Source organism: Fistularia commersonii, chromosome 5, assembly GCF_037954325.1.
Source record: "Fistularia commersonii isolate RoL2024-O1a breed Wild chromosome 5, RoL_Fcom_v1.0, whole genome shotgun sequence".
Lineage (NCBI taxonomy): Eukaryota > Metazoa > Chordata > Actinopteri > Syngnathiformes > Fistulariidae > Fistularia > Fistularia commersonii.
The window spans coordinates 14,997,129-15,102,796 of NC_141288.1; the positions used below are offsets into that span (position 1 = coordinate 14,997,129).

Sequence of the window (105,668 nt, forward strand, 5' to 3'; positions counted from 1 at the left end):
GAAGTGAGATGAATTGAGTAGTGGAAGACGGACAGGAGGAGGGCAGAGAGCGGGGACGGAAAAACACAGTGAAGGAGAAAGAGGCAGAGTGACATCACATCTCCCGGCCCCTCTCTCTTTTTCCCTCTCTCTCTCTTTCCCTCTCTCTCTCTCTCTCCGCACCTTTGCTCCACTTCTCGCCGAAGAGGCTCCCATTCCATATCCTCGCTTCGCGTTCGCCGTCGCTCACATAGAAAGTGGGAGGGAAAGAGAGAGAGGGGGCTGGACCAGCGGTAGAGGACAAGACGAACGAAATATTTAGCTTTCTTTTTTGAAACAGGATGAACAATATTTTCTTAAGCATGGCGTCGATAGGCGACTTCGACCCGCTCAACGCGTCTATTCCTGCCACCAAAGTTGAAATCACAGTATCCTGCAGGTAGGGCCGCCTTGTCTGTCTGACCTGCTTTTACTCTCGCTGAAAGTCACCGGTACTTTAACTTTTAAGTTTTTGTCCCCTCTACTTTCCTTATGTTGTGAAAGAACTCTTTCACCTTTTGGGGGGAAATTAAATGTATCACTTACATCGTTAGCCGGCTGTGTTGGAGACGGACGTATTTTAGCTAAATCCCATCGCGACCGCGGTGGAGCCGTAGATACAAGTGTCATTTTTGGGTTGGATTAGCGACGTTTTGTAGCCGACAAAGTCAAAGCAAACTTTCGAGCCCTCTTGCTGGAAGAGTTGTCCGTGTTTCCTTGAGCGATGTAACTGTAGGCGAGAGCGCCAGGTAGAGGATATTGAGCTAATTGTCAAACATCATACTTGTAGAGGACTTCCGCCTTCATTAATCGATCGCAGGTGTGTTGTTTTCTGTGTACTGGCGACTCGTGACGTCGCTCCGCTGTGCTGGAATTCCACATCTCCCGTGTTTACTGTAAGCTGCTGCCCGGCCAGTTTACGTGAATTCACATGGGGACGACTGCCAGTTGTCCGTTTTGGGAGAACAAGGCGGGGTGTAGAGCTCAGCAGGTGTTTATTTAATGAATTGAAAAGAGCTCTTTATTGTTAAGGGAGGTATTTTCCCACCTCAGTTTAAGCTGGAGAAGTCTCGTATGAATGTGGGTTCTCTGCTGTGCCCGATACGCAAGAATGGATGTTTGAAGAAGCTCTCTATCAGGGCTATTAGAGATTTCATGAAATGAAACATCAATTTCTATACACTTACTTTTATACCGTTAAATGATCTCGAGTAACAGATCATATTCACATAAAAGATCCGCTGGAATTGGAATTACTGTAAATCACGTTCATGTTATAACCCCTCATACTGCCTCACGTGTAGTTTTGATTCCAAACAGATTGTCTGCGCAGTCATATCTTCCTTCTTTCCTTTCAGGGTTGGTCATTTTAAATGTGTATGTGACGCTTTTCCCTGAAATTTTCTTCAATAGACATGACCTGTTGACTAGTTTTATTCATTATGCCAGATTTCTCTCAAATTTAGACACCTAACAGTGGGATATTGAGACTGAGTGGTCGCACAATGCTGGTCAGCTCATGGATGCATATTAAATATTGTGACAATGAAATTGGGAAACTAATTTGACTAGAAAAAGAATGGCTCATTGTTGTGTTTATTACTTTGATTTATTTCCCAACTTTTTTTCCCCTCTTGGCTTTGCTGCATGTTTTTCAAAACCATGGTGTAAGAATAAATAAATGCAATCACAATGAAATTGTTTGGTGTAAATAAATCAACTTTAAATGTGCCATTTGTCCAAATGTTATCAAGAAATCACCCAAAAATCAGCAAGAAGATGCCAAAAAATCCAAACAAATGAACTCACAAATAATCAAGAAACTATTTAAAAACAAGTGAAAAACAAAAATTATGGTTTTAAATGAACATAAAGGAAGAACAAGAAATTTGAAAAATAGCTACAAAACTCGAACATTTTGGATTTTTTTTTTCTTCTCACACACTGTATGTAATCAGTATCTAAGATCAAGAAGTAATCCAGTGTTTGACCTTCTCAACACTGCATTCAGAGGTCTTCCAACATTTTACTTAACATTTTACTTTACTTACATTCACTCGACAGTACGTCCTATTTGATAGGGATTTTTTTCACCATAGCTGATATTACATCATAGATGTGAATCTCATGATGTTTTTTTATACGGTAATGAAAATAGACTAGTTGATGTAGTAGCCTGCTGCCATAGTTGCTCGGATACTCCTTATTCCCAGTTTTTTTCTTTGATCTCCTTAGTAACAAAAAGATCATGCCATCTTTTAGCAGAATATATGAACATGTTTAGCAGAGTTGAATAATGTCTGAGTCACCAGGCTCCTCAGTCCTCAGGGGGAAGTATGTTTTGATGGCCGTCCTCCCACCTTCAACCTGAGGGAGGGCTGGAATGCCATGGTTACAGCCAGGTGTATGTGTGTGTGTGTGTTTAATTGTGTTAGCATAAAGCATATACATTGTACCCATGCTTTTTTTTTTTTTTTTTTTTTTTGTAAGAACAAAAGACAAAATGTGGTAAATGTCCATGGTGACTATTTTTAAAAGTTGTGTGTGTGTTTATATGTGTGTGTATGTGTGTGCGTGTGCGTGTAGGTGGGGGGTGAGAAAAAACACTGGGAAGAAACTGACTGTGAAGAAAACAATATCAATGGCACCATTTTATTGTGGATGCTAATGTGTGTAATGTGGCTAGAATGATTGCCACTGTCATTCACAATTAATCTCAGGCGAGAGAAAAGGGGTCTGAAAATATGATCTTCATCTGAGTGAAGTACAATCAAATCAACGTCAGAGTGACGAATGAATGCATTTCATAGGGCTTGCTGCAAATATTTGTAGATTTTTAAAATGAATTTTGCTTGCTTCTAATGCAAGTCTATTTTTTTGAGACACATCACTTGTCACTCATCACTGGTAATATACCTAAATGAAATATCATCTGGGCAGATGAAAATATTAGGGATTTTATGAAAACTTTGTAATGCATAGGAAATACAAATTCATTAGAGTAGAAAGGAAAAAGGAAGACCTCCCAGCTTGAGGTTTTCCTGGTCACTTTTGGATTGTCTTTTCTATTCCCTGTCATATTCCAATTTATACTGTTTTTTTGTAAATTTTGTGCTGTTTTTAGTGTATTTCTGGAAGAAATCTAAAATAAATTTTTGTGCGTGTTCTTTAGAATCATCAGATTTGTTTCCTCATGATTATTATCTTAAATATTATAGGCGACTATTTCTGAATTTCTTAATTTTGTATCCATTTCATATCATTTACATCAACACTTGAATGTGGACATCAAAATGTATTACACCATTTTCAGTGTCAAAAATAATCCAAACTATATCAAAGTTTGATGATATTCTATACATTCAGATATACGACGCTGTCTTGTATTCAGAAGATAAATTAATTTGAATGACTTAAAGACAGAGTGTTGAAAGGGAGATAAAACAGAGGAAAAAGAGAACATACATGACAAGATCAGAACTCAACTGATGAATAGTTAATGATGCAACAATGAATGCAGTCACCCTTGATCCCCAGCTAATTCAGTTAATACTTTGCTCTAGAGGATAGGAACTATGAGCTTGATGTATACTCAGAAGTGAGCTGAAGACATTTTGCTGATCAATTGACAGGCTAAAGTTTCAGCTGAGATCAATACCCAAATAAACTCTAGCTATTGTGTCAAAGTATCTCCTGACACTGTGTACTGCATATGATATCTACAATCTTAGAGACCTCTTCTGAAGTCACCTTCCCACTTGTAATTATGCTTTTATCGGAATCACTAATACCCCAGACATAATTTCAGTGGATTTTAACTCAATTGAGTTGTTGCCAGAGAAAGGCAAGAGCTACATGCTCAAATTAAGAAAAATAATGTATCTCTTACGGTTACTAATGTATATTATAGCTTGTGAATTGGGGCATTTGAGATTAGTGTGATGGCATTGCTCTAGTTTTTGGGAATACGGAAATGAATGTTTATTCAAATGGAATTATTATGATTGAATCTTATCTGAGTCATTTTCTCATTATCCACATAAGCCAGCATTGATTCAGTTCATCATACCAAAAAATACATAAATAAATAGATGGCTAGACAAAAAGAAAGTTAAGTCTAGATATTTTTAGTATACTATTATGTCTTGTTTTGTGACACGACATCTTAATGTGTATTAACAGAAATGCAGATGTCATCTCACTGGGATTTCGGTAGAGATGTAATAAAAATCAAGTCACACATATTTTGCTTTAACTCAATTGAAACTATTCATCGCTCCTTAAACTTCAGTGCTTATTTTAAGAGATATTTGTAGATGTCATTTGTTTATATAAATATGGACATTGAAGCATGTACAATGCTTTGCTTCTGAAAAAAATGTTAGTTAGCCAGTGATTGAGCAGGATAGAGTGCAATTCAACAATTTGACATTGTTACGTAATACTATAATACAGTAATATAGAAACAATGAAACGATACTTCTTTCCTTCCTTTTCCTGTCGCCTGTGCCCTTCAGGGGTTGCCACAACAATTCATTTGCCTCCATCTAATCCTATCTTCAGCAACCTCTTCTCTCACACCATCGGAATTCATGTCGTCTTTCACTGCGTCCATGAATCTTTTCTTTTGTCTTCATGTAGGCCTCCTGCCTGGCAGTTCCTACCTTGACACCCTTAAACCTATATATTCTCAATCCCTCCTCTTTACATGTCATAGACCATCTCAGTCTGGCTTCTCTGACTATCTCCAAAACATCAACATCAAACAAGTGCTGTCACTCTGGAATCTTGAAGGCCAAAGAAGATGCTGTCCATCCTCCTCACTCCCAAAGAGAATCTCAGCATCTTCATCTCTGCTAACTCCTGCTCTTGATCCTTTAATCCTGTCTTTTCCCCACCGCCACCATCTCGTACGTCTCTCCAATTATGAAACAATACAATATTAAAAACATAGTTTTAATTCTGTTCCTATTTTTATATATTTGGAAGAACACATTCAAATATTTAGAGGTCAGATATTACTTTGTATTTACATATCATTATGATTCATGTGTAACTTAATGAGAAGCCGTAAAGAGAAAATAAACAACAATAACAGCCTTTGGCAAATTTTGTATAATTAGTTTCATAACTGGAGTTTGTAATTGTTTTAATATATAATGTAACCATGAGAGTAAGTGTTTTGCACAGGACCATTAAGAATGATTACTTTTATTCTTTTTAGCCGCAGGTTGCCCTCTCTGTCAGTGTCTCTGACATCTCCCTCTGTGGGTTTCGAGATGAATTACTCTGACATTAATGTGGGTTTCAGAAGGCTTTGTTTAAACATTTTGATATACTAACTACATTTCTTAGAAATGTTTAATTTTTATAAATCACACATATTATACACTGATACTTTTGAACATTTTATTGAAGCATTTAATTTTTTTAACATCTTCTGGAGAAATCTGGAGAGGACAGGAAAGAGTTGAGGAATGTGTATTTAATTTGGGAATCGTACTTTTTGTTTCATGATGTAAGCAGAAGGCACCCAAAATATTTGTATAAGGTCTTGATTTATCAAACAAGTCATACTGATTTATGATTGAAGAGGTTATTCCAAGTTTTCATAGATCTGCCAGGTAATGACATATGTCGGCATCATCGTGAAGTGTGCATAGAGGGGGATCCCATCAACCGCCTAAGCATATAATTAATTGCTCTATCTTTATACTACAACTAATAATTTCCTACAGCTTACTTTAACATGGCAATACAGCGTGGTGCCAATCTAGAAGATTGATTGAAGAGTGAATCATTGAATCTTTTGTGTTTATAGTATTTTTGTCCCTTATTTTCTCTATTACTATCCTTGATTGTGTGTGCGGTTGGTTAAGCGTGTGTGTGTTTCATGCCATGGTATGGTAACTGTAGCATTCATTTCAATTCTCTTTTTGTCATTGTAATAGCAATTAGCCAAATTCCATACAAAATTAAAGCTCACCGCTCTACAAGAATGAGCGTGAAACAGTTTTTTTTTTCCCTTTTGGGTTATTTTGACATTTTTCCATCTCCATTTATCTACCTATGGTCTCAGCACTGTCAGGAAATTGTGTTTGTTGACAACAATAGCAGTAAGATTTGCTCATCTCCTCTCCAAAGACATTGTGCTTTAATTTTTTAGGATTGGCTTCTCTAGCATGCATATTTTTTAACCAAAAGTTTAGTGTGAATATATGATAGCTACTGTATATTTATACACAGTAGACAAAAGGGCAGTTTAGAATTTAAAAATAGTTCTTGATAATCATCATACAACCCATGTTAAATGAACATCAGATGTAAACACAGCAAATGCTTGTTCTTCCTGGTCTGAAATATGAAGAAAGGCCAGATTTTAAAAAGGAGGTCACACTGTATATATTCTGGCCCAAAGGCTGGAACACACGATTGCTGTGATCCCTGTGATTTCACTCAAAATTGTGTCATATCAGCTTCCAGTCAGGACACATTTGAGTGAAAATACCTATTGCACAAGAGTCTCTATGGAAATCTTTATATTTTCATATACGGTTATACATAATGCTGGGAGTATCCTCCTGGATAACAAAAGGCTATAGGTATTTTTTCCTATAGGTATTTTTGGCTGATGTTAGGCGCCACCAAAACCACATGAGACCTCCTCATGTGGTGGTGGGGTGGGGGTGGTGGGGACTGGGCCTCACTGCTCTGGCTCTTCCTCCATAACCTGGATAAGTCGAGGAAGATGGATGGATGGATGGGTTGTTCAGTGTATCAGGTACTATCAAACATTTAATGTCCTTGATACCTCATTTCAGGAATTAAATTGGGTTTTGATTTTTTTCTTCCATTGCTTCATTTCAACAAACATATTAATATAAAAATGATTTTAGTGCTCTCTCTCTGACTCGCTTTATATACACACATATATATATGTATATATATATATATATATATATATATGTGTATACACACACAGTGGGGTAAAAAAGTTTTCAGTCTGCCACCCATTGTGCAAGTGCTCCCACTTAATTTTCATCATAGGTACACTTCAACAGAGACAGATTGCAAAAAAAAAAAAAAAAACAGAAAATCACATTGTCTGATTTCTAAAGAATTTATCTGCAAATTTTAAAGAATCTATTTGCAAATTATGGTGGAAAATAACTATTTGGTTAGAAGTTAAAGTTAATCAAAGAACAAAAGTTAATCTCAATACTTTGTTATAAACCCTTTGTTGGCATTGACAGAGGCCAAATGATTTCTGTAAGTCTTCACAAGGTCTTCACACACTGTTGCTGATATTTTGCCCCATTCCTCCATGCAGATCTCCTCTAGAGCAGTGATGTTATGGGGCTGTCACTGGGCAACACGGATTTTCAAATCCCTCCAAAGATTTTTTATGGGGTTGAGATCTGGAGACTAGCTAGGCCACTCCAGGACCTTGAAATGCTTCTCATGAAGCCACTCCTTGTAGCCCGGGTGGTGTGTTTGGGATCATTGTCATGCTGAAAGACCTAGCCACTATTCATCTTCAATGCCCTTGCTGATGGAAGGAGGGTTTTGTCTGAAAATCTCATGATACATGGCTCTGTTCATTCTTTTCCTTTACATGGATCAGTTGTCCCTTTGCAGAAAAACAGACCCAAAGCATGATGTTTCCACCGCCATGCGTCACAGTCGGTATGGTGTTATTCAGATGCAACTCAGCATTTCTTCCCCTCCAAACATGACAAGTTGAGCTTTTACCAAAAAGTTCTATTTTGGTTTCATCTGACCATAGGACGTTCTCCCAGTCCTCCTCTGGATTATCCAAATGCTCTCGCGCAAACTTCAGACGGGCCTGGACATATACTCGCTTAAGCAGGGGGACACGTCTGGCACTGCAGGATTTGAGTCCTTGGCAGTGTAGTGTGTTACTGATGGTAGCCTTTGTTACGTTAGTCCCAGCTATCTTGGTAGACTGATACTGGAATTGGAGCTGTCAGGCAGGAGGTCTTGAAGAAGACCAAAGAGAAGATTTATGGTCGTCGTGAGAGAGGATAGGAAGGTAGTTGGTGTGAGAGAGGAGGATACAGAGAATAGGGTTAGATGGTGAAGGGAAAAGCCGAAAGGAGAAGAAGATACATACATGTATGTACAGTTAGGGCCAGAAATAATTTGACAGTCACACAAGTTTTTTTATTTTAGCTGTTTATGCAAACATATTCAGGATACATTTATTTAATCAATATTGGCATAAAGTGCAGACTCTCAGCTGTAATTTGAGAGTATTCACATCCGAATTGGAGCAAGGGTTTAGGACTTTCAGCTCTTTAACATGTAGCTGCCTCTTTTTCAAGGGAACGAAAGTAATTGGACAATTGACTCTGAAGGCTGTAAAAAAAATAACAAGGCTGCATGGGCTCTTCCCTCGGTAACCTGTCATTAATTATGCAGTTAAAAAATCTGGAGTTGATTCCATGTGTGGCGTTTGAATTTGGAAGCTGCTGCTATGAACGCACAACATGCGGTCAAAGGAGCTCTCAACGCAGGTGAAGCAGACCATCCTGAGCTGAAAAAAATAAGGAATACATCAGAGAGATAGTAGAAATGTTAGGAGTGGCCAAATCAACAATTTGGTACAGTGTGAGAAAAAAAGAGCACACTGGCCTCAAAAAGGCCGGGGCGTCCTGGGAAGACAGCAGTGATGGATGATTGCAGAATCCTTTCCATTGTGAAGAAAAAACCCTTCACATCATCCACACATGTGAAGAACAGTCTCCAGGAAGTGGGTGTATCAGAATGTAAGTTTACCATAAAGAGAAGACTTCATGAGAGTTAATACAAAGGGTTCACCTCAAGGTGCAAACCATTAATCAGCCTCAAAAATAGAAAGGCCAGAATTGACAATGCAAAAGACACCTGAAGAAGCCATCCCAGTTCTGGAACAGCATTCTTTGGACAGATGAGACTAAGATCAACCTGTACTAGAATGATGGGAAGAAGAAAGTTTGGAGAAGAATTGGAATGGCTCATGATCCAAAGCACACCACATCTTCTGTAAAACATTGTGGAAGCAGTGTGATGACATGGGCATGCATGGCTTCCAATGGGAGTGGGTCACTTGTGATTAATGATGCTGTTACAAATGACAGAAGCAGCCAGATGAATTCTGAAGTGTATAGGGATATACTTTCTGCTTAGATTCAGCCAAATGCAGCAAAGTTGATTGAACGTCACTTCACAGTACAGATGGATAATGATCCAAAACATACTGCAAAAGCAACCCAGGAGTTTTTAATACAAAGATGTGGAATATTCTGCAATGGTTGAGTGAATAACCAGATCTCAACCCAATAGAGCATGCATTTCACTCTCTCAAGATAAAACTTAAGGCAGAAAGACACAGAAACAAGCAACAATTGAAGAAAGCTGCAGTAAAGGCCTGGCAAAGCATCACAAAGGAGGAAACCCAGCATTTGGTGACGTCCATGGGTTCCAGACATCAGGCCGTCATTGCCTGCAAAGGTTTCTCAACAAAATATTGAAAAGTAACATTTTCCTTAGGTTTATGTTTATTTGTCAAATTATTTTTGAGCTCCTGAAATAAGGAGCGTTTGTATAAAAATAGCCACAATTCCTACATGTTTAATCATGTATTTTTGTACAACCTCTTGAATTAAACCTTTAAGTCCGCACTTCATTGTTCATTGTTTCATCTCAAAATCCCGTGGCATGAAGAGACCAAATAATGTCCACCTATTTCTGGGCCAAACTGTAAATATATACGTGTGTGTGTGTGTGTGTGTGTGTGTGAGACCTCAGTATGCATGCAGCTAATGTATAGAAGAGTATTCTCCTGAAGGGACCATTGTGACGGGAAGAACCCGATGTCTGAAAGTCTTCTTGGGAAGATAACCCCTTCACAAGACAGGTGTGCTTTGTACACTCTGTGTCCAAATATTAAACTCCTTTTGAATGAGTGAGTCTAAGATAATAATATCCACATGTCTAGAAAGAACAACGCTCGGTTGTCAGGATAAAAAGCTCTGTATATCCCTGTTCAAAGAGCATTTTCCTTGTAATCCCTTTGGATTGTTGCCTGTGTATATGCTCGATTCTTATGATAATTAAAGATCTTAAATTAGACTCAACATGTTCAACAACCTAAAATATATATATGCTTATTTTTTTTTTAATGAGCATCCAAAGTGGACTTGCATCTTACTCAACAAAATAATGATCTTATTTATAAACAAAGATCCAACAGATAATTAGAGCTATTTTTTTTTCTTTAGATTATCCATCTGTGTATTCATCTCCACTTCATTTCCAAGCAACAGAAATGTCAGTATAATCGCACCACCAGACTGTAGACAGCCAGGACAGACAAATGATTCCTATTGTTTTTAAATACATCAACAGCTGAAAGATGTCTGGTTACTCTTGATAAGGATAACAAACTATATCCAGTTTGGACTGAAACCAACTGAATGGTTTGTCTGGGTCTATATGAAGGTAGCTATGAGAAATTGCCTGCTCTGCCAGACAAACTCCCCATAATGGCATGAGAGTGAATATAGATCAAGATGATTAAATGTCAAGTCAGTGTCTGATCCTCTTTGGCCTCCAGAGCAAATCTAAACCCACTTTAACTGTCTCTCATCAACAGAGAACCAAATTAGAGTTTAATGTTGCAATGCTATCTGTCTTTTGAACCCTAACATTCCTCTCATGTTCACCATCCAAGGATAATATTATTATTATTTCCTCAACCTCATCCCCTGTCCTTGGCATGTGTTGGAATGAGCCAGCATCCTTCTGGTCCCCAAATATTGTGTGGCTACTTTGATTTGTCTCAAAGTATTCGTTTTGCATTAAAGATTACTCATAAGAATGCATAGAATGACTTTTTCGTGTGACTGGGAGAGATGATGTGAGACTCTACGATGAACACCTGAAGGAAAAAAATGCATCAACAAAAGTGTTCATGTCTGTTTTTACTCTTCTCCTCTTTTCTATGTGCTCTTTCCTGTGCATTGCCCTTTTGTTATCTGGCTTGTTTTGCAAAATCAGTTTCCTCACAATCTCTGGTTTAGATAAGGTGAGAACTGCTTTTAAAGTTAGACGCTCACATCTCAGTGAATTTCAAAACCATTGACAGTATTGAGCTTCTGGACTAGAATCAATCTCTATTGTAAAACATTTACAGAAAATCCTTATCCACAAATGTTTTGCTCAAAGTGTGAGGGATGAACTACTTACCCAGAAACTGTGCTTTATATCATCACATGAGGACTACCTATTTTCAGTTTGCTCACTCCCACCATGGCAATGACCTGTTGGCTCCATAGAGGTCATATAATGATTCTCCTATTGAAAGCAACCATCACTTTGAAGTGAAGACAGGATCGCCTGCTGTGCACTGGTTCAGCACCAGCCAAAAGCACAAAAGGATGTGTTCAAGTGTGCATGACACGACGCTCGCAGACATTTCCTGTCTGTTTACACGCAGTTGCTAACAGCAGGGAGACCGCTTTATTTTGAATGAGAACACAGTGGTTCTAGCAATCAGGCAGACAAAGATATATTGAAGAAACCATTTCTGGACTACCATGAATTGATCCATATTCTTGTCAGTCTTACCTCTATCTCTGTTTCTGAGTGAAGCACAGTTGGTTTATGTGTGGAGTTTTTGTGTTACAGGTCACAGTCCTGTTTTGTAATCAGGTTTTGGCTTTTTCCTGGTCAGGCCAGTAAAGATTTATGCACTCTGAGGAAATTACAATCGACCTCTTCCCTTTTTCTCTTGTTCTCTACCTGCAGGTGGTTTTCTCCCCAAGTCACCAGGTGGTGTGTGTGTGTGTGTGTGTGTGTGTGTGTGTGTGTGTGTGTGTGTGTGTGTGTGTGTGTGTGTGTGTGTGTGTGTGTGTGTGTGTGTGTGTGTGTGTGTGTGTGTGTGTGTGTGTGTGTGTGTGTGTGTGTGTGGGAGGGGGGTGCACAAGCATGTGTCAACCCCCTACGAACACCCTACTTGTAGTGTCTGTCCTGTACAGCAAGGATTCAAGTTAGGAATGAGGAAAAGAAATGATAAAGATCTGACAGAGAGACTTTGTTGTTGCCAAAGGTCAAGGTTTTCACACACTAGTGCATTCAACCCTGGTACTATATGCAGGGATAATGGTTTAAAGGGTTCATAGGTGAAGACATTGGATTTGCTCTCAAGGCAAGAATGCTATAATGAAGGTGTTCTTTGATGAACAAGGTTACACACACACTACTCATCAAAAGCCAAAAAGCAACATTCTAAATACAGATTTATTTTACACCGTTACTCATTTTAATTTACCAGGATGGGGCAGGGGGTGTTCTGTGGCAGTAAGAGCAAGCTACACTTGATAACAAGATGCCAGGTGGCAAGGGAATACTCAAATCCTGATGTTACAATTTTTTGATAATACCCATCCCGACCAGATTCTGCTTGGTCACAACTGAAAGGCTTTACATATATTGTTGTCACTTTTCTTACTTTATCGACATTGAGCAACTACCTGCAAACCCTCAGAGTTTACAACTAATCAACACTTATTTAGTTGGATCAGAGGTTGCTAAGAAGCTACTTTTTATCTCTGAAATAAATTATCAAGGCCCTTTAGTCATGCTGTTAAGTTTTGTCAGTTTGTTTCATATTGTTGTTGGTATTGCTAGAAAATTATGTTTCCTAGTTTCTAGTGTTCATGAAAAGCCAAATCTATTGTTATCACCTGGTTAATAGCTTCTGATCATTTTTTTCATTTGAAGTGCCATATTTATCATTTTTACTTGATTAGAATTTTTTTGAATTTAGAATTTGCTGTGACGTTTTGGCCCCGTAGGTATGATAAGCTCTGGCAAATGAGCTATGAAAGAATGTTCTGAATTCCCAATATCAAATGCACTCATCAACCAGCTACCAGGAGACAAAAAAGAAAGAAGAAGAAAGTTCATGGCAGTTGTACCGCTTGGCAGTTTGTAGGTGCTAATTCTTACAGCTTCATGTTGATAACATGAGATCCCCAAAGATACATTCAAGCCCTCACACATGCCTGCAGAGTCATGCAGGTATTAATGCTCTTGCAGACACATGTTTTTCTCAATGTCATCTTATCAGATGGCAGATGACATTTTTAGTACACATGTAAAATTCAACCACATTTTGATGCACGGATACTTTGCTCCCACTCCAGTGTAGATATCTTCCCTTGGGATGTAGCTAAATTTTAAAAGATATCAAATATTTCCTAGCCTAATTTGACATTTTTTTCCTTTCACATTTCAAGGTTGACATCTGGATATTGGCGATGTGTGTTTAGGGTATGTTCATCTGTTGTTTCACAAAATAAATAATGTACCAGCGGCAAACATCCATGAACAATGTCATTGCCACCCATTTCAAATTGCTTGACATACAATAAATCACCCTCATCATAGCCGTGTTTCCAGCCAGCAACAGACAGAAAGAGAGGAGAGAAACTGGCCTGCTTAATGAAGTCATCTCCATCCAAGTCACATCGTACAGAGGCCGTTTGAATTCCTCCAGGGATGCTGCCTCCCTCTCTGTCTGTCTCCCTCTGTCTTATATAGAACCCTCTGGTATCAGGCCGCATGTCCAAGCATGTAGTCTCACTCTTACATGCAGAAATATACACTTGGCCTCTTTGGAAATTGCTAATTGGAAAAAGGCAAGATGGCTCCTTCAGATGATTATAGTAAGACAGAAGAAGAGGTCCTTTTTTTTTTCCCTACCCACTTGGTCTTCATGCATTGCAGTTGCTGCAAGAGTAACAGGCATGTCCAGTTTATGCACAATTATCTACACATAAAATTTTTTTACTAATTCTTATGGGCCTATATTCACAGTTTCGCATTCTTTGAAAAAAAAAATCGGAGCCTGTCATTGTACTGCTGAATTCCAACTGTATAGTTTTAGTGATATAATTAGTTGATTAAGAACACAAACAACACATAATATTACAAGTAAAATATTCCTTTTTTGCAGCATTTTTAATTTAAAACAGCTGAGATACTTGGCCTTTGCCATTATTGAGCAGTTACAGGCAGGCAGTGACGTGTTGATGGAGGAAGCAAGGCGAGTTGGACTAAACTACACTGAAAGCGGTGACAAAGGCAATTAAGGTGAAATGCCACAAGTACAGATGTGTGTTGTACATGACTGATGTGTATTTTGTTGCACATGTCTGCGTGTAAGGGGATAGTGGCGCGGCACATTTCAGTGTATGTGAGTGTGTGTTCTGAGATGTTCTCTTGGCTCTCCCAGCCCTTGTCAAGAAGAATTAGGGCAGCCCTCTTAGAGAAGCAGAGAGAGAGTACAAGCTGCTGATGCTCCCCTTCAGTGAGTATGTGTGTGCAAGTGTATGTCTGGGTGTATCTGTGTGAGAGAGATTTGGGGGAGATTGTGTAGGTATGTGCTTTTCCTCATGCTGGTTGGCAAATGAATTGATCATAGCTAGTAGATCGATCAGAGGAAAAGCTGGGAATAGAATGACAGAGGAAAATAGAGGAAAAATATGCTAGAGAAAAAAGTGGCACAGATACCTGTCACACTGTGCTCAGCGACCTGTTGAGAACATCTGAGCATGCCCAGTTGTTTCCTTTAGCACCAAATGTTTCTAAGAAAATTCCTCTTTGGTTTCTCTGCACTGGGAGGCTTGCGTGCATGCATGCGCATGTGCGCACGCACTCAGACACACGTACACACACATACACACAAAAAGTTTTCCACAAAATCTGAAATTCCGATGCTTGAATTTCTGTCAGACAATTTAAGGTGTGATAGTTTTATTTAAAAGAGTATTTTGTTCTTTTTGGGAGAGCAGCACTTCATGATATTGATGTTTTCACAACTATCAACTTAAAATGTATCTATCTTAACAAATTTGGGAGGAGAGGAACACACACTTTTAAGTGATTATCCCATTCACATAGTTATTTTTAAATTGGATGACTATCAAAATAGTTATGACAAAAAATGGCAAGAAAAACCCTTTTCTCGGCACTAGATACTTGGTTCTAGTGCTTTGGCCCCACAGCACGACCCTTGTTTGATTCCGACAAGGGGACCTTTCTGTGTGGAGTTTTCGTGTTCTTCAGTTTCTTCCGTTTCCTCCAAGAGTCCAAAAACATGCAGCAAGTTAATTGAAAAAACTGGGAAGGTGGGAAAAGTGAGCGAGTGTGTGAGCGAGTGTGTGAGCGAGTGTGTGAGCGAGTGTGTGAGCGAGTGTGTGAGCGAGTGTGTGAGCGAGTGTGTGAGCGAGTGAGTGAGTGAGCGAGTGAGTGAGTGTCTGTCTGTCTGTATATGTGGCCCCGCGATTGACTAGCAACTAGTTCAGGGTGCACCCTGCCTCTCACCTAATGACACCTGGGATACTTGAGTGCAGGATAAGCAACAGACAATGGACGGATGGATAGGAGAAGTGTTTTGCATGATGTACATTCTTGTCAGATGGAACTCGTGTCACTCAAAACTGGAAGATTTACACTAAAGGCAGGTTTATAATCTTATCAATTCCACAGCTACGAAGGTCTCTAGACACAGATGAAAGCAAACAGTAAGTCCTGACACAGTGAAAAGTAACTTAGCTCATCAGTATCATCTGATCTGAGGTCTGTTTACCACACCCTGTATGCAAGCCATGTAACTCTTTTGTATTCTATTTCACTCCGTTTTCTGCATAGTTAGAAATGTAAAATATGTAAAATATGTTTGTGTGTGAATGAGCCTCTGCATATCCAAAATCAATTTAGTTCAATTTTATTGTTAACATTTGAGGGTATACCTCTACCCTCCATAAAAACACAGAAGTCTAAACCAGTATTCAGTATTCCGGCCATGCAGCCTATTGTTCTTGTTCTTCTTGTGTAGTTCAACACTGATGCTCTAGGAGGGGTGAGGAACCACTGAAAAGCCTTCTCAAACTGGGATTTAGTATTGAATTGAAACAACCCCTGCAAAGTTTTTTTCACTTGTCACTCAACGTAGTCTTGACTGCATGGAATGTTGTACTACTCAAGTGAGTCTAAACCTTTTGTTCATTTATTTTATTTTTTACTGGGTCTTTTTTTCCTCATAAACTCCCACGATTTTCTAACCTAAGATATTAAAATATGAAGTAAGATACTGTACTGACTGTGAGATAATAGTCAGTTGTAGAGCCTTTTAAGGTTGCAGTCAAATTGAAACATCGAATTTGTGAGGTATGAGGAACAAGTAACACAGTATAAGAGTGAATGCTGTGGACTGAGACAACCCATGTCCAATTTGATAAGGAAAGAATTAGGAAAGAGGAGAAAGCAAAGATTTGGATTTATGTCTAATGTGGCACGAAGTGATGATGTGGAAAAGAAAGCAAGTGAAATGTACTGTTTAAGGAAGCTAAACATGTGATGTCAGGACACAGCTTGAAAGAAAATTCCAGGTGTGAAGGAGTTAAAGCAACTGAGTAACTGACCAGAATGCCTTCTCTAAAGTGATATCTATCTTTACCATAAGAAAAAAAATACAATAAAAACTGGATAAGAAACTGCTTTCAAAATGTCAGTTTATTGCACTGATAAACACAAACTTGAAACTCTGTTAACTCATGTGTGACTCAGGGATGGCTCAGCAGTATATTTTTCCACAACAACGATCAATATCAGACTGAAATTTAAAACGTTCAATGTGAGGCCAGCTGCCTTTGCCAGATGGATGGACAGTTTAGAGTTGAGTTATAAGCTTTAAAAGAATGAATCTCAAGTTATCTCACATTAGGGTTTACATGACATATGGACTGATAACAGTTCTGGTAAACATTTAACCCTTGAAACAAGCTTATAACCTACAGACAGATCATTTTAGAAAAGCACAGTGATAGGTTTTCACACAGACAAGAAACAAAACAGAAAAAAGCTTCAACGCACATGAAAGCAATTCTAATGTCAGAAAATTATACTGCAGAAACAGTAAAAAACTGTCACTGTAGTTCAACATCATCTTGCTTGACAGTGGTAATTTTATTGGCCAATAATCAGTTGAGTTAAATACATTTAGAATGGACTTAAAATGCAGCTTACTAAATTTGAATTAACCGTAGAGGGTGAAAATCAACACTTCACTTTGGAATTTACATTCTAACACTCAACTGGTACCATGAATTCGGTTTACCCAAAGAAGTGCATCTCAGAGGATTATTGAGTAATCCATTTTGGATAAGTGTTGTACATCAGGGGTCCCCAGCCCCTGGTCCCTGTATCAGTACTGGTCTGCGGATTATTTGGTATAGGTCCGCAAATCAAATCTTTTTTGGTACAAATTATATTTTTTTCTTCATTAGACCTTCTGGATCTCATTTTGAAAAACGACTGTTTCCGCATTCACTTTACTGCTGCACTTAACTCTTGATTTGTGCCATTTCACACATCAGCTACCACAAGCTAGCCCTTGAAAAAAAATTAGCCTGAAACAAAAGTCACGTAGGGCTTTTTCAGGAGGAAACAAGCAAACAATGCCCCAGATGGGACTGTTTCGTAGCGGGCAAATGAGCCCAGGGCTTACTCTACATTATGGGGTATTGGTATTATAGTGCAAAATTATTGTAATTGCATACCATAAAGTGTAATCGTGCAGATTAAATACTGTGAACTGACAAAAGTTTTTATTATTTGAACCCCCGCCCCTCTAGCTGGTCTGCTGAAAAATTTTCATGCATAAAACAGGACCCTGATACACAAAAGGTTGGGGGCCGCTGTTGTACATGATAAAAACATAGCTTCTTTGCACCAAGAGCCCTATTTCCTGGAGATGAATTAAGTTTTGTTAAGGGAATTAAAAATGAGCTATTTAAGAGTAAAAAAGTACAAGCTTTTCAAAAGTTAGTCAACAGTTAATCATTGTTAAAGGAAGTTGTTAGTGCATTCTTTTAATAGCAACAAAAAACATTTATAATCTAGAGCTGTTATCTACCTGAGGAGCAAAAGGGATTGAGTAGATCATATACACTCCTCTTCTCTCACACTCCCTCTTAATGTGTCTCTCTTTCTTCCGCCCACAGTGAATCTTGGGCCTCAAATTAATTCCATTAAACCAGAAATAGAGCAGCTTGAGTTGCAGTTCAAAAACAACTATTCATATCAGATTTGGGGTGGCTAATTGGAATGTATCTGTTTTCTTGGTGCACCACTCTGCCACTGTTTTCTGTTAATTTAAATTTTGCCAGGTGTAGCCCACATTTTCTCAACCTTTTCTTTTCCTTCATTTTTTTTTTCTCATGCTCTGCAAAAATCCTTTCCTTTCCTCTCCTGTCTTTTCCTCTCCTCTCCTCTTCTCTCCTCATCTTTTCTCATCCAGTGGGCAATTTATTTCTGTAGTGTAGAAGATGGTTATGATGGGGGGGGGAGGCGGCTGAGCGGGATTGAATATTGTGTTGTCAAGGGAACACTGTCAGGGACACGGCCTTTCAAGACTGTCCAAAAGCCAATCCGGATGTATTTATTAATTTTAAAAAGGAGCAACCTTTGGAATGAGAGAATTCAGAAGGGAGAAATGAGACAATGGTTAGGGAGGGCAGGAACATCAGTAAAGATTGAGAAATTGACTGAAAATGATGGGGAATAAAACGAAAAATTGCTGGTTATAAGTGAAAATGTAGGAAAGGAATGCCAAAGAAAGAGTTGGATATGCTGATGGCATATTTACTTGTCTAGTTTGATCACAAAAAACAAACAAACAAATGAAGACACAAGTACATCAAAACAGCCATTGAATTAAGTCAAGTATGACCCAACTGCCTGTCAGTAGTTGCTGTGGCAACTGCTATCATTTGGTGCTTTCCAATAAGCCGTTCCAAAGGGTGTGTTGTCAGTATTTGCATGGGAGTGGCTGAGACTCCTCACAAACTGTTTCACAAGCAAGTGAGAGAGTGGTATTTGAGCTGATCATGCTTCTACTATTTCTTCCTCCAAATAATTACCATATCACATGAATTCAGTATAATTTCATTATTGACACTCTAAGCACTGGAATTTCCATTTAAATATTACTTTACAACTGAAAAATGTAGTGATGCAAATCCCAATATAATCCTGGTGATTGACCTTTACTTATTGATTTGTCACTCTACAAAGCAACAGCATTTTATTTTTGGTTTAAAATTTAAAATTACTGTGTTTTCATGTAAATTATCTTTTCATTAAGTCTAGTGTACTAAAATAAATGTGGTTCCTTGTTGTGGAGTGCAAAGGATCTGTTTTTAGAGATTTGCTGGCTGATGACATTGTGATCTGTTGTGAGAGCAGGGAACAGGTTGAGCAAAATATTGAGAGATGGAGGTTTGCTCCACGAGAGGATTGAAGGTTAGTCACAGCAAGACAGAGTATATGTGTGTGAATGAGAGGAACCCAGGTGGAATGATGATCAAGAAGTTGGAGGACTTCAAGAACTTAGGATCAACAGTCCAGAGCAATGGAGAGTGTGTAAAAGAGGTAAAGAAACAGGTTCAGACTGGTTAGATTGGGTGGAGAAAAGTGTCAGGAGTACTATGCGATAGAAGACTATCAACCAGAATAAAAAGAAAGGTATACAAGACAGTGGTGAGACCAGCAATGCTGTATGGTCTAAAAACAGTGATAGTGACAAAAAGACAGGAGGCAGAGCTGGAGGTCACAGAGATGAAGATTTTGAGGTTGTTTTGGGAGTGACGAGGATGGATAGGATCAGGAATGAGTCCATCAACAGGACAACCCATGTTAGATGTTCTGGAGAGAAGGTAAGAGAAGCCAGACTGAGATGATTTTGGTAGACGGATGCTGGAATCGGCAAGACCTCAGGCAAAAGGTCTAGAGGAAGACCAAAGAGAAGATTTATGGATGTGGTTGGAGAAGGTAGTTGGTGTGAGAGAGGAGAATACAGAGAATAGGGTTAGATGGAGAAGGTTGATTCGTTGTGGCAAAACCCTTAAGGGAAAAGCCTAAAGGAAAAGAAGTTTATATACGGTTGCGGTTTCCTCAATACTTTAATTTATTTTCTCTAAACAATGTTTTCTGATTACATATTCCCTTCACAAATATTTGATGTGTATTCATGTTAAAAACTAATAAATTAGGAGGTTTTTTTTTGTTTGTTTTTTTAATTCCTTGTTCAGTTATTCTTTCATGCTAATTGTTTGAAAGCCCTGGCAGGTAAAAGCTTTAAAAGGTCACATCTGTCACATGTTCATGCAGAATATTTTACATTTGACATTTAAACGTTATCGTAATGGTCCATAGGAGTCAAGTGCATTTTTTCCGCTCAAAACCTTTAGTAGGTTGAATTGCTTTTGATTAGCGCATCACCATCTGATATGACGATGCATTCAACATATTGCTACATCACAGAATATTTTAACATGTTTTTTTCTTTTGCTTTGAAACCAAACCATCTGTTTAGGTTTTTATATTTTTCATAATTTGGATTGGATCTCTTACAGATGTGAAATCATACACTTTTTCCTTGAGGTGGTATATGGTATGTGGTATTGCTATATGGTAATCAGTATTACCTGATAATATCAAATGGTATTTTCATATTATCTCTCAATATATTTCTTCATTGTGTGGAGGTCTGTACAATATATATGTTACTTGTGTTGAATTTAGAGGAACTCGCACACTAAAAATATACAATTTTAGTCTGGTGCCTTTATTTCTGTAGATCTCTCAATTGGATAGCAGCTTTCAGCTGTCTGCTCCCTGCCTCTGGATAAAAAAAGAGGAAGCAGAAGAAAAAAAAAGAGAGCTATGAATCATTCACATTATCCTCTGAGGTGGAAATCCTGAAAACATGTCTTTCTGACACACTGTTAAAGGAAGGAGCACACACACACATGCACACAGGGGTAGCCTAAGCATCCATTAGGAGAACCACCTAGTGTGAGGTGCAGGAGGCAGGATGCAGTCAGACACAGTGGACCCTCTTAATTTAATCTCTAAGAGAGGAAATGTATTTTTACTTGTCAGTAACTGCATCACCAATCCAAGATGGAATCTTTTTCTCAGCCAACACCAAAGTGGCTTTGCAGTATTGTTCTCTTATCAACTGTCAAATCAGGTAAAGACTGGGCATTATATCCTAAAAATATCACAAAGAACTTTACTTCAAGTTTAACTACCCCTACTGCAACAGCAATGTGTATAGGTATTTGTCAATGTAAACACAGGGTATCAAAATGTAATTCAGTATTCATTGTTATATATAAAAAAAAACATAATGCTCTATCAAGGGATGTAGGCAGATTAGTTTTACGAGTGAAAAATAATAAAGAAACAAAGCATTGCTTAAGAAATAGTGAAAGGAACAGAAATACCGACACCACCAGCTTTAAATTGGGGGATGTTTCAGGGATTTGCCTGACAGCCATGTGATGTCACTTGCACGTCCTGGTGAATAAAAAGCTGAAGCTTTACTCACATCATGAAGCTTTTTTTTCTGCAATGGAGAACCATCAGGATGTGTTGAATGAATAACAGATGCAGGATCACAGTAAATTTCATCTGACTGTCAAGAGAAGAGAGCATCTTATTTGAGTTGTATCTTCTCTCTGGCTCAATAGGTGCTATCACCACCATTCATCTCATCAGAAAATCAGAATTAATGATGGCTTCATACCACTTTTCTATCAGGCCATTTACTTCCTGTTCACTTCTGTCCTCAAACTTGGAGCCTACATTCTGTACTGTTCAATTACTGTCTTTCTTGGCTATAACCCATTGCTTTCCAGAGCTTATATTAAAGAAGTTGCTGTGTCAACCTAACTTTGAAGCCAGTTGGTCATTATGGACGTTGTGTTTTTATTTTTTACCTGACCACTTTTACATTCATGCCTTAAACTGTTTCATAAAGTTGAGCTCTAAGACAGCAGTTGCTACCACCTTTCTTCTTTTTGTTGTTATGAAGCAGTGAAACTGGAGATGTCTTCCAAAAACGTTTTTCTTCTGGTAACTAAATTCAGAAAGCAAGTATCACATCAACTGTCAAAGTAGTGACTCAATTGTTTAAACAAAGCAATATGACCTACATCCATCCATCCATCTTCCCCCATTTATCCGGAGTTGGGTAGCTGCAGACGCTCCTATCCTCACTCGTGAACAAGACCCAGAGATACTTGAACTCCGCCACTTGAGGCAAGACCTCTTCCCCGATCTGGAGTGCGCATTCCACCCGTTTCCGGTTGAGCACCATGGTGTCGGATTTGGAGGTGCTGATCCTCATCCTGGCTGCTTCACACTTGGCCGTTCCAGTGAGAGCTGGAGATCATGACCCGATGAAGCCAACAGAACCACATCATCTGCGAAAAGCAGGGACTCAATCCTGCAGCCTCCAAACTGGATCCCCTCGACGCCCTGGGTGCGTCTAGAAATTCTGTCCATAAAAGTTATGAACAGAATCGGTGACAAAGGGCAGCCCAGTGGAGTCCAACGTTCAACGGAAATGTGTCTGACTTACAGCCAGCAATGCGGACCAAGCTCTGACACCGATCATACATGGACCGAATGCCCGTTTGACAGGGTTTGGTACCCCATACTCCCAGAGCACCCCCTACTGGGTTGCCTGTGGGACACAGTCAAATGCCTTCTTCACGTCCACAAAACACATGTAGTGGTAGGGAAAACTCCTATGCCCCCTTGGGGACCCTGCTGAGGATTATAGAGCTGGTCCACTATTCCACGACCAGTACAAAAACCACACTGCTCCTCCTGGATCCAAGGTTTTCGGATTTCTTTCATTTCATTGCTCTTTGGCACTGATATAGGAGAGGTTTCGCTGTGAATTAGCCTGGCTGGGTTGTTGTAGCCCACTACTATTTCCAGATTTTGAAGAAATGTATGTGGATTATACTTAATCAGTACTTAGGGATCGCTAATAGCCGCTTAAATAAAAAAATGAAAATTAATTAAGAATATCTCTGAAAATCAAGGTAGATATCAAGAAAAAAGATCCTTGTCTGGAACGCATGAATCTATATATTATGAACCCGCTGGGCCCTCAATAAGGTCTCACTAGTTTAGGGTTGCAAATACAAATACATTTCTGTTATTAGTAGTGACTAGCATAGACTACACCCTTTTTTGACCCACAGTTGGGAAATTCAAAAAAAATCTTAAAATACAATTTTTTCAAGGGGAGTATCCTCATTTCGGAAACTAATGTGCTTTTGATCCTATTACAGACGTTCATTGTGTACTGTATATGATAATGAAGGAACAAACAATTGTGATGTAGCCTGCTGTTTGTTTTTCACAAACATTTATTTGTTTATTTAATTTTACTTTGAGATATATATAGATTTATTTTTGCCCAAGCAATATAGTTCAAGCTCTATGAAACAGTCACATACTATAATGTCTTGTGGGATTTATTCTGTGACCAAAGTTCGAATAAATAAATGAAGAAAAAAGACAAAATCAAGCAAATAACGATGTCATGGAAACAAAAGGGGTTGTTTCCAGAGCAAATTTATTTTCTGGCTTCTACGCACTGTACTTTTCTTTATCTCCTATCGGAGTTTCACAGCAATACTGTAAAAATTAATGTTAACTCATGCCAACTCATGGCTAAAATGGTTGTCTATGTGTTAAATTGCACTCAGTGCTGCATTTGAAATGAAAATCTCTCTCTGCACCTCTCACTGTCTTTCTTTGTGTCTCCACAGAAATCTACTGGACAGAGACACCTTCTCTAAATCAGATCCAAGTAAGATTAATCACCTTTACTTTTGGTTAACACACGTACTTAGAACACAATATGCTAATTAAGTGAGATGAAATAGGAATAATAATATCTCCAGTTCTACTGATTGGTAGAACAGGGAGACAAACAATACCAAGAGCAAGAGAAGCAGTGAGGTAAAATTTACGTAGTTTTGAAATGTGCTGCAATGAAGATCAAAATGCAATTTTCCAAGAAACAAAATAGGTCAGAGTGAATAAATTGAAGGGGTCATAAAAATTTCACTGCTGAAATGAGAGACATATAGTATAGATTCAGGGAAGCGGTGGTGTATCTGTCTTCTCATACAATGAAAAACATCACGATAATCCTGCTTGCGTTTGCGTGCCATACCAAGATTAATCAAAAACAGCATTTCCAGTGGCAGTGAATCTATTTTGATCAGGACGGAGGAGGGGGTGTAGCCACCTACTGTGTGGTGATACAAATGTCAATAAAATTAGTTTGTGAAAATGCTGCCTCTGCTTAATGATGCTTGACAACAGCAGGCAAAAAGACAGTCTTTGGTTGGTGACAGATAACAAGCATGTTAAAAAGAGGTCCAACACTGTGAACCCACTGGTTTATTTTTCAGCCCGAACATTTACATTAGGCAATGTGTGTTTACTGGCATTTGCTGCCATGTAATGAGGGCAGCTTCACTTTTATATGGTATTTCACATTTAGCCTATTCAGACCAGATCTAAATTACAATCAAAAAGAACCTAAACCACATTTAAGACAGAATGAGATAGAATGGCATGAGTTATCATTTAAAAAAACTTTAATAATAAGTGCACAGATAGGAAGTGAAATATATTTTTAAAAAATACATCATAAAATTGATTTTGATTATCACTGTTTGGAAACTACTCTTTCATTCTTCTCAAAAATAAACTTTGGTCACATTGAATTGAAATGGTAGATAAACCACAATGCTTTGTTGTAATGCATTAATAGAGTATCAATGAGTCTAATTTAAATTTAAAACCTGTATATATGTGGACTTATCAGCGCTTGCCTAAACAGCTGTTGGGTTGCAGAGAAAGTATAAGTTCATGGAAAAAGTCAAAGCCTTTAAGATAATTTCATTGTAAACATATAAATTTGCCTGTAGAACATTTCACAATTCAGCATCATGAAGAAAGTGACTCAAGGTGATGAGTAACTGACATGAATGACAGTGATTAACATGATGGTGATGAAGGAGGAGGAAGCTTAGGATTTATTCCTTGCTCTTGTGCTGAGCAGCACTTGTGAATATGCTGAGCACAAGTCGTCAGTCTCCTGAGCTAAACCAACATGACGAGACATGAGAAAGGAGGAAAAGGACATAGAAAAAGGAGAATGTAGGGATGCTGAAAATACAGACGGTTTGGATCTGTCACTCAGTTTAAAAAAATATCTGGAATGGGCAGTGATCCAAAAGAAGTGGATAAAGATTATTGTACTTCAATACACAGACAACAAGCCCATGAAAATCCAGAAATTTCATCATACAATTGACTTGAATCCATTCACTCTTCCATGTATGAAAATGATTTTAGACATGTGTATTCTGCTTTTAACTTTTTTACTTTGAATCAAGGGAGACCAGAAATTAACTGTTTTCATTGAGCTATGTCTTTTTAATTATTGACATGTTGCAACAGATAATGGCTAGTAATGTTTTTGATTGTCCAAGAGGTGTGTGTGTGTGTGTGTGTGTGTGTATATATGTGTGTTTGTGTGTTTGTGTGTGTGTGTGTGTTTTCCCCACATACAGTAATATAGGCGCGTAATATATCAGTATATCATGCCTTGAATTTCCTTGCTATTTCATATTCATATTTAGCATACTTTGAAAGTGTTGTTTCAAAAAAGAAATGTCTTAATCCTTACCCCAATAAGCCACTGGCAGCCTACCTACAGTGATGGAATTGATGGTTAAGAGGATAAAAACAGTTTACATGTCTCAATTTGTTGTTATTTTTGCATATTAGTTTGAGTTAAAGTACTAATGATGTTTGATTTTTAACATTGGATTTGTTTATTTTAGTATGTGTCCTCTACACACAAGGCATGGGCAACAAGGAATGGAGGGAGGTGAGTGTTCATCACAGAAAATGATATGGCTACTTAATGTTACATCAGAGTTCAGGATCCTTGCTGTATTATATACAAATCAATACTTTTTCAGAACAAAATCTTCCTGTACAGTGTCATCCTGCCCTTTCACCATATATTCTCAGTGACTGATAGAAAATACAGATCTCGGTGAGAAAGCTGAAGCTAGAGCTGTCCATGCCTATCTATACCCAGTCTCTCGGCACTGTATACAATGCTAAGGCATGCATTGGACATACATCAGCTTACCATGACTTTAAATAAACAGCAAAGGACATTCAGCCAAGTTTATATATCAAATTGACATGAACCGTTACTATCAAAAGTGGTTTGGATGAAAGCTAACTATAAAGTGCTTCAAAACAGCCTCAACTTGTTACATGTTTGTACATTATTGTAAGAAGTCATCATTTTTAGTGGTATCTCTAATGCCTAATATAATTTAAATGTAAATCATTCTATGTGGAAAAAGACTTGAGTTTTTATGAACATTGTCAAACTAAACCCATGTTGTTATGTCTAGTGCTCTTCTTAAGACACATGTTGAAGGTTAGATTGGGAATTTTAAGTGCTGTTGACATTTAATGAATTCCTCATTACATGGCATTTCCAACATATGCATTCGATTACAGACTTCTTATCTTCGTTACCGTCAGTAGAAATGCCAAATAGGCAATTTCAGTGAACAGACAGTCCCCTAAATAACTGAAATGTGTTTGAGAACATGTGCTTATGTATGACTTCCCAACAGTTAGTACTTCTGATAATGATGAAAATTCATAAAGGTAAATGAGAGGGCAAATTTCGCAGCCTCTATCTTTTCCAGTTATTCATAGTAATGAGCGGCTCATCATCTACATGTTAAATGCCAAACCAGAACCTACCTGACCCTCATTGACTTGATGCCTCTGTTATTCAGCCTGATGCTAAAGCTTTGCATAATCTTCTGTAAGCTGTCTTTCCCTGATGTGCCTCTTGAGGGTGAATCTTCTTGTGATTAGTTATTCTCACAAGTTACCCCTCTCAAAGATACTTCATTTTTATGAGCTTCAAGATTTCATTATGTTTATGTTTAACATTACAATTAGGTGTACATGATTTATTGAGCCACAAACTTTTGAAAGGGACAAAGGGATTCTGATTGTTCTTCTTTTTTTCTGTGTAGTTTGGGAGAACAGAGGTTATAGACAACACACTAAACCCAGACTTTGTGCGAAAATTCATATTGGATTACTTCTTTGAAGAAAGACAAAACCTCCGGTTCGACCTGTAAGTATAATCTGTCATGGTTGCTACTATTTTATTTTATAATCTCATGATCTCAGAGTTGGAAAGCAATTTTCAGTCAAATTTCAAGTATAGCTATTCTTGCATTGATTGAACATCTGTACTGTTCATCTACCTAATATTGTGTTTTCCTGAATAAGCATAAATAGTCAAAGATTTTAGATGAATATGTGAATCACTTTTATTGTTTTTATCCTGGGTAAATACACCTTGTACATCAAAGTGTTTTAACCAGTTTTGAAAGAATTAACCAGAATTAACCTTTATCCATGAATTTTGAATTTTGTAATGCTTATATTTGAAGATTTAGATGTAGGGTGAATAGCTTTGATTTATATTAAACAGTTTCCATGCAGTGATTCTGGGAGCAATGGATCTGATGGAAACAGATCATATCTATCTTCAGATTATAGAAAAAGCATTGTAGCAATATGAATAGATTATATTTTTTTGAATTCATAGTGACTTACATAGTAATTTTGTTTACCGCATATTGCACTGTAACATTGTGCATATGTATTGATTAAACGCAACATCTTATATTTATTTTCCGACTTCTCATTTTCCATTAGATGTCACAGTATGTGAGCACCAGTTAAAATTTCACAGTCTTCTCATAGGTGGCGGGGTTTTCTTTCTCAGATTGAATTCCTCATTGAATTAGGAGTGGATTTCAGTGGCTTTATTTTATTAGATGGGAACTAATTATATCATACTTCATAATAACGAACTGGGGTCTGAAAGCTATTCTCTTGATGAGTAATTGTGTCTCCATGTGTGCGTGTGAAATTATGAGAAGTGAGGGGATAACAGGGTTTGCACTCTGTATTGACAAATAGGTGATACATAAAAACAGAAAAGAGTCAACAGCACAACTTCACCTCAGAATCATCTGAGAATCATTCCCTATTCTTTACATTTCCCTCCACTTACGTGACCATATTCCTTCCATATTTTCCTTTATTTTTTTAATTTTACATTATTATGATTGAGGCCCGAGCATGTCACTTTGTTTTGAAATTCCCTGTCAGTTTTAAATAGCAGAAATACCCTCAACATGGAAATTCTTACATTGTTTTGTGAGTCTGGCAGACTGTTTGTATATTTCTGTAGAAATACACAAATACATAGAAGTCAAGGTTTTTTTGTTTTTCTTTTTAATTGTTCAACTAGTTCAGGTCTCACTGTTGATGTTTATGAGGTAAAGCACATATATCAAACTCAAAGCGGGATTATCTTTGGCCTGCAGGGTAATAATTAATTACAATTAGAGCCAGCCCACTGATATGTTGCAAGCACCATTAATACTAGGAGTCCAACAATGCACTACGAGTGCTGTGGCGCATCAGTCAAGTGCCAACAAATGCAAGCCCAACCTGCTGATCAGCTGCCCTTGCTGAGCCACCTGTTATCAACTGTCAACTACACCTTTCCCCCCAAAATGGGGGACATCGAAAGGTGGAATGGGGGGTTTCAAGACAGGTGGGAGGCAGAGTATATGTTCAAAGAGAGAGCAACAACACTTCTGATACTGAAGTGACGCAGATTTGTGTGTAACAGTGAAACATTTGGGGTTAAGCTCGGTGCAGACACAACTACGGGAAAGAATATCTTTGAAGCAGTCAGCGGATACGTAAACGAAATGGGTCTGCCTTGGGATAAACTTGTGGCAATGACAACAGATGGAGTGTCGGCGATGTGTGGGCCAAAGAGTGGACTGGTGGGCATGATTTGGGAGAAAGTGCATGAGGAATTACTCAGGAAATTTCTCAGGAAAAGCTGCTGATTGCAGCCCATTCTCATTCCAATGCATCACACATGACGAATGTTGAAGGCTGTCTTTCGTGTCATATAACGATGCATTAGGATCCCCTTTCTCGTCATTTTTTGACGGACCTGGATTAATCATGTCTACATTAACACTTGTATTTTCCTCTAAACCTAACAAAAATAAAAGTGGAGTGAGTATTTTGCACATGTTTGTGTTTCAAAGAGGAAATGGCTTTCCTCCACTGATGTGACACCCGATGAGAAAGGATTGCCTCATGCGCCGATATGTGACGTATGGTAATCTGTCGTCAAAAAATCAGACACTTCTACAGGTTTGTCAAAAAATGACGAAGGGTCTGATCTGTCGGTATGTGACACCAAGGGAAGCTTCACCATTCATCAGGCGGTTGACACATTGGGATGAGAATGTGTTACTTAAGAAAGAATACCATGAGAAATGATTTTTGTTTCCTTTTTGTTTCCTTTTGTACTCTTTTCTTGCTACCACAAAGCATGTTTGACGTTTCCTTCAGGGAATTATTTTTTGGCTGTGGAAAAATATTTTCATTAGAAATTACCCTGGAAATGTTGCAGGTAGAGCCATTAGAAATTGTTGCAACTGATTTTTAATTTATTTAATGTTTAATGTTGATTTGATAGGCAACAATTTGAAACTTTTCTTAGTTTCAGGGTCAATATGTGCAATAAGTTCTTAAAAGTACGTTTTTCAAAAAACATTGAACCACTCTGGCCCTCGACTTGTAATGATTTTTACAAGTGTATTTGTGTATTTTACTTTGTATTTGAGTTTGACTATCCTAAGATAAAGAATTGAGATCATGCAGCAGATTCTTGTAGAAACCATGTGTCAGAAGGTCGTCATATGCTGTTTTTAATACCCCTGTTTGTATATGAGATGAGATGAGAGATGAGAACAACTTTATTTATCCCGAAAGCCGAAGGAAATTGTTGTGCCAGAGTTTGAAGTAAAAACATAACAGTAATAGATAATAATAATAGTTATAGTAATAGTAGTAATAATAGTAATAGTAATAGTATATTTGTGATCTATAGTACTGCAGTACATCAGCCGAACCAGCTGTCACATGAGATATATGTAATGTAGTGGGTCAAGTGGGCAGAACAACAGGACAAAAAGCCAAACTGGTATATGCATTCCCTCATACTGTGTGTGACCATGTGGTGACAATGACGAAAAGACAGGCGGCACAACTAGAGGTTACAGAGATGAAGATGTTGAGGTTCTCTTAAGGAGTGACCAGGATGGGTAGGATCGGGAATGAGTCTATCAGAGGAACAGCACATGTTAGATGTTTTGGAGAGAAGGTCAGAGAAGCCAGACTAGGATGGTTCAGTCATGTACAGAGGTGGGATACTGAATATATTGGTAGACGGATGCTGGAATTGGAGCTGCCAGGCAAGAGGTCTCAAGGAAGACCAAGGAGAAGATTTATGGACATAATGAGAGAGGAAATGAAGGTAGTTGGTGTGAGAGAGGAGGATATAGAGAATAGGGTTAGATGGAGAAAGTTGATTCACTGTGGCGACCCCTGAAGGGAAAAGCCGAAAGGAGAAGAAGTAGAAGAAGAAGGGGTCAACAGTTGAGAGCAGCAGAGATTGCAGAGAAGAGGTGAAGAAATGGGTTCAGGAAGGTTGGAATGGGCGAAGAAAAGTTTCAGGGGTACTATGCGATAGAAGACTATCAGCCAGATAGAAAGGATCAGTGGTGAGAACATGGATGCTGTATCATCTAAAGACAGTGTCCATGACAAAAAATTACATTTGGCAAAGCTAGAGATCACAGAAGATGCTAAGGTTCTTTTTGGGAGTGACGAGGGTGGGATCAACTCATCAGGAATGAGTCTATCCGAGGAACAGCACATGTTAGATGTTTTGGAGAAAAGGTAAGAGAAGTCAGACTAAAATGGTTCAGTCATATACAGCAGAAAGATAGTGAATATATTAGTAGACAGATGCTGGAATTGGAGCTGCCTGGTCTTAAGGAAGTCTAAAGAGAAGATTTATGGACGTAGAGAGGGCAGAGGATACAGAGAATAGGGTTAAATGGAAAAGGTTGATTTTCTATGGTGACCCCTGAACGGAAAAGCAAAAAGGAGAAGACGAAGACTATTCGGTGTGTTGAACCAAACAAGTTTATCATTCATTCATTTATTATCAACCACTTATCCTGCAGTCAGGGACGCGGGGACGCTATAGCCTATCCCTGCTGTCCTTGAGTGAGAGGCGGAGTACACCCTGGACTGGTCACCAATCGATCACAGGGCCACATGTGGAGACAAACAACCATCCACTCTCTCCATCTCTCGTCTGGGAAATTTTGATTCTCCAATTATCATTTATTTAATTTCCTCAAACTACTGACTACAAACTTCTGAACTGAAATGGGCAAAGTTACCGATGCAGGTAAAATTAAGGAGAGTCTTTGGCCTTATTCATTGGTCTCAGTTTTATTTTCTAACCTAATGTATCTCTGATTAGCAAATGAATGTTTCATGAAAATTCTGACATAATCGAGCCTTTCCAACTATTAAAGTTTGTACCTGCCAAGAGTAGTGGTGCTCAAATCAATTGTATGAGCGCTTGCATAAAAACGTATATCGTGCACACCTTTATTTACCTTTAGTGGCTAATGGTTGAAAAAAAGAATCTTTTTAATTTGTCAAATGTGTTTAACGTACTTTTATGAAACTACTGTAGACTAACTTTTTTCAAAGAAGTTGACTAAAAACTGTTCAATCATTATTTACCCTTTTATCGTTTACTGTTTTTATCCTTAACATTGAGGATGTATAAGCATGTTTTTGTGTATTCGTCAGTGCTTGCGCTCTATCTCGGCATCAAGGTTGTTATATAAATGAATTTATCCCACTGTGGCAGTGGATTCTCAATGGAACTAATCATCTGAGAAATGAATGTGCGCTTTTGAGTTTTGTATGTGTAAGTGTCCTTGTATGTGCAGTAAAATTTGTGCACTTTGCGCACTGGTGTACAACTCTGTGAAAGACAATTTCACAGGTTTACTTCTGGAAATCTGAGAAAGCACAATGATAGTTCTTTTGTTGAGCACTTATTGCAAAAATAGAACAATACACATATTCATAGCAACATGTCTAGCTTTGGGGACTACCTAATTCAAATATTTGGTTGTTGGAGTATTTGACTTTCACTTCACTATTAACATACAGAGATAGCTGGCATTTCTGGACTGCAGAGTCTGTTACTGTTTGTTTGCAGGTTTAACAATGTGTCTTCCTTAGGACTACAGAGAGGAAAAGTATTGTATACATAACTTATGTGTATAGTTTACAACCACTGACTAAACACGCCAAGCCAGTAAATCTAATGGTTTTCTCCAAAAAGAACATTTAACTGTGCCAAATATCAAGTTGCAATTCAAAATGTGTAACTCCAATGCAAGAACAAAGGATGTACATCATCCACAACATCAGTGTAAAGTAAGTAAATTGGCACTCATTTCTCTCCCCAAAGTGTTACCCAGCAATTCACTTTAAGTGATGGGTGAATTCGCCTTGAATTGCTGGGTAAATTGCTTGTCTGATTGCTTCCCACTCTTTAGAGTAGCCTCGACACCACAGGGACCATATTCAACCAAATCTTAAACTCTGCTGTGATTGTAGCAGTAACATGCAGGTAGAACTGAGAACACTGAAATCTGAAAAATATTCTAGCACACCCTGTAACTGATAATAAGAATGGCCTCTTATTGTTTGATCAGTTACAAATTTTTCAGCATCTGTCACTTGCACAAATGCAGAAAGAATACTCATCACAATCATCTAGGTAAACTCAAATAAATAATTCACCATTGTAGTTAAATACTTATGATGCAGGTGAGTGAAATACCCAGAGCTGATAGTTGATAACGGACTGCTCAGACCGGTTGCTGATTTACTGACTATAATCATTGTTGTGTTCACAGCTAAGCTTATGTCTGCCTCCATTACTCTTCAGTTCCCTAAATCTTCACTCTCTCCCTCATTATCTTAGGTATGATGTTGACTCGAAGAGTGCAAACCTTTCCAAACACGTGAGTACCAAAATGTGTGCTGAAGTGAACACATGTTTTCTTTTATTCCAGTCTCTCAAATCAACACTCAACTTTGCTGTGCAGGTGTGTGTTTAGTTTGAGCAAGATTTCCTCCTTTGTCATTAACTTCCATTAGCCTTGTTTTAGCCTGATAACAGAAATCTGCTCATTACAATACGTGTGTTTATTTATCTGACGTAATAGCACATTTCCATCAATATTGCCTCCACTCTATTTAGAATGCCATACATTTTCCACCTGTGTTGTTTTTCCTCGTGAATCATTGTGATTACCACAACTTTAATTATGTACCACAATAACTTGAAAACAATGCCACCTGTATCTTGGAGTATCACAATGTAAGGAGAAAGAGCCCTGCCCGTAAAGGTGACATCTGGACCCCCAAAAAATTAAGCTGGCCATTGTTTTTCAGAATTTGTTAGCCCTAGCCTGATATATTCATGTAAGGTAGCATCATTGACTAAATGTATGGATATGCTAATACGTTTTTATATGCGGTAAATGTATTGGTTCTGTGTTAATATCTCACACATCTTACACATCACCAAAATTCCCAGATACATGACTTTCCAGCGTTGTGCCATAAACAAATAAAAACAGCCAGTCTGCATATATACTGTATATATATATAAAGGCTTTTTTGGAGCTTGGAATATAAGGCTGTTATTAATTTTTTCTCATAAGAGGCCTATGAGATCAATAAAATCATTGTCATTGTGTATATCCTTATGTTCTAAAGCTGATAGTACAGTACAGCAAAAGAAAATCATTCATTGCATAAAATTCCACTGACAACATGTACATGGTATTCCCCGATTAGTTCTGCCATTCAAAACTACTTTTAATACTTGCAAAAAATAAAGAATTGAAAATAAAATATTGAAATCCTACCTCTTTCCAACTGTTAATTTCTCACAATGATAAACCTATGGGCTCTGGTGCTATGAAGGAGCTCTGGTTTCACAATAATGCCAGTATATTATAATACACAGTAATGGACAATCATGCTATAATCTTTGCAAATTTTGACTTACTTAATTATTGTTTGGCCACTGCTTAAAATGTGGTTATGATTTTCTTTTCCCCCACATCGCAATGGTATAATGAGCTTTACTTTGCATGTAACTAATGTCTGAAAAATTGGGTAAAAGAAATGATGAGAACATAATTATAGGTATACAGTTGGAGTGATGTGAAAAAGTACTGTACTTATTTCATACATTATTTCAGACATTCCTCTTTGGGCTTTTTTTCTTCAGTGTAATTGCCATTCTACACTTGTGTTGTGTCCTTCCCTTATATATTGCCATTTCTCGTTCCACTTCCTCAATCTGTCTTTCATCCGCCTTGCATCATTTTTGTGAAATCAATAATCTCATACAAGAAGAAACTGGCATGTTGGCTAGGCAGCAGGGAACTATCTAAGCAGCCTCCAGTGCTAATCTCTGGGGGTGGCAAACTGGAGAGCCAATCCATTAGATGGTGTTTAAACATGGGAGGTGTTGGCCACAGGCAAATAGAGGCACTTGGTGAGAGTTAGAGAGTGAGAGCGTGGAATATAAAGGTATCACTTACTCATACATCTCTAAATTTGAATCTTACTTTGTGGTTAAGGTACTTTTCTAAATGCAATTCTACCTCGAAGCTTTTCTAGAGAGAGAGAGAGAGAGAGAGAGAGAGAGAGAGAGTGTAGTGTGTGTGTGTGTGTGTGTGTGTGTGTGTGTGTGTGTGTGTGTGTGTGCGTGTGTGCGTGTGTGCGTGTGTGCGTGTGTGCGTGTGTGCGTGTGTGCGTGTGTGCGCGTGTGCGCGTGTGCGCGTGTGCGCGTGTGCGCGTGTGCGCGTGTGCGCGCGTGCGCGCGTGCGAGATGTTAGCTGTACACGTTGGGGGGGTCAATGTTGTTGATGTTGATGCCCCTTCATGTGGCTATTGAGGCCAATGTTGGACCTGCACAGTTGTCCACATATGGAACAGCCATATCCTGATGCTGGGTCTGGCTATTGGTGTCGTGCACGTCTTGTGGTCCTCCTTTCAATTAAATTGATGATTTGTTCAGTTGCTTTGTTTGCCATGGTTGATGTTACAACACCTCAGGAGGTCTTTTGTAAAGTCCCTGTAGTGCTTTTTCTGGTCATTAGCAGCCCACTTAGAGTTATGTAGTAGTCCATAGAGGACTTGGTGTGGGAGGTCATGAGCCTGGCAAATAGAGGCACGTGAATAGTACATTATGAAATGTACTCCATCAACCCAGGAGAGCATAATCTTTGCAGTCAGTTTGCCTGCTTTGGAATGGAGTGAGATTCCCCAACTGTTTGCGCAGTCTGCTCTGTCCCCTCTCTGCTTTTAGAGGACAATGATGCTGACATCCCTCTTGTCCTGTTTCTCATATTGCCAGATTTGGGTGATCAAGAGGTGTACAAGGCGTATGAGAGGATAACCTCCATGTCAGAGTACCTCTGCTGGGATACCATCAGGTCTTAGGCTTTTGTTGCTTCTTAAGCTCCTGATGGGCTTGCGTGTTTCTGAGAAGTGTGGCAGGGTGTCCAGGTGTGGTATCTGAGGCATGTCTGGCATCTTGTCAAGAACGTTCGGGTCTCTGTGGTTGGTGTAATTGAGGAGATTTTTAAAGTGATTGGCCCAGCGGCCAAGGATCTCTTGGTGGTACTTGAGTAGGCTGTCTCCAGCAGAAGGTCTGATAGAGGTTAAGATCTGTTTCCTTGGACCATATAAGGCTTTAATGACATCATAGATGCCCTCTGTGTTATTGCAATCATCATGGTGTTGACTTTCTTTTGCTTTCTGCAGCCACCAGGTGTCTTCCAAGGCCCTTAGAGCCAGCTGTGTTTTGGCTCTAGCCTTATTGTAGTTCGATTTTAAGCTGCTGACCAAACAGCCCGAGGACCGTTTGGTCTTAGTGCCAAGGGCTTTTGAGGCTGCAGAGTAGATTGGCATCAGCGTCCTCCTCAATATGGGAAAGGTTGGATGCAAGGTGGCGCCGGAGGTTGTAAATGGTGTCTGGGTTGGTAAGAGCTGCAATGTTCAGGATTCTGTATCGGGCTGTCTTAGGGCAGCAGGGTGGGATGACCAGATGCCGTTTAGACCTGTCCATGCGGTTATTGGGTCAGCACCCTGCCCCACGCATGGCTTTGGTAATGGTCACATCCCGTCTGTCCTTTTGGCGAACAATGATATAGTCCAGAAGATGCCAGTGTTTGGATCTGGGATGTTGCCACATGGTTTTGAGGCATTTTTTGATCTGGAAGTTGGTGTTTGTGACAAACAACTAGTGTTGTTTGTCACAACACCAGTTTATCCACAAGCTACTGGATAGTAGCTGGTGCCCATTGCTCTTCATTTTTCCTACCCCATGCTGTCCAATGACCTTATTCCAGATAAGATGTTCATTACCCACTCTAGCATTGAAGTCACCCATAAGAAGGTCTGTGGCTGGGATTTTCTGGATGATGCAGCAAGATTTCTTTAGAATTCTTCTATTACACTGATCTCTGCATCCAGGGTTGGTACATAGGTACTTATGAGAGTTGAAGAGTGTTTCTTGGCAAGAGGAATACTCCATGCCATGAGCTGCTCAATGATCCCTATAGTGGACTCAGGGATATGCTGCTGCAGTCAAGTCTTCCCAGAAAAACCTACACCATGGATGCGATGCACACCTTCTGGAATCTTTCTCTAAAAGAAGGTGTAACCGGCACCTGCCTCTGTCAGGGAATCCTGACTGTGTAGCCTGGATATGGATTGGCAGACAAATGGAATATAGGATGAAGAATCAAACGTGTTTCATTGTGCTCTTGTTTACATAATTACATTGAAAGAAGGAAAAATATCTCGTTAAAAAAGATTTTCCGATACAGAAGGGGTCATTTATGCATCATTTAATCCCCCGCACCGAAAGTCTTAAACAGCTATCATTTGGCTTAGAGGCATTATTTCTTTCATTATTTCATTCTAGAAGTTTAATTAATTTTATTTTGAGACTTTTTAAAGAGAAAATAAAAAAAAATCAAAACTTTTTTTCCAAACAATATATCAGTGTATCCTATTTTAAGTGTTTTAATTGTAAAAACACATATTTTATTTTAAACTGCATTTGCATACAGAAGAAGCATACATATAAGTGTCAAAGTTATAAGGCATGATTAAGTAAGTTTTGAGTGTCATTTAAGTGTCTTGAGGTAGAGCAGTGTGTCCATTTTTATGGAAATCATAATATGGTCACCCTTAACTGCATTACTGCTCTGTATTATTTCTTTGATAGCCTTTTTACTTAGATGCCATGTAAATGTATCAATCTCCAAACCAAAATACTTCAATTTCCCTCAAATTTCCATCTTTATGGAACCCCTTTAGTGAGGATGTTGTAAAAGTACTGTTTCAAAGCAACTACTTGGGGTGACTATGAGATTAACTACACAAATGGTACATTCAGTGTAAAATTAAGTGGCATTTATGGTACACTGGCCAACTCACAGCACTTCACGATAATGCCAGTGATTCTTCCAAGTGATAATAAATGTCCTCACCAGTCTGCTTTCTGGTAAGATGAAGTGTATCTGTCCATAATACCATTTAATCACCTATGAAGGGTGCATGATCGGTTAACAAAGTAGAATAGACAGCACATTATTGTAATACCAAGGCTCAAATTCTACTCATTCGTACCATGAGAATTCTTTTCAGACATATATTTGCAAGTTTTCTGAATTAATTTATAACAATTATATGAATTAAATCAAGTGAGTTGCCCTATTGCCTTCTTTGTTCAATTTACATGTAAAATTTGGTCTCTTTCCCATTGATATAGTGTTTTTTTGCATTTTGCGTATTCTCTCTTCCTCTTCCGATCAACCAATATCTATAGCAATGTTTTGTTATGTGGTTGGTAAAAGTGGCCGTTTCTTTAACAGCAGAGTATCGAGGGAGCAAAGTGGGGCAGGTGTGAGGGCAGGAAAGTTAAGTCTACTTGCCAATATAATCTGTCTATTGGAAATGTGGAGGTGTTTGAAAAAGGTTAGAGGATGTTGGGTTGTTGATTCTGTTATCTTGGAAGCTGGCTTTCTCTGCCACTTTTGCTAGTGAACAACTATTTTTTCTGAGCTATCTTTTTATTGTAACGTCACTGAAGGAAATCTTTTTTCATTACAAATGTTTTCCTTTCTTTTTTTTATCATTTACACTCTAGGACTTTTTGGGACAGGCCCATTGTACTCTGGGTGAAGTGGTGGGATCAATGGGCAGTCGCATGGAAAAGGCTCTGGGGTAAGTAGATTACAAAACTGTGGACGCGGCTGCATGTCAGTGATTGTCATCAACAATTAAATGCTGTCAAACCTTCCCAGCTGAGGTAAAGCCCAAGGGAGGTTACCCTTGTGTACCTCTACCATAACAAAGTGATATGCCATTAATATTAGAAGCTGTCTCTCTCTGCCGCGCTTCTATTTCATCATTTATGTATCACTTTCAACTATGAAGTGTGTTTCTGTTGGTGAGACCAATATCTGAACATACCTCATGAGTTATTGTTTCTCTCTCTGAGTCTTCAATTTTATTTGGGCAGATGACTTTTCAAGGGAAACGTATAGCCTTCCATTCATTTGGGGAAATATGTACTTTCACTGTGGAATACAGATAGAAATGTGCTGAATGCTGAATCAATATATGGATTTTTTGTATTTCTGACTGAGCATTATGTTCTGAAAAGTTTTTCTGACTTTTCAAGAATTGATACTAGAACAGTAGCTGAAGTCTTTTTGCCCAAAACATGTTTTCCTAAAACCTAACAGGATATTTTCTAATCTTACAAGGTACATGTGTTGCCAAATCTGTATCAACAGTGGGAAATGTATAGATCCCTGCTCTTTCATCCTGAGAGTGATCTTTTGGTTGGACGCTTTTCAACAAGTTTGATCTGTTTTTTGTCTTCACAAGAGAGCAAGTTCTGCAATCACAATGGCAAAAACAAAACAACAGTAAGGGCAAGGAAAAGAACAGAGCCAGCCATTGATTTTAACCAGACAAAAAAAAGAGGTGTGTGAAATCGACATAAGCAGACAGGTTTATCTAATGATGAGTAAAGAAAAGAGAAGTTCGACTCTTTTTGAGATAAAATGTTAACCTTGATGTCATATTGTATCTACAACATTATTCTCCAAATCTTCTTTTTCTCATTTTATATCTTTTATGCTTGACATGGCTGGACTTGTCAGGCATGGCTGTGTGCATTGTCATCGTAATCCAATTTGCTTGTTCATTTAAGCCTTGACAAGCTTTCAGATCTTCGAGACAGGAGTAAGGGCCAAATTAGGATCCCTACATGGCAGATTGGGAGAAAAAAAAGCAACTTGGCATCCTGTGTATGTGTGGTATTTGTAGACTCCTCTCGGTTTCAGCCAGTTGAGCAGTAATTGCCGAAGTGATTGTTTCGTCAGGTTTCCCAGTCTAAAGAAGGCGTAAGCAAGCTTGCTTGTGGATCTGTATGTGGACATCTGTCTGTTATGCAGCTCCAAAGTGCAAAACGATGTTATGTATCAATGCTCATCTTCAATCATAAATAGACAGACAGACCCACACACACACACAAAAATACAAGCGCACACTCATGCACTCAAATTCTATCTCGCCTCCGTCTCTCTCTTAGTCTTGTAATCACCAGGGAAGATTCATACAATTACAGACTGCTTGGTTTCTAAATGGACACGTGCACTAGAAATGATATAGGTGTTTTACCTTGATGACTGTGGCTTAATTTAGATTTGTCATTCATGTTGCAGGAAAAACGATGATCTCATACTGATGTGAATCCAAGTGCACATAGAGTTGGTAAATTCTCTGTTTCATCCTCCCAGTTACAGCTTCTCCATCAAAATATTTTGATGTTAAATTGAGCAAAACAGTAAATTTATTGACAATGGCTCTTACTACAAAACATATTCAAATGATAAGTTGCTGTCTTTCCATGCTCTGCTGCTCATTAGAAGTTTCAGTCACAGTTTTCTATGACTACCATGTTATGGGGTGGTTAGTGGTTTGTCTACTATATAGGGTTATGTTTTATAAATGCTCGAATCCTTCTCCGGGCATTATCATTATCAGGGCACAAGCTACACATTCGCCTAATGATTACCAATTCAAATTCCAACAGGGGTGAGTTCCCTGAAATTTTACCTTTGTTCCCCCAACAACAAATACACAATAATGCACACATTTTCATTTTACTTTTTACATTAAACCCCCATTAAATAATGAGATTGGGTATCAAGGTTGAAGAAGCCTCTGAGCACAAGGCAGAACTGAGAAAACACATCACAGAATCCCAGCAGAATACAACTTCCTACCTGCCATGGCAAAGTAGAGGATGTGGCAATTAACTGATCTATACACCCTGTCTATAAGATGGACTGCTGTAGCTGGAAGGACCAGGCAAGACTGGGAAATATGAAATTTCAAAAAAATTTACATTTTCAAAAACTTTTATCTCGGCAGAATCACGTTAGATTGAACATTGTGTTTGCATTTTGCAAGCTTTTTTGTTTTAAATTTGACAAAAATAGAGTTTGCCATGAAGGGTCTTTGAGAGGAAACAAGCTGGTCTTGGTAGTTATGTAGTTGCACATCTTGACAGCAGTCAACTCCCTTAATTATTCAACTTAATAGACAATAAAAGGTGACAAAAATGTATATATTCATAGATCCAAACTGATTTTGAAAATAGTAACACTCAACATCTACCATAAATTTCACAACCGAGGCCACAGCTGTACCAGTCGTTGTGTTTCTGATCTGTGTGTCTGGATGTACACAGTAGATGCGTGTCTATGTGCTTAGATTGTCAGCCACACACCTGCAGCCTGATGTGACAGAGGGAATCTTTAAAAATTTGAGTGAGTGCTAATTACCACTAATTATATTGTTCAATCAAACTTCTCTGGTTTTTGTGTGTGTGTGTGTGTGTGTGTGTGTGTGTGTGTGTGTGTGTGTGTGTGTGTGTGTGTGTGTGTGTGTGTGTGTGTGTGCAAGGCAGAGAGAGAAAGAGAGACAGATCCTCAAAAAAAAAAACAACACAAAGCTCTCAGACGGTTTAGGCTGTGTGTTGTTCGCTGTTTGTTCAACATATTATCATATATATCTTTGAGTTCATTCAATACTTTCTGCACACAAATTAGGTAAATTTGGGTCAATTATTTTATGAAATCTTTACATCTCAAATGTTTCATATATTTATATTCAAAAGAGGTATAGGCTTGACTTTCAATTAGTAAAAAAGGAGTATAAGGATAGCTTTAAATTAAGATAAACGATTCCAAGTCTATGGTCATTTTTTCATTCATAAGTAGATCATTTCTGGACAGGTCTTGTAAAATCCATCTGCAGTATTTTAAGTGCTGTGCCAAATAACCGTCAACAACATTTTGGGAACCATGGCTCTTAAGGGTGCTGTGGCACAGGGGGTCAGAGCAGTCGCCCTTTGACCTAAAGACGTAATGTCTTAAATGCTTAAATGAGTTAAATGCAGTGGTCAAATTTCGGTGATGTGCTAATTGTATAACTGAATGTTTCAATAAATGTCTTTACATCCTTTTAGATGATTTTGGATTCACTGAGTGACACCTCATCATGACTTTTCTTCAAATTACAGTTATGACAGATGCAATTTTGTAATCTCATCAAAGAAAATTCAATAGAAAGTTATAAATGATTTCAACAAAGTTAATCGAGTCCCAGAGAGCTTCTGTCAGTTTCAAACTTCTAAATGCAGGAGCATGGTATCCGTCCTCATTGTTTGGTTAAATTTGAATGAGAGCACTCAGTTCAAGTGATTTCAACTGAAATGCTGCAAAACTTATGATGGTGTTCATTTCAAGAGTCTCTTGATCACAAGTGACAATGGCCCCCTCTTTCTTTAATAGCCCCCTTATTTTTTTTCCTTCATGCCTTTCTTTTCCAATACCTCTCTTTCTCACTCAACTTCCCAATGACTTTCCTCTGTGTAGCAATAAACAACAAAGATGTGAATGGTCTCATATAATGTGGATGGCTTATTGAAAGGCCATGTCAACTCTAGAGATGTGAATCAGATTACACCTGCATGGATAACTCAGAATAAAACTCCGCTGTTGAATATAAAGATACAGGATATCTTTCCTACATCATGCCATAACCCTATACAATAACTCACTCCAATCAGTTACTGCACTACTTGACATTATTTATTCCTGTGTATTTTTAAATCTGGAGACTTTTTTTAAAGAATATACTTCATACTTTAATATGTCAGTTTGTTTGTTTGTTTGTTTGTTTGTTTGTTTGTTTGTTTGTTTGTTTATTTATTTATTTATTTATTTATTTATTTATTTATTTATTATCTGTCTTGTCCTTGTATGTCTTGCTGCTAAACAATTTTCCAAGCATGGGATCATTATAGTACATCTTATCTCATCTCATCACATCTCATGTTAAATGACTGGAAACAGTAAATACAAGTCAAAATGAAAGTTTATATGGAAGTACTAAAAACATCCCTTCTAGGTATGGTTGTGTTACTGTGTTACTGACTGTGTATTATTCATGAAGTGATCACGGATGTAATTTTAGTGAATATTTTAAATAAATTAGGTCATTATGAATATACTGTCAGTCTGTCAATGTCATAGTTCATGCAAGGTTGCAAGGTCTCTCTCGATTGCTGTGTGTGTGCGTGCGCGTGCGTGCGTGCGTGCGTGCGCGTGCGTGCGTGTGTGTGTGTGTGTGTGTGTGTGTTTGACTACATGAGCTCCTGATGAGTATATCTGTTCTCAGCATTCTTTCATGAAGGGGTGTACTGCAGCTCAGAAGTGGCCTGACTTAATTACCTGCCTCTTGCCTGACACTGATTGCAACTCCATCTGTCTTGATTAGAACATTCACAGTGTTTCCTCAGTTGAACAGAAGCACGCATGCTCTCACACAAACTTACTGAAAGAGAGGTCGAGACATTCCTAAAGCACTTTTCAACTTTGAAGTGCTTTTCTGTGTCATGAATAAACCAAAAAATAGGAAAGCAATTTGGACGCCTCTTAAGATGTGGATGAGCTTTTTATCAAATTTGCAGATCCAAAGCTTTTGGAAACCTCGTTTATCCAAAACACGCACTGTACTAACTTTGTAAGGATCATCAAACAAAGAATTATACCACTTAAATACTGAATCTGTTTATCTCTTTTTGTTTTTATTGATACAATTATGATAATAGATTAATTATAGACTAACCTGTAACATATGCCTGATAAAACACACACACACACATACACACACACACACACACACACACACAATTTAAGTTGGTTTTGGATTATAATTCTTGTTAATGTTTGGCGGTTTGCACTTGCCTTTTGTCTTGAGTTTAAGTGATTTCCTTTCTTTCTTTTACATTCAAACATGAAAAAACTAGTTGCATGACACAATTCCAGGTAAATGGTCACGTTCATTTCTATATTTTTTACATTTCTACAAAATCTGAATAACATGGGTACATTTAATGAAGCCTTAGATTTAGGAATTTGGAAAAAGCAAAAGGAAAATGCATTATTTCCTGATAGAGATGTAGTATAATGTTACTTCCAATGTGTTTTTTTTACTTTTTTTCCACTTGGAATCAATGAATCCTGAGGCTGTATTTTTGGAGGCGGAGGAAATCCAAGCTCTCCAATACGATCCTGTACGTACAAAGGATTTCAAAAAAACTTTTTTCAGTCTTTTTCTCACAGCAGTGTGCTTTTTGCACTTTTTTAGACCTCATGCAAATAAAAGCCTTGACCTCATTTCACCATGTTAAATATAAAAGGAAAAATTTAGCTGTTGAGATAAAAGCTATTTTTGCTCCTTTTCTATCTTCAGATTTTGACACAAAGGTTAAATAATACAAAAGAAGGAAAGAAAGAAGACAAAACTGCAGCTCCTCAATGCAAAGCATTGGTTCCAGGATATATTTCATATCATCATTCTGCCATATCAGAAGCACTTTCCTTCCAGTTTCTTGTACTGAAGTAAAAGGAGACTTGAATTACATTCAGGGAGAGGTCTTTGACCCCAATTCAGGGCTTTTTAAATGACTGCCTTAGTCGATTTCTGCCAGCTGGGTCTCTCAAAGGGTATCTCATCACAAGACAGCCTTCTTTGTCAGATTGTAAGACCTTTCAATAGTTAAGTTAAATTGTGTCGCTGTGCTCTTCCGCCCACACATGCAAGGTTTCCTTCAGTTAGTCATTCTGCTCTGAAGACTCTTGCAGGAAAAGATAAATCACTAACACTATCAAGTATTGAGATGCCTAGACGTAAAATGAAGTATTTTCTACAGCTGCACAGGAGAACTAGGATTTTTTTTCAAAAAAGGTGAATGAAAAACAATCAAACTTTTTTATTTTAACACTCACCTATTACATTTGTTGTTTTTCTTTTAACAAGATACATAACATATATTGAAAACTAATCTTTTAATATCCATTTTTTCTTGTTTAAGAATGTATTCAACCCATTCAATCCATTATTTGAAGGTATGCATAGCAATATGTACCATTCAGATTGGTACTTAGAATGTCTATTGAAAATAGACTAAAATTATTATAAAAGATCACAATGGAACTTTTGATCAAACCTGTTGATTGGGAAACTTGAACAATGTTGGTCACATTTTTTTCACCAACACTGTTAAATGTAATGTTTTATTATTCTGATTCTTGTATTCACCTTTTACTTTGCTGTTCAGCTGCACTTTCAATAAATGGCCTGTTTTAAAAAAATGCAGCTGCGCCAAAGGGAATGTCAGCAAAACAGTCAGATAAGTCAGTAAAACTTTATTGATAGAATACAAACCAACGTTCTGACAACTCCGTTCAATCCCAAAACAAGTTAGTGCATTCACAATAAGGTACTGTACCCACTGGTAGCTCTTACCAGTATTTGTGCCGCCTTCGTTGAAAACAATTCTAACTCCATTTGTCACAGTTCAAGGCATTTCATAAAACGAAAGCACCAAGAAGGACCGCCTCTAATTTCATTGATGTTAAGTTCGCGTGTTCGTCCTCTAACCGTAGCCATCGCTTTATTCCCTCGGAAACTTCTTTACTCGGTGCACGTCATCTTGTTGCTTCCTCCACTTCCCATTGATTCATTAATGTTGAATTCTCTCGCTGCCGCTCTATTCCCATGTTCTACTGTGTGACTGATAGTCTTGACTTCAAACACTGTATGCTCAGTTGGACAGTAAGGAGGGAGTGAATGATTTATACAGGTTGGCAAAACAGAGGTAGAGATGGAAAGAATGTACAGCAGGTTGGGGTGATCAAGGATAGAGGGAATTGTATTGACAGATACTAATGGAAGAGTGACGGGAAGACAGAAAGAGTACTTTGAAGAGCTGATGAATGAGGAAAATGAAAGAGAGGGAAGCGTACAAGAGGTGACTATTGTAGCAGAAGTACAGAGAAGGTCAGTGGGAGCTGAACTGCACTTTTGTTGACCAAGAATAAGCATACGACAGGGTGCCAAGAGAGGCACTCTGGTATTGTGAGAGGTGGTCTGGAGTTGCAGAGAAGTATGTGAGACAGTGGAGAGGTGAGCTGTAGGTGTAAAAAAGAAGTTAAAGGTGGAGGTGGGACTTCATCAGGGATCAATTCCGAGGCCTTTCTTGTTTGCAGCAGCGACGGACAGGCTGACAGATGAGGCTAGACAGGAATCTCCATGGACCATGATGTTTGCAGATGATGATGTGATCTGTATTGAGAACAGGGAACAGGTTGATGAAAATCTAGACAGTTACAAGTACAATATACAACAGTACAAGTACCGATTGAACCCCCCCAATGTGTCAACTGTTAAACACCCCTTTTTCGTCATTTTGCAACAGACCTGGAGCATCATCTCTATGTCAACATCAGCTCTAAACCTAACCTAGATAAAAGTAGAGCGTGTATTATCCACATAATTCTGTTGTTAATGACAAACTGTATTCCTCAACTGACACTGCACCCGAAAAAATACGGTTCTCCGCATCAGACACCCCTGTCTCGTGATTTTTTACAAACCTGGAGTGTTATGTCTATATCAGCATCTGTATTCATTTCTAAACCTAATTTGAATAAAATCAGAGTTTGTATTTTCCACATATTTCAGTTGAAAATGAGAAATCACGTTTGTCCACTGACACTGCACTTGATAGAAGACGCTTCTCCAGGTGTAAAAAAATGAAGCTCCTGGTTTGTCGAAAAATGACAAAAAAGGGCTTCTAATGCATCGATATTTGACACAAGGGAAGTTTCACATTTCATCAAGCAGTTGACGCATTGGGGGTGAGGATGTGTTGACATAGAAAACAATGGAAATGCAGAGTCATTGTTTGCTGGTTGTTATCTATTGATAAAGTTGTTATGTATAGATTTTTTTATGAGGTTATCAACTATTGAGAATGTATTCAATTACAATGCATGCGGTTCTGATGTCGGTGCACTTAATTGGAATTCAGTAGTTGTTTTTTTCTCACTTTGGACTCTTCTGTCTACAGAGGAATTTCAGGGAAGAAATGTGGGACCATTATTGTGAAAGCTGAGGAGCTAAACAACTGCAGGGTGAGTACCAGAAACTGAAAATGATTTATAATGCATTGCGTTATAGATTTCAAGTATTAAAGATTCAATTTTTTTCAGCAATTGGTTAACTAAAATAGGAGAATGCAGCCTCAGGGCGCATGGACCAGTGTCTGACCTGGGGGGCAGAGCAAGTTCCAGGCCTGGATAAATGCAGAGTGTGGCGTCAGGAAGGGCATCTGGCGGAAAACTTTTGCCAAAACCAAACCTGTGAATCAAACCTAAGCTTTAAGTTGTACTATCATGTTACTGACAGGAAGAGAAATGGAGTAGGAGTTATCTTGAAGAAGGAGGTTGTTAGGAATGTTCTGCAGATGAAAAGAATGTCAGATACACTCATGAGTCTGTATCTGGAAACTGAAGGTGTGATGCCCAATGTTGTTAGTGGCTATGCCCAACAGGTGGGATGCTAGCTAGAGGAGACAGGAGTTCTGGAATGAGTTAGATGAAGGGATACAGAATATCCCCAGAGATGAGAGTGGTAATTGGTATAGACTTCAAATGGGCATGTTGGTGGAGGCAATAGAGAAAAAGCATACGGCAGGGTGCCGAGAGAGGAATGCTGCTATGGTATGAGGAAGTCTGGAGATTGCAGAGAAGTACTGTATGTTAGATTGGTGTGGGACATGTATGCTAGCTGTGAGACAATGGCGAGGTGAGCTGTAGGTGTAAAAAAGAAGTTAAAGGTGGAGGTGAGACTTCATCAGGGATCAACTTAGAGGCCTTTCTTGTTTGCAGTGGCAACGGACAGGCTGACAGATGAGCTTAGACAGGAATCTCCATGGACCATGATGTTTGCAGATGATGATGTGATCTGTATTGAGTACAGGTAACAGGTTGATGAAAATCTAGAGAGCTGGAGGTATGCTCTGGAAAGGAGAGGGATGAAGGTTAGGTGCAACAAAAACAGAATATATATACGTGTGAATGACAGGAACCCGGGCAGATTGGTGAGGGTACAGGGAGTGGAGAAGGAGGAATTCAGGTACTTGGGGTCATCAGTCCAGAGCATGGAGAATGTGGAAAAGAGGTAAAGAAACTGGTTGGAATGAGAAGTGAAAAGTGTCAGGGGTACTATGCAATAGAAGACTATCAGCCACGATGAAAGGAAAGGTGTACAAGATAGTGGTGAGAACAGCTATGCTGAATGGCCTAGAAACGGTAACAAAGGGAAAAAAGATAGAAGGCAGAGCTAGAAGTCGCAGAGATGAAGACGCTTAAGTTCTCTTTGGGAGTGACAAGGATAGATAGGCTCAGGAATGAGTCTATCAGAGGAACAGCATATGTTAGATGTTTTGGAGAGCAGGTCAGAGAAGCCTGACTGAGATGGTTTGGTCATGTACAGAGGAGAGATAGTGAATATATTGATCGACGGATGCAGGCATTGGAGCTGCCAGGCAGGAGGTCGAGAGGAAGACCAAAGAGAAGATTTACTCCTGTAGTGAGAGAGTATATGATTGTAGTTGGTGTGAGAGAGGAGGATACAGAGAATAGGCTTAGATGGAGAAGGTTGCCTGTGGCAACCCCTGAAGGGAAAAGCCAAAAGGAGAAAGAGAAGAAGAAGAAGTGAACCAAAAAAGGAGGATCTTGTTAGTGTAAAGTTGGCCCGTAAACCTTTGTCAATTGTATTTCATTCTTCATTAATTCCGAAAAATGAGAACATAAATGGGGACGGGGCTTGGTGACAAGCACCTGCTCGCCGGGCCTTCACCCATGGGGCTTGGCTGGGCATAGCCCGAAGGACTGACATGGGTCCCTCTTACCCTGGTCTCACTACCCATAGAAGGGCCAAGGGGGTCGGGTGCAATGTGAGCCAGGCAGTAGTCGGAGCGGGGGACCTTGGCAGTCCGATCCTCGGCTGCAGAAGCTTGCTCTTGGAACATGGAAGGTCACCTCTCTGGCAAGGAGCCCGAGTTGGTGTGGGAGGTAGAGAGATTCTGACTAGATTTTGTCTGACTCACCTCAACCCACAGTGTGGGGTCTGGTCCCAGGCCTCTCCAGAAGGGCTGGACCGTTTTTTATTATGGAGTTGCCTCCAATGAGAGGTGCCGGGCAGGTGTGGGAACATCTGGTCAGTATGCCTCCTGGACACCTCCCAGGGGCAGTATTCCCGACATGTCCATTTGAAGGAGACCACGGGGAAGACCCAGGGCATGCCGGAGAAACTTTGTCTCCAGGCTGGCCTGGGAATTTCCTTGGGGTCCCCCTAGATGAGCTGGACCATGTGTTGAGGGATAGGGAGCTCACTGGTCTTCTAATGTATTCAATGGTCATTTTGTAACTTAACCCATATTTTCTGTTTTTTTTTTCATTTTCATGCAATGTTATGTAGATGTTGTTGTCATTTAGTGCTAATTTAAGGGTCATATATACATTTTAAAGAAATTTCCAACTACTATGGGGGAATTGATGTTTTGGTTTTTTTAAGCAGAGAAACAGCCATTTATGCCATGCTTCAGCTGTTTGTTTTTTTTGCATGTTTTTTTTTACATTGACATTTTGCCACTCAGATTTTTGGGTATATAAAAATAACAGCAATAATATGTTGCAGCCTGATTATTTTTGAAATTTGTCCTTATTGCTCAACTCTATTATAAGACATGTTTCTGGGATTTTTTTCTGTAAATGGACATCTCTGGCTGACTAATTGGCCGGATGGATGGATAGAGTGTTAGATAAACAAAAGGTTCTTCTTGTTTAGCCTCCAGGACAAAAAGCTTTCTGGTTCCAATGTTGTCACCCAGATAGCATCCCTTCATATGCATTTTTATATTATTTCTTATTTTTTTCTGTGTCTATCCATCAGGAATCAGTAATGATGCAATTTTGTGGGAACAAGTTGGACAAAAAGGATTTCTTTGGCAAATCTGACCCCTTCCTAGTCTTCTATAGGAGCAACGAGGATGGCACGTGAGTCATGCTTCCCTTCAATCAAACTTCCACCATGTTTCCCTCTTCCTTTCGTGTTTGGTTTAATCCTTACCTTGATCCAAAGGAAATTGGTTTCATTGATTTTCTTGGGGAACCTGCTGCTTGTTCAAGAATGTGTGTGAGTAATTGTGGGACATGTATTTGTGTGCAACATTGGCGAAGATTGTATCACATAGGGGCGGGGGGCGGGGGTCGTCAGTATTATACCGATTTTATGGATGTCAATTCAATCAGAAATACACAAGAATCCTCATCTAATTAAAATTATACAGTAGTTGGAAATTTAAATTAGGTTGGTGCTAAAATTTGAAAAAGAAAAGCATCCATATTGGAAAGCAATATACAAGACATTTGTGTTAGACTGGCCTGAAGGATTTTCATATATCTAATATACATGTGAAAGGCTTCTGTTTAATTCTCATGCCCATCTTTCGTTTTATAATAATTTCCTTTTTCTTTTGGTCCTCTTGTCCTTCTCAGGTTTACCATCTGCCATAAGACAGAGGTGATTAAGAACACGTTAAACCCAGTATGGCAGGCATTTAAAATCCCTGTTCGAGCCCTTTGCAATGGTGATTATGACAGGTAAGTCAGTGGTTATCTAATAAGACCAGAAAGTGAAGATGTAAATTTAGAAACATACACAGTTAGTATGGGATATGATGGGTCCCTTTTGATAAATGCAGATACAGTTCTTCATGTATTTATTTTCTTATAAAAAGACAGATTCTAGCCATTGTTCCTCTTCAAGATAACATAAAGAAAAGCATCCTTTAATAGGTTGTTGTTTGCAAGAAAATAAAAGCTTGTCATTGATTTAATTTTAACTGTACAAATGCCATATTGTTATTTGACACAAAAATTAATCATGTATAATATACATATGCAGAACAAAATATATATTACAATAAATACATGCTACATGTTAACATGCTAGAATAAAAACATATATCACTACTGAAAATAAGTAATGAAACCACTATTTTTAATTTTATTGAGAAAAACTTAACCAGCAATATAGAGTCCATGTTCAAGTAATACTTATGGTTGAAAATGGAAGATTTTCTGTCACTTGTGTCTCTTCTGTGGCTGCCATTGGAATGGTGGAGGTCTGTGATATATGTTCTCTAAAATCTATTACTAACTAGCTAACTAGTCCTCTTTTGAGTCATAGCTGCGAAGTAAAGCCAAGGATATACTTTATAGTCCATCTGAGAAATAACTTTGTGATGCAAAAGCTTCCTGTCATTTCAAAAGAGGATTAATTCAAAATGAGACACCATAGTCTATTTTCAAAGCATAACACAGCTCTCACAGAGAAGCTCTCGCTCACATACACAGCTTATTTGCATTAATAGGTCTATCACCGTATTTGCTCTTGTGCCACTTCAGTGAGAATGTAGTATATGATTATGAGGTGTCTCTTCAGGTCATTAGGAAGTAGCAAAACTGGAGATGGAACTGTTGTAGATTAGCTAATTTAAAAAAAATGTCAGCAATAAGTGTTTGACCGGAGGCAGGAATTAGAGTGTTTGTTCTCTCTAGCATGCCAGAAATGTGAAACCACTGGCAATGATATTTATGTTAACTACTATGTTGCACTGAATTCAGTAATCCGAGTAGGCCCTCACAAATGTTTGCCCGTTTGCTGTTGCTGATTTGTTTTTTGTATGAAGTACATTTTCAATACACTACATATACCTACATTACAAAGAAGTCTACCAAGTCTTGTCTTTTTTTTTTTTTTTTTACTAAAGTCCCTTTTTCTGTTATTTTGTGTAACTGAAGCCGATCACGAAGGATTCTATATCAGGATAAAACCACTAAATTCATCAAATGAAAACATGTTATAAATGTGTATATATCTGCCTCCAATATCGATAGCAGGTGGCAGAAGAAGTAGACAATAGGGTTTTGAGAGTAGATAGCACCATTTTGGTTGAATAAGCTTATTAGGGGTGTAGACTCATGCTGTGCCTTATCAATGTGTGACTACTAACAAATACACGAAAGTAGAATACACACACTCATAAACTCAGTGTGTTCACTCGGTCTCTCTGCAGCCTGCAGGAGGAGATAAGGCATAGTTCAAGCTGGTAAACAATAGGGACTTGTTTCTCAGTGTGTTCTCAAGACAAATAAGCCTGTCTCTCCCTCCACACACTGTCACACACTACTGTGCTTCCATCACTAACCAACACTCACTCATACACACACACACACACACACACACACACACACACACACACACACGCTCAAATATGATCAACAAAGTCAATTTCTTATCACCTCATCAAAGCTTGAATTGACAGAATGTTTTCATCTCAAATGCTGTATCATATTGAACCAATACAACACACACATACCTGTAAAGCTTTACATGAACATATGCTGCTCCAAATTCAATAGTTCCTCTTGTGAAGATGTTGTTTTTCTGACCAGCCAGATTGTCCCTTACGCACAACAGCTGCAGAAGTTGCAAAAGTTATAACAATACAATAGTCAAAGCAGTGCAACTTCAAACAAAAGTACAATTGAATTTGACCACAGTTCCATCGATTCAAAGTTCAAGAACATGACCGACATTGACACTTCTTTTGGTATGAAACTCAACAGTTTTCCCTGAAGGTAGTAAAATGCAGTCTTTTGTATGCTTATGCATGCCTTAGTCTCTGTCAGGTATACAAACATAGAAAATAGGTTAAGGAAACAAGTGCCACTTCCATCTTCTCAATCGACCATTTATGTAACAAGCAATTTACATTTTTTACCATATTTTCTCTTATAGGGGTGGTTTTCCCATGTATGACTCTCCCAATTCTTCTTCTCTTGGCTTTTCCCTTCAACAGTCGCTACAGTGAATCAACCTTCTCCAGCTAACCTTATTGTCTGTATGCTCCTCTTTCACACCAACTACCTTCATATTCTCTCTCACTACGTCCATAGATCTTCTCTTTGGTCTTCCTTTCGACCTCTTACCTGGCAGCTCCAATTCCAGCATCCGTCAATCAATATATTCACTATCTCTCCTCTGTACATGACCAAACCATCTCAGTCAGGCTTCTCTGACCTGCTCTCCAAAACATCTAACATGTGCTGTTCCTCTGACAGACTCATTCCTGAGCCTATCTATCCTTGTCACTCCCAAAGAGAACTTAAGCATCTTCATCTCTGCGACTTCTAGCTCAGCCTTCTGTCTTTTTCTCTTTGTTATTGTTTCTAGGCTATTCAGCATCGCTTTTCTCCCCACTGTCTTGTACACCTTTCCTTTCATTCTGGCTGATAGTCTTCTATCACATAGTACCCCTGACACTTTTCTCAAACCATTCCAACCTGCTTGGACCCGTCTCTTCACCTCTTTTCCACACTCTGTTGTTCTGGACTGTTGACCCCAAGTACCTGAAATCCTCCAGCTTCTTGATCTCCACTCTCTGTAGCCTCACCGTTCCACCCGAGTTCCTCTCATTCACACACATATATTCTGTCTTGCTGTGACTAACTTTCATTCCTCTCCTTTTCAGAGCATACCTCAACCTCTCTAGATTTCCCTCAACTTGTTCCCCTGCTCTCACAACAGATCACAATGTCATCTGCAAACATCATGGTCCATGGGGATTCGTGTCTAACCTCATCTGTCAGCCTGTTCATCACCATTGCAAACAAGAAGGGGCTCAGAGCTGATCTCTGATGGAGTCCCACCTCCACCTTGAACTTCTCTGTTACCCCTACAGCACACCGTACCACTGTCTCACAGCTCGCATACATGTCCCACACTAGTTTAACATACTTCTCAGCCACTCCAGACTTCCTCATACAATACCAGAGCTCCTCTCTTGGAACCCTGTCATATGCTTTTTCGAGGTCTACAAAAACACAATGCAGCTCCCTCTGGCCTTCTCTGTACTTCTCTTGGCATTCTCAACGCAAATACTGCATCTGTAGTACTCTTTCTAGGCATGAAGCCATACTTCTGTACACAAATGCTGACTTCTGCTCTCAATCTAGTTTCCACTACTCTTTCTCATAACTTCATTGTATGGCTCATAAACTTTATCCCTCTATAGTTGCCGAAATTCTTCACATCCCCTTTATTCTTAAAAATAGACACCATCACACTTCGTCTCCATTCTTCAGGCATCGTCTCACTCTTTCAGATCCTGTTGAATAATCGAGTCAGAAAATCTACCGCTGCCTCTCCTAGACACTTCCACACCTCCATGGGTATATCATCAGGACCAACTGCTTTTCCACTCTTCATCCTCTTCAATACCTTCCTCACTTCACTTTTACTAGTCTCTGCTACTTTGTGGTCTATAATAGTCACCTTTTCTACCCTTGCTTCTCTTTCCTTTTCCATATTCATCAGCTCTTCAAAGTACTCTTTCCATCTTCTCATCACTCTTCTAGCATCTGTCAACACATTTCCCTCTCTATCCTTAATCACCCAGACATGTTGTACATCCTCTCCATCATTATCTCTCTGTTTTGCCAACCTGTATAGATCATTCTCACCATCCTTACTATCCAACCGGGCATACAAGTTGTCGTACGCCCTTTGTTTTGCCTTTGCTACCTTTATCTTTACCTTACATTGTATCAGCCTGTGCTCCTGTCTGTTCTCTTCAGTCCTCTAAGTATCCCACTTCTTCTTTGCTATCTGCCTCCTCTGTATATACTCCTGCACGTCCTCATTCCACCACCAAGTCTCCTTATCTACTTTCCTTCTAGATGACACACCAAGTACTCTTCTACCTGTCTCCCTGATAACACGAGCTCCCTGACCACTCAGAGCCTTTCTCAACTCCTCCCTGAAAGTCATACAACACTCCTCCCTTTTCAGCTTCCGCCACTTTGTCCTCTGCTCTGCCTTTGTCCTCTTGAACTTCCCCGTCACCAGAGTCATCCTACAAATCACCATCCTTTGCTGTCTGGCTATACTCTCACCTAGTACTACTTTGCAGTAATCCAGTACTGATCTCTTTCAGGTAACCTGGTCTATACAAGATGTAGTCTACATGCGTGCTCCTACCTCCACTCTTATAAGTTACCCTATGTTCCTGTTTTTTCTGGAAAAAAATGTTCACTACAGCCATTTCCATCCTTTTTGCAAAGTCTACCACCGTCTGTCCCTCTGCATCCTGTCCTGCCAATCACTTCTTCATCCCCTCTCTTGCCTTCACCAGAATGTCCATTGAAGTCTGCACCAATTACCGCTCTCTCATTTCTGGGAATATTCTGCATCACTTCATCTAACTCATTCCAGAACTTCTCCTTCTCTTCAAATTCACATCCCACCTGCGGGGCATAGCCACTAACAACATTGAGCATCACACCTTCAATTTCCAGTTTCAGACTCAAGATAGACTCAAGTCTATCCTGACATTCTTTTCACCTCCAGAACGTTCTTACAAACTCCTCCTTCAAGATAACTCCTACTCCATTTCTCTTCTTGTCAGTACCATAATAGTACAACTTAAAGCCTGCTCCTAAGCTTCTAGCCTTACTACCTTTCCACCTGGCCTCCTAGACACACAGTATATCCACTTTCCCTCTCTGCATCATGTCGACCAACTCTCTATCTTTTCCTGTGATAGTCCCCATATTCAAAGTCCCTACTCTCAGTCCTAGGCTCTTTCCTTTACTCTTCTCTCTCTGCTTCCGAACACGCCTTCCTCCGCTCCTTCTTTGAGCTACAGTAGCCAAGTTCCCATTGGTTCCCTGTAGGTCATCAGTACCAATGGCAGTCTTTGTTAACCTTGTCCTCGACCGATCCTGTATGATATGGTTATGGTTGACTCGCATGTTTGATTCCGGCAAAAGTTTAACGCCGGATGCCCTTTCTGACGCAACCCTCTGCATTTATCTGAGAAGGGACAGGCTCAGTATGATTGTCTCCCGATGCTTCTTTTTTATCTTTTCTTTTCCTTTTTTTTCTACATTTATAAGAGGATGACTCATCTGTCATTGAATTAAGTGAAGGCTCTGTACCTCCACCCTTTACATTAAATTATCCATTCTTATTCCCATCTTTATGTAAGACGTGGGTTGAATAGATAGATGTATTTCTAGATGTCCATTACTCAAGGCAGACATAGTGACCATATATAAGAATACATCTTAACATGATTAATGTAGGAGTTTGCACATGGCTTCAAAGTTTACATTGTAGCACATATTCAAGGAAATATACAAGTCTTCATTCATTAGAAATAGCTAGTAACATTATCTTTGGCATGTGAACATGGTGACACAATTTGCAAAGTACTCTCGTATATCCTCAAGCAATGTTTAAACCTGAGTAAATTGATGTAATTCAAAGTAATAATGTAATTTTGTCAATACATCTTACTTCTGAATAAAGGTCAAACAGATATTTCCTACTAATTCTCAAGTGGTGCCTCTTCCAACAGAACAATTAAAATCGAGGTATACGACTGGGACCGAGATGGCAGGTAATTGATATTCTTTATTTATATTTTTACTTCTGTTAATGAAATTCAATCTAACCTTACTTAATATCTCTCTGCAGACATTGTGCTACAATGATCAGCAGACTGGCCAAACAATGTCTGCTTTTTAACTGATTTTACTTAGAAAGCATCATGTAAGTTAGATGACATTGTAAATATTATCTATGACATTCAATTGATTAAGAGAGGTGTATTGATCTGACTTTAACTGTTATAATGTCGCAGTTTAGAATCGGGACTTTTGTTTACAAGATCAAGAGGAAATTGCACTTGAAAAGTTGTATGCACTTGCAAAATGCCAGACCTGATTTTATCTGCCTTGATGCTTTAAATATTTGGACAATCTAGAAGAAATATGAATTAGACATCTAAGGACTAAACCAGACTTTAAACCAGAAGCCAACAGTGGTTTGCTCAATGTCATTAACCACACCCGGACAAGAAACTGATGTTTTTGGAAAGGAAGTATCTTTTTATTTTGAATTATTGTGAGGTAGATTTACCAATGTTTAAAAATATGTGTATGTCAGTGCTTTAATATCATCATGATTTTCACATTATCGTGCCTGGTACAGTTTAATGTAAAATGATAGTCAGTATAGCTTTCTATGAGATCTTTAAAAATAAAAGCAGTGGTGTTTTGCAAGACAGAGTATCAAAAAGATCCTGTGGGATCATTTTAACACATTGTTTGGGGGAAATTAGCAAGATGGTTAATCCAGGGTTAAAATTCTTGGTGTTACTGTTTTACATTATTATTTTTTTCATACTCATCAAAATGACAGACAAGCTAGTCCTCCAGCTCCAGCAAGTTAAATAAATTGACACTCTTGTCAAAATCTTCTTCTTGTAGCCTTCTAAGAGGCTTCTTCAATGATGAGAGGGGAAATGTCAAGGGAAGAAAATCAAGTCCACTTACTAAAAGAAGATTTTTACAAGAATTAATCGTGGCCGACATGACTGAGAACCTCCACAGACATAAATTGACATTAAAATGTATCTCTTTTTTTCTGAATCACTGTAGTCATGACTTTATTGGAGAGTTCAGCACCAGCTACAGAGAATTATCCAGAGGACAGAGCCAGTTCAATGTGTATGAGGTCAGTATGTGTGTGTCCGCAAACATCTGTGTCCAAGTATGACTTAAATTGACTTCACCTCACCAGTCAAGAGGTCTGTCTTAATTTTTATTGTGCACTGTATATTTTTCAGTTTTTAATTTTCATACTTAAGACAACTCATAACAAATTAATATGGCTGACTTCCAGTCCCACAGCAATTGTAGTCCTTGGCAGTAGTGTTTCTGTAATTGGTCCTCCCTGGTTGCTCTGTTTTTGTACCTGTAGAGGTGCACTTACCTCCTTAATGCTAAAGTAGAGAAAGGTTTGCTCAAGCTAGCACAGTTTGTGATAGTTGTTTTCCTGTCTTTTATTTAGAAAATTTTAAATCCACCTTTTATTGAGGTTGCAGCAACAGCAAATATTTGAGCAATACAATGGAAGTCCATGGTTATGAAGGACTAGAATTCATGGGTGTGTTTGGACTTCAGTTTTCAATCTCCATTTTCAATATGACAATATTCAATCTATGCATTTGAATAAATCAAAGGCACTCAAAGACTTCATTTCGATTAATGCGAAGATGAGAACACAAAGGGCACTTTAACAAGGTAATAGTGTAATAGCAGAGCTCCCAACATGATTATGTATTTACAAATACATAATGAGCATAAAAGATACAGATACCTGCCTACAAAATATGCTTTCCAAACTTTTTTTTTTTTGGTTTTCTGGTGTTGATTTTAGTTTTTTTTTTGGGGGGGGGTGGCTATAAACTTTGTGCTGGCTGTTAGAGAGGAGCTATGTTTTACAAATGCCCTCAGTGAGTTTGTGTACTTTTGTTTAAAACCATAAATGATTGCTTGCCAGCCCAGAGTCAAATTGTCCTTGTGTGTGCCTTTTGTACTGTGGACCAAGGAGGAATGCATAACTCTACACTTTTCTACATGTTCCTTCCCTGAGGTCCTTTGATTCTATTTGACCTTGGTACAATATTAATTAGATCATAAATCTCCCTGTACAAGCTCTGATATATTGTTTGGTATCTGAAAAGTGTTTCTCGTTGCCTCCCTCAACACAGAACATTTTAATAAGCTTTGGCTGCTATGACCACCTTTTTATAAGTCTGTTGACAAGAATGGAAGAGACCGGTTAAAAGCTAGTTTGGTACTTACTTGTGCTTGTACTTACTTTCAGATAAACAGAATAATGGTCTTTTACTTTTCCTTTAATAATCTTTTCCTTATATTTGTAGTAGAAACTTGTTCTTTGACATTCCTCCTGAGCTGAATTGGCTTTTCTACCTCACTGCTCCCCATTTCTACCTACTGCATGTGACCTGCCCAGCAGGAGACTGTGAAGACCAATAATAACAGAAAAAACAACGATGGTCTCATTTGATTGACTTAACTTACCGTACTCTGAAATTAAACTTATTTAAATAATTGAAATACTTCATTATACAAGGTCATTTTGATATATAGGGGGTAAAACATAATCAGTCAGCAAACTTTTAATAAATATCAAATAGATAATATCAATATAAACACACTACTACTCCCACCATGAGCCTGTAATGTTCATCATTATTGCAGCAAATGCTTAAAGTTAGAGTCTAGTTTTGGTCTTGTTATCTATGCATTTGGCCCTATTGTTTGATCAGGGCAGAAAGGGAATGTCAGTTCTTTGCATTTGTTCCAAGAATTAATTTGGAATTAAAAAGCTAAATTGAATTGTTGCTTCAAAATATAAAGCCCTGTCTCCTCTGACATAGCATTATTAGATGCAAAACTAAGGAAAGAAGAACAAGGCCGCAGCTTGTAAATGAAATGTAAAGAATTTTGGAATGACTAAATATCATCCTATCGTTTCAGGTGGTAAACCAAAAAAAGAAAGCAAAGAAGAAAAACTATGTGAACTCTGGAACAGTAAGGAAATGCCATTTTGATATCTTTAGTATATTTTTATTTATTTTGATTGTTTGATCAAAATGACACCATATGCAAATGGGAAATTTTAAAAACATTGGAAATCATTAAATTTATTAATTTAGCAATCTTTGTAGGCCTTTTCTCATCCCTTTGTATGTGTCAATGCCTTCCTGTTAAGATTAAAATGGTTTATCCACTGGATGTTATCGCAATTTTAAAATATTGTACATACATTTAAATACTAAGAGTTCTGTTAGAAATTGTATACAATTTTAGTGTATTTTTCTCAAAATAAAATTCTAAATACATGATTCAGACAACCATTTAACAGTTTGGCACTGATTCATAGTGTCACTTGGGTTGTCAAAAACAGCTGTACTTAGAGTAGCAAACTTATTTCTTTCTCTCTGTGGGAAGTAGAACGATATATTGCACTGATAAATGTGTTATCCTTGATTTGAGTAAATCCATGAAGGAAGAAATCTGGCCCATTCATTAAGTGTGTATTGCATATTCAGGCTTCTATTTTATTATGCTTTATCATAAGAACGTTTCCCCAAACATTTCTCTTGCTTACTTTAACCATTACGACATGTTGTTGCAGTACATAGGTTTTTACATTATGATGTGATGTTAACTGTAATATTCTGTAAGATTCTTCATCATCAGCTAATAGCTGATGATGTTTTTTTGTCATGCCTCAATATAGTTTGACAATCATTAGACAAATAATGTGACCATATCAATGTGTTTAAATAACGCTAACTTTTGGCCCCCTTCAGTTTCCTGTAGCAACCTTCAGTAATAAAAGCACTCAAGTTGAATCGATTAGATCTTAAATACTGTACTAAAGGGTGGGGACTTGTTTCATTCTACTCATTAGTTGATTTTTTTTCTTACTGTATCAGAAACAATAAAATACGGCATTTGTTCTATCAAGAAGAACAAGTGAAAGTAATTGTCAGTGGCATAAAGCTGATTTGATCACATTCATTTCCAGGTAACACTGTTGTCATTCATGGTGGACATTGAAGTAACGTTCCTGGACTACATCAAAGGAGGGTAAGTCAGTGAGCACAAATTCATTTAAGATTCACTGAGAAATAGGGGTTGTTGTCCTTTAATGAGACATGTCATGCTGAGTGTGCCAGTCCCTGTCGTAATAATAACCTCATCATGACTCAGTGTCTGCAGTATGTCAAAGATAATAATCCCTCAGTCTGAGAGAATCAGATGGAAAGTGAACATTTGGATGAGAGAAAAAAAATCAAAAGCATGAGAAAGAGACAGACAGAAGGATTACCCTGAAGTCAAGGGCCATGACAATGATGGGTCTGCTTGTCTGTTCCCACATGTAATGATGGATTGTGTTTTAGCACTCACCTGTGCCATGTGTGGTCCTGTGTTTGTTTTTGCAGAGATTTCTCTATGAACTTGAGTTTTGTATGCGCTGTGGGGAGAACGAGTATTTGATACACTGCTGATTTTTCACCTTTTCCCACTTGCAAAGCATGTAGAGGTCTGTCATTTTTATAATAGGTCCATTTCAATTGTGAGTGACGGAATCTAAAACAAAAATCCAGAAAAGCACATTTTATGATTTTTAAATAATTAATTTGCTTTTTATTACATGGCATAAGTATTTGATCACCTACCAACCAGTAAGTGCGGTTCTCACAGACCTATTTGTTCTTCTTTAAGAAGCCCTCCTGTTCTCCACTTATTACCTGAATTAACTGCACCAGTTTGAACTTGTTACCTGTATAAAAGACACCTTGCCACAAACTCAATCAAACATCTCCAACCTCTCCACAATGGCCAAGACCAGAGAGCTGCGTAAGGACATCAGGGATAAAATTGTAGACCTGCACAAGGCTGGGATGGGCTACAGGACAATATGGAAGCAGCTTGATGAGAAGCAAAAACTGTTGACATAATTATTTGAAAATGGAAGAAGTTCAAGATGATGATCAATCTCCCTCGGTCTGGGGCTCCACGCAAGATCTCACCTCGCGGAGCATCAGTGATCATGAGGAAGGTTAGGGATCAGCCCAGAGCTACACGGCTGGATCTGGTCAATGACCCGAAGAGAGCTAGGACCACAGTCTCAAAGAAAACCATTAGTAACATACTATGCCATCATGGATTAAAATGCAGTGCATGCAAGGTCCCCCTGCTCAACCCAGCACATGTCCAAGCCTGTCTGAGGATTGCCATTGACCATCTGGATGGTCCAGAGGAGGAATGGAAGAAGGTCATGTGGTCTGATCAGACAAAAATTGAGTTTTTTGGTTTAAATTCCACTCGCTGTGTTTGGAGGAAGAAGGATGAGTACAACTCCAAGAACACCAACCGTGAGGCAAAGAGGTGGAAACATCATTCTTTGGGGAATGATTGGATTGTGGCTGGGTCTTCCAACATGACAACTACCTGAAACACACAGCCAGGGCAACTCAGGAGTGGCTCCGTGAGAAGCATCTAGGGGTCCCGGAGTGGAGTCTGGAGTCTCCAGACCTGAACCCAATGGAAAATCTTTGGAGGGAACTGAGGGTCCATATTGCCCAGCAACTGCTCCAAAACTTGAAGGATCTGGAAAAGTACTGTATGGTGGAGTTGGCCAAAATCCCTGCTGCAGTGTGTGTGAACCTGGTCAAGAACTACAGGAAGCGTCTGATCTTTGTAATTTCCAACAAAGGTTTCGACACCGAATATTGGTACAGCCTGTTTTTGTGATGTATCAAATACGTATGTCATGCAATGAAAACCAAAGTATTTGCTTAAAAATCATACAATTTTTTCAATTCTGGATTTTTGTTTTTGATTCCATCACTCACCGTTGAAGTGTACCTATGATAAAAATTACAGACCTCTACATGCTTTGTAAGTGGGAAAAGCTTAAAAAATCAGCAGTGTATCAAATACTTATTCTCCCCACTGTATGTTGCTCTGTAGAATTGACAATATGGGGCCACTAGTGAGCAGGACATGGAGTAGGTCGCACAGACAATAATATTTATTTCATAAAACAACTACATATATATGAAAACCAGACTAATTGTTTATGAAAGATAACAGGGAGACGAACAACAAACTGTGCTCATAATGTTAATTTGAATGGCAGAAAAACTCCAAAAATATAAATATAGCAGCATAGCTAACACCCGGAGGCCCATGAGAAAAATGAGGCAGGGTAGCGCTGCACCTGAGGCTCTGGACCAGCCCCCTCCGAACGAGACCAAACTAAAGCAGAGATCTTATTCTCTTTGAGAGGGGAGATCTCTAAAATCATATACTAACTTAAAAGGGCACTGTCGGAGGACTTCAGGGTACTTAAAACAGAACTGCAAGGAATGAGACTTGAAGTCGCCAATAACACGAAAGCTGGGCAGAAGTCGACAATATGAAGGCAGATATACAGGATATGAAAGGCCGACATGGTCTGACAAAGTGACCTCGCTACAAGCCTCAGTTACCAGCCTTCAAAACCGGGTGTCGACCATTGGTAATGTTTGTTGTTCTTCGTTGGATTTATCTTTTTTGATTTGATCCCTCTGCTCCCTGGGGATCCTGCGTAAAACCTGAGAATATTGAGATTATTTCCAATTGTCAGGTACATTTTTTTTTTTTTTGTGTCAAAGGTAAAAATCCCTGTTATAGCTGTAGCTATTGTCTTAGTTTACTCCACTCTGTCCAGTTATACTGCCTGGTCCCACTCCCAAAAATCTTCAGAATAGGACATGACAGATATGGTATATCTGCCTTTGCCTCCTGCCTCTCCTCCCTTTTTTTTAGTATTGTACAATAAAAGTATAGCTGAACGCTGACTAATGAATAATGAAGAAGTACATTTCCAAGAGAAAGAGATTTTACCTTTTATTCAAGTAGGAATGCATCATTCTCTAGGATAGATTATTTCTTTACTCCAAAGGTAGATTTATATAGGATAACAGACATTGAGATACTGCCTATCACTATTTCTGATGAAGCACCTGTATTATTGAAATGGGAGTTAGGACATAGACCAAAAGCTAAACAATGGAGGCTTAATTCTCTTATTAATGATAAAGTATTCATCTTGTTTATCACAGAAGAATTAAAACAGTACAAAGATTTAAGTAAACTATCTGCAATTCTAGCTAGAAGGGTATATAAGATAATTTCCCAAATCATACACCCTGATCAAACAGGCTTTATCACTGGAAGGTCTTATGTAGATAATGTACAAGGATTATTAAATATGAGATCTCATCAAAAAGATATGAAATCAGAGTCAATAATTGTGTCTGTAGATGCACAAAAAGCATTTGATCAGGTATCAAGGCAATATTTATTCAAAATACGAAAACGATTTGGATTATATCGTAATTTCGTAAATTTGATTCAAACACTCTATTCATTAATCCTCAAAAGCAACCTTAATGACTGCTTGTAGGGATTAAGGTTAAGGTTAAAGGATACAGATCTCAGAAATTTTCACTAGAACGAGGATGCAGACAAAGCTGCTCCCTATCATCCCTGCTGTTTGCCATCAGTACTGAGCAACTGGCCCAGCTCATTAGAGACAGCAACAACATAAAAGGAATTATAATAAATCAAGAAGAACGTAAACTTTCGCTGTATGCAGATTATGTTTTACCATATTTAACAGAACTGAACTCAACAATCCCATATCTAAAGGAGCTCATATCTAGTTATGGGTATTATTCTGGATATAAGGTAAGTAGATATAAGGTAAGGTAGATAAAACAGAGGTTATAGATGTAAATGATCTGGTCTCAGAAACAGTTAAGCTACAAGGTAGATTCAGATGGCCCAAAGAAGGGATTAAATATTCCCCTCTACATAACCTCTATAATGTAAATTCCAATAAAATAATTCAGCATATTAGTATTGACCTCGAAAGATGGTCTCCGCTCCTACTCTCCCCACTAGGTCGAAACGTATCTGTATTAATGTTCTGCCCAGTATGCTTTATTTATTTCAGTTGTGACGTGTCCCTGGAAATGTTACCCTTTCTCGACATCTCTGTAAAAGAAATGGCAGCCTGGACAAAAACCACGTTAAAAATTTGGAATAAAATATAGTCAGCCTATCAACTACCAAAACTACTTTCGTCACTAACAAATACTGGATTTATGAAGACCTTTACCCCTAACCATTTAGATCCTGGTTTAAAAAAATAGTGAGAAAATAATCTACTCTATTTGCATCAATTGATCAAGGATGACAATCTTAAAACGTTTGAACAGCTGACAAAGGAATTTGATCTCTGGAAGACAGACGTTTTTAGATATCTACAGATAGATCTTTCCTGACAACGCACAACGAGTGGGAAAAACTTTGAAGACCTACTTCCATAGAAAGGTTCCTAATGGCACTAATAAGCAATAGGGAAAAGAAAGTAATCGGTAAGCTGTATAATATTTTTTTATCTACAAATATACATAACTCCCAACAGATAAGACAGAGATGGAAGGCAGAAATGAACATTTACATATCAATGGACACCTGGGAGGAGATATGCATTGAAGCACACCGGACCACAAATTCAAACTCCTGGAGGGAATTTAAGTGGAAAGTAATTATTAGGCTTTTCAGAACATCAGAAGTAAGATGGCGCCGACACGTAGCTCCTGCTGGAGGAATTGTGATAAAGATATTGCCAACCACACACATATTTTGGATTTGCCCCAAACTAAGTTTATTTTGAAAGCTTTTAAATACCCTTCAAGCGGTCTACAAAACAGACATTCCACAAAGCCCTAAAACTGCATTATTCGGAGCTACCCCTATCGGTATAGACAGAAAATATGGAAAAATACCTCCTAAAAATAGTGCTCACAGCAGCATTAAAAACCATAACAATCAGATGGTTAAAACCAGATCCCCTACATATAAGAATCCAAAATGTATGGGACAGTTACCAGATGGAGCAAATTACATATTATTTAAGACTTCAGAAGTCTATCTTTGGCACCTGCCATGTCTTTATGAATACAATGAGGTTAGACTCAAAGAGCTTAGGACTGGCACCGGACATAAGCATCATATCCTTTTAGACTACCTATGTGGAGTGGATTTTTTTTTTTTTTTTAATAAGTTTAACACCCCCCTCCCCCTTTTCTCATCCCATAGATGAAACCATTTTATTAGAGAGATAGCGAATCCTTTCCTTGAGAAAACACTTTTTAATGATAAATAAGAATTGAAAAAAAAATAGTAGATCTTGTGTCACAACACCTGCTTATTCACCATGAAAGTTTTATAATTCTCTGTAAGCATGGTTGTGCAGTGGTTAGCGCTTCAACCTCATCGCAAGGAGGTTCCTGGTTGATTACAACTGGTGTTTCTCTGTGTGGAATTTACATATCAGTTGGTCCAGGGTGACCCCCTCTCTTGCCTAATAGTATCTGGGATAGACTCCAGACCCACCGTGAACATGAATGCAGGATTAGCAGTATCAAAAATAAATGAATTGATGTGTTACACTACATTCTTTCCCGTTTTGAAAATGATGCTTCAAATGCTCAGTTGTGATTTAGTGATTTTCAGTCGCTATCGAAAGGCAGCAGGGCTCATCCATTTTCCCTTTTGTATTGATCTGATAATCTGCTTTTTGACGGACTCGTTTTCTCAAAAATGCCTGCCGGACAGATCCAGCCTTCTTTGCAGTCTATCTTCTCTGTCATGATGGTGATGAAAGGCAGTGTTATCACCCATTGATGTTTAATGAATAAAACTGTACACACGAGTCAACTGCTGGTTAACCTGTCGCTCTCTTGGCTGCCTCTACAAGTAGAGCGTTAAAGAGGTCAGAGATAAAAATGAGCCGAAGAGCAAAACATAAATAATAGACTAGCTCTTTCCATGCACTTTTCACCATGTCTACTTCATTGGAAAGGGGTCATCCCAAGTGATTCAAAGCCTTTATAAACAGACCAGGATGACCATATACGGTCTCTTGATCATACCATTTCTTTTTTGATATTTTAATTATATAGGTGGCACAGTGGCTTAGTGGTTAGCACATTCCACCTCATACCGAGAAGGCTCCTGGTTTGGTTCTTGCTGGGACCTTTTCTGCTTGGAGTTGCATGTTCTGCATTGGTTTTAAAACAATCATTATTCAAAGGACTATAAATAGGCAAATTATCAAAAGATTAATTGAGGCCAGATAAGTCCCATTAGTGGGGTTTTGATCGAATTCCTAAATGTATAAACCAAATTGTCTGGACCAACTCTAATTTTAAAGGATAACCTAATGAATCTTCTTCTTCTTCTCCTTTTCCCTTTAGGGGTTGCCACAGTGAATCAACCTTTACCATGTAACCCTATTCTATGTAACAATGTCCCATCACTTCCGCTCTTCCACTATGTGAAATTACCATCAGATTAAATCATCACATCTGTTTTGATCGGTAAAAAGGACATTCCTCAAATAAATCTGCATCATAACGTAAATGCAGTATTAGGTAGAAAAGACGAATGAAATGCGACCATGTATTTTAATTTTATTGAGGTATTGACAGTAGTGTACCAACTCCTAATCCCCTTTGCGAATAAAAACGTGTTTGGTTGATTAACTAATTATTAGACTGAACACTACAGATTTAAAGTAAGAATTTTCACATATTTTAGAACACTCAGATATTTATATCACTATTTTTCTCTGAATAAGTATAGGACAAACATCTGGTTTACTTGCTGGATCAGCACATCCAAGTTTGGGCAACATACGAATTTAACATTCTAAGGAAATTGAAACATGTTATCTGACAAATATGAAAACAAATATAAAAACTTTCTGTAAAGTGGCAATTTATTTAACTGTAATGTGCTTTTACCACAACTCAGCTTTTAGAAATTTGCAAAACCTATGTAATTTTCTGGTGTTTTCAAATTACAACTTTTGGGATTCTCGTTGCTTAATATGCTAGTAACTGAAAGGTCCTGTATATACATTATTAATTCCAAATTTAGATAATGGTTATTGCTTTATGGAGACATATTAGAAACATGTTACAATGAGACATTTGCACATTTTGTGTGAGTTGCTGTTTAAATTGAATAAATTATTGCTGGCTTTGAATTTTGTGTATGTACTTGTTCTAATTTCAATTCTAATCTAAATTTCGGTGGTTGAGCTGGATGCTGTATCACTCTTCTGTGGCTGAGTACCAAGTGTTTTCCCACTGGTTGAAGTGTAAATGGCCTATAATAATCTAAATGCATCTGCTGGAACTATACAATAGGAGACTGAGTCTGTGGACAGGGGTACAGCCTTCGCAAAATGAATATAAACCATGATTGCTAGTAAAGATCCCCTGGGAATCCTCCTCACTAAAGCATTTCTTTGCTTTTGTTTATCCACCTTCCTCAGGTATTTGGCCTTTAATTTCTGTCTTCTCAACTCTGCTCCTGTCTTATTTCCTCCCCACAGCTCTCCTATGTTCTGACTGGCAGCTCTTTTTGCAGCCTCAACCTAATCAGCTAATTGTTAATTTGGACCTAATTAGAACATGATTTGCTGACAGCATTAGCATAAATGACTGAATACGGGAGGATACATCTGAAGTCAGAGCATCTCTGCTCCCATTCTTTTCATGCCACTGATAAAGCTCTAGTGCCACCCGTGGTTTTCAATAAAGACATCTCTATTCATGAGCGTGCAGATGAAAATGAAGAGTTGTTGGTGGCATCTTTCCTTTCAAGTTGTGCGTTTGATGGCTGTTCTGTCACTCCCAGTGACAGATATATTGTTTCCTTTTTTTTTATTTATGAATTGAGTATTGAAATCAGAATAGAAGCAGAGAGATCTACTTGAAGTGAAATCCTTGTGAGAGGTTGTCATTAGCGAGAGGAGCAGACACTCAAACAGGAACAATGGTTTTAATCTTATCTTCAAGAACAATCAAGATTCTTTGCACTGGTGATGATACCTTGCTAGTTTATAGCACAATACTAATACTTAATGCAGATATTAGGTGTTAAAATGTATTGTTGCCCCTCCAGATGGATGCCATCCACCCAGCAACATCTGTTTGCATATCATCAGGAGGGTCACTTCACCCAACTTGCAGTTTTTAGGCCACTCAGTGCAGTCATGCATACTCTGTGCCATTCCCTCCGGCTTTTAAATATAAGTGGAAAGAAGGCATCATTTTGAAATGCTATTCTGTCTTAAATAAAATATTTCAACAGTGTAGATTAAGTTAACAACTTTATGGATCTTACATTTTTTATCTGCAACTGCCTATCTAGAATTCAGTTTAATTTTCTGTAGTCAGCAATAATGGGGGAAAAGAAAAGAAAGCTGGGGTGTATTCTTCTATTTGGAAAAAAAAAAAAAAAAAAAAAAAACTGAAAAAATAAGGATTCAGAGAAGAAAATTATAAATTATGGTTATCAGAATCAGAATACTTTACTTGTCCCCGAGGGGCAATTGGTTACTGCTGTTGCTATGGTAGCCAAAAATGTATACTTACCTGCAAAAGTTCTATTTATGGTCTGAAACTGAAGACCCTTTGGTCAAGTAATATATGGACAGGAGATTAACAAATCATATGTAATTTTTCAGGGAAAGGAAAATATTGACTATGACTTGTAAATCACTGGTCAGGAACAATAATCTCACAGCATCGGTCTCTTCCTAAATTTATACAAATCCCCTGACACATGGATGCTACCTGTACTAGAAGAATCGACGGCACCTCCGCCAGATAGCTTTGGGCTACCTACAACATCTGTTGGCGTATACACACTCAAAATAGTGTTCACTATGGTATGCTGCTAATAATTTCTGATGTCATCAAATAAAGTTGCTCTTGCTGACCATGTGAAATGACACAAGGAAGCAAATTGAAAGGTATTATTGCGGTCACCCAATGAAAGACAAAGAGTAGGACCTCCCGCCATGACCCCAGAGAGGGTACTCTATCAGGATACTAGCCTATGTGATACTGAATTGCCTGCGGCAAAAAGGGACCTTGAATTTTGGCAAAGAATCTGTGTTGTGGTTCACCCTTCGGATAGAAGAGAGCAAAGGAGCTGGTGAAGTAATGCGTGTCATGATTACGGGGGTGATTCCTGACCCAAACGCAAGGACACTTAGGAGGTAAGGCGTCTTAGGGGGTTTTATTGACCAAGGGAGATGAACAGAGAGCTAGACTGGGTCCAGGTTGTTTCTAGGAGTCACAGGAACTAGGGAGTGACAAAGACCCACCAGGGAGGAGGAGCAGCAGGGGAGAGGTCCGTGTGGCAGCACCCACTCTAGACAGCTATCTGGCCCCGAAGGGCTGACAGAAGCTCCTCTTATCCTCACCCTGACGAGGCCTGATGAGCCCCAGATGTGCTGGCACCCCAGCTGAAATCATTCTCCTGCTCATTCAGGCTCACTGGTGAAAGGAGCTGCATACAGGCACATAACCCCAGATCAGTAACAGTAAGCAGAATACGTAAATATTCTATACATAATGGTTTAACTTGAACTTTGATGCATAGGTGCTCTTGATTTTAATTTGTACTACACTTGTTTCTATCATCCTAAGTCATGTACAGTTCACATTAAAAACACAATGTGGCTTTTGTTGGTTGTGGCAACAGGAATGATAGCCAGTGACTGTTAAGAAAAAACAAACAATTATTGGGTAGGATTTTTGTCAATGTAAATATTTGGCTGGATTTACCTGTAAATATATTTTGGTGTGGATGGTAAAATTTGTACAAATTGTCCTTGATCTTCAGGTGCTAGGGACAAGAGAAAATTCCCTTCAATAATTAACCAACTGAATCAATAGTAACATTTAAAGGAAAACTAAAAGACTGGCTCTAAGATATTGAACACCTGTCTATATGCTATACTTAGATCTAAGCATGAATTCAAAGCTGCTTCCTACTCAAGCAAATACCTCATCTGTATTAATTGCAGCAAAGACTACTGAAAACAGAAAGGTTCTGTGGTGTGTTTGCACACGTTATCCTAGATGCTTTTTCAGTTGTGAATTATACGTTGAAAGTTGATTGACAAAAGTGTTACCCATGACTGTTAGACATAATCTCTTCATCACACGTGTCTTTACTTCTGTTTAGTTTTGTCTTTTCACACATTATTATACACCTGTGCATCTCTCCATTCGCACATACTGTTCCATCTCAAATATTTTATAGGTTACAAGAATATTTTTTGGAAAATGTGTAGACTGTCCGAGGGACAGATCATGAAAGAAGAAAATGAGCCTGAAAAGTGAATGCATAAGGGAATGCTTTTTTCTGTGTGCATTTATAGTAAGCATTACTGGCCCCCACAGAGTGTTGTTGACACAAGGTGTACCTCAGCAGCAAACCTTCTATTTTCAAACAGATTCAAACAGAGGACATCACAAATAGGATCTCAAAATTACAGACTGGAAATTAAGTCAGGATAGTCTCATTGTAACTGTAAAGTTAGACAATTTTGAGTTCTGTCTTAATTTATATTTAAATATGTATCAGTCATTACAGCTTTATTCTAAATGTTCATTATATTTATTTCTTCTTTGAAAAATAAACAACGATCTATTTCTATCTGTAAATATATTTCAAATGTATTTAATTTATAAATAAATATTGCCTGAAATATGTTCAAGGAGGCAAAAATGCCTCCGAAAACATAAACATAAGCTCACGCTCTTCCTTTTTCTCTTGAATCATTGTGACATGATGTTGCGGTGAGGGCTGCGGTCTCCAGAAATCCCTTACCTGCCAGAATATGGGGCTGCCTTTATGTTTTGAACCTGATTGATGCTGATCTCTTCTTGCTTCTTCATACTGTGTTTCTGTGTGCTCATTGCTGGAATGTACCATACCTACATCTTTTAAAAAATGAATGGTTTTATGCCAACCCACAAGCTTTTCCCATCTTCTAAACTACATCATTTGTTTTCACAAAAATGATCCCAGTTATTTTTTTCGTTTTGTTTGTTTGTCTTGACTTGTTTTATGGTCTGTGTTATGTTACCTTGCTGTGCCAGGGCTCAAATTTATCAAGCTGCCTGCTACCTCAGCATAAAACTTTTTTTCAACATCTGACTCAGTCCCTCACTCCTTTTCTTTCATCCTGTTTTTTATCAAATGTGAATTTCATCAAATGTGTTTTAATGGGTTTGCCTGAATACAGCTGAATATTTGTCTTTTTTTAAATTTTGTCTGTGTGTGTGTGTGACAGAGAGAGGGAGAAAGAGAGAGAGAATGATGGATAGATATGGATAAATGTGTGGGAGAGAAAGAGGTCATGCATAATTTAGGCTGCTAGGCGGAGCAAATTGGAGCAGTTCTGTTTCCTTGTCCTTGCTGCCGTCCTCTCGCAAAAGTAGTTTACTGGAATTGTCAACGTTTTCTGGATGGTAGTACAATGGACCCTCTAATGTGCACTGAATTATCCAGGTTTTGGGTTTGTCATAATATCCCCTGTTTGTGAGAATCTTTCAGTACAATCAATCTGAGAGAATTAAAATCATTTTTGTTCAATACCTTTTTTTATTGGATCCAGTGACATGTACTGAAACATTCATTTAGAGGTGGAAATTTCAAATGGTTTTAGAAGTCATATTTAATTTGCAAATCTTAAATTACCGCCTCTTGAAATTCTACATTAAATTGCAATACAAGAAACACTGCTAAAGTTGTCCTGTTTTTTGATTTGCAAGAGACAAGTGCTAAAACAATATAACATTGTGACAAATTTTTTAGACGGACTTTATAAGCCACCGTGGAATAAACTTCAAAGTGTTTCCAAGTGTTTCAACACATCAATAGATGATATAGCAAGAAGGTTCATTCCTGCATTCTGTTCCTTTAGGTTTAAGAAGATTATTAGGTTAGAGACTAAATGAGCGCTATATTTTGATTCCTTCTCTCAGACAGTACAGGGCTCTGAGCAAAGGGCAAAAAACATGTAAATTTATTCTCCTCTTTGTAACAATGAAAATCATCCCGCATCTAGAGGTGCGAACTGCCTGTTACATATTCAAACCCAATAAATGGATTCTTCAAATTTGTGGGAAGATCATTTTTTCAGAAGTTGCTTTCACTGCAACTGACAAAAGATTGTTTTGATTTTTATGAATATCAATCACTTCTTTTGTGAGAATGTGGAATTTGAGCTGCTGGTACAAGCCCTTAGTTTGTGTCTGTCTAATAGAGCAACCTTTTTTCCTTTTTTTTTTTTTATTTATTCACTTAGTACATTAAAAGTTTTTTTTTTTATTTTGTTTTGTTTTGCAATTATTTTGGGTTATAACTCAAGAGGGCAAACTTAATTATCTGTTTATACACACTCTCTCTGATCAGGCTGTCTGTGCTTAAAATTTTTCACACCATATTTATGTATTTAGCTCAGGTGTCCTGCATGCAAGTTCTTCTTTACAATGATTGGTTGAAAAGGTTTATTGACCAACATACAGTGCATTGATGGCTTTAAATGCATCACAAGCAAAATAATCATGTTTGTCTTTAAACTGTATTTTCATCAAATGTTTCCTGTGCAATTGTAATTTATGTAGGTGACACAAAATATGCAAATGCTTAAAACTACTTGTTTTTAATTGTTTAGCTAATCTCATTTTTGTTCACCCTCTTTCTCACTGTGTCCCTGTGTTATGTGAGAGAAAGAAAGAGAGAGAGAAAACAATCTTTTGGAAAGGCAGAGGATGATTTAAATTAAAGAACAATGTCTCTCTTGTTTTTCAAGGACCCAGATAAACTTCACAGTGGCCATTGATTTCACTGCCTCCAATGGTAAGCCTTTGCTAAAACACACTAACACACCCAGACTCACAAAGACATTAATGACCTGTTAAAAACACTCAAAGTGCATTGAATGTCTCTAGAGAGTTATTCAAATATATGCAGATAGGGAGTCAGGTGTTTCCAAATGGCCCTGTCAATCACACCTGGCAGCCAAAGCTGAGTGTATGAATGTGCCATGATAACTACCAGGGACTGCACTCTACCCTTGAGCTGAATCCTGGAAATACTGGCTGCCGAATCCTTTTAATTGTAGGAGAATTGCAACCTCCTGATAGCATGTTTGTAAACTAGGGACAAGCTTATGCTGTGGTACTTGTAAATTATGTTTCTCATTTGAATATTTTATTAGACATGAGGTACAGCAGACAGTTTAGATTTAAATAAAAAAAAATCAAAGATGAGTGTTGATGGTTTGTGGTTGAATGGCTTTTTTTTAATTTTTCATGCTAAATATTTGGCCTTGATCAAAACAAATTATCATCAGATTTTAATCCCAAACTACCAGTAAGTATGCAATACATGAAACAGAGGTTGTAAAAATGCCTTAATGTCATATGCTTTGTCTGACATTGAGAACACTTATGGGTACTTAAAAAAGGGTTGATTGTATGTGTTTATTACGGTAATTACCAAATGTTAATACCTTATCTGTACAAATGTTTGTTTTGTTTATCAAAGGTTAGCCCAATGTCATTAAACAAGTTGCCAAAACTTATCGGATTCAGATTAGTTATATTCCCAATTACTGCAACTGGAAAAATAGTGTGCACAAATGAGAAGAAAATACCTTTCATCCTGGCTAATTTCCATATGGATGAAAGTGTCACCATAGTAAACCTGCACAAACACAATATCATAATTAGAGTATTCACTGTATTCACTTGCTTTGTCCAACTAAGGTAACCCAGCTCAGCCCACCTCACTCCACTATATGAGTCCCTACCAGCTGAACACGTATGCCATGGCTCTCAAGGCAGTTGGAGAGATCATACAAGACTATGACAGCGATAAGATGTTCCCAGCTCTGGGGTTTGGAGCCAAGCTGCCCCCTGATGGACGGGTGTCGCATGAGTTTGCACTGGTAAGAATTCGTTGTTGGGAATAAAGCTGAAGTCAAGTGAGAAGTGCAATTAACCTAACTGAAGATGGAGGCTTTTTTTTTTTACATTTTGGAAGGTTTTTTTTTATTTCAGATGTTTTCCCTAAATGTTGAGGATTGTTGATTCATGTTTGGACATAATTACTGAAATATATAACTCTTTCTGTGCTTATCAAATCTCTGCATTCCATTTGTTTCATGCAAATAATATCCATGTTCTCCTCTCACTAGAATGGAAATCCTCAAAACCCATACTGTGCTGGTATTGATGGCGTGATGGAAGCCTACTACCAGAGTCTAAAATCAGTTCAATTGTATGGCCCAACCAACTTCTCCCCTGTCATCAATCATGTTGCCAGGTAACATGTGATTTTACTATTACACTATTGTAATATAATATATAATAATATATTAATATAATAATGATGCTGATGCCGATGATGAAAACAATGAGATTTCCTCTGCGCTCGGCATAAAGCTCAATCTGAAATAAGGTCTGCTCTGAGTCTGGTCATATGGCTTAAAAGCATATATCATGGACAAAAGAAAAGAGGAAGTCTAACAGGAATAGTACTGGTAATTGGCAGCTGATTGCATGTTTAGGCATGGGCTGTGTTATAATAGCATAATTTTTACTCCAATATAGGCAACATTACTGAGATAGTGTTCTCAAATAAAAAAAAAACATTATTACAACTGAATTGATGTAATTTCTGTTCTCCGCTGTCTTGCTGCGAAAAAAAAAGTCAAACCAAACTATTATTATTATCATTTTTATTATTAGGCAACATGGTGGCACAATGGTGGACCCTGTTCAGTTCCAACCAGGGGAGCTTTCTGTGTGGAGTTTGCATGTCTTCCCCATGTCTGCGTGGGTTTCCTCCGGGTTCTCTGGTTTCCTCCCACCGTCCAGAAACTTCCAACCATATTCTTCCATTTATCCTATACTCAGGGTCACGGGGGATGCTGGAGCCTATCATAGCTGTCATCGGACGAGAGGCGGTGTACACCCTGGACCGGTCGCCAGTCAGTCGCAGGAACACATATACAGACAGGCATTCACTGACTTACTCACTCACTCACTCATTTGGGGCAATTCTCAATTAACCTTCTGTATGAACCCAGAAAAAAGCCCATACAGACATGGGGAAAACATGCAAACTTCACCCTTATGAATTTGAATCTGGAACCTTTGTGCTGTGAGGCTGAAGCACTAACCACTGTACCACCGCGTTGTCTACCAGAAAATAGTAAACTGCTAGTAATAGGAAAGGATGGTTGCCTCCATTTTTAAGGATTCAAACAAGTGATATTAGTCAATTGTGAAGGATTATGTATAATCGCTGCCTTCATCGAACAATACAATATTAACTATTAGCGCAATATTTAGTTTTTATTTGTTAAGGGGAGGATCTACAAAAAACAATCCAAAAATAACTACTGTAGTGCAGGATATGTTGATGGATAGGATCAGGAATGACTCTATCAGAGGAACAGCACATGTTAGATGTTTCGGAGAGAGAAGCCAGACTGAGATGGTTCAGTCATGTACAAAGGAGGGATAGTGATAGGATACGGATGCTGGAATTGGAGCTGCCAGGCAGGAGGTCTAGAGGAAGACCAAAGAGGAGATTTATTGATGTAGTTAGAGAGGATATGAAGGTAGTTGGTGTGAGAGAGGAGGATAAAGAGAATAGGGTTAGATTGGAGAAGGTTGATTTGCTGTGGTCACCCCTGAAGGGAAAAGTCGAAGGGAGAAGAAGTGCAGGTCATGTTGAAAACAGTGTAGTCCCTTATCATGTTCCCTGGTGCCTACCACAGCAGATGGGGTAGTGTCCCTCTGATTGTTCTTTTAGGTTTGACAGTCTACCATGATCACCGCTAACTTCTCTGTGTTGTACAGTTCACCGTTCACTCTTTTCCACTTATATCATAGACTAATTTCTTAACCTGCACTTTTAGAAAATAATGGAACCTGATAGCCAATGTGCCTCTCATTCTAACTCACTTATTTTCTACCTTTATTTTATTCCGATGTTACAGTGAGCTGGTTCAAATTTGCTTTGTGTATTGAGATTCAGTTGGCATGAAAATACAGTATAACATACTCCAATCAGCATTACCATGACAACTAGGATGGAAGCTGCAGTTTTGGAAATCCTCTGATCTGGTCATCAACCCGCAACATTTTAGCCATGGAAACACATCCTTACTCATGCCCATTTCCAAGCTGCAACACATCAAATTGAGGAGCAAAAATGTTCACTGGCTGCCCGATATATCCAGCCCACTGGCCTGCCAGTGTTCATAATGTTATGGCTGATCAGTTTATAGTTAATAGCATTTAATTATGCAACACAAAATTGTACCACATTATGAAATTTTTTGGGAACTTATTTACAGGATCATTAGTACAAAAAAAAGTAACAAAAAAGAATAACAGTTGTGCTGAAGTTCATTTAAAACATAAAAATAAATAAATTGTGCACTGAATACATGATAAATGTAGCATCTTCTTGCAAATGTACTACCCATTAGTCAGGCCATAAGCTTTGCTTTTGTTAGAAAGTACAAATATCTGTCATTATTGTTTTTGTTTTGTTTTTTTCTTACCTTCCACCTGTAATTCAAGCCCCCACATCTCACCTTAACAGCCTTTTTTCTGTTGGCTGCCTACATTTTACAGTAATTGTCCCCTCTTTCTCCACAATGTCTAGCTCTCCTCCCACATCTGGGTCAGTAACCATTCATTTCGGTTCTTCACCCCAGCCTTCTCTGTCTTTAGCACAGAGTGGCACTCTGAGACGATATCCAGAGGCAGCTCTATCCCCTTGTGGAAAAAGATGAAGTAGGGGCAACAGAAAGAATCTCTGTGTGTAAACATGAATTACCACCAGATCAAGGATGACATGGGATTGAAAGGTTTTTGTGCTGAAAAAATCAGTATAATGTATTAAGAGCCTTGAAAGTGGGGGGCAAGTTGCATTTATTTAGTGACAATAATTTTCAAGGATTTTGTCACTCACCTTTGTTTCCATTTTTTGAGAATTTGGGAGTCAATCTAACTGTTTACCGTATTTTTCGCACTATAAGGTGCATCGGATTGCGGAAGGCGCACCTTCAATGAATGGCCTTTTTTAAAACTGTTTTCATATATAGGGCGCACCACATTATAAGGCGCATAGAATAGAAACTACTGTAGTGGCTGGGGTTGCGTTGTGCATCCACTAGATGAAGCTGCACTTAAGGGAATGTCAACAAAACAGTCAGAAAAGTTGGTCAGTCAAACTTCGTTAATAGAATACAAACCAACTTTCTGACAACTCCATTCACTCCCAAAACAAGTTAGTGCATTCACAATAAGGTACCGTACGTACTGGTAGCTCTTACCGGTATTTGCACTGCCTTCGCTGAAAACAACGTTTTTCCAACTCCATTTGTCACAGTTCAAAGCGTTTCATTAAACGAAAGCACCAAGAAGGACCACCTCTAAATTCATTGATCATGTCGCTAGCTGGAGCTGTTGCCTTCATTTGAATGGTGGCTGTAGAGATGCTTCTACTTGCTTCTCTCTGTTCAACAACCCCTTGTTCGAGTTTGTCCTCCAACTGTGGCCATCTCGCTTTGTTTCCTTGGTCTTTACTCGGCGCAGGTCATCTTGTTGCTTCCTCCACTTCCGTATCATTGATTCATAAATGTTGAAATCTCTCGCTGCTGCTACATTTTCTACTGTGTGACCGATCGCCCTTGAGTTTCAACTCCGCGTCGTAAGCGTGTCTCTTGAAAGATGCCATTTTGGGGTCTTTATACACACACACGTGGTGTTGGACTGGAATCACCCTTTTTTACCGCTGCTACTTCAGTGACGCCCCCTGACTACGGTAGTCGTAATTAACCAATATTGATCCATATATAAGGCGCATCGGATTATAAGGCGCACTGTCTGTTTTTGAGAAAATGAAAGGCTTTTAATTGCGCCTTATAGTGCGGTAAATGAAAAACATCATCTTAAATTTACGGAGTTCATACATTTTTGTGAATAAGAATATTGTAGTATAAAAATTAACCACAAATATCTTCTTTATCTTTTGTTTGTTTGTATATAGGTATGCGGCATCAGTGAAGGACGGTTCGCAGTACTTTGTGCTTCTCATCATCACAGATGGCGTCATTTCAGACATGGCCCAGACCAAGGAGTCCATCGTCAACGTAAGAGTTGACCTCACACTTTGACTTGCAGCAACAGTTCCCAAAAGATCAAATTAAACTGAATGTTGCACAGTTTAGTTTGAGAAATCCAAGTCACATGCATGTAGGTTTTTGTTAGAAATAATGAGGGATAATAAAGCTTTAACTCAAGTCCAGGCACCTGCATCAATGTTCACAAACCTGGAGCCACTAATAGTTTTGTCTGCATTTTCATGCTGTTCTGCTGACAAAACTATTAGTAGCTGATCCAATTTTGTTAGTATCAATGTACATGTCCAAAGAGAATGATTGATTATTACTATTGTATTATTTAATGACAAGTGCCTCCTACTTATAATACTATTTGCCCAATGTCTGAAAGAAACAATCCAAAACCTATATGCATGCACTTGTGTAATTTTTGAACTATATTTCTTAAGTTTTGTTTCACTGTTTCAAATTATAGTTGTCTATGTAGTCGCGTTTACTTCAAAGGATAGCTGTTTAAAAAGAATTGATACCTACCATAAACAAAATTATCTGCATCGGACAGCTATTTTAAGTTTGTCCTTGGATATAGCATATGTGTTTAACAAAATAAACCAAACATGAATTCATTAATAACGGAATAATTTTGCATCAGATGAATGTGTGTCTAAAAATGTTGGCAGCGGACAGCATGAAGCCAAAATAATTAAGGCGTCACCTAAAGACATCACACCCCTATTACGCTGATAAGCCGCTTGCAAGTTGATCATTCTTTCTTGTTAAGAAGAATACACTGTTGCGCAGAGGTGTACATATAACAATTTTATAGACCATTTATACTATTTAAAGTTGCGTCGGAGAGGGGTGTGAAATTTTTTCTTCTTCCGAGGAGGGTGTAATGGAAAATAATTGAGAAGCCCTGCTTTAAACTAAATAATTTACGTCAATGTAATATCAAGGGGTTGCTATGGAAATATACATTTCAGACATTTCATGTTAGATAATATACTCATCCATCTTTTTAACAAAACCAACAGATGTATGATGTAGCTTTTACCCCTACTGTTTATTCCATGTTTGCTGTCAAAACCCCACTTTTGACAGCATGTTATTTATCCTTTGTCCATCCTCTCCATCACTGTCATGTCATGGCGTGCTCCCGAGGGAAGCCAGAGTGCAATGTAGAATGCAAACAAAATGAACCAATTGTTGAGAAGGCGGTGATCCATCTCAGGACTTTGAAAGCAAAGAGAAGTTAAGCAGAGTGAGGCAGCGAGGAGAAAAAAAAAGGCCGTGAGGGAAAAGGGGTGTGTAATGAAGGCAGGAGATGCCATGGTGAAATGTTAAAGCCAAGCAGAGGGCATTGAGGGAGAGATAAAAGATCTTGAATAAGATCATTTATCTCTCAGCAGCCTGAGGTCAACCTATTACTCAAACATTCTATTACACCACCCTCTCCTTCAATTCTTCTCCTGTGACAACTACACAACCATTTGTAAGCTGTCAGTGAGTTCAAACTGTTGTTGAATCTCTTATTTCCAATATTATTCACGAAGATGTCAGCCATGCAGCAAACGTGGAGATGTTACACAAAAAACATACACATTTTAAAAATGCACAAATACACACACACACACACACTGTATGTATGGTATACGCAGGCAACCAGTGACAGCGATATGGACACACCACCAACAGCCCCCACAGTTTTTCACACCTGTACTGATCCCACATGCAAAGACAGCATAGCCTTTCCCCCCGCCCCCAATTTTATCTATCTATCTATTTATTTATTTATTTATTTTAAAAAGTAAATGTCAAAAATGCATTCAGGCTCAATAATTCCTTTCTTCTCCTCCACTGCAGGCCTCCTGCCTGCCTATGTCAATCATCATTGTGGGGGTCGGACCTGCAGAATTTGATGGTGAGACTGAGGATGTTTTGAATAATGTCTTCAATAATTTTTACTTCTTGAAAAAATCATGAGAACTAAGGTATTTGGGTCAGTATTTTGTTTCCTTCAATTCTTCACAGCAATTTTTTATCCTGTTTGTTCTCTGCAGCCATGATAGAATTAGATGGCGATGAAGTCAGAATCTCATCCAGAGGACGATACGCGGAGAGGGACATTGTTCAGGTAAACCTTCAAACTATTTTCCATTGCCTCCATGTCACTGTGTTGGCCTGCCTTTCCTATTCATTTGTAGAAAACCATTTTGGAAATTCTTCAAATGTAGAACAATACTCATTGTCTGATAAAATGCAGTGCCTTCATTTTCCAAACAGCAATTAATCCAACAGACATTACATAAATGGTCATTTAATTGTCATGGAGACTGTTTCCATTGAAGTAAAATGCCACCGACTTTTATGCTGATCAAATTTAAATCCTCGATGATTTTGTGACATGTCCTTCGTCATGTCAATAACGAGTAGGTTTTAATTAATCAAAATTTTGAACAAATTGACCTATATAAGATTTTGAGGGCCAGACATCTTAAGTGAAGAGTTTGAATTTAAATTGCATGTTCACTTGACCAAATTGCACATTCGGAGTCTGTTTTGCAGGGGATCAACTCAATAATCAAAACAAATTTGAAATTGAGGGCTTTCAAACTATATGTCTGAAGTTGAATTGAACAACAAGTGCTCCTTTCTTTCCTCCTGTCATCTTCTGCAGTGTACATATTAATTCAGTTGCATACATATAGTGAGGAGAACAAGTATTTGCTGCTGAGTTGCAAATTAATTACTTTAAAATCATACAATGTGTTTTTCTGGATTTTTGTTTTAGATTATAGACCTCCTCATGCTTTGTAATTGGGAAAAGCTGAAAAATCAGCAGTGTATCAAATAATTGTTTTACCCACTGTATGTGTATGTATTTGCATACCTGTATTGCCGTAGTGAGTCTACGTTGTCTAATTCTGAGGATGTCATGACTGTCAATGTCTTCCATCGAGACAAAAAGGGAATTTTCAAACATTAAAACTGTGCCTTTCTGCATATAACATGAGGAAACCATGTTTTGCCTCTCTATGACCTTTAGACCTCCACTGTCATATCTGACTCCCACACAGACTCTCCCTTTTCCCATGTGGGTGAAGGAGGCACACTCATTAGTTTGCTATCTAACAAGCTGAAACACACACACACACACACACACACACAAAGACACTCCAAGCAAAACAGGAAAGGAGACCGTGTAAAACTAAATCTCTGCTATGAGGAACCGAACCAGCTCTGCCTCTCTGCCTATAGGTCCTCATTCCCAGCAAGCTAATCAGCCCCTATAACACAACAAGGTTAACATTTAACACCAAGGGTTTCCACCATAAATAGGCCTCTCACATGATCGGGTGATGGTAGGTTACAGCAACTCATTAAGTTAATGAGTCTCATATCGTCTCCATTTAGTTCAGCAATGTAATTAGTTTAAAGAGTCATGGTTTTAGACACCTGACTTTGAATGAAATATGTTTATATTTACGTACACTTTGACAGCAGGTGTCTGGTATCAACCCCTTGTAGTTATACTGATTTAAGAGCAATCTTCTGTTGAAGTAATGGAAGGCGCATTAGCTGAAATTTCACCAGATAATTGTTTTTGGCATTTCCTCTGTCCAGTTTTTATATCTATCAAGGCTGTGAAGTGACATTTTACCTGCTGAAGACAAATTTACTTTACACCACTTGCCTTTATATTTTAGACTAAAACCTTATCTGCTGCCTTGCTTAAAGCTAATTTACAACCTTCACCTACAATGCAAACCCTTGTTGATATGAGCCTATTTTTGTAAAAAAAAAAAAAAAAGGGAGCTGCTACAGTGCCCACATCACATATACTGGCTGATGAGGTTAAAAAGAGATGTTTGGACAGAGACAGTTAAATGACCCTAAAGCTGGGCAAAAATATACTCGTTCACCTGCCCTTTGGTCTAAGAGAATAAATGAGATGTAGCTCTTGATTGCTTGTCCTTCTCTTCTTTTTGCCTTAAACAAGAGAATTTTCACACACGGGCCCTTCAACCATCCTTGTAACCCCTCCATCTGACTAGCCTAGAATTTGATTTTGTTCCAGGAGCTGTCCGGCTCTTTACTTTAATTTTCAGCATTACACTAGTTGAGTTTTGAAAGGAATTATTCTGCCGCTCATGCTGTCATACCGTTTTCCCGTGCAGTCACAATTAGAAGTTGAGTTTGGTGAATAACCCCAGTCCATCTGAATCACTTAAGCTGAAAACGGTAAAGAGGCCAAGGTAACAAAAGGGCAGGAGTCATGTTTTATAATATATTTTTTTTAATTCTTGCTCTGTTAAAGTTTACACATCTTTTGTGCCCAATTATAACTTTCCTTATTCCTCATTGAGGCCTTTAATGCATAATATTATCTTCCCTTTTATCAGCACTTAATGACCTATTTTACTTATTCTCCCCAAAACAACCGTTATCTTACTTGTCTTCACATCTTCAGCTCTCCTGTTCACATTTCACAATTGACCATTCACCTCCAATACACAGTGTTCCTACACTGCTGAAGCACTTTGTTCTCAAACAGCACATAATAATAAAGGGATTGAAGAAGGTCAGCCATCTGAAGTTCTTAAAAATACATCTTCAAATCCAGACAGGGGCTGACAAAATGAGACTTATCATTTCTGCTGAAATCCGGGGTTGTGCCCCCTCAAATAACGTGTAGTTTATGATATTTAACTAGCAACATACTTTGGAGTCTGGATGTAAAGCTGGTTGACTAGTCAACCTTATTCTTTCCAAATGACCACTTTGGAGCAATTCATATTCAACACACTATTTATTATAAACCATAATTACTCTATCACACCACACCACAATTTTTTTTTCACGTTTCAGTTCATCAGATTAATGATTCCTGTTGGAGTTTGGTAATGGATTGATGATAAATTAAAAGCATTCTTCATATTTTGTACTTACAGTTAGCTGGTCTCAAAGCGTGAAATTTTTCATTCTAACTTAAACTTGTTGGTTTTGCTCATGTCTTTTAACTATAAAGACAAAATTTTGACATTTTACATTTCTGTAAATATATAAGAGAAGTTTGTTAGACAAAAAATAAACCTTGAGATGCAAAAACAGTATCAATATGGTCCAATATAGATAGATAGAATTTACCTTATTGATCCCAAAACTCAGAAATTACGAGGTCAGCAGCTGCACAACATACTGTAAAAGGCAGAGCACAAGGAACACACTATACATATTGAAATACAAATGTGACTTACCTAAAATTGTGCTTAAGCTCCGTATATAATAAAGGAGGGAAAAACCAGACACTTTGCTAGAATTTATAGAATGTAGTATCGGATATAAGCATCTCTTTTTTGATGACAGATTTGCATGTATCCATAATAAAACAATTAACAAATCTGTAATCTAAATGTCATATAAAATACAAAAGTAAGGCTTGTTTTAGACTGCAGGTAAAAAAAAAAACATCTGCCCCACAGCACTTGAAAAGAGACCTACCTACTTTCAGTTGTTCTTGAATATACCTGTTTTATGAATGTTATTCTGTCAAAAAAGCCCTCCCTTGTTAATCCTTCTCTTCTTTCTTAGTTTGTCCCATTCCGAGACTATATCGACCGGACAGGGAACCACGTCCTAAGCATGGCCCGTCTTGCCAAAGACGTCTTAGCTGAGATTCCCGACCAGTTTCTCTCCTACATGAGGACCCGTGGAATCAAGCCAGCGCCAGCACCTCCTCCATACACACCGCCAGCGCAACCCCTACAAACCCAGATATGAGGAGCAAGGCGTAGCCAGGAGTCACCTAAACCAACTGTACTCGTGTAACACTTCCTTTCCTTAACGCTGCTCTCCATGCTCTCCATTATGTAATGGATCACAGGAGTCGTTATCATTTTCAGGAAGCTGCATGCCAGGCCGGGAGAGTGACACTTTTGGGGACAGGAAAAGCCAATGAGAGTCTGTTTACTTCCATTATAAAGCATTCCTGTTTCTGTCTGGAACACTTTTTTTTTTTTGTTTGTTTTTTACTCAAAGCTCAGAAGAGCTAGATGAGCATGGGCAGGATTTTGAGGATTCTAAATTTAAAGTTATAGAAAGGAAGGAGCAAAAAAATTAAGACTGATGGATGGGAGTAGTTGTAAAGAGAATGTCTCCAGACAAAACAAAGGAGTTGCTTGATCCCAAATGAACAATAACTTCTTTTGTAAATATCTTGACACTAGACGTCTCTCTCTCTTCTCTCTCTCTCTCTCTCCCTCTTTAGCGCTTTCTCTTTTTCTTTCTCTCTCTCTCTCTCCCCAACACACTCATTGTTTACAGTAAATGATAAGAATTTTTACTGTTGGTACTTTTATATACACATAGTTTCAACATGGAGCTTATAAAACTCTCTCTCTCTCTCTTTCTCTTTCCTGGCCAGCTGTGTCAGGTAGCAGCAGTGCAGGTTCTGGTAGCCTTTCTGTACTGTACCATACTGTGCTGTACCGGTGTTTGTTTTTACCTTTTGCATGAGTGTAGCCTTAGTCATGTGCATGAATATAGTGGTCCTGCACTACCTCTTCTCACCATCTGATCATCTGTGGGGGTTGAGTGCGTAACTATTTTTCTCAACATATCTGTCACATCATCCTACTGGTCTGCATTTCTGTCAGACCTGACAGGTCTGGCTGTATGACTGACCATCCTTTTTTTTCCACCGTTACTTTTTTGGCATTTCCATCTTTTTCATTAGCTGTGTTTCAATCTAACATTCTTTTGTGGCTCTTTGTAACCGGGGAAAAAAAAAGTGCAATTTTGTTCCAAAATATTTCAATCATGGATTGATTTGTGGGATCAATAGTTTAAGTATCAAGGTTCAAAATTTAATATATTTGTTAGTGTGAAATATAAAAACTACCTAATCTGGGAGAAATTTCATAACCCCTGTCTTTAGATGCTTTGCTCAACTAAATAGCGAGGACATTCCTCCTGGGGTCTTTTCTGAACCTGGAGGGAAACTGACAAAGAAACAAAACTGCCTTACAAAACAAATCAAAAGTGACAATTGTGTGTGTAATATGTCAAATCCCAAGGTTGTGTGCTTACGAACACCAGCAGTCATATTAGAAGCAGTTGCAGGAGAAAAATCACGTAGACCTACTCAAAATATCAGTCGTCATTCACTCTTGTCACATTCAGGTTTTAACAGTTGGACACCAAGAAAATGAAATCTGTTGTTTCACAATTACTCAGGACATGAATTTCCAGTGTTTTAACAGCAAAATAATGACATTGCATTTAAATGTCCAAAGTGATTGATTTTAATAACTGATTTCAAATTGTCCAACAGTAAGAGAAAACAATAACTTGAACAACAAATCTTACCTGTTGTGTCTGCATTCTGACAGATTTGTATAGCTGATTGAGCTTAGCTGTGCAACATTCAGAAAACAATAATCTTAAAAGGTGGAAGTTTATTTTTTTCCCCCATAGGGGCTGTTTGCAGTCACGATACCCAGTTGTCAGGCAAGAAGTGCCAGCATTTGCTACAAACATAACAAAGGCTGTCACGTAATTATTTTATAATGTCCTCTATAAGAACATCCTAGAGATGTTGAAATGTGTGTTAAATTTGTTTTGAAAGAGGATCATGGAACACAAACGTTTTTGAAAATGTGATTTTTGTCTAGAAATATCTCGATATATTCAATGATCACATACTCCTTACTATCTCCATGGGTGTTAATGAGTAATTGATTTTTGTTTTTTTTGGGGGGGGATGCAAGCTTTATTTACTTCAGACGCACAGGGAAAGAATTGTCAGCATATGTAACATTTAAGCACGGACACACACTCTCAAGCACATTGTTATTGAGTGTAAGTTTCCTTTTTCAGTCAAAAGAAAGGAGTACGTAATTCAACTCACCTTGTGTCTGAGTTCCTATCATTTTCCATGTATGTAAGTGATGAATGGAAACATAGCCCCCCCTTCCTCCCTCTCTCTCTTTCTCTCTCTCATCTGTTCTCCGCCAGGCTGCCTTGGCAGTAGGATGCCCACATGCCCAGGGGTTTCTCTCAGTTTGTTGTCTCCCTCCCTGCCCGTGTTAAAAACGATAGCAGCTGCTCTCAAACGGAATACTGTTTGAGTATAAAGAGCCCAGAGGTCAAAAATGCAGAGGAAAAACACACTTTCCCTATGTTTGCTTTTTGTTTCAGGTTCTTTTCTGGCGTGTGCTTTTTGATGCAGCTTCAGCTTTGGTATGGCTTTTTATATGTCTGTTTATATGATGCGTGTTTATATGATGTATGCTTATACGTGCCAATCACACGTAGAGGGATGATTTGTGTGATTCCTGTTCGTCAAATCCACCATCAAATGATTATCTCGGTGTGCTGTGAAGGATAAGAGTGCCATTCCAGTCAGGTATGTGGAATGACTGACCGTTGTTGATGTTTGTATCATATGAAGTACTGACTTATTATCCATGTTGTTATTGTGCAGAATGCTGAAAAAGTCTTTCAGAACGTGAGAATGCAAGTTGAGATACAAACACATTTTGAAGATGATATTTTGCCTTTGATCAAGTTTTTTAATATTTTTCTTGAACCACCTCTCCCAAATGCTGTTACAACTTTGCTCCAAGTGACCAAATTTTAATCTAATGTGTTTATGGAGCAGCTGTTTACAGTCTGCGTATATTTTATACATCGAATTAGCAAAGCACTTCAAAAAAAAATGCAGTGTCTTAAAATCTCGTTAATACACAACTAACCTTTCTGCTAAGTGAAATGACTGCTGAAAGTGTAATACTCTGTGAAACAGCCAAAGTTTCCTGCTACAGAAGTTTAATGTAGCGGTTACCAATCAAAATATTCTTTCTTGCATCACACAGTTAAGGGATACAAAACTATTACACTTTTTACTTACAAGTTTGATTATATATAATTAGAGAGACATCTTACTTTTAATGTATATCAAAGCGACTGAACCAATATTATCTACTCAGTGAATTTTCAACACAGAAGTATTTGATTGTTTCTCCCGTGTCTTATCAATGACCTCAGAAAAACAGGACACAACTAGAATATAGCACGAGAGGACTTTAACTGAAGGCCAACTTGAGTCCACAGAGGGACTCATCTCATGAGCACGGAAGAATTAGATTTTAGCTTCTTATAAAGTGAGTCCAGGACTCAGTGAAAATACTTCAGACTTGGACTTTTTTGTGTCTTGCTTTAGAGCCTTGTTTTAAAATGAAACAATGGTTACTCGAGGCTCTACATTGACTCATAATACCAGGACTCTATTACGATGGTTGCTCCTATATAAAATGATATAAATGTCTTACATTCTCGAAATTTGAAAAAAAGACAACGTTTTGACATTGCATTACATTTTACCACACTCTTCACATTCTGTTGTCATGTAAAAATGCACTTGTTGTTGGTGCAGTGTGTGCGTACGTGTGTGCGCCTTTAGTGAATATAATAGTCAGACTTTTTTTTACCACATACTGTGTTGGAAGGAGAGCTGTACACATCATTAGAAAATAAGGAGCTCATAATTAGTGCCTCAGTACACACAATCTGAAACTCACAAACTGTTAGAGATTCACTGCTGGGGGGGGGGCGTCAGGATTGGTTCATTATAGCTTTTAATGATTTGTAGCAGAGCTAAGTGAATTCAGGAGGAATTACCTGCCTCTCACAAAAATTGGTTCTCGGTGACAAGAAGCAGAAACACCCTCTAGGTGCCAACAAATCACAACGAGGAAAAACATCGTTCAAGCTTCATGGGATTTATTTTTGTTGCAGCAGCTATCGCCGATCAAGACGTTCTGTACACCAAAGCAATTAAGAAAACAATTTTCTTTAGAGAATGCCAAACTGTAGCACAAATAATTATGAAGTCGGATAAACAGACTGTTGTAAAGCAATATCTTAAGTTAAAGATGATCGAAATATTTAATATGTAGAAGAAAAACTGCGTAAACGAATGTCCCACTTGGGCATTAATAACAATTCCTGAATTGTTTTAGACATTTAATCAATATTTACTGATCATTACCCCTTATTATTTTAATAAAATAATTTTGTTATTTTAAGGTGTAAGAGATTTAAAAGTTTTTGATCACATCTTTTTTTTTTTTTTATTTTAACATTTAAATGTTATATTCGATTCAAAATGCAATCTCAACTGGCTGTGCAAAAGCTGCAATAAAATTTGAAAATAATTTATCCATTTAGAAATTCCTCTTTAATTATTTTTATTATCACGGTTTGTTTTGAGACCAAATCAGGCGTGCATATAAAATTTGTGCTGCCGTAGATTCAGAGGTTTTTATGACAACATTCGGCTCATGTCCAAAATACCTGTAGTGTTTTAATCCTCCTGTTTGAATATACATAAGCTACAGCTTTTGATTTTTTTTTGCTAATGATTTCAATTTTCTGTGATGTCATATTTATAGGCCTGAAATATGTTTTTTATTAGATAAACATATCAAATCCAATGACTTTAAAGATTCCCAAATGATTGGACCAATTTTGGAAGGCTGCTTCGCCAGGTTCAAACCCACAATTAACTGTTACTTGGTGAACAAACTATCCTTTTTATAATTCCTAAATTATCTTAACTACCTCCTGTTTCTGGCCATGTGTTCCGTAGCAGAGTTCCAGAGTTTCAAGTTGAGTGTATACCTGTAAAGGTTTTGGTCATTCCAGGCTTCCGTACAGACACTGCTGCCAGTCATCTTGTATGATTTTGTTTAGGGGAGCCATTATTATCATCTTTATTATAACTGTTGTACACTTTTTAGAAATACTTACAGAATTTTGAAGGTCCATGATGATAGAGGTGTGTGTCTGTGTGTGTGCCTGCGTGCGTGCGTGTTTGTGTGTGAGTGTGTGTACATGTGTGTTTTCATTTGTGCCTCTTAGGCACCTTTCTAAGAGTGTTTTAATAGACAATGTGAGGCGTTAACACACATAAGATCTTTGTTTACTAAAGCTATCCAAATAATATATTGTATGCTTGTCATATCTTCTTAACAATGTGCACTATGTTTGCATGTACAGTTTTACAAAGGATGCACCAGTTCCTTTTGTTGAAAACTGAGTGTTTTGAAATATAAAAAGTCTATATGAAAAAAATCAACTGTACAAAATTGCCTTAAATCTCTCACTGATTTTCTGGAATTGTGTGATGCCTTCTTCAGAAAAATGAATTAATGAATTGTTTAGGGATTTGATCGTTCTCTATTTTGTGTCTGTGTTTCTATTGCTTTCTAGTGTGTTTTCTTTGCACAAGTTGAACTATGGAAAAAGATCTTGTACTTTTTTGAAAATGTGATCTATCAGAGAAAGCATGGCAGAAGTACTGATTGTCTGATAATACATATTATAGATGACTATTTCTGTATCAAACTATGGATTTTTAAAATAAATATTCATATTTATCAATTAGTATGTTTTATCTCTTTGTGGACATTTTTTACAATTTTAGATACATTCGGATGGTGGAGGTTATTGTGACCAAATTGTGCAGGAACTTGGTCATCAAATAGCTTACATTAAATTCTGGTTGACCTTTAGATTTTTGATTCTGCCTCATTCCAATGGATTTATGCTCCCATCCTCTTTGTTATTGTTATTTTAATTTATTTCTGTGTATGTTTGTGTGTATGCGTTAGCAGGACCTATAAAGGCTCTTTTATTTTGCAGTGGGTGATTGATCAGTTTGACATTTGACATTAATGTTTGACATTTGAATACGTCTATTCAAGTTATTTTCCCTTAAATCTGGCCCACTTATTCAGTTTCTTTGGTTATGTGTTTTAAAAAATGATTATGATAGAGTAAGAAGATTCTATATTAGCCATTACTACCAGTCTTCTAACAAATATAACAATAATACAGGATGTATTCTAGTAACTTCAAGCATGCTTTTTTTCCCCCTTTTAAAAGTGCTTGCAACAGCTCACAATAATGACAGTCATGCTTCAGCTGATATTGAATTAAGTGGATACTGATCAGTTAAGAGAAAAAATATCCCTGATCGTCTGAAATCAGGATTGAGATCTTATCGGGGCATCTGCCCCTTTTCTTTGGAGTTGTCTGAAAAAGCAAAGTAAAACTTGGGGGCTTCTTTTCTATATTTCTATTTTCCATATTGTATGCCATCAAAATCAGAAACTTTATTCGTCCTCTCGGGGTGATTGGAGGTCACAATGGGGAGGATAGCATCGTAGAACAAATCCAATATCTAAATAAATGCGTAAAACAAGATAATATTAAAAAAAAAGTGAAGTAAACAGCAAAATTTAAATAAACTGTACATCTGCATAAATGGCTATACATGTACATCTGCACATGGACAGAAAAAAACTCCATTACATGCATGACTTGACAACATTATCAAGTGCCTCAAGTTCATTTCAGGGGAACTGGAACGCTTGTAACAGACTGGGATCCAGCATTAACTCTCCGGTCAGTCCAGTCCAGAAGGAAAGGAAAGGTGTACAAGACAGTGGTGAGTCCAGCGGTGCTTTATGGACCCCACAGTACAGGATAAGCAGTATAGAAGATGAATGAATGAATAATTGAATGTGTTTTTCAGCTAAATTGCAGAAGTAATTACTATGAGGAACATTCTGCCAAATGGTAAATCATACATAGTTATGTCTATGTTAATTGTGTGTCGTCAGCTGGTATTACCTTCACTCTTCTTTTCATATTTTATCTCCTCCTCACAGCATCCACAGGAACAGGAAACTGTCATTCCACAAAGAGTGAGTGAGGGTCAGGTAAAGGATTTTTACAACTATCACTTAAACTACAATAAACCAGAGGAGTCACCCTGTCATTGATAGTTTCAACATGCAGCCATTTTTCTGTGCCGCTTGCAAGAACAATAGCAACTGATTGTCAAATGATGCGAGGGCATTTCTGGCTCCATGAAAGTAGATTGTTCAATAAAAATGTAAAAATCACACTGATTAGAAGAATGTAATGGGACAAGAGAAAATATCACCCGGTAGCAGACGGTTTTAATATGATTTGGATTTTTCAGTTATTTTCCTACCAATGGGAGAAGTGGACGAAAAATAACTGACAAACATGGAGGTAGCACATAAAATCAAAAGGTAGTCTCTCTTTTCTCCTTTAACTTCCCTCTGGTTGTCTTTGCTCTATTGTTATTCAGAGATTATCGATATAGTCCGTATACGCCAAAAACATTTTGTTGGCCCACAACTGTTTTCCTTAAATATTTTTCTCAGTTGAAGACTAACTGGCACCTGTTTGAAGATACAATTAGTAAAGAGTGTAAAAGCTGCGTGATATGAAATGCAAAAGCTGCCAGGGGTTGATGGGCCACTTCATCAGCTCTGCAAGCCTCCATCAGCTGCTGAGATGACTGATTTTTGAAAGTCATGACCAACTTGTTTTCTGTTGTCAAACACTTGTGAGCACAAAAAATCTTCTGTCTCACTTACGCATCAAAGACTTAAGTCTTATGTGTCAAGTAAAACTTCTTACAGTTATTTCTCATTTCATCTACCTTAAGATTCAACTGATACTTATCCTTCAATTTCAGACAATTTCTTAAGTCCTTTTACATGTGAAAGAACTGTGTTAAGAAATTGGTCATTCTGCATCTGTTCCCAGATAAGAAACTTGTGATTCTTCATCACACACACATTAACACACTTTATGTTGACGAGCCGCAACATTGGTAATCATTGTGCACCCCATAAGAACAGAACATGGATTTATTGCCTTTTGATGGACCATGGCCAATATTTCAATGAATAAATACTGTACTAATTATGCTGGCACTGACTGTTAATCAATGCAAACATGCTGTATGGACACAATGCATTTGTGTCCATCAATCATCATCAAGCGTCTTTTACATATTAGATTACCTGCACAATGTTCATCATTAATTAAGTTGTAAAAAATCCAAATGGGGGATAAACTAGCCAAATGTATATTATTCATAATTAGATGTTTTAGCGAAATGTGTTAAACCACTCATTATTCATGGATAAATACCATGTAATCTAATTTTATTCCAACAGAAGCCTTTTTTTAGTGATGTTTTGTCACTTTGTTGCCATAGAAGAAATGATATCTTCAGTGTTATTGTAAAATATAGTCCAAACCAGTGTTTCCCAACCTTTTTTTAGCCACAGCACTTATTTTACATTAGAAAACCACATGGCAAACCACCAAATAAATATGTTAAAAATGTTTTTAATGAAATAGAATAAAACTGTAGTCTCAATTTACTTACTCAGTGTGAAATCTAATATATATAATATCCGTAGATTTGTCCAGTTGCAATGCAAATTTCCCACTGATGTGCAACTTTTCCAGAACATCTTCAATTTCCAGTTTCAGACTCATAAGTCTTCCTGACATTCTTTTCACCTCCAGAACGTTCCCAACATTCCTCCTTCAAGATAACTCCTACTCCATTTCTCTTCCTGTCAGTACCATGAAAGTATAACTTAAAGCCTGCTCTAAGCTTCTAGCCTTACTACCTTTCCACCTGGTCTCCTGGATACACAGTATATCCACGTTTCTTCTCTGCAATAGTCCCAATATTCAAAGTCCCTCCTCTGCCTTTCCTGTTTTCTCTCTGCTTCCGAACACGCCTTCCTCCTCTCCCTCTTTGACCTACAGTACCCAGTTCCCATGGGTTCCCTGTAGGTCATCAGTACCCATGGCGGTTGTTGTTAACCCGGGCCTCAACCGATCCGGTATGAGATTACAAGGTTTGATTTGCATGTTTGGTTTTGGCAAAAGTTTTACGCCCTTCCTGACGCAACCCTTTATCCGGGCTTGGGACCGGCTCAGGGAGACACTGGCCCGTGCTGCCCTGAGGCTGCGTTAACGTCTACAACTACCGATGAGCAAATGCTTTTTTCAGAACAGATGCCGAACTTATGTGCAGCAGCTCTATTTCCTTCTTCGACAACCACGGAGTTCTTTAACATCGAACATTTATCATTATGATGATTCGCAAAGGCTTCTTGGGTTCCGCTGGCCAGTCCCTGCACCCCGCTACAAGATCATTAATACTAACATCCCTGCATGTAGTGTTATAAGGTTCTGTGATTCAGTCAGAGTTGATTGAAATGCTGTGCAGTCTGTTAGTAATAAATGGCAATGTTAGTATAACTTTTTACACCCAGATTAATTACTATCATTCAGTCTAAAAATGAAACACCAATGGTAACTTTTAAACAATGTTCAAAAATTAAAGATATCTTTGCATTAACTGACATATTAGTTTAAATGGTAAGTTTAAAAGTGTATTTTATCCTAAGAAGAAGCAATTTGTTTAATCTATTTATTAATCAATACAAAACAACAGTCATTAACTTTTACATTTGTTACGGCCCTCATGCACTGTTGCCTCATGTTCTCACAAAAAGTATGACATCTGTTTTCATTCATTATATACTGATCACTGATCGTTAGTTAATCAGACATTTAGGATTAAGTCTTCCCAAAGTGAGATCCTTATAATAATTTCAAGGTTTAAATGCTACATCTAGAATACAATTTCACATACCCAAATATGACAAAAGCAAATTATGATATTCTTATTGCCAGGAGAATAATTTGCTGTACTGGTTTTGTTTGATGCAAAGGATTTACTTTCCTTCTGTACATACCAGGAGAGCCTTGTACATGCCAGAAGTTGCTATAAATAGATCTATTTTCCCAGCGTCCCCTGAGGGCAGGGGAGGAAATGGATGGATTGATGGAGGGGCAAAAGAACCCAAGTGAGAGAAAGGTGCTAATATCACTGTCAATCAACATCTCATGCAGCACTAGCGAAGAGAGCAAAAGGGCTGGAGAGCACCGAACCGCAGTGGGTACAACGATAACTCAACATGCACACGAACCACCAGCGCTACTCATTAAAGCAAGCCTAGAAACCCAAAGCAGGAGAAAAGATCAAATGATTCAGTCTGCATGTTGTTATTTACAATCCCAGGCTAAATCTAGAATGTCTCTATATGATCCTTTAAAAGCTGGTGAGGCTCAAACATAGATGCGTTGATGCCATGACCATCAACATTGTCTTTGCTTCTTAATTGTTTAAATACTTATTCACTAAATGATAATGTTGTAATTTGTCAAGATAAGAGGCCATGTGGGGATTTTTCCCTTTAAAGAGACTTGATGTCTTAATGCTTGAGTAAGTCTAATGAACAGTATGCTGCATGTCTGTCAGGCAGGGTCGTAATTATGTTCACTTGTCACTTCCTGACACGCTCTGTAGCTTAGCAACCTGCCACGGAGATCGAGCTAAAGTTATACCTCATTTGAATATTCCTCCAGAAAAGTAAAGGGGAAAAAAAAACAGGTGTTTGTCTAGCCATGTTTTCCAAAAGTCTTTCATTGTTGAAAAGTGCCAGAGAATCATAAATAAATGTAGGCAGGTTAAGTAAATACTGTGTGTTGTGAATTCAAAAATAAGGAAAACATATGTTTTGGCCATTCCACCCACTGAACACCCACCATTCTTACAAATATAGACATTTTCTTGCGTAATGTAATTGTTTCTTAAAGGCGCTTGGAGATGGCAAGGAGTTGCTGTGTTCTATTCTATAATATTGTTCTTTAACATTTCATTGACAGCTAATGGGGTGTTCTATGATTGTTAAAGGCATGGTTGTGAGAAACCAATCATGTGTTTCCATCTAGTCGTTTCCTCAGCAAAAGCGAAATAAGATTTATTCTTTATCAACTTACCAGAATGAATTACTAAGATCGTCAACCTTTTGAGTTGCGTGTCAGACCATAATGCAATCTATTTGTCAAGAGACAAAACAAAACAGCATTTCTCATTTATTTTGAAAGCGGCATCCCTGTATGACTTGTTTCAGAAAAAAAAATGATAGCAAAACTTTGAAAAAGTAACGGCATTATCATTCAACACGAGGGGGAAAATAACAAAAAAGATATATGAGCAGTTCAACCAGTTATAAGAAACCAACCTTTGAGAAAAAAGAAACATTGAAATCTGCTCTGCCTACAAAACAAAGAAATAAACAAAGTGATTTTCTATATAAACAGCGGCAAAGACATAAAAAGTAGAAAATAAAGCAGAATGTTGACAGCAAGAAAGTTTCTGGTCCAACTTCCACTGCAGGCCTTTCGTGAGGAATTTGAATGTTCTCCATTTTTCTACATTGGCTTCCTCAATTTTCTTTCCGCATTTCAAAAATATGCAAAATAAAATAGGCTAAATGAAGACCATATTTTCTATCTGGTGAATCAGATACTTGATTGGTTGCATGTCTCCATATTTGGTCCTCTGATTGAAAAGGGACTGGTCCAGGTTAAACCCCACCTCTCAACCAACATTATTGAGTATGTGTGCAAGTAAGGAGGATAGTCTGGTACCTTGAATCAATTTTCAGATTTTTTAAGAAAGGACTTAAGAGAATCGGAGGTTGCCAACTTTATCAGTAGTGATGACAGTGAAGAGAAGTAAATCTTGATATGTCCTCATACTGACAATTTAGGGTTGTCCTGCATTTTCCACCCCTGAGACAATTAACAAGTGCCAGTGCTGCCACTTTTTGGAGGCTGTTCTGCCAACATGAAAAGATCTTAACAATGTTAAGATCTCAAACCTCTCACCGTGGCTGTTGCTTAAATGTATGCTTACGACAATGTATTAATGTTTGCATGGTGTTCAGTCTGTTTGCCGTTGTCATTGCTCACACCCCGAATCAGTTCCACCTTATTATAATCTCAAGAATTCCCATCATGTCACTCTTCCCTCTTGTGTTTACAACCTGTGAAGCCATTCTGAAGCTCCCTCAGCAATAAAATGACCGTGCCTCTGCTATTTGTTCGCCGGGTGTCACTGCAATCACTTGTCCAATTAAGTTGTGAGATGAGAAAACAATTTACTGTCAGAATATATCAGTTTGCATCTGAATCATTATTAAAGAAACCGAAATGAACTACAAGCATGAAAAGAACAAAGCATAACAGCTCGAGTTGATGGCGTAATTGTGATGTGATGGGGAAATTACAGCAAGGGCACTTGGCTAAGTGAATAGGTTATTTTATGTACTTCTCCCCTTCTTTAAAAACTAACCAAATTAAACACAAAGAAAAGCCGCATAAGGCCAGCCATCTCTCTTTAGTAGACCTTAAACAGATGAGACAAAAAGTCACTTCATTTGTTGAGTGTTGTTTTATATTTTCTCAATTATTTCCTGTGTTTAATGTGCAGAAATGTGCATGTGCATGAGTGCTCACACACATTTTGTCATCCTCATAGCCACCTGAAAAGGCATCGTTGTGATGTGCTATTGTTCATGCCAGGTTGGGAAGAACAAGCGGCTTCACATGTACAGTTAGTTGAAAAGAGGTCCAAGTATGTGTGTGAGTGTGTGTTGCATGTGTATGTGTGTGTCAAAAAAATAAGTTGACACACCATCACCATCCTCTGCAGTTACACATTACAAGGTAGCCTATCTCTTGAGTCTTTAAATATTTTATTCCGATGTTTTTCTGGTAAAAATGAATGAATAAATAAATTAATTAAATTAAAAAAAAAAAATTATTAGGTTTTTGATTATTTTTTGACATCTCTTGATATTTTCTTAGTTCACAGAAACTGGTTACAGTGAAGTCATTAGATGGAAAACAGACTCCTAAGTCTTGCTCTTATTGATGAAAATGAGGTGTCAAAATAGCTTTACCAACATCTATTTGAAAGGGTTTAATATCATGACACAAAGAGAAAAGTGTTTAGGACAGAGGTCTTTCTCTGCACACAGTTGCCGGAGGTACAATAGCTGCATATCAGATTGTTCCCTCTGTTTCCACAGCCGAAGCTAAGTGTTTTAATCAAAATGAATGTTACTTGGGATAGAGTTTTATGTGCTCAAATTAAAACTTGTACCATGAATTAAAAAAAAAAAAAAAAAAAACAGAAAAATGTCTAAAGACATTCCATCTCTCGAATCCGAGGAGGCAGTCGGGCCCTCAAGTTGAACAAGCATGATGCCTGTACATGTATGTGTGTTGACATGTGGATGTGTGTGTGGGAGAGTGATGGATGTACAGTGACAGGGTCCAACAGTGACACACAAACAAGCAAAAGGGAATTGCTAACACACATATTATCTTTAATAATCTGGCACTATCACACTAACAAGCTGTCATAGACTGACAAAACAAGCCTGGAAACTTCTGTCTAATCCACATCCCAAAAACTCTTAAATTGTTCTATTCTGAAATTGATGACATCTTTATGTATTCATATAATAATCATAATAACACATTGGATTTGTATAGCGCTTTTGGTACTCAAAGACGCTGGATATGTTGGATGTTGGAAGCTCCTACAGTTATATCTGAGGTATGCTTATAGAGTGCATATTGTTTCGATCCCATACTGAAAATAGTGGAGCGAGTGACATTGTATAGGTGTTTTCAAAAAACGCTACTGGATAATTAATTCTGGGGAAATTCGTTCTCTGCAATGAACTCCTCATGGATGAACCATGAGCGGTAGGCTGCAATCCAGCAGCGCCAAGGGAGCAGTTAGGGGCTCAGTTTCTTGCTCAACAACATTTTGACACACTAGAAGGTGCTTGGAATTCAACCATTAATGTTTGGTTCCAAAGTAAATGGCTCTACCTCCAGCGCTGCGCACCCCATAAACCTGCGACCTTGGCAATGACCTTGGATTCATCTGTTTTTCGTCTTAAAGAATCAACCTGTTTTATATTCATGATGATAGTAACAAGACAAGAAAGTAATTTGCGGGCCAAAAATCTGATTTGAGAGATACTTCTGCGGAGCCAGTGGAGTAGGGCTTTCTTGAAAACATAAAATGACTTGACTGGCCAAATAAATTATTCTGTTAAAATGCCTTGAGATGTTGCTATAATAAACTTTATAGATAGGGATGCTGCGCTCCCAGCAGAGGAGGCTGAGTGGAAAATGAAAAGGTCTCTGTCATAGCCACCCACTGTAGGGGTGATAATAATTATCAGGAATGGCATGCGTCCTGCCTTTAAATAATGCCACAGACAGTTAGAGGAGGAATATTGCTCCACCAGCCTGTAACTCGAATAAACTGCACACGTTGTTTCTATGGAGCTGCATTGCATATTATGGGGTTTATTGGAGGACCTGGCGATGCTGTATTTCAACACATTTATGCCAGAGGTGAGCAACGAAGATACGCAACAATACAATGTCAAAATAAAAGGACTTTAAGCATTTTTTCTGAATCTGGTTCAAATGTTGACTTTATTTTGTGAAAAATAATGAAAAGAAAGTTTGAATCATATTTCACACATTGAAATAATGAGATACTATGTGGCTTTTTCATAACTGTTATTTGTTGGCAACATACAGTATATGTGGTTATAAATAAGCTTCCGGGGGAGGATATTTTTTTTATTTATAGTCAGAAAAACAGAACTATATTCTGGGAAATGGCAAAATTAGTTAAAACCTGAGCTGCAACAAGTGTAACAATCTGAGGATGTGACAATGGTGCAGCAATCCTGTAATATATTATTACATCGTAATTATTCTTATCCCTGACCTCTCTTAACCTCCCTCCTCCTTTACTTTTTCCAAACTCGTTTCTGGTCCTAATTATTTTATTGCCTCTGCATATCAAATGCAGAGACAATATTTATATTTCTTTATTTCAGTACCTTCTCTGCCATTTGCACCTTCAACTTATGTTGATAAGTTCAAGCTTGAAGAAAAAAAAAAAATTACAGCATGCTTTTATGTTGAGTAGTTGTTGTATGTATGCATAAGTGCCTGTGTCTGTGTGTTATGCATGTTATACAGCTATATATGAAGACCTTAGCAACAGACCCTGCTATTACTAGCGCAAAAGCTCTCTTATATGAGTTTATTCTAGAAATGACTGATTGGAATGTGCTCAAATGTGCAGAAATTGGAAGCCTTTTTCCTTATAAAAGGCTGGAAAGGACTGCAAAATGCATTCACCTGCTGAATCTCACTCATTCACATGCCACATAAGCTGTAGCTGCTGGCGATGTCATGAGACACAGATGGCAGATTCTGCATCTGTTTTGCTGCAGCACTGTATGAGAACTTTGCACAGTAAATCAGCAGTACGGTCACATTTTTGTCAAACTTAATCATCTTCCTCAGCATTGCACCTGCGTCCCTCCTGACAAGCAGATGCACAGATCCTCTACCAAGGCCAGTATTAACACATTACCGATCAAAAACAAATTTATTTTCTATATAAGTAGCCTGATCCTCATGTGAATCGGATCTCCAGACATGTTATTCATACTGATGTTACAGTGAGGTTTGGTGTTTGTTGTATGTGATCTTTCAATTTTGAGGCAAAGAGGGCTGAAAATGTGCTGCAGTTTTGCTATTAACTGTGAACACAATATTTAATCCTTAATAACCCACTATTATGTCTGGTAATATAGTCATTTAATACAACTTGTGCTCCACTTTCTGAACACATCTTATTGCTAAATTTCAACATATCCGCTTCCTTGCGTTAAAGTTCCTATGCTGAATTATCTGATCGCTACTTATTTGAAAAGACTGTTATTTGAAAAGTTCTATAATATGCCCCTATCACTGTGCCAACCAACGTCCAGACGCCAAAGTCACTAATAGGTAAATAATTAAGTAAGTCAATAATAAGTAAAATGTCTGAGTTCTCATTTACGGATTTCCATTTCAGATTGTGATGAGCCCTTCCCTTTATTGTCAAAAGCTCAAGCAAATCCAGGAGTCCTTGTGACTAACAGTGGAAATGTAAGGGAAAAGTATTTGATTATTGCTGATGTAACTGTATTGTTCAGATTGGCTTTGGTTGACAGAGCGGATCACCCTAAGTCCTGACTAGTTTTGCTGATTTGATTTTATCCCTTGATTTTCATCCGCCTGTTTTCTGTTTATCACTCATGTTTCATGTGTCCTGTCATTCAGTCGGTCCTGATCAAGCCCTGCTCCGCTCCTGCTCTCGCCTCCGATCCGCTCCCTGCTTTCACTCATGTTCTTCTGTCACCCGTTTCTTGTCTTTTTGTTACTTTTCTCATTCTCGTGTCCTGAGTACGGATTCACTGGATTTGCGTCGCTGCTATTCCACCGGTGTTCTAGTCTAATGATTTTTTAAAGATGGCGCTGGAAGTCACCAGCATGTCGCAGCAGCTCCTACTGTCTTTATCTCTTTATTTTCTTGTCTTATTTACCTGTCCATTCGTCTTTCACGGGTGGGGCTATTTACTATTTCTCCGGCGCACTGTGTTGTTTGCCACACTGTTCCCCCTACCAATACTAAGAAAAATGATAAAATACATCTGGGAGGAACGTCTCCAACTGAGAAAAGCTGGACTCCGCGCAGCGTGCATCACAGAGGAGCAATGGCGGAGCAAACCGAGAGATAGGAGATGCAAGCCCTTCCTGCCCTCCATCATCGTGGGGAACGTGAGGTTGCTCGCCAACAAATCCAATGAACTGGCAGCCCTCGACGACAGCCAAGCATGTCTTCAGGGAATGTAGCATGCTGTGCTTCAGAGACCTGGCTGCAGTTGAACATACCGGACACCGCCATTGATCTGCCTGGCTTCATACCGATACACACGGACCGCGGAAGGAAGAGCAGTAAGGACATAGGAGGGCTTGTCGTCTACATGAAAAAGAAATGGTGCAACCTCGGTCATATCACCGTGAAGGTCTCTGTGTGCAGCCCCGATGTGGAGCTCATGGAGGTAGGACTTTGCCTCTACTACCTCCAAAATGAGTTTTCACACTCCGCCCTGGTGCTCGTATATGTTCCCCCGTCTACGGCCGCAGCCAGCGCCGTTGATGTCATCCACTCGGCAAACGCGGACCACCCCAGCTCTCATCCTGATTGGTGGGTACTTCAATCCCGTCCCCCTCACTCCCATTCTCCTCACCTTCACCCAATATGTAGACCCTGCAACGACCCCAAAACTTTTGAATGCCAACATGAGAGAAGCATACAACTCTTCCCCTCTCCCCCCTCTGGGCAACTCGGACCATAACCTGGTACTCCTGGGCACTGCCTACGGTCTGTGAAGATCTGGTCCTCAACCCAGGTGCAGAGGGAGTTCTCCAGATTGAGGCAGACACAGCCAGTGGGTTGGAGTTCTGCCACAGGGTCCTCGAGGTGTGTGCTGGGGAGCTTACTGGGGTTTTCCAGCACCTCTTCAACCTCTCTCTGAGCTTGCTGACGGTGCCTGACCTCTGGAAGACCTGCATTGTCCCAGTACCCAAGAAGGGATGTCAAAGTGCTCTCGATGACTACAGGCTGGTGGCACCAATGTCACATATCATGAAGTCATTCGAGAGGCTTGTGCTCCAGCGCCTGAAAGACCGGCTCTCTGCTTCCCTCTGCAGTTTGCATACAGGCAGCACATGGGTGTGGAGGATGCAATCATCTTCCTCAGTCATAGGACCCTTTCCCATCTGGAGGGTACAGGAAGCACCGTGAGTCACCTTCTTTGACTTCTCCAGTGCCTTCAACAGCATCCCTCCTCAAGGAAAAGCTGCTGAGTACGCAACTTCACCCAGATATCACTGCCTGCTGTGTTTCTGAGGCAGTGGCGTGCAGAACAGGAGTGCCCCAAGGTATTGTCCAGTCGCCATTCCTCTTCATCCTCTTCACCTCCGACTTCCCGCTACAACTTCAGTTCCTGCCACCTCCAGAAGTTCTCTGATGACTATTCCATTGATGGATACATCAGTGATGAGGAGGAGGAGTACAGAGGTCTGATAGCGAGTTTTGTCAAGTGGAGCAATCAGAACCACCTCCTACTCAACATCTCCAAGACAAGGAGGTGGTTCTGGACTACCAGAAGAATCGGAGGAGACAGGTACCAATCACCATTCAGGGTAAGGAGGTGGAAATAGTGGACTCCTATAAGTACCTGGGGGTCATATTAACAATAAATTGAACTGGTCACACAACACTGATGCACTCCGGACGAAGGGTCAGAGTAGCATGTTCTTCCTGAGAAGACTGAGGTCATTTGGCATTTTTAGCGGGCTCCTAAAGATCTACCAGTCCATAGTAGCCAGCGCACTCTTCTTCGGTATAGTGTGCCCCACCAGCACACTATACCAACTGGTGAGGTCAACAGGCTCAACAAGATCGTGAGGAAAGCCCGCTCGGTTGTGGGACTGAAACTGGATCATCTTCAATCGGTGGCAGTGGGTAAAGGACAAACTGGGAACTATCTATGACAATCCTTCCCACCCCCTGCATGACAAGCTGCGGCTGATGGTCAGCTCCTTCAGCCAACGGTTCATCCCACCCTGGTGCAGAAGTGAACGCTTCAGACGTTCCTTTGTGCCCACGGCAATCGGACTGTATAATAACAGTCTGCATCAGTGGTGCTTCCACAACCTCACTACCATATCCCTTTCTCTACCTCACCCATTCACATGTCATGCCCGAACTCTGCTTTCTTTCTCATCCTTGTTGGTCCCAGCCCACACACATCCTGTCTATTTTTGTTTATCTATTTTATTCTTGTCATTGCTATTGTCACTGTTTATATTGTCGTTTAAGTTCTGGTTGGCTATTTTTCACCCTTACTGTTCCATTATGTTGTCCATTATTATCCCTGATGTTGTTGCTGTAGTTGTTCTCCCTGCTGTCTATTTATTTGTGGATGTCTTGCTATTTTCGGTCTTCTAACTGTCTCTCTATTTATATTAATATTCAGATTTATTCATATTTATTTTTGACATTATAACTGCTGCTGTGACAAAGGAATTTCCCCTTTGGGGATCAATAACGTTTATCTTATCTTATTATTCCCAGTGTCACGTAATTATTTTTGTCTATCGTTTTTTTTTTTCTTTTGTGCAAGCTCCTGCTTTTGGTTTAATTACTTTACACAGTGCATTATTTTACAGCATCCAACATAAAATGTATCTGAGATGAGATGAGATGAGATGAGATGAGATGAGATGAGAACAGCTTTATTTATCCCGAAGGAAATTGTTGTGCCAGAGTTTCAAGCAAAAACATAACAATAATAGATAATAGTAGGAAGGAGAGAGAATAAGAAATACAATAAAATATAAATTGTCAAGGTTAAGGCTATCTGTGTTTTAAGGTCTTAAGTACAAAGATTTGAAGATGTTGTAGAGCTGTGCAATTTTAGTTGTTTTCAATCTCTGAACTCTATCCTTGTTGTATGCTTAGTCTGACCAAACATTGCAGGGATAAAACATCTTTTCAAATCCGATTATTTTACTATAAATCACTATACCTATGGTCGCCAGGAGTGCTCTTAAAAGTGGGTTGCCCAATCATTCCTGCAGATGCTGTGACAGCTATGATGTCACATGCAGAAAGCACAAAAATCATATTGTCTGTGACGTCACTGTGTAGATCCACAGATGTATGACCAAGTGTTCGGGAGGTTACATGTAGTTAGAGGAAGCGGTTATGTTACACAGGGGAAGCAAATGGAAGGGTTGCTTTGCACTGTGAAGGAAAGAGAGAGAGTAAGACAGAAGTACTAATGAAGCTGTGATGTCACAAGGTTTACTGTGTGAGCTACACATTTGTAACAGTCTGTCCTTGTAGCATTATTACAGCATGATATCATAACTGAGGTCCTGGTGTTTAACAAACTGAGATTTCTGTAGTATAGAAATCGTTTGCGATACATTCAGTCAACCATATACATGGCCAGCTTTGACAACCCAGCAACATGAGCAGAGCAAGAGGAAAGAGGCACACGCTTGTGAGCATCAAACGTATTGAACTTCAATCGTGCTTGTCCAACATCCAGCTGTAGGAAATTGAAGGCATTTTAGCAAATTACATAATGTCCCCTGCTGTGACAATGTATGAAAAGAGTACGGGTCAGAACAGTATTTCCAGTGTACCAGAAGATCTGAAGCGACATGAGAAAATCCAGGGGTACAATCAGATGCGGGCGTCCCGAGGAGCTGAGGAGGAAATTCAAAAATCAGCGGATAAACACTGTGAAACACCTGTCGTCTTGAAGATATCCACCTCGGGAACCAAAGAGCAAAATGACGGCAAAACCGTCTTGGAAATGTTGGAGCAGCACCAACACGTCAAGGCATTGCAAAGATGCTATCAAAATCTGAGAACAGAGAACGAGGCGGTGAGCAAACTGAATGAGATCCTTCATGATGATATCCAGCAGATCTACAAGGAAATATGCAAAGAGCAGGTCCTGCAGGGAATGAACAACTGGTTGAAGACTTCCATCGAAGCAATGACGTGCCAGACAAAAGTCCTGAGGAAGGAACTTCAGAGGCTCAAGAAAGAGTATGATAACGAAAACCTCTTGGAGAACCTCTTCCGAGAAAGGCTCGTTGCCATAGACGTTGCCAGGACAGAAAATCAGAGTTTGAAAAAGCAAATCCAGGAGATCCAAAGACAACTCCAGCTTCAGTGGATCTTAAATTTGATGTCTAAGGAACTAGTGGCTGAAGAGAAGCTCCTGCAAGAACAAAATAGGGTGCTGGCTAGAACCCACAGGACCTTTGGAAGATTTCTCAATGATGAATCCTTGAGGAAAAAGTGTAATGAACTGAGGCAGCAAATAGACGCCATTAAGGAAGAAAATCTGCTCATGACGTTGCAAATTGAGTATTTGAACAAATGCCTCAGCGTCCTGAGTGACTTGGAGATGAATCATCTGATACTGCAAGTTGAGAAAGACGCGATCACCAATCAAAATAAGGTCTTGCGCGAGCGGCTTTCGGAGCTGACAAAACAGCTTGCGTACGAAGAAGCCTTGAGCAGGAAGACACGGGAGCTGAGGAGACACAAGGAGGAGCTGAGAAAGGAAAATCTTCTTGTGCTTTGCCAAATCAATGAGACATGCAACAGGCTCCAGGGTGAGCGGATTTGCTGGCTTGTGTACAAATATGAGAAGCTCCAGAAAGACACATTGAGCCACAGAAAAGATACCGTCCATGGCGACTTCATGAGGCGTGAGAAAATGTTAAAGGCATTCACAAGTCTGGAGAGACATCTTCATAATCTGAGAGCGGAGAAAGAGACGGGTAGCCAGAGCGATGCCGTGTTCAGTGACATCCAGAAGATAACTGAAGAGATCCGTAAAGAGAAAGCACTGCATGGAATGATTGACTGGACAAAATCATCAACCGAAGCCATGACTCATCATAACAGGGTCATGAGTAAGGAACTTCAGAGGCTCAAGACAGAGAATCAAACTCAGAAGCGGTGGGGGAAATTCTTCGGCGAAAAGGTTGTTGCTATGGAAGCCGTTATGGAAGAGACCGACAGTTTGAAAAAGCAAATTGAAGAAAATGACCGTCAGCTCCAGATTCGATCGAATCTGAAGTGGAAATATGAAGAAATGGAGGCGGAGGAGAAGAGCCTAAAAGCGCAGAACAAAGTGATGGTTGGAGCACTCGGAATGGTGTTCGCACGACTATGGAAAGATGAAAAATGGAGGAAGAAGTGTGATACTCAGCAGCTCGAGAACAAG

General features: G+C 38.5%; 1 protein-coding gene, 1 long non-coding RNA gene and 1 pseudogene across 2 annotated transcripts; 2 read left to right on the plus strand and 1 right to left on the minus strand.

Annotated features, from left to right (window-relative positions):
* The first annotated feature begins 202 nt into the window (after positions 1–202).
* On the plus strand, positions 203–89,582 carry LOC147234178 (copine-8). The gene is made up of 20 exons (XM_086146981.1): positions 203–418; positions 23,727–23,767; positions 25,821–25,867; positions 27,054–27,157; positions 32,996–33,035; positions 38,255–38,331; positions 46,607–46,670; positions 49,495–49,598; positions 50,100–50,204; positions 56,030–56,071; positions 57,114–57,189; positions 59,022–59,075; positions 60,079–60,140; positions 72,805–72,851; positions 73,763–73,944; positions 74,194–74,321; positions 78,069–78,171; positions 80,005–80,062; positions 80,202–80,275; positions 83,734–89,582. The coding sequence occupies exons 1-20, from the start codon at positions 321–323 to the stop codon at positions 83,920–83,922; spliced, it is 1,695 nt and encodes a 564-aa protein (XP_086003107.1). The 5' UTR covers positions 203–320; the 3' UTR covers positions 83,923–89,582.
* On the minus strand, positions 52,015–83,670 carry LOC147234179 (uncharacterized). The gene is made up of 3 exons (XR_015106166.1): positions 83,644–83,670; positions 83,290–83,340; positions 52,015–52,086 (listed from the first exon to the last, which is right to left on the minus strand). It is a non-coding gene; the product is annotated as an uncharacterized LOC147234179 (long non-coding RNA).
* On the plus strand, positions 52,195–54,583 carry LOC147234180 (uncharacterized; annotated as a pseudogene).
* Positions 89,583–105,668: the final 16,086 nt, after the last annotated feature.

Excerpts from the sequence above, each read along its gene's own strand:
- LOC147234178 (XM_086146981.1), top strand. The coding sequence starts at position 321 with ATGAACAATATTTTCTTAAGCATGGCGTCGATAGGCGACTTCGACCCG. Across the intron at positions 57,190-59,021 it reads GCCAGTTCAATGTGTATGAG|GTGGTAAACCAAAAAAAGAA; the intron begins GTCAGTATGTGT and ends CTATCGTTTCAG. Across the intron at positions 80,276-83,733 it reads CGGAGAGGGACATTGTTCAG|TTTGTCCCATTCCGAGACTA; the intron begins GTAAACCTTCAA and ends CTTCTTTCTTAG.